A 132,803-nucleotide genomic window follows, 5' to 3' on the forward strand; every position below is an offset into this window, starting at 1 on the left:
TATTTAGCAGCTTTTTTCCCCTAAACACAATCAGGTGACTGAGACAAATGCCTGTAGTCATCAACTTTGGTCAATGTGAACATTGAAGGAGATTTGTTCCATAGACACCTTACACTAGTGTTTCCTACACTTAATCCAACACTGCTGTGTTCTATTTAAACCCAGATTCCTTTTATAGTTTGCAGTGAAATTTCTTAAACCATTGCTTAACGGGCCAGAAGTACAAGTCACTCTTTACTAACACATTGTAGAAAAGTTTACTGCCAGACAACAAAGCTAACAGTCTCACGCGCTCTTTAGATTTTTACCCTTTTTTCACCAGTATCACAACAGATGACTCCCAAAGTACGGCTCAATAAACAAACAAAGACTCTAAAGTCAGAACAGAAAGAGACAGTTGGAAGATTAATGATTGGGTTTTTATGATGCGTGGTAAACGACACCGTCCTCTTCTTCTTCTCTGTGTTGTTGTTCTTGTGTGTGTGTGTGTGTGCCTTAGAAGTCATATTATACATTAGCCATACTTACAAAAAACATTTTGAATTTCATTTAGAACTGAGATTCTAAGTTGTAAGCATTAATCTCAGCCAGGAGTATGTTTCCCCACTTTCATAACGCTAAGGTGTCAAATCCGTGACCCCTAACAGATGGTTTGTTACACACAGGCGACAAGGGCGAGCCACCCTTAACTTACAAAGCCTCACACACTATAGATTTTTAAAGTTCTTGTGTACAATGCTACACAGTAAGAGACACCGTGTGCTCTGTGACATTATAGACTTCTACTTCTGCTTCCATTGGTTTGCATTTTAAACTCCCAACCTTTCAGGCTGTTATGAATGGCTCATATTTCTAACATTTTGTGATGTAAAAGCGAACCACACTTTTCTAGTCACCGACAAAATGGAAACTTTTAGTTTGAAGCCCTGCATTTCTCTGTACTTGGTAGGGATGGGTATTGATAGAGAAGATTTGAAAGAACAGTGAGATCTTAAGAGATCCAGCCTACGGCTCTTCAATGGGGTGTCACAGGGTCCCCAGGAAAAAACATTGTAAATGTAAAATAATAAAATAAATGTTCTTCTGTAGCAATAACAAAGTATAACATAAATTATTCTGTAGCAATTATACAAGAATATCCAGTAATGTCCTGCCTACAATTAAACACATTCACTTTAAATCAGGGCATCTGCTGTGGCAAATGGGTGCAAGCCTTTGACCACAAACTTAGTCACTGCTCGGTGACATTCGTCTATCCTGGCCTGAAAGGAGACGCTACCGGTAGACTGCAGCGAGAACTGCCAGCATCTGATCCAGACTCTGTCTCTCTCATCATGGTCGCCTAAATGCACAGTAATGGCAGGTTTTGTAATAAGGCAGATCGCGCTAACATAATATGCACTGTTAGTTGATTATTTACCTGCCGCATTAACGGGAGAGGACGTGCAAACGTTAGCGCTGCTGCTGGGTTGAGATTCACGAGTCCGGAGCGGAATTAAAAACACGACATTCATTTAAGGTCATCGCGTGTTTAGTGAGCAAATGCTTTTGCATATTCGTAGTGTTTCCTCCCTTAAATGAAACATCTACTTTGCAAGGATTGCAAGTTGCCCTGTTGTCATCCGTTCTCGTAAAGCATAACCAAAGTTTTGAGCGTTTGAGGCGCCATGTTTCCTGCCAGGTAAATGACGCTCCGCAACGTGGTGATGTCATTCGGGGCGACTGGAATCGATAAGGGAATGTTTGCAAAAATGGCAAACAATTCCAAGGAACTGAAACAGTGGGAACCGGTCCTCAACAAGAACCGGGTTTCGATACCCATCCCTATTAATGACCTGATGATTTTCATTAAGAAATCAAACACTTCTTACATAATTCTGAGGAGTGAAATGTTAAGCTGTTGTTACTTGTATCCATTATTTGCTCAAAAACTTACGCAAATTAATTAAAATCCTTTCAAATCAAAATAATTTTCTTTTGGTGTCCTTTATTCATAATACTTGTGTGAACTATGTACGTATTGTTTTGTTTTATTTAGTTTTTCTCACTTGCAAACAGAGAACCAGCAGAAAAGACTTGCACACATTAACATTTGAAGTCATATTTCTGATGGCCATCATGAGGTGACTCAGATTGTAAAATCTGGGAAGATGACCCTGCTGATGATTTTCTCAGTGATCTGGCAAGTTTACAGTTTATATTTAATTTAATATTTAATAAAACATCAAGTTTTCTTTTAGGATATGATCCCCTGAAGAGTCAGAGAGGAGGATAAAAAAGATACATTTCACCTCGTGATTGACAAGTCGTTAGTCTATAAGCAAGACTCAGATTCTCGGTCAACCCTTTATATGTCACATCACAGCTAGCAACTGAAGCGACTAGCAGGCTGAGGTAGGACTTCATTTTGATGGGCACATCATCACCAGTGTTGGTCAAGTTGCTTGAAAAAAAGTAATTAGTAACTGATTGCATCTTCAAAAAAGTAATCCAATTAATTTACTGATTACTTATTTTCAAAAGTAATTAGTTACTTAGTTACTTTTCAAAATTGATTGGGGAGATTAAAATTAATAATATTTTTTTATGTGTTTCAGCCACAACTCTACTAAAACCTCAGCCAATAATAGGTAGGCCAACCTTTGGACCTCCTAGTTGTCTGTATGATAGCCGCAGTACATGCACCACATTTGCACACTATCAGAAAGTGCCCTGGTGGAGTGAGGAGCTGTAAAGAGAAGCAGTTTATATTCTAAAAATGTTTTAAACTTATAATCTTACAACACAAAATTAGTATTATTAAATTAGTAAAATTAGTATCTGCAGTAAAGATCTTTTCATACATTCTATACATTGTACTATAGGCAAAGTTGCCTCAATTTTTTTTATAATTTTTTATTAATATTTTGCACATTTGTACATTTCATGGACTCTTCTATTTTGGAGTGTATTTTTTTATGTATCTGTATTATATTATAAAATACACATTAAAAGTGAATCTCTGTCCAAAAAATGCAGTCAGTTTACTTTTTATTCACTATGAGCATCATCCATTATTCTCCCGCAGTAATTAAGGTTAGGATATGTATTTTTTTTTTTTAATTCCAATCCATTCTTCTTTTGCAGCATTTAAATAACCTTGATCAGATTTGATGGTTTTGTTACAGACTTTCACAAATGTGGGGATTCAATTGTGTTAAAATGTACAAAACAGTGATTTCATGTTTTGTGAAAAGGACTCAGGCACAGAGAGACTGCAGTAGTACAGAGGGCTGGATTTAAATGCAAGTTCATCGGGAAAGTGAAGAAATGGGCAGAATCAGAAAAAGAGCAGAATCTAGATGCATTTCACTGATACGGACCTGAGTGCAGAATCTGTAAAATGACACCCATTTTTATTTTCACTCACTTTCCAGTGAATAGGACAAAAGACCTTAAACCACATGACCTTAGTAGTAGCAAATGCATAAAAATTTGGCTTTTATGAAAGCGCTGAATACAAATACAATTTTTTTCTGTTCAGGAATGCAAGTAATTAACTGCAATTGGACAAAATAATAACAACAACAACAACAACAATAATAATAATAATAATAATAATAATAATAATAATAATAATAATAAACTTTAGTTTGTTTGGTCTTTTTTATAAATGGTAATTTTCAGAATTCATTAATAACAATAATTATATTTTAACATTAAGAACATCATTTTAGTTAAATAGCTTGTGTATCTGGTGGATTAACCATTAAACCAATATAAAAAATAATTTTGGGAGTTACCAAAACATTAAACTGGGGCGGTTTTGCTTCTTAAACATACAACTCACGACACTGTACGTTAATATTGTATTTCCTGGCCTCTGCTCCATTCAGCAATTTAGACAGAGCATCAGTATTAATGACACAGAGATCATTTCCCTTCAGGAGAACTCCCCAGATCCCGCAGAGCTGCTGAATGACTCCCCCTCGTCATCAGTCAACCTCCATTTACCCCGAGCCGTATTTCGTCCAACCACATTTGAAGAATGGCATTTCAGCATCGGACAAGTTGATATAAAGAGAGCTTTTACCCATGAGGGCATAAATCACAGCAGGAGACCCAAAGCTGGTTTAAAATATCATTATTATTATTTATGGTACTTTTTCCTCAGATGAGTGTTTTTGCAGTTATAAAACAGGCCTTTTCAGTAATGCATGTTACAAAAAGAGACAAAAAATGGTTTGTATTAAATCAAAATGACAGATGGAAACATGAACAGAAGAATTATTCTCTTTCTCAGGTCCAATAAGCAACTTTCTGTCCCTCTCCTTTCAAATCAGTACATTTCCAGTCAATTTATAGAGCAGGGATACATTTAATATGTACAAAACATGGGAGTAACACAGTTTTAAGTTTAACTGGACATCTTAAGAAAATGAAATGATAATGGAATAAAATGTAGGTTTGTTCTTTGTTTCAGTTGATCAATAATTAAATGATCAAACAGATTGGACCAAAGCGTTTCAGAGCCGTTTCATTTCCCTTCAGCATCACTTTCCTTAGAAATCTTTGGAATGGGGTTTGCTCTTCTAGTTTTGAATTTGTATTTATTCAGACAGGCAGGTCTGGACTCCTTTCTGAGGTTTAGGCCAGCGGAAAAAGCTTGGAATTGGATTTTGGCAACAAATCCCAAATTACAAGACAGAAGTTGTTTTAAAGTTTAATGGAGGGTTGTAACAATAAACAATTAACTAGAAGTTCTTCTCTCTTTCAGGAAAGCTGAATTCTCTCCATTTTGTCAACAAAAACCACAAAATTCAGTTTTAAAACGGGCTGTATCTGCTCTCTAGATAAAATGTAGATGAGAAAACTGATACTACATATATCAATCTACTTCCAAGAGCGTGTTAGCTTAGCTTATCTTAGCAGAAAGACTTGAAACAAGGGAACACTGCATTTTGTTTGTTTAATGTGTACAAACTGCACTTTAAAGCTCAATATTTAACACATTGTATCTAGGTTGGTTATTTATGGTTTATTTTGTGTTTTTTGTGGTTAACCTAAAAGTTATAACAAAACCAAAACAAGCTAAAACAATTACGTTAAGTAGCTAGGTCTTTACACTTTTGTTCCAGTATCAATTGTGATACTTACCTTATGTTTTTATAATAATTGGTGTTTAACATTTACTTTATGACTCAGTGATTAGATTGGTTTTGTTTAATTTGAGCTGAACTTTAAAACAAGGCTAAAATAAACAACTTAAAACAATTAGCCGCTAAATCCTAAATACCAAGATGCTAGCTCCATTAGCATCAAAAGGTAGAGCTTTAAAACACTGCAGTTTTCACACTTTCAATCCTTTGTTTATGGATCAATAAACAAAATACAATGTGTTAATTATTTAATTTTGCTGGCAGAAAGAGTCGGGCTTGTCATCAATGCTAAACTAAGCTAACTGGCTGCTAGATGTAACCTTATATATACTGAAAGGGTTTGACAGGGTTTGAATCTTCTTATCAAAAATAGCCAAAATTTATACAACATTTGGGACTCGAATACAAATTTTAGGGCAAAAATGGTGGACTTAAAAACATTTTTAAAACTTTACAGTTGCTTGAACAAGCTTATTGGACAGAAAAAATGAAAAAGGATACACAAAGTTTAGTTTAACACAAACCAAACACTGGATTCATCCACTGCCAAAATATACAGTAAACTTCAACTCCTTCCGGTCTTCTTTCTCATCTTTTACAACCTATTCCAGTCATTTCAAATATCAAAACCGCTATATACATTATAAACACGCATCTTCTGTACATAACGGTCACTCCGTGGCAGAACAAGTCAGTGAAGTGTCAAACTCCACACAGTAACACATGTTTACAGCCACAGACATTACAGTAAAAAGAATATAAAGTGATATGACAATATGATGCTTAGATAAAACAGTATATGTGTTGCTGAAGGCTGTAGAAATGACATGTTTAGCTGTTAATAATCCTGCAAATGGCATTTCACAATATTGGCTTTAGTGTGGTTAAGTTAAGCACCAAAAAAATCCTTTAATTCTCTGAACCAGGAGATTTAAATACATTAAAAACAACAACAACAAAGTGAGCAGCGTCTTAGTGACACATTCAACAAGCAAAAATGTCTTTGGCAGCGTGGCGCGATACTGGTTAGAGGACAATAAATGTTACAGTACGTGGTTCATAACGTGAAGCAGAGGGTACAACATTTTCTCACGTGTTCGTTCGGTCCACGAGAAGCCGCTCACTATGAATCTTCACCAGCTGTTTCACTCACAGATCGCCCCCCATTTCCAACACTGAGCATGCTCTGTGCTCTCAGATCGCATATCCTGGAGATTAATTGTTGATATGTTTTGGTATATCTTTAGATTTATCCATCCACTGCAGTCTGTAGTTAATGATAATAACAGTCTTTTTTTCCCCCGTCTTTTTTCATTTTGACATCTTGGACTCGTGCCTCTCTCCTGGTCTCTGTTGTTGAGAGACCTCCATTCCTTCTCACCTACTTAGAGCCTTGCAGGGTGCTGATTCAGCTGTTTGTGTTGGACCTGAATTCTCTGCGTACAGGTCTGCTAATCCTTAAAAAAGTAGTTCGAGGTGCTAAATGTGAAGCTACATGAAGACTTCAGAAATCTGTGAGGCAGTCAGTTTTAGACAAGGAGACGATTTCGCTATCTGCAGATGGAGCCAGCCCAGTTATTTCCAAGTTAATCAGCTCCTAGCAATGGTTTCATACTTGGTCTCAAAACAAGTGATGCAGTTTTCCTTCAAAATAAGAGCGGAGGTTCACGATGAAAATTGATCAGGATGGCATCCTTTTCTCAGACAGATGAAATCGTAATCACCAAATCTCCTTTTCTTCATATCCAAGTAAAGTCTACAAAAAAACCCTTCCTTCTTCTCCGCTTTCAAGCTTTGTTGTTCCTAATATTGTCCATATCCCATCGACATGCCCATGCCCATTCCCAGCCCCAGCCCCAGTCCCAGGCTCTCCCTCAGCCCCCTCAGCTGCTCTTCTCCCAGTCGGATCTTGTCCTCCAGCTGCCGCTGCTCCACCAGCAAGGCGGCCTTCATCTTCACAAAGTGGCTGCCGAAGGGAAAAACACAAAAAACCCACAGTGAATATTATTAAGATGTTTGGGGTAGAATGTTGAGCTTTGATACTTTGATTTATGGAGTTAACATGCTTTAGTGTCTGTCACATGCTGCCCTTCAACACAAGAAAATGTATTGAGCTCAGCTTATATTTAGTGAAGCAGTCAGATTCCCATGGTTTGCACGAGCTCAGGTGCATGCTCAGAGACAACCCCACTGAAAACCCAGGTCATAACACACATTATGCACATGACCCAGACTTTTTAGAGATATCTGGCTTCCTGGCTTCCCTTGGCGACCTGGATACGGTCTGGCGTGATACTTTAGACCATCTCCACTGGATTTTCAAAGGTCCAGAGAGAACTCACCAGATGCTGCAGGATCTGTGACACTTTCCAGTCTCTAGATGAACCCATTCCAGAGCTCCTGACTACACTCTTACAAAGAAAAGTGAGCTCTCACCAGAACTCTCCACCGGTGGGTTTGTTTATGTTGCCACATTGGGCATATATCCCACCTGTAGTCTCTGTGCTGCTCTGGAGAGAGGCAGCGGGCCAGCACGCGGCTCACAGCCTGCTCTCTGCGGTCTACGTGGTCCTTCAGGTCCTGAGCCTCGGACAGCTGCCTCATGAGCTGACGCTTTTTCTCCAGCAGGGGGAGCTGCAGTGCAGAGAGCGAGGGAGAGGGAGAATAGAGGTATTTTAAAAACAAAGCCCGATGCACTACAAGTCCACTCTGTCTACATCTGCTCTTGTCCTCGTTTCTCTCCACCCTCATCACCCTCACCCTCTCGTGGTGCTCCGTATCAGGGTCCAGTGTGTCCAGCGTGGTCTCCACCCTTAGCAGCCTCCCGGACAGCGACAGCAGCAAGCTCACCACCTTGTCCAGATCGCCGATGAACATGCGGAACTTGTCCACCTCGTTGGGCTTGCACACGGAGACCACCATGCTCTCCACCTGAGAGCAAACAGGAAGAGCAGATTTACTGTAAGTCAGTGACGTGATGGACAGAGCTGATGAAACACAGAGCTGATGCAGTGGATGTGAAACCTTACCCAGCATCAACACGCTTCTTCATTCTGCATCCATAAGATGCTATTAAAAAAATAACTGCCACGAACTTTTCAAATAAACCTGTCTGGTTTTTGTAGCCTCCTATTGGTTAGAAAATCCAACACAATGTGCTAATTTAAGTGAAGAAAAAAACCTAGCAGGCTGAACACTATTAGCTTTAAAGGTCCCCACACTCTTACACTCATATTTGCACTGTTCATTCGTGTTTCTTAAACACTTCCTTAAATGTCTTCTCCTTTAGGGTTTGTCACAGTGGCTCATTTGCCTCCATCAAACCCTATCCTTACCATCCTCCTCTGTCACACCAACCACCTGCACGTCCTCCTTCACTATCCATAAACATTCTCTGTGGCCTTCCTCTTTTCTTAGTATTTAAACTCTACCTCCACTCCCTGCATGCTTACCTATCCACCTGCCTCCGTCTCATTCACACACATGGATTCTGTCTTGCTTCCACTGACTTTTATTCCCCTCCTCTCCAAAGCATACCTCCTCCACTCCAGGATCTCTCCCACCTGTTCACGACTCTCACTACTGATCACAGCGTCGTCTGCAAACATCACAGTCCACAGAGACTCCTGCTTGTCCTCATCAGTCAATAGAAAAAGGGGCTCAGAGCCGATCACTATTATAATCCCAGTCTGTGTGATCGTTGTGTTGGTGTTGTTCCTGGATCATCATAATATGTGTCCAGGATCAACACTGCATCTGACCAATCACACTGTTATGATGTCACAGAAAACAAAAATGCTGATGACGTACACTTAGGAGGAGAGGCTGTCCGGGTCAGGCTCAGGGCGGGGGTTAGGATGCAGTTGTGGTTAAGGATATAGTTTGGTTAACCTTAACCCCTATCACTACAATGTGATTGGTCACTTGCAATGGTGAACCTGGACCAGAATTAGTTTTTTTTTTGTTTTGTTTTTTTATCAGGAACGACACCAACATGAGGATATCAGATCGTGCATATCATCCCACCCCCACCTTGAACCCATCTGTCACTCCTATCGCACACCTCCTCGCTGTCCTCATGCATGCACCACCCTCACATACTTCTCTGCCCCTCCTGACTTCCTCATGCAGGACCACAGCTCCTCTCGCTATCATATACTTCTCCATCAACACAAGAAAGCAAACATCACATCTGTAGTACTCTTGAAGCCAGTGAAGGCAAACTGCCGCTCACTGATGAGCACCTCCCTTCTTAACCAAGCTTCAACAGCTCTTTCATCAGCTTCGTCTCTGTGCAGTTACTGCAGCGCTACACATCACACTTCTTCTTAGCACATTAGATCTCTTGTGTTTAACCACACAAGAGCGTTTAACCACTCTTGTGTGTTTAACCACACAAAACCATCTAAAACAAAGCAATAAACAGCTTTGCTTTAAAAAGAAAAAGGTACTTTTCTTTTAATCTGATTGAACAAGAAAAATACAACATGTTAATAAGTGTGTTGTTCTGTGCTGACATAATGACCAGGTGAATGAGTTCGTCCTTACCTCCTCTCCCAGCTGTGCATTGGCTCTGATGTCCTCCTGCAGTCCTCTCTGAGCCTCCCTCAGCACTCCCAGCTTCTTCCGGAGGCTCTCCATCAGCTGTTTCTACACAACAGAGGAAGAACTTAAAGCCCAATAACCAGGAGCGGTCCTCTCCCTTTATCTCCACCACACCCGTTCTTCAAACAGCAGTCGCATGAATTACCTTGTAGGTCAGCTCGTCATCCTTGTCGCGCTCTCTGTTATCTGTGAAGTCCTTCATCTGCGACAGGATCTGAGCCTTGGCCGTTGATGTGCTGTAATAGGACGAACAGCTGGAGCTAGCTCCTGACCGCCTGTGGAGAAGGCACCGGCAGGGGACTTTATGTTATTCCCACAGTGATAAAAGACAAAAAGAGGTGCAAAACAGACAAAGCTGTAAAAACACGGAGATTACAGGTGCATGTAAAAGAAGTGCAATTAATTACGTGGGTTTAATGAGGCAAGACATTAACGAGCGGCATCTCGGCACAACTCGGCTCCAAAACTGTGAAACATGAAGCCAAATGAGAGGACAGTGAAGTTTGTTTTGTTTTTTCAACACTGTGTAATGCTTAGGGGAGTTCTTTTTCAACATAATGGGTTGAAATATTAAAAATAAATCCATGACTTAGAATTTCACAATTACTTTAACTACGTTTTTGGGTAACTTGACCCGCTTCCACCTATACGGCTTTGTCTGGACTACAGGTAAGCTAAAATAAAAGTTTTCAGTGTTAAGTCAAAGAACTTGTCAGGGTCCAATCCAGGCCTTTGGAAAGGATCGTACGATGTTGAAATTAAAGATAAGAAGGGTACTGTGTCCGTTCACAGAGATAACAACCTGCTCCTAAACACATTCGTAACAAAAGGTGCTGTCTTTAATTATCAGTGGGAAGTATGTGGAGGCGAGTCACAAACGTCCGGTTTCTGGGAGTTTACATCAAGGAGGATCTGATCCCAGAAAGCACAGCAGAGACTTTACTTCCCGAGTGTCCTCAGGAGGAAGAACATCCCTCTGAGACTGTTGGTTTCCTACTTCAACTCTATAGATAGCATTTTAACATACTGCTTCCACGTGGGGTTTCCTTGTTGTGTGGTGGCACAGAAAAAGGTCCAGAGGGTTATCAGTGTTATCAAGGGTTAAAATGATTGGAAACTGTGAGGACCTACACAGTTCAGACAGCCTAATATCATAATCAGATCATCACAGATCTCTCCCAGCCCGGTCACCTCCTGTTTAATCTGTGACCATCAGGTGGGGCAGAGCAACTAAAAGGGCAAACAGACTAAAAAAAATGTTTTTATGCTTTCCCCCTTTTTAAATCTGTTTTTAAATCTTATATAGTTTTATATGTTTTTTAGGACTGTTGGTGAGATTGCATTCAAAATTGCTGTACAGTGACAATAAAGACACTTCATTAAAAAAAGTGAAGACAAAAATGAAAAACAAATGTTTCTTTGTTGATTTTTCAGTTTTAAGATTTAAAAAAATGAACCCGTCTGCACTCTATGTGGTGCTAATTACCCACCATGCACCTGTGCCTGCGACTACGAACCATCTGTAAACCTAACAGAGAAGAACCAAGTCTTTTGGAAAGGTTGTGGGAAACAGAATGAGCTTAGTGATGAGAACAGTTAAGTCTTGTACAAATCAAATGGTCTGTGTAACACACACACACACACACGCACGCACACACACACGCACGCACGCACGCACGCACGCACACACACACACACACTCTCTTCTCTCATACCTATCCAGGCTGTCTGTGCTGTGCTCTACGGGTTGTGCTTCTCTCCAGCTCTCTGTGCCCGACTCGCCCTCACTGCTCTGGGGGAAGAGCTCCTCCAGGCTCAGCCCCTCTCTGCTGCTGCTCTCCCCACCCTCCAGCTCCTCCTCCAGGGAGCTGCTCTCCACCCTTGTCCTGCCTGACGGAGATGCCTCAGAATCCGGGAGCGTGTCGATGTCCGTCTCCAGGACCGTGACAGGGAGGGCGAAGCACGGGAGCTCGCTTGTGATGGGAATGTCCTCTCCCGGAAGCTCCTCCTCCTGGAAGTCATCGATGTCGGTCTCTAGGGGGACGTCCAGGTCAGCCTCCAGGCTGTGCTCCGGGCTCGGGCTGAGGGTCGTCTCTGATTCGGTTCCCGTTTCAAGGATCTTCTGCTGATCTTCCATCTGGAAGCCTCTGTCCACACGAAGTTGCTCGCAGTCGGTTCGACTGGCATATCTACCGGAAGCCTCGATGACACCTCCGTTTTCTAAAATAGGAGGGGTCGCCGTGTCGCTGTGAACCCTGGGGGCTGAAGCTCTCTCCCACTCGGCTCCAGGTCTCACGCTGGGCTGCTGTTTGTAAGGTTTGACTGTAATTTTGTTGTGGTCTGGGCTGCAGCTGACGTCCGTCGCAGATGAACTACAGAGAAACAAGAGAATTAAAATAATCTGACACATCAGTAAACCAAGCACAGGAATTAGGAGTCTATTAAAATCAGTGATGGGAATAACGGCGTTACAGTTGCACGGAAGTAGCTGTCTACGTAAGTAAACTGGGTGCTACAGCTTTAAGCAGCTGCGCGCTCCCGCGTTCAGCTATCACTTTCTGCTCGACAATCACTTTTTGGAACAACACCTGTAGCTCAGGGGACAAACAAGCGCATGAGTGCTGCTGTTTCACTGAGGAAGAATAAAGTAGTCGTGGTAAGCCAATCACATGACCACTTTAAGATGACAAAAGCAACAAGGTGACATATACCAGTTTTTAAATTGTGTTGAGAGGCCACATAAAACCAGAGTCATGATAAACAATATACGCGGCGTTTTTTCCTCAATAGTTTCGTCACATTTACTGTCCAAGGACAGCGCAGCAAGCACTCTCTGCTTATGAGCAAAAAAAACAACAACAAAAACAGCCCGTTCGTCTTGTTGGACAAATGCACCATGTCGACCAATTAAAAAATGATATGGCAAAGTGACATTTGGTTGTTTAGGAAGAGGGGGAGAGAGAGAGAGAGAGAGAGAGAGCAGAAAAAGAGTGGGAGAGCAAGTTTTGAGATGTGAGAGATTTGTGACGTTTAGCGTGTTTGGAGTGTGTAGTTCATGTGTTGTCTTGTGTAGTTAGTGTGTAGTGTTGTGGATAGTTTTGCATTGTGTGTAAGAACAATGAGGCGACTGCTGTCTCCAGGTAGAAACAGGAGTGATACACCTGCTGCTGTCAGACCTGCAGGTATCAGGCTGTGATGTTCTCCTTTATAGTGGACAGAAATATTTGGAGTGGCACAAAAAGTTTGTGGCATCTTATTGAATGCAGAACAGCTGATTGTTCTGTAAATAGTTTGAAATGGTTATTTAAAAAAGTGTTTGTTACAGTAAAAAATGTAAATTTCTACTTGGATTTTATGTTTTTTTGTCTGATTTTAGATCAATGGTGTCAATGCAGTATGTCAACATGAAAACATAACTGTACTTTCACACACGTGAGGTTGTGCTGAAAAGAATGAAACCAAACAAGGCAAAGTAAATAGTTTTTAAAGGTAAAATGTAGAGAGAAAATCAAAAGTAGTCAAAAATGACCAATTATACCCCGGACCCCAGAGGGTTAAAGATGTCTTTAAAGTAACGCAATAGTTACTTTTCGAATCTTGTAACTCAGTTAATTTTTTGAAGAAGTAACTAGTAACTATAATTAATTCCTTTTTCAAAGTAACTTGCCCAACACTGATTAAAATATTAACAGTGACTGATATTAGCCCATCAAATATTGATCTTTACTGGTTTTCTATGCCTGAGAACAGGAATCGATCATCTTCTTGTTTTGTTATGCAAAAGTTTTTTCTTCTCGTTTTTCTGACTTTTCTAAAACAAATAATTCAACATTTAATAAAAAAACAAAGTTATTTATAAACATCAGCATTTTCTCCAGTCTCACCTGCTCACACTGTTCTCCTTTGCTACTGAAGGAGGATGAGGCGGTGGAGGCGGCAGAGGTGATTCAGCCTCCCTTTCTCTATGGGGCGGAGCCACCGGCCTGAATCCCCTCCTGGAGAACATGGGGCTAGGTGGAGCAACGGTAATGAGGCGTTCCTGAAACTGAGGCTGATTCTGATTGGACGGGGCGATTGTGCGTTCCTGGGTTTGACTGCAGCTGCATCTTGGACACCCGCCCTCCACCACTTCCTGCCTCTCTGGGGGAAGACTGAAGGACCTCTGCCTGGAAGTGTCAGGTGGAGGGACGTAGGTGGACGAGTGGGCTGAATAGTGAGCCCCTGGAGAGTTGAAGGAGGCAGGGATGGAGTGAGGAGCAGCAGAAGCAGATGAGGAGGAGAACAGGGTGTGGTGAGACGCTCGCCGGCGGTGGAACTGCTCCCACTTTGGGGGTGGTGGTCTTGGAGGAGGGGGTGTCTTCTTCCTGTTTTGCCTGGAAACACTTGATGCATCTCCACGTCTCATGTTGCCTTCCTCCACCTCACTCAGGGTCTGGCTGGTTGCCATGGAAATTGAAGGGGACCAGCGCTGGCTGCTGTCGAAGCGGAGGTCGTTTTCGGACATGGCTCGACCTCTGAGATAAAGAGGAGCTGGTGGAGGTGCAAAAGCGTAGCCGTTGTGGTCATCGGTGCTGCTGTCTGTGTGTCTGAGGCCCCATCGAGGCTGCTGGAGGTGCTGCTGGTACTGACCGATGTTCTCTGGAGGTCTGGACTCCCGCCTCCAGCTTGGGTAGTCCCTTTTGTTGTGGAGAAAGTAGAGTGACACGAGAAAGGTTATTTTATAAATAAATAGAGAGTGAGCCAAGCTTATAGATAAAGGAAGAGCTCAGAAACATCGTGACACAAATTCCTTGTAACAGAGCTCAGCTGAGGATGAAAGGCTTAGTCAACACTAGCCTAGCTGTTTCTCACATTCACGCCACGTGAATTTTTGGCCTTTGCCTGTGATTTCTATATTTCTAACTTTGACAAAGCCTGAAATTTACAATTTAAAAACTTCTTCGGTTTCTTTTTGTCTAAATTTGAACAAAAACAGTTCAGTTCAAACGCCAAATGACTGCAAAAAACATTTATTATGACAATGTCCAAAGACTGCATGAACTGAGCATCAGAATGATGAAGAAAGGAGATTTAAGTGACTTTGAGTTTGGGATGATTGTTGCTGCTAGACGGGCTGGTCTGAGTATTTCGGGAACAGCTGATTTGTGTGGGATTTTCCCACACAACCATCTCTGTGGTGTACAGAGAATGGTCTAAAAAGAGAAGATGTCCAGTGAGGAAAACAGTGGGTGGGTGAAGAAGAATGGCCAGATTGCTTCAAGCCGATAGGAAGGTAACAGCAACTCAAGTAACCACTCGTTGCATCCAAGGTACGCAGAACATGGGCTACAGCAGCAGTAGACCACACAGAGTGCCTCTGCTGTCAGCTAAGACCAGGAGACTGGGGCTACAATTCACACGACATTTAGATGGCATGCTGAGGTTTTTCTTTGTATCATTGGTTCAGGTGTCGGTGTAACAGTGTGTGGATACACGCTGGTCCCCTTAGTACCAACTGAGCATCATTTAAACCCCACAGAGTATTGTTGCGGACCGTGTCCATCCCTTAATGACCACAGTGTACCATCTTCTGATGGCTGCTTCTAGCAGGACACCAAATCATGTCTCAAAGCTCACATCATCTCAGCTGGTTTCTTGACCATGACAATGAGTTCACCACACTCAAGTGGCCTCCACAGTCACCAGATCTCAGTCTAACACAGCACCTTTGGGATCTGGTGGAACGGGAGATTCTTCTCATGGATGTGGAGCTGACAAATCTGCAGCAACTGTGTGATGCTGTCATACCAACATGGATCCAAATATCTGAGGAATGTTTCCAGCACCTAGTTCAATCTACACTATGATCAATTAAAGTAGCTGCAAAGGCGAAAGCTGTCCAACACTGTAATAGCAAGGTGTACTTAATAAAGTGTCTAGTGAACGTATATGTATGATTTGACACCAAGATCATGAAAATGGTCAATCTTGTTGACTACACCCTAAGTAATGATGTTTTCCTTTATCAAAGAAGCAAAAATAAAATGAAGTGCTTGCCAGTTATCGACTGCACTTATACAGACTGAAATCGTGAGCCTTGTGCTTGCTTTTATGCATGCTGGCAGGAGGTTCTTACAGTTGCACGTCACAAAACACATGCATCTTTGATCCTCTATTTAAAACTGAAATACAGGAGTTGCTGCTGAGAGAAAACGTGCTTCAAACCTTCAAACTGAACAGAAAAGGTGGTTTAGAGCAGGTTGGGTTGAAAATTTTGTTTTGAATTGGTTCCAAATGCCACGTTTTTCACTAATTCTTCTGATGACATTGTGCTCTATTTGTAAAGTGTGTATACTGTTAAAGTTTTGAAAATGCTTTTGGAAACAGTTTGTTTGCCCCCCAAAATTGAGTCTTCCTGTTAAAATAAACTGCTAAATAAAAACAATCAAAGTTCGAGTAACAAAAGACAAGATGGACATTTCCAGAGGGAGTATTCCTGAAAAAAAGCACATCAGGAACAAAAACACAGAGACAGTGAAAGCGGTTCAATTACAGTAAATGTTTCCTTTGTGCATACCATGCTCACTGAGCTGTTTCGGTCTCAGGTCAAATCCGAGCAGAGGCCCTTTAACGAGCACTATGCGTCCTAAATGCCCCTCCCGCTAACATACATCCAACCACATATCATTATGGTCACATTTGGAGCATGCGTGATTACTCCACACACTTAGAGCTCATTACAGGCAAATCACAGCCGGGCATGACTGAGTGGGATTTCCGCCCGCCAGTGCACAATGGCCCGACCGCACCTAAACGCCTCCGGAGAACCACACAGGGGATGGAGCGAGTGAAAAGAAAGGCCGTGAGCAAATACGTGAAGATAACCAGGTCAGAAAGAAGAAGGGAAAAAAAAAAGGTGCGGGAGAAGAAGGAAGCGGCTCACCTCTCGGTCAGGCTGTACTTCCTGTTGAGCTTGCTTGTTTCCTGCTGCCTGGCAGGATAAGTCTGTGGAGAGATTTAATGGCGGTTAATAACACCAAAGGAATGAAGGAAGGCTTCAATTTGGAGCTGAGTGATGTTCAGCACACGTCCCAGCTGAAGGGAAATTGGTGTGTTACTCCACCCTGCAGTGGTGACGGGGTTTAGAGAGGTGGAGGTAACTTGTGCTGAGTGTGAAGTATTTCTAAGTCTAAAACCAAACTTGATGAACTACAATGAGTCAACTTTTTATTGTTATATAGCTTCAAATGCACTTTTGTTTTTAATATATTCTCCATCTCTACCTTATTTAAGTTGTCTTCTAAAAACGCATTTGTCTGACTTTTAATAATTATATTAACATTTGTTGTGTATTTTTGTGTGATTTAATTGTAAATCTCTTCATCTGTACATTTTCCACTCCGAGTTGTTTGTTGTCTTCCTATTTATAACTTTTCTTTCTTCATCATATCACATGTGCTCGAGTGAGGACTGTTTAGTAAGGCTGCGTTTTGTAATGGAAGGGAAGGCAGCGGGACCTTCATAACACTGAAAACACAGGGTTTACCCTGAAGTCAGTTTGCTGTGAATCATCCTTTGATCACTCCCCCTGGCTGTCTTCTTTGTGGACAGCATTTTTGATGGACTGTTCCTGCTCTCTGCTTGGATTGCGTGCCTCGTTGTCGTTCTGTGTTTGAGTTCTGCTCTTTTTTGCTTTTGCTTTGCATTTGGGTCCTTTTCTCCCTGCACGTAACAGTTTCCTGGGATGCAGTTAAAGAGATTGCTAACCTCATCTTCGCTTTATTGCAGGATGTTTCTGTTTGTAGTACATGCAGCTTTTGTAGATTTGTTTGTTCACTTAAGATTTTATTTAGATAGGATGGATCGCTCCTTTCATCTCCTGCACTGTTGTCTATTTTACAGTCAGAGCCACTATTGCATGTCAGTAAAATAAACATATTTTGCTTCCAAGGAGCTGGACTTATTTTTAAATTGGTCTTGAGCAATCACTCTCCAGGCCTTCTTCAGTTGATCCATCTACTGTTCACTGAAGCCTCATCGGAAATGTCTCAGTGGACCTTCTTAAACAAAACAGGGAGAAACTGAAAACTGAAAATCAGTGGAAACAGGTCTGATGGAGTGATGAATCCATTTTTTTACATTTTTGGTTCAAATCACTGACAATATGTATGGAGGAAGTCAGGAGATGGGTCTACGGCCATCTGTAAAACATGGTAGAGGCTCTGTCATGGTTGGGAGCTGCATTTCAGCTGGTGGTGTTGGAGATCTTGTCAAAATTGATGGAATAATGAAGACAGAAAGTCCCATCAGATTTTGATTCACTATGCAATATCATCTGTAAAGTGTCGGACTGGCAACAACTTCATTATTTTTTACCATGATAATGACCCCAAACACACTGTCAGTGTAGTAAAAGCATACCTGGACAGAAAAACCCAGAAGTGACACACTATCAGTCAGGGATTGGCCTCCCCAGAGACCAAAGCTCAATATACTTGAAGCAGTGTAGGATCATCTCAAGGCAGCCAACATCCAAAGAAGAGCTTTGAGTGTCCTTCAAGAAGCCTGAAGAACTATTCCTGAAGACTACGTAAAGAAGTTAGCTGCCTAAGACAGTTCAGGCTGTGAACTCAAGTGTCAGATGGAATAATATGAAGACATATGAAGGGGTGGCTTAAGACTTTTACACAATTTTCCAGAAGCTTCCAAAATTGTTGTGACTACACAAGGGAAACAGTGAGCGAACTCATTGCACTCTCATCACACGCACGCACGCACGCACGCACACGCACACACGCACGGACACACACACACACACACACACACACACACACACAGCTGTGGAGGAATATTTTCTGACTGTCTGTGATGCAAATCAGAACATTCAGATGGTTTTTCTGTTGGCACAGCTGGAAGTGAATTTTACATATTTGGCCGTCACTTGATGTCAGCAGAGCATAAAACCAAAAGATAACAACTAATAACAAGCTCTATTTCACAAGCACTTGGATGGCTCTTTGACTTATTATTAAAAGGGACTTAGCACTATTTATGACACGTTTTGGCCATAACTGTTATACAAGAGAAACATTTTTATACAGGAAGTCTGAAACTGCAGAATAATGCTTAAGCTGTGAAATAAATGTTGTGGAGTAGACCCCATGCCCTCCCTCTGGACACAGAACAACTGATGGCTGCTGTCATTTAACCAGGTTGTTTACATTCGTTATTCTGTAGCTCTGCCACTGTGGTGGATGTAAAAAAGTTTTTGTCCATCTGTCATCGACTCCCACCCAGTCTGCTTCCTGGTGATGCTGTTCGGTTCGTTATCATTCTTTACGTGGCTACCGTGCAGATCTCTCGAAGCTCACGACTCTACTGCTGCCTCAGCCTCGCCCTGTTCCCACCTCGCAGACATCCCTCAGTGGATGCTATGGCTGGTCTTAGTCCAATTTCCTCATCACCTCGTGTATAAAATCATGCCAAAGCTAAAAACAGACTGATAGAAGAATATTAAGCTGGAAACTAGAGATGGCACGATACCACTTTTTTATGTCCGATACCGATATCATAAATTTGGATATCTGCCGATACCGATATGAATCCGATATAGTGTTTTTTAATCAACAAAACTGTTTTTTTAAATATCTTGGTGCATTTTGTATAAGTTCATACTCAAGTTTAAAACAACAACTACACTAAAGCTATTCTGTTATACCTGTATGCAAAAAATCAGCAATACTGATCAATCTAATAAACTTAAACCTACACCATCCTCCCTATTCTGGTATTTTAAAGAGTACTTAGTGTAAATATTAAGCAACCTAACTAATAGGGTTCCAACTCCCAGCAACAACAAAAATAAATAAATAAAAAATAGGGAACCACCCCTCACGCTCCACCTCATGATGCTTAATCGACGTAATCAACCTTAATTTGATGCAGTGTGAAAAAAAATGCACAGAAATCAATTATTTTTCAAGAAATATTAAATAGATTCAACATCTTTCTTCAACAAAATTGCAGACTGCACAGATGGTACCTTCCCAAAGGAAAAAGTACTATAGCTTACTAGGGTATATATATTAGACTTAATAGTCACTATATACAGTAATTGACTTCTATTCCTTTTACATCAAATTAAAACTTTGGCTGTCAGATAATTATTTAATAACAGCCAGACATTTTAAATGAGAATAAGAAAGTATTTCTTTGTGCCCCCTTTTCCCTGTTAATGCCCTATCGGCCCCCCTGGCTAAACTTTGCTAGATCCGCCCCTGCACAGTTACCAGCGTCAGCTACGTAGAAAAAGATCCTCGAGTAGAAAGTAATATTAAATACATTCTAACAACAGCTGATCAAGCTTAAACGTGCTGCTGTTGTTCAGCCGCTGGTTTCCTCTTTCTGGTGCAAAGTGGGCCAAAAACAAACAAGAGAGACGGACTCGCGACAGAAAAGCCGATCAGCTGATCGTTAAGCAGTTTCATGATTGAAGTAGCAGCAGGAGAGGGAGAGAGAGAGAAGAGGCAGTCGCTCCATATATCGGTTGTTAAGCTTAACGTGGGAATGCTTTACAAACATTCAGAGATGGACTTACACACTTGCTTTACTTCTCTCGGGGATAACTTTGTCGGAGATGAAATGCCGGGTTGCTAGCGAAGCTCCAAATGCTATCCAGAGCACCGACAGGTCCCGCATGCCACAGCCGCTCTATCACGTGATGCATACTGCTCCGACGTGCTAACGTTCTGAGGTGAGTTACGGCGTGTTGCAAGTTTTGTGAGGTGCTTTCGTGATATTTAATGGATCGGATTACATTTTTTATTTTTCTCCGATATCCGATCCAGTAATTTAGGTGGGAGGTAAAATTAGAAGGAAAAAAAGGAATCTGATTTTGTAAAACATCAATTGAATTTAAAGGCGCAGCCGGCCTCCTTTCACTCAGTGACAGACCACAAATAATAAAAGCGGCTGCAAAGATTTTGGTTTCCGTCCTGTATCCAAAACACACAAACATGACCACACAGACACACACACACACACACCTTAATGACAGCATAAACCTCACTTCTCAATACAAAAGGGAACTGTGTGAAATGAGTGAATTTTAAGGCTGACCGTCACACCGACACCTGGATATTAGGGTTTCCCCTTATCACCCATCCAGCACATCTGTTACCACTAAAAAACAATGGACCTTGTCAGCGGCAGAGTTAAACACACGGGGTTATCGCTGTGGCATCTAACCGGCAACCTTTGACTTGAGAAGAATGCCGACACGGAGGAGGCCGAGGTTTACGGCTCCCCGGAGGCCTTGGTGTGGCGTACCCTCACAGAAGTGTCCTGAACCAAACATATGCTGAACTCAAAATACATTTAGTCCAAAACAAATGTCAGTGTGGATTGCTTGGTGTCGAATGATGAGGGCACGAATGTGCAGGAGTTCACAGAAGAAGCAAAAGTTCAGACGAGGGTCTGTGCCCCCCTAAGTCGGATCAATTTGTGGTAAAGATGTAACCCTATGCCGCTATTATCGCTGACACAAGTGTCCCGCCGCTGCTCGCTCTCTCGCTCTCTAGGTTCTGCTGCAACAATCCGCTGAATGAGAATTTCAGACTGTGACCGCATGCAGGATAAGAGGCTCGGCTTCAAACCCACTGTTCAACCGCGGAGCACTTGGACCGAGCGGCCGCTTAGCTCCAACATCCAAGCGAGGCCACTCGATCCCTTTGTGGTGCTGGTTGAAAGGAGCGAGATAGTTTTCGGTCTCCGGTGGTCATCTCAGCTTGGTCCAGCAGAAAAGTTTACTTTTCACTCTCTAAAGAGGTACTAAGTTTCAATGCTGCTGGAACACTGGCTGTGATTCAACTTAGGCAGGCTGCCTCTCAGGATCATCGCCTCAATATGATAACGCAACGTTAACACAGAAATGAGTTCATTGGTAATTATGGCGAACAATGGTTTAGCTTGAGCGCCACTTGTGAATGCATAAAAAGGTGTTTTACACAAAAAAGAAAAATAAATTGGCATTCAACCCAACAAAAAAATCATAAAGTCTGACTGACTGAGATAAGTATTTTTAACCATTATTTTAAAGCGAGGTTTAACTTACTCAAGCATAAAATAACAGTTTTGCTTAGTTCAAACGTTAACTAAGGTGCTTTTTTAAGGCCTTAAAAAGCCCTACAAACAAAATCAGCGCTGTAGACTAACCTTTTGCCACGGTTAGGTGCACATGTCATGTGACGGGCAGGAATCTCAAGGTCAAGGTCAGAGGTCAAGTTTTCTGAAAATCATGTGAATGTGGTAATCCCATAAGGAAATTACCCTAGAATCCGGAAAATAATAACATAGGTGTAATTATAAAAAATCTCAGACGAGTTTAAATTTCAGTGACCTTGAGGTCAGAGGTCAAGTTTTTAAAAAAATCTTTGAAGGAGTTTCACTGGCTGCTGCCAGTACTTTTACACATATAAAACCAACACAAAAGAGTTAGTAGAGCAATCAAAAAAGTATTACATATTATTATTGTGCAAAGAAATTAAAAAAAAAACAACTTCCTGGCTATTCATGAATATTATTGTTATTATTATTGTTGTTATTTTTTATTTTTTTATTTTATTTCCATCTGCTCTTAAATGTTTCACCTGTGATTTTCCTATAGGAAAATTAGATGTTTTATACCTTATTATTACTATTATTATATTACATTATTATATTTTAAACTGTAATCCCACAGAGATCCTTTAACAGAGGCCAAGAATTAAAATATGGAGGTAGAAACTTTGCTGGGGTTTCTTCCTGTTAAAAGGGAGTTTTTCCTTGCCGCTGTAGCCAAGTGCTTGCTCATGGAGGTAATTTAATTGGGGTTTCTTTCTAATATTTTGGAGTCTTCACCTTACAACATAAAGCAACCATTAGTAGTAGGGTTACTGCAGGTGAGGCAGAGGCAAAATATGAAGTGAACAAGTCAATGAGGGTTGTTTCGTTTTTAAAAGGGGACAGTAAACGAATTCTACTTTGCTGATGCTATTGTATAGTCGTATCTGGGGTATTACCATGTTTCCTGCTCACTTAGTTGGGGCAAGGTAAAAAAAATGGAGTAGACCCTTGGAGCATCCCTCTTACCTCTGCAGATGTGTAACTCTGTGCTGAGAATCCCGGGGGCAGAGCTTGTCGGTTCTCTGGTCGCTGGGAAGGGGTGCTGACTGGATAAAAAGCTGATCGTGGGACGTGACTCTGGGTTTGGCTGTGGGAGAATATCTGAGGTTTGGGCTGGAAGTTGTGGAAGTTCTCCTTGTGTTGTTGGAAGTCTTGAGTTTTTACTGTGAAGCCACAGCTACGATAAAACTCCTGATGAGAGGTGAGCTGACAGTCTTCTTCCCTTTCCTTCTCTCTTTCTCTCTCAAGCTCTTTCTCTCTTTGATTTTGGAGTCGCTCTCGTTCTCTCGCTCTCTCCATTTCTTTTTCCCTTTCCAGCTCGAGCTCCCTTTCCCTTTCCCACTGTCGGACCCGCTCCTCTCGCTCTCTCTCCCGCTCCATCTCCCTCATCCTTGCCCTCTCCATTTCCAGTTCCCTCTCTTGTCTTTCCTTTTCCTGCTGCTTCTCCCTTTCTCTTAGCCTCTCCTCTCGCTCCCTCAACCTCTCCTCCCTTTCCCTCGCTTGTTCCCTCTCCTTTTCTTTCCGCCTCTCCCTGCTGTTACTCACAGACTGCCTCCTGGCCTCCACAGTGTTTGAAAGCAGGGAGCTTTCCTGTGGTCCCCCCTGATAGGAATATCTCCTTTGGTTTGGAGGCTCTCCCCCTCTGGTGCTCCGGATAGACCCCAGGGCATTTGAAACAGACACGCCCTTGCTCGTTTGCTCAAAAAACTTCATTCTATCTGCAAACGGAAGGATATCAGAATCCTCGGTTCGAGAACCTGAAGACGAGCGGCCGTATGTTGATGTAGATGATGAGGTGAAAGCACAAACTCCATGACGAGACCCTGTTACTCCTAAAACGCTCTCATTGGAAACTCTGCACTGTCTGTCTTGATCAGGTTCTGGTTGGAGTTTGTGCTCAGGGGTCCAACGCCAACGGCGGGCCTTGCCAGCGGGAGCTGGTTCCTCCACAACTCGGATGCCAACACCAAAACTCGGGGCGCCTGGGTCCAGAATTTGGACAGATCTGGATAAACTATTGTTCTGAGGGTAGGTTAGGGATGGAGACTGAGTCTTTAAGACATCACGGTCTGATTCACTTGAGGTGTTTGATGGTATGACTGGTTCTGAGGTCTGGGAATCTTGGGGAAGAGAAGGAGTGGCAAATGTAGCCTTGGCACCGTCTTCCTGGGCTGGCTGTTCTGCATCTCCCTCCTCATTGACATCTGGATCCTCCTCCTGGACAGTTTCTCTACTACACAGTAACCCTCCTGGACCTCGACTGCGCTGAAGCTGGGCCTTTTTCCTCTGAATCTCATTGCGCAGGTTGGTGGCAAATCTCTCGCTTCGCCGGCGGTTCCTTCGATGGTTCCTGGAAGAGTTGGACTTTTTTGCACTTGCCTCACCTTCTACAACTTCTTGTTTTTTTTCTTCACCTTTTCCTCTGTCCACTGCTCTTTGCTCATCCAGTAAGGTATCCATACTTGCAGCAGCACTAAGAGGCTCAAAGTCCCGCTCAAGCATCTGCTCAGAGCTCAGTCTTTCCTGTGCTGATGATCCTGTGCTCTCCCCTGGCACGCTCACAGAGCGACCCCATGGCACGTGATGCTGATCCGGTGTGAGAGAACCGCCATTCACATTCAGCCTCTCTCTTGAATCTTTGTCATCTCCATCTCCTTCGAAGTACACAGATCCTGGGGTTGAGCATCGGCTACCTCCCCATTTGTTTGACGTGGCATGAAGGTGGTTTTGAGAAGCTTCTTGGTGTTCACTCATTGGCTGAAGTGATGAAGGGGACCACTGGCTGCTGCAGGGAGACAAAGAGGGCTCAGAAGGGTTTGATAGACTGCATGGTTCCACAGAAGGGCTGTCACTGTTAAACTGCAGCAATTGAAGTTGTGTAGCAAGGAGCTTCTCGGGAGCGCTGTGCCTGTGTAGCACAGTAGAGCAGTGCTTGGTCTGAGTGTGGGAGATGCAGGACTGCTCTTGAACCTCGGTGGAGGCTTCTGCAGGCAAGGTGTCAGAATCAGAGTGGAGGTTGGGATTTAAGGAAGTTGTCAGTGGTTCAGAGAGGTTTTCTGAGGTGCTCTCTGAGTTGTAGTCTTTATGAGCACTAGTGTCACATTTTATAAATCTAATATTTTCCGTCTGGATACAGTGTGTATCTAAAGTATCCTTCTCGAAATTCCCACTTTGACCTCCTCCTGGTGCAGGGAAGCCATTATGCATTCCTGATTCAAGATTAAGTGAGAGCTTGTTTTCTTCATAATAAGAAGAAACACCAGAACTTTCAATAGGAGCAGAAGCACAACGTGGGTTGGTGGAATTGGGATGACTCCGGGTTGCCCTAAAACTATCTTTTCTGGTTGGAGGCTGAGGAGGGTTCCTTTTTCTTTCCATTCCTGTTTCTCCATTTCTTAGAATCTCAAAGCCTCCACCCCTCCGTTCCTGCTCATAGCAGCAGGACGAGGGTCTCTCTTTTACCTCGATGGGCCTTGGTCTCGGCCTAGTCAGTGATCTGGACTTTTGTGTGATCAGCGGTGCCTCATCTTTGCCCTCACTAGGTGACTCGCAAAGGGTTGAGGTGTCTCTAACAGGGTAGCCTTGACAAGACAAGAGGTTATCCATTGAGTTGGCTTCACCGGGTCTCAGAGGGACCGTCGCGTAGTCAGATGTGTTTGAGCTGGCGGAGAAGGAGCTGTAGGCAGAGTCTCTCTTATTGTTGAAGAGGGTGGGATCGACTGGTGAATTATGGGAGTCTGAGTATGGCTGCGTGGTGGGTGTAGGTGTGTCCAAGCTCTCCATGGAGCCCAGGGAGCTGCTTCGGTCAGTGGAGGAGTAAGGTCTGGACAGCTGACTCCACTGTATGGACAAATCACTGCAGAGAGATGGAGATGCAGAAGGTCAAACGAAATGTTTCAAAAACAGACACTGGGTGGTGCTTTGGGTTATTTTGCAGACTAAATAAGCAAACAAATGCCAACTTGATCTTTGAACAACACATCAAAAACTATCCAGATTTCTTCCAGAAGGTATTTTTTTTAAAAACAAGGACTTTTCTGTATTCATTTTGAAAAATATCTCTATTCACCAGTTTAAGGTGCTGTCAAGATTATGGCAAAATAACAAGTAAAAATATAACCCTAACCATAAAGCAGTAACACTGCACACAGTCTGATAAAGACAAAAAGAGAAACGCACTCAATGGCCAATTAAAATGCAGCTTTGTTTTAGTTTTAAAAGCAAAATTAACCCTGCGTGTGTAGTCAATATGATCAGTGGTGTATGCAATGGGCCCAGATGTTGCCATTGCTGCTGATTAGATACATGCCACCTCTTCCGCAGTGCCTGCAGAAATGTACACAAAACACGTGCGCCAAAATATCGATGTACGTGTGGGTGGGGTTATAGGGTTAGGGGTGGGGTTAAATCTAGGGCTTGGGGTCATTACCACTGAAGACTTCAGAGGTAGTTTTATTGGTATTATTGAGTTTTGGGGAACTGTTCAACTATTCTTTGATTAGCATAGTTAAACAGCATTATGGATTTAGGGTTAAGCTACTTGCCATTATTAATTATCGAACAATTCACATCCAACACGTAATTGGCGACTCATCTAAAGATTAGGTTGGGATTAACATTCACTCCTGTTTTAGGAATTTTTACTAGATTAAAAACTTTACCCTTTGGGTTTTCCAACACACAAAAATGACCTCATTTACTCTAACCCTGGATGGGTTGACCCTACCAGCTTCATTTAAAGTAGTTTAAAGGTTTTTGCTGGGGAGCTGGACTGTAACAACTGCAGGGAAAGGCGGAGGAAAGTCAATACAGTATCAAAATCAAAGTAAATTTTAATGTTCTCTAAGCAACTTCATGTGGTTTCCAGAACATTATGATGTTACTTCTTGACTGACAAGACAGTTAATGCCTTTAAAAGCTACATATACTAAGTCATCTTTAATTTTCATATACTGTAAGTTTCGATTACCCCGCCCTTCACATCCCATCCATACAACATTTCCACTGAACAGCTGGTGGATCTGTTTTCTATCAGTGGTGAGCTGAAGATCCACGGCAGCCTCATGCATTTTAAAGCCCCTCGGAGGAAGCCTCTTTAGGCAGAGAGGGATTTCCTCCTCATCAACTCACGCTGCCTACAGTCAAAGTGTCTAAGTCATTCCTTGATTCCTCTCATCCTTTTTCATCTTCCTCTTTCATTCCTTTCTTCCGATTTTTGTCCTACCCTGTCCCAACTTCTTTACATCAAATGCACAATGTTTACCCCCCCCCCCCCCCCACATATATATATATAGCTTTTAAAAACCATTTTACTTTCTAATAACTATATATATAGCCAAAAAAGAGAAGCGTCTGTACAATATAATCTATCCTAGCACATTTGATTTAGATAAGAAAAAAAATACTCCCCCAGCTGAATCAAGAGAGAAAAAAAGGCAGATGAGAAACAGATGAGGTATCCCTTCTAGGGCAGACAGACATGCAATAAATGTCATATGTACTGTATATCAAATGTTGCTCAATGGACTCAACTACCCGCCACTCAACCGCAATGTTGGGTTTGAATTTGACCTGTGACCCATGTTACACATCATCCTCTCGAGCTCTTTGGCCCCCCTTGTAGTTTCGACTGTTTATTAGGCCAAAAAATGACCCCGTTTCCCCCAAATGACACAGAGGAAAAAAGAACAAAAGAATTCCCAACCATCTCAACTTCGTGGAGAAAACCACACGAGACAGAATAACAGGGAGCAAAAGGAGAGGTTAGGCAGCAAAGATAGAAAAATACACTTCGTACATATTGTCTTATCAAGCGGGCTTTGAGGGCACCCAGTGTTCATGCGCTTGGTTCAAATCCAGTGCCATAAAGGCTCCAATAAAAACCTGCAGGCATTTTTATTGTGGTATTTCTTTTTCCTGTAAAGAGGAGAGAGTGGTCACTCACCCTTTTGTTATTTCTTTGGTGTCTTATTCAAACAATGGGGAAAGTTGTCAAGGAGACAGAGGAGGGGTTACAGGAGACAGAAATTTCTGAAGGACTTTGATCTCAAACCAACATGGGCAAGACAACCAGCAGACTATCTCCAGGCTGCTGCTTGTGGTATTTATGGTTTACAATTCTTTGCTTCAGAAACTTCAGTTGTAAACTATTCAACCTCAACTTACTCTTTTACGCTAAATACAAGTTTTATGCTCATGTATTCCAATGTTTTGATGATTTGTAGTACGCGTATAGGTCATTTTCCTTTCCATGCTCTTACCAGTAGGCTCTATGTACATGGTGTCTCTCACATTAGACAAGCAATGTTTCTGTGTTTGACAGCTACCGTTTTCCAGTATGGCTGGATAATGTAAGAATTATATGAGCCGACTCTTAAAACTTCACTGGCTTTTGGAACATGAAGAGGAATTTATGTCCTTTATATAATGATCATGGGGTAATAAAGTCAAGACTTTAAAGTCAATAATAAAATTAGTGACCTTTAACTCATTAATATGCTGTATAACAGAAGTTGTTTAGAGCTGCATATCTGGATATGCGGATCCAAACAATGCCTTGAGGGAACTGTGCTACTGTGCCATATAAATAAAATTCAATTGAACTGAATATTTGGTTTGATAGACTTTTACACCAGAAGCCATTTCTGATGCAGGGATCTGTGCCAGCTCCCAGGTTCAAACCAAAGATCTTTCATGTGTTATGTGAAAATGCTATGAAACCACCATTAAGCTGAAGCAGCAAACAACAGCTCTGCAAAATAAAGCAAACATGGAAATGCCAACATTGCAGTTTCTCTAGTGTCCATCCAGACATGTTCAGGCATGTTCGTCAGTCTCAAGCGTTCAGTACTAGAATGACATAAATGGGAGCCCTGGGAGTGGTGCAATATAAGTACATAAATCGCTCAATAAGATCACGGGTGTAAAACAGTGAGATACAATACTCTGACTGGCAGGGTGGAAAGTACGCTTCATTATCTGCATGAGAAAACAGTCTTTGAGGGAAGTGAGCAATGGATGGGAGAGGAGAGGCTTCTGTATAAGTTTGACCTGGGTGACAGAGAGAGGAAGAGAGGAAATGAGACGGGAGCTGGAGAGGAAATGACAGTCACTCCTGCCCAATCAGACGCAATGTGGAACATGTGAGTGTGAGGTTTGACGAAGACGCACCAGCACAAATACACAAACGCACGATGTGAGAGTTACAAAAGGCATACACACTCCTGTGAAAGCTGGAGATATTTTATCCCTACTTTACTTATTGCTTACACATGGTTAGAGCAAAAATAAAACACACACACACACACACACACACACACACGGACTGTACAAAATGTACTCTCCTTCACACAAACACAGTTTATTGAACGTCTTCCTCTCTTTGTCCACATTTTCTGGGAGTCACACGACATTGTCCAGAGTTATGCCGGGAGCTGCCTCCTCATCCGACTGATGAGATCAGGCGGGAGAACTGTGGGAATAAGAACCCCCCACGCACACTAACACACACGCACACATCATGTGGGACTATTAAAACAGTGGTACGTTAGATCACTGATTGCTATCAAAAGGAGAACAACTGACAAAGACATAAAGGCTATTTTTACTGTGAGTAGCTTGGTGAGATCATACTCTAATACAAAGAGTTTTATTCAACCTGACTATCCGATTCAATTATTTGTCACTGATGTATTACAGTAGCAGAAAAAAAAAATCTCATAGCTAGACTCAGAGCGGAAGTAATACTCATTGATTTGGGAAATTTTCAATAAAAAGTAGCACTTTCACTAAGTAATTAGTCATTTACACATGCTGCTTGACAGCTGGCCACCATATTGGATGTGCTGCACCCAGCAGTTGGTGGGGAAAAAATGTGTAGTCCCCAACTGGATGGCAGTGGTTCCTGGGGGTTTCTGGCTCTCGCTGGGTGAAAATTCAAACTATGATCACAGCAATATGTTAGCAATCAAATAGTCACAAGAAGGTCTGCCAACCAGTTGGGTGACACATGTTTTTCCCTAGTGACAGGTGGTTGCCAGGGGGTCACTGACTGGTCTGAAAATCTGTGTGGCTGGGACTTGAGCAATCCCATCGACTGCAATCAACCTCTGGAAACCACTCACAGCCGATCAGGGAACACTAGTTTTTCTCTCTTGGTTGCCTGATGGTCATGGATTAGTCTCTAGGCCTGTGTAAGTGGGACCTTAGTCACTTAATCCCACATTGTCAGCATGAGCACCATGATATCTATATGTCAGAAAACATCACATTGACTTGTCACGTGTCTGCAAAACTACAAAGAATATAGTTTATGTAGAATGGTCTCCCACCTGATATTTTATATGGGCACATGGGCAAAACACTGTCAGAGGGCCAGAAACTCAACAAAAGGCAGCTTCATGTTAATGAATTTGGAGGGGAATGACTAATGAGTCTGGACTGCTGTTTAACTTATTATTCCAATTATGTGCACAAACAAATCTTTTCTGTCATGAGTTTGAACATTGCAAGATCCCAAATGATGGATAAAAAGCTGTCTGTGCTGCATGTTTTAACATCGGGTGGCCAATGGGTGGCCAGGTATAGTAAATAATTTCCTAGTCTTTTGTTTTATTTTAGAGTTAAACCAGTTTGAAACATTCAAAAGTCTTTTAATGTACTGACATTCCTTAAAAGAATCACTATTTTAAAAAATCATTATTATCTATATTCTTTTATAGACGATGGCATTTATTCTGACTTCAAATATTCAGTTTTAATGATTGCAAAATTGTCATCCTGGAGTCCATATTAAGGCATGTTTTATGCTAACCTAAAATGACAGCAAACTGTGATTCTTTTAAAAGAAAAAGGGAATCTGTGGATGTTTTTGGGGCTGGCTGTTTTAAAATGATGCTGTAGATATTGAATTCAGTGAGTTTAAGGTCATTCAGCACCATGTTTCTCATGTTTTAATTTAGCCAGATAAGTTCAACATCAAATCCATGAAAAGTGGGATTTAATTTAGAAGTAATTTTGAATGGAGTCATACAGGACTTTTATGACTTAGTAGTAAAAAAAAGAAACCTGAATACTTCCACAATTTAGAGGTTTAGCAAAGCTGGGCTTAATGACATAATTATCTACTATCTCATGGCTCAATGAGCAATTGCTAGAGTCTGAAGATCTGTAATTGGTACAGATTAATTACACCACATGGCAGGAAGATATGATACTGAAAACACACCAAACTTCCGCCGAGAGGGCGTCTGAGATAAACCCATCAGCAAAACAAGGTTAGCCATTAATGCGTTGCTGTGTGATTTGGATTAGTCGCTGTGAAAAAGACCACACTGGAAAAAGTGTGACTCTTTCATGAAGCATTCAAATGTTTGGTGTCCAAAACTCAAGTGTACACCACCACTTTTTAAAAACTCTGCTTTTCATCAACATCTCAACTGGAAAGGTGAATTACTTAAACCAATTTCCACTCCACCCCATTTTAGTGTTATTCTACATCTTTCTTAAAACTTCTTGATTTAAACTGCAACTATTAACTGCAGAAGGCCAAATAACAAAACAAAATCCATCTGAATTTGTTGTTGCATCCCTTTCACTTTTAAAAACCCCGAGGGCTCTGAATGGATTTGCCACCGCAGCAGAAAACATCTTGTCCCCCACGAGCAGACGAACAAAGAGCTGGTCACCAGAGAGATCTGATTGGTTATTGCTTTGGAATGTTTAAATAGAAGCCAAAAATAGACCTGCTTCCTGTGTGGGCCATGTTGACATTAAAACAGTGATGTCACCTGCTTCCTGGCAATTGTTGGCTTTAGGGGCACAGTCAGAGTCACAGGGACCAATTTTTTTTTTTTTTTAAATCCCAGGTGGGGACTTGCAAATAATGGGATCATACTGTATGACTAATATAAAGTATGATGTTTTTGGTGGAGCAGCAAAACCTGATTTGCTGTAATTCAGATGAAGATGCTCATCTTATATTCCCCAGCTTGTAATTACTCTTCCCCTCAGTGAGGAAGCGACAAATTAAAGCCAGGAGAAAAACGAATCCCAAAAGAACCTTAAAATCAGAGATATGGTAAATGGCCTGTATTTATATAGCGCTTTTCTAGTCCCTAAGGACCCCAAAGCGCTTTACATATCCAGTCATCCACCCATTCACACACACATTCACACACTGGTGATGGCAAGCTACATTGTAGCCACAGCCACCCTGGGGCGCACTGACAGAGGCGAGGCTGCCGGACACTGGCGCCACCGGGCCCTCTGACCACTACCAGTAGGCAACGGGTGAAGTGTCTTGCCCAAGGACACAACGACCGAGACTGTCCAAGCCGGGGCTCGAACCGGCAACCTTCCGATTACAAGGCGAACTCCTAACTCTTGAGCCACGATCGCCAGTGAGATATCACTGAGCGCACCATATAAACAACAGCTTTACATGGAGATCCTCTGAAACACACTGCGTCAAGACTACGTCAAAACATCTTGCATAAACCTTATCGGTAAAAGGTCTATTATCATTAATAGTCATTAGGGAAACAAGGTGAATATCTCCGACCTCTTCAGTCGCTTAGGCCCATTTTACACCTGCCATTTTTTGTGTGCGTTGCATGTTGTGCCACTGCACAGTTTGTTTTTCTATTCTTGGCTCCATATGATGTCAAAAAATATGGAGCAATACCCTTTATTTGGTATTCCAACTCTGTAACATGCAACGTCTGTCTGCTCAGGAAACTGAATTTCCCGGAGGAATCCACCCAAGGGATTAATACAGTTTTATCTAATCTATCTAATCTAATCTAAAATACAAAAGCCCCTCCCACTTGCTTTCAACCCTTTCTTTGAGCCAATCAGAAGAAAGTTAGTTTCAAGACAAAGGTGCTAAAACAGCTTATTTCAGCTAGATGATGAACTGAGGCTCTGCACTAAGGCTCACTATAGGATCTATTCCAAACCCGAATCCAATGTTAAAAATATGGAGCTAGAACACAATCGCTCTTGTGTTGTATCTTATATCTGAAAAAACATCTTGACTCCCTCACGGGGCTCAGCTCGGACCCAGCAGACCACTGGGTTTGTGCACCACTGGAAACCCTGAGGCCCATAAACATCACGCTCACAGGCTTCATGCTATAAAGACTTATGTAGTCCAGTGCCAAATGTCACTATCAGCAATATCAGTCAGTATGATGAATGTCTACCTCGACCTTAAGCGATATAGTACACTTCGAAAGTATGTAAATATTGATTAAACCAAGTGATTTATTGCTCAAATCATCTTTCAAGCAAACAAACAAAGCTCCTGCTACTTTCATATTCTACATATGTGAGACATCACTGAAAATAGTAAGGCTTTTACTGCTTTACATAACTGCAAGCTTCAACATTTAATATATTCATTACGATAATTAATTTAATTATGAAAGCAATTCCCTGTAGTGATATAATCATGTAACTGCATTCAAACATAGAAAATCCCCTGTAGAGCACAAACAGAACTTTACATGAGCTCGGAAGATTTCATTGAGTAAAACCCACCTTTCTATGGTGGCTTTTATTGAATGAAACCTAAAGGTTAGAAAAATTGTCAGAAAAAATTAGGGACCCACCTCTCAGGAAAATGCAAATAAACAGCACCACCTACTTACGAGACACATAAAAACTTTGTTCACACGTTAGCTCACCTGCTGTCAGTCGTGTGCCAGGGTAGTGTGTAAGGGCCGGGGTGGAGCTGCATGGCAGGTGGAGGGGGTGGAGGAGGGGGGAGAGGTGGGGAGTCGGCAGTGGGGAGGCAGGGTGGTGCTGGAGGAGGGGACGGGGGGGGAGGGGGAGGGAAGGGCAGCTCCGACAGCTTTGCCAGGTGCCAGGAGTGAGGCCTGATGAAAGGGACACTACGTCTGTGGAGACAAAAACAAAAACACACAGGTGAGAATCAAGTGTTTAATCAATCAATCAGCTGATCAGAGAGGAAAGTAACGGCCCCGATAGCCAATTTACCGGCAGTTCAATGGTACCTACTGCAGTGTCCCTGTATTACAGGAACACTGCGTTCTTCTACTAAAACACATCCAGAAACATCCTTTAGCACCACTTGCAGGCCAGTTGAATTTAGGGGACTCCTGAGATTTTGGTCAAACATAAAGAAGCGGCTGTGGTGTTGTATTTCCCGCCCGGATGCTTCCAGTGTGTCTGTATAAATGTGAAACATGCTTTTCCCCTGGCAACTAATGTGATTTCCTTGTTTTTAATAGGGCCGGTTTTCCTTTTTCCTACCTACTTCATGTCTATGGGATCTTTTTACCCACCACTTCTAAGCAGGATGTCTGAATATGATTAATATAGGCAAAATGTATAAGATGACATGCTTGTTTGCAACCACAAGCCTAAGTGTCTTGGATCGTAAGAGCTCACATAAAATGTATGCCTACAGCGGCAGCGCCGTGCCAACCTAAATCCTGTGGAAACGGCTTCCTCGCAAGCTGTTTGGACTTCAGCGCTATGTCCATTAAAAACTCATCTAACGTGTACAGTAAGCCCTCCGGTCTGATCTAAAGCCAGGCATTCCAGTGTATCCCAAGATATTCACTAAGTCCCTTGTTCAGACTTCCGATCACATATGCTCGCCAGATTCAGCTCAGCCCCCCTGCAGACAGACTGCAAGATGGGCTGATTGAGCAGAAGAAAAGAGTGAGAAGACTAGGCAGTTATAAATGTTACATTCCTCAAGTTTGAATGGACCTTTATGGTGGTAATCATATCTTTAAGAATAACACTGACTTGGAAATACTGTTGCTGGATGGAAATAACATACTCCTAGTTCCTCTATAGAGAACAGGAACTAAGAGGTGTGAGCTTGAATCAAACTGAAGTCAGAAAAGCTGGGAATTTGCTGAGAGACTTCACCCAGTGAGAAACTTACTTTAAAAAAGACAAAAGGTTCAAGTATCTGGTGCAAAAATCTTAGATGTAGAGTATAACAATTAATAAGCTTTAGTAAAAAGGAAGAGTTTTTGGAACCAAAAGGACGCTTTTGGATATTTAAATCAAAGAAAATCTCATAAAATTCAATTTGAAATGATTTTCTTTATTGTATTTCACTTCATTTTGACTTTTTGCCACTGACTTTGACTCGGCTTGTTTGACTTGACATTTTCTTTTACCTACTCATTGAAAAATGCCATCATCAGTCAAATAACAACTCAATTAACCTAAAATTTCACAAAACTGGCTCGCTCCAATTTCAAATACACTTCAACCTTGACTGGCATTTAATCCTTTGACCCGAGAGCTTGACTTGTCCCAAAAGGTTTAAAAGTGAGTTTGAAAACACCCGAAATACCAACTGGATGACATGGTGGATAATTATGACAAAAAAGGGCCAAAGTTTAATTCCCAACAACACTCCAATGAGAGGACTATTAAGGTCATCAAGCACAAAGTACAAAAAATGTAAAATTAGACTATTTTGGAAAAACATAGGGAAGTACAGTTTTGGGAGAAGAATGCAGATCCTGGCACCAAGAGGGAAAGGAAAGGACCATTTTTGCATATTATTGTTTATGATAAAGCAGGGGCAGGAGACCCATTTCCAAAATAAACACTCCAGTTTCCTGATTCTGGCTCCTTAAGAGGGATTTCTATCTGAACCCGCTGATTGTTCAACTCTGCTGACAATGTCCTTAAATTATCCCCTGAGAAAGTTTATGCAGAGCCTGCGTATGTGCGTCTACGCTCCTACGTGTATGCTGCACTATGTGTGGGAACTATCTAAACTTGACCAGACAAAATACCATTATTGAACAAAATACAAACATTGACAGACCCCCCCCCCCCCCATTTCTCACTGCCACCTCCTCAGTTTCTCCAAGTTTAGCTTTCCAGAGATTGATTACTGTGAAAAATCAAATGTAGTAATGCCAAAGTCAGATGGAGATAGTGTGCACGACAAAGGGTAAAAAAGAAAGGAAAAATGTGCCGACTCGTAGCTTAAAAGAAAACAGAGCGCTGATCTGCTGTTGTGCAGCAATGCAGGGGACAAGGGAAAAGCTCTCCAAAACCACAAAGCCAATCAGTGCGTTTCCAAAAGGCTGAGAGCAGCAGCCAAGAGGGCAGCAGTGATCAAATTAGGGGATTTACAGCATGAAGAGCTGCACCTCCAACATAGGAATACATAAGTGTTCTTACAAACTTGACTAAAGTGCTGTACAGCTTAAAACAAAACCAAAACAGAAAGTTTCACAGTACCAAAACTTGGATGAATGACTAATAAAGTATTATTAAAAAAATAAATCTCAGCTAATAAAATAATAAACAAACAAAAAAACCACAGAAAACATATGTTTGAATAATTTCTGTAAGTCTCCATGCAGCATAGAAACTGACCGTGAGGCTATTCTACAGCTTTGGAAAAGCCGCCATTAACCTCCTGGCGTCCACACATGTGAACATCACATTTTGGGTTATTTAGACCAAAATACTCAATTTTGACTACAACGGCCTGATATCCACTTACGAGCACATTATACCGCTACTGTTCTATCGAAATTTTAAATGAATATCCTCATATGTGGCTCTTATTTTTCTTAGAAACAAAAATCAGGTTAAAAAAAAATCTGCAAATTCTTTGTTTTTACATTCATCAGGTTCCAATATGTTCAAATATCACAGAGAAATTAAAAATGCATGCCGTGGAAGAGTTCGGGTCTTAGGAGGTTAAAGCACAGCCTCCTTTACCCTCTAATCCCGATCACAGGGCAATAACAAGTACTTCTTCTGATAATGTTACAGTGGTAGAAAAGGGTCAAAGCTGTTACGAAAATTTTTGGTCAAAGATTATTTAAAATGAAGAAGACTGTGTTTAGTTCAAGTTTCCTAAACCAATTATTAAAACATAGGGTTTAAATTAAAAGCTGTGTTTATGTCAGTTACGAAAAAATGAAACAACTCACAAAGGACTAAAACATTAGTGTTAAATGTACACCGTAGGTCTCTTATAACTGAAAACTCTTAGGAAGCCCTACATCCTAATCTGACATGGACCTCCATAGAAATCTACATGTCGCATCAATGCAGCCAACAATGACCATGATTGGCCAGTTGCATATCCATTGAGTTCCCCTGTTCATTCTCAGATGCTTTCTTGCAGCTTCACAGAATTATGGGTAATCTTGCTCTATTTCCTGGAGGGTTAGTTTCTGAACTATTGGAATGGATGTAAGGGAATGCACAAAAAAAACAGCAGGGAAAATCTAAGGGTATATATATACTGTATATACATGCTACAGCAAGAAACTCACCATAAGAAAAACAGCTACCCAGGAAGTGAACAAAAAGTCCCAGTGAAAGAACCGGTTTCCCTGCTTAAAACTGTTTAATTTTTTGTTATTTGGACTTTTTGGCAAAAAAAAAAAAAAAAAAAAAAAAAAAAAGAGGCAAAAACTTTAACCTATTTTACTCAAAACTGTTGAAGATCTGTACTACATTATAGTAACATTATTATAGTAACATCCACAGGGACTCTTTTATTTATGAAAAACAGGAAACACACAAAGGACCCGGCTCTTACTGTCCTTTTAACCACGGTGACTGAAAGATCTGGATCAACGAAACAGGCTTAATAATAAATCCACAGAACTCCCACTTTCCTGTTCCTGACACTGTAACCCAATTGGCTACCTGTCCCCCAACTGGCAACAACAAGCAAAGAGGAATCACATGAAGCACATTTTTCAAATAATTCCCTGGCACACCCTGAACAGCAGCTTGTCCTTGACGTGGAGTCAAAGTTAATGAGATAAGAGATGATAATTGTTCCGTTTTGACCGCAACCAATTGGGAAATTCAATCACGTTGGCTCTACGTAGCAAGCTTCTACTTCAACATGTATTCTCTGGGAGTTATGCAGGTTTTTTAGGATCTTAAATAGAAGAGCTGGATGGAATGAGAGAAGTGGCAAGGAGACGAGAAGAAGACACAAGCTGGCGACAGCAGTCAAAGGCCGAGAAATTATAAATTCTCAACTCTGAATGAGCCTCTATTAGAGGATCTGCTGGAATGTCCCACTTAATGGTCAGCAACGGCAACAGCTGACTGATACCACAAAGGTCACAGCGCATAATCTCAGTCACACACACTGTCTCAATACAGTACAGACCGAATGCCAGAAAGGCGGCTGGACAAACAAGTAAGGACTGAAACTGACTGAAGACACTTTGCTTTGGAGACAGGACGGATTCAGTTTCTTTAAAGATTCACAGCGACAAGAAGCTGTGATTTTAAAATGAGCCAGAGGATGCAAATGTCCAGATTATTCCTCGTAAGTTTGAAAATAATGTTGCACAAAGGCTGTCAAACTTACCAGACTCCCCAAGCTGAAGCGTCCACTGTCAAACTGATCGGGTCTCTTCACAGCTTCCCTGACAGCCACAGTTCAAGTTCAAAGACACTCTGCTGCTTTAAGTCCCATACACAACACTCTCTTGCTTTTATGGTCACAATTTGGAAAGAAATTCGTCCTCAAGCCAGCTGAGGTCTGATAAGAGTCGATGTGTGACTTGAAAGTGGAGTTCAAGCCAGAGAGCTTGTTGTCCATCTGAGGAGGTAAAGTAGGTGGCAGGTTCTGACCAGGAGGGAAAAACCAACAGACAAGCCTCATCTCCCCTCTCCCTCCTTTTCCTCTTTACTTCCTCCCTTGCTCCTCTTGCTGGAAGACAAAACATGACTATTACTCCCTCCTGTATTCTGCATTTCTCTCCTTACTTCCCTCCCTCTCCTTGCCTCTCTCTCTCCCATCTCATTCTTTCCCTGCCTCTCTCGCCCCCTCTCAGGCAGGATGTGTGTGTCAGTGAGGGAGGAAGTATTGTGGAGGGCAGATAAAGTAGCGCACGGCTGCTAGAATAATACCCAGAGTTCCACACTGTTATTGTCTGACGGGGGTGTTCAGAGGTACTTCCTCCTTGTGTGTGTGTGTGTGTGTGTGTGTGTGTGTGTGTGTGTGTGTGTGTGTGTGTGTGTGTGTGTGTGTGTGTGTTCGTGCACACGTGTGTTTGCAGAGCATGAAAAAGACATCGAAAGAGTAAAGACAGCAGAGTGCTGGAGAGACATGGGGGGGGGGGTTTACACTTTGGCAGAGAGATGAGAAAAACAAAATGTGGTGAAGGAAAGGGAACGTAGTAGAGGATGGAGAGGTCTGCAGAATAATTATAGACAAACACAATGAGTGGTGGTGATGGATGGACAGTAGAGAAAACACTGTGCTACTGATAAGAAATATTATCCTTTGCAATTCAAACTTTGTGCGCTAGTGTTGCTCAAAGGACAGAGCAGCGGGCAGGAGGAAAAAAAACTGGTCAAATTCTAGCCTCTGTCTCAATGTTGGCTCCCAGTGATTCACGAAACAGGATTAATGGGGGGGGGGGGGGGGGGGGGGGGGGGGGCATTATGATCTCGAAGGTTTAGTTTTGTCTTGTGGTTTGTACCCTTTTCCATTGCAGTGGTGCAATTTTGCCCCTTTGTAAAAGAACAAACTCATTCAATGTTAGTTTCACCTTAAACTGTGATTGCTAAAAGAACTTCTGGGAGAACTACAAGCAGAGAGCCGAGTACAGCTGTCTCAGACATAGGGTTGCAAAATTCCCGGAATTTTCAAAGATGGAATCTTTCCATGGGAATTAACGGGAATTAACGGGAATTTATGGGAATAAACGGGAATTTATGGGAATAAAGTGGGAATTTTCAAAACTGAAGGTTGGCTCTTCTTAGGGAACTTAAATATAGTTGAGGAAAGTATATTTTAGCATAATATTGACAAAAACAAACAAATGCAATTCAAATACACTTGAATATCCATGCCATTCCTTAATCACATGTACAGAGCACAAGCTTGCTGCATGGCTATTGAGACCACCTACTGGCACTGTGCATGCCTCCATCACATGTACACATGGACCACACTTTTGAGCCTGAAGGACAAAGAGTATTAAAGGCACACATTTGAGCCTGTGGACTTAACAAGTGAGGTAAGTTTTGATGATATTATGGGAAAATATATTCATTAAATGTTTAAATTGTGAATATCACATAAAATGTATTAATCTGGTAGATAGCAATCTGATAAGATGCTAAATAAAATGCTAGCATCTGATAAGATGCTAAATAAAATGCTAGCATCTGATAAGATACTAAATAAAATGCTAGCATCTGTTAGATGCTAAATAAAATGCTAGCATCTGTTAGATGCTAAATAAGCCATAGCTAGTATAACATAAAGAAGATGCTAGCTTCCTCATTTGGTTGTTTTGTTTTGAAGATCATTCCAGTTGTTTAGCTAGCCTTACTATTTATATCTGTTTATTATCATATTGCAATTGTATTATTACGATCTCTTGCATTGCATTAGCATTTTTACAAGCTCTTGTTTTATTTTACAGAAAAATGCCACGTGCGCTATCTGATGTGTGGAGACATTTTACACCAGCTAATGTACAAGGGAAATCTGTATATATGTGTAAGTATTGTGATAAGACGTACGTGAAGAATGCCACAAAAATGCAGCAGCACATTGCAAAGTGCAAAAAAATTCCTCAAGGCCCAACACATGCAGCAGCCAGGAATTCCACTCAAGGGGAAAATGAATCTGTTTCAGCTGTATCAGAGTCAGATACCCACTCATCAGCTCCTGGTCCCTCTGGCATCAGAGGATTCTTTGATTTTATGGATGACACTAGCCAAAAAAACGCAGATGAGTGTTTCGCTCGTGCAATCTATGCAACTGGCTCACCCCTGATGCTGACATCCAATGTGTACTGGAAGAGATTTTTGAATGTTCTCCGACCAGCATACATTCCCCCAACCAGACATGCATTGTCTACTCATCTACTGGATGAAGAGTTCAGTCGAGTTCAAGCAAAGGTGAAACAGACCATTGACCAAGCTGACTGTATTTCAGTCATCTCTGATGGATGGTCCAATATCAGGGGACAAGGAATTATTAACTACATAATCACCACTCCTCAGCCTGTGTTCTACAAGAGTGTAGACACAAAGGAAAACAGACACACAGGCCAATACATTGCAGATGAGCTAAAAGTGATCATCAATGACCTTGGACCAGATAAGGTTTTTGCACTGGTCACTGACAATGCAGCCAACATGAAGGTTGCCTGGGCACATGTGGAGGAGACCTACCCTCATATAACTACTATTGGCTGTGCAGCCCATACACTAAACCTTCTCCTAAAAGACATAATGGCACTAAAAACAATGGACACTCTGAATAAGAGAGTGAAGCAAGTTCTGAAATATGTTAAAGGCAAACAAGTAACTTCCGCTACATTTCTGTCAAAGCAAAAGGAAAAGAACAAGAGTACTACACTGAAGCTTCCCAGCATAACGCGATGGGGTGGTGTTGTTATCATGTTTGACAGCCTTCTGGAGGGAAAGGAGTCTCTGCAAGAGATGGCCATATCCCAGTCTGTAGGCATCGACAGTGACATCAAGAAGGTCATCTTGGATGATGTGTTCTGGGAAAGAGTATCTAGCAGTCAGAAAATCCTCAAACCTATTGCAGCAGCAATAGCGAAGATAGAGGGGGATGGTGCCATCTTGTCAGATGTCCAGTGCCTTTTTGCAGAACTCAAAGAAGAAATCCAGACAATTCTGCCCACTTCCCTACTACTGAAAGCAGAGGAAACGGCTGTGGTCAAGTCATTGGAACAGCGGAGGGAGTTCTGCATGAAGCCAGTGCATGCAGCAGCATACATGCTGGACCCCAAATATGACAAGGGCATACTTTCCGGGGAAGAGATCAACGGTGCCTATGCGGTCATTACAGCCATGTCTGACCACCTGGGTCTCGATAAAGGCAAAGTTCTAGGCAGTTTGGCAAAGTATCGAACAAAGCAAGGCCTTTGGAAAAGAGGATGGAATATGGCAGTCATGCCAGCACATATCTGCAGCCACCTGGTGGAAGGGACTATGTGAATCTGAGGCCCTTGCACCTGTAGCCTCCATCCTCCTCCAAATCCCACCATCATCAGCCGCCTCCGAGCGCAACTGGTCACTGTTTGGGAACACCCACACAAAGGTTCGCAACAGGCTCACAAATGTGAGAGTGGAAAAGCTGGTCGGCATTCGGGCAAACCTACGGCTCTTTGAGCCTGACACAGAGCCATCCTCAACAAAGCTGGAAAGTGACACTGAAGAGGAAGACTCAGAGTTGGATGCTGAGGAAGTGGACATGTTGTTGGATGATGATGAGGTCCAGGAAGAGTCTATTGACTGAGCAAAAATGAGAAAAGAGGATTGCTTGAAGGAAGATTTGAATGTTTAATGGGACGTTTTGGAGGATAAGTGGCATTTTTCATTTAACCTTTTGAATGGGACTTTGTGGAGATTTTTGGACAGGGGGCATTTTTGAATGAGCGGGGTTAGGGGATGGTAATATTGAACTCAACATTTCTGTTTTTATTCATCCATGAAACAAGTTATTGAAACGTGTTCTATTCTACTGTACTTACAAATAAATCTGTTTAAATATCTGTTGAAAACATTTTGCATGGAGGTTTTCTTATGATTTCTGTTTATATTTATGCTTGGAAATAATATATTCCCAGTTAGTTCTCCTAAATTCCCATTAATTTCCATAATTCCCATTATTTCCATGGACAGTTTCCAATATGGAATATTTCCAAAATTCCCAAGCTTAACTTACCATGGAAATTTACCGGAAACTTTTCGGAAATTTACCGGAAATTTTCCGCCCCTTTGCAACCCTACTCAGACACACACTTAGATAAGCTGTAATAAGTTGTACCTAATAAATTTAAAATGTAATTTTTAAGTTACATTTTAATACGAGTATTTACAATTTGCTACAGTATGTATAAATGGGTTACAACAACAACAAATGCATTGCAATCATATCTTCATACACTGTTTGTTTTTTTTCATTTAAAGCACATTGGTTTTTAATTTTTAATGTTATATAAATAAAATTTACTTATGATGATTCTTTTTGGAGAGTGGGTTTTGGATATACTAAAAAAACAGAACAAGAAACAAACCTAACTGTTCCCAGTAGGCTTCTAGTAGCTTAAATTATAATCAAGTGTTGTTAGAAGGAAAAAAAGCAACAACCACATAAAAATCCCATCACGGCATTCCCAGTTTAGACTCTAGCTGGGAACTTACCATGCATGTCGTTAATGTACTGCCTTATCGTTCATTTCATGTCAACTCTCAACCATGCACTTCTAGAGGAAAGCATGAAAGACCATTTATACTTAAAATACACAACTGAAAATCCACATAACATGACAGCTGAAATACTTTTAAACTAAAGCTAATGATGATGATACCAAAATTGCTTTTTCAATTAGATTATAAAATGTTGGAAAATCCCGAATTCACAAAAGAAGCCAGAAAAACTTCTGATAGGTTCTTTGAATTGCATAAACAGTCCAAAAACCAGATGTTAAGCAGATGTTAAAATTACAGTGGTTGCCTTTAAGAAGCTGAGGCCAGAAAATGTCTGGATTTTCCTTTCTTTAAAAAAAAAAAAAAAAAAACTAAACTGATTTATCCTCCAACAAGTTTTTTCAGATTAATCTATCAACTGATTACTCAAGTTTCAGGTTCAATGCAGCTTGTGGGTCAGAGTGGACATTTTTTCATTTTAAACCAATTTAGATTTGGGGAGAAAATTTCGCCCAGTTGTTTGAATGAAAACAGTGTTGGATAAGAGAGATGTAGAAAGCTATATTTATGAGGGTTTCATAACTTTTTCTTACAGATACCGTGAGGAAAACTTAACTAACCTGCAGTCAAAACGTAAAACTGTTGGATTGTTTGCTCTGCGCAGCAACAGACCACCAAGGCACGCTTAAAGAAATTATGATCATCCATTGATTCCAGTAACAGGTGAACCAAGCCAAACACCCACGAAGTTTATATAAAGATGATCTTTCAGAGGGTAAACTCAGCCTCAAATCTGCATTCTTCTTGATGACCCATAGGGGGCAACCAGTGTGGCTGCACAATCAAGTCTGACTATATAGATGTCTATGGGGAAATGATTGTGCTTCTCACATGATTTATGACCTCAGTAAACAGTTTCCTTGTGACTTTGCGGTCCCCAGTCACAGCTTCAAGACTTGTTTAACGTGGTATGATGTTGATTTTGAAAATTATGGTCCAATTTAGAGTAAAATCAGGCTTTTTACTGGTTCAGAGTAAGTCTTTGGAAGGTGAATACTTTCACTTAAGGTAAGTACTTAAGTTGATTGGTCTACATTTGCTTAGCATAACGAGTCTTCGTTACCTTACTTAGTCACCGTTTTCCTGTTATTTCCAGCCATTTGATAAACAACAATAATGTGCTTTATGCCTGCGTACATTAAACCTCACAGAAGCAAATGGTTAAAATTTCCTTTTGGTGTGAGCACAAAACCTATTTGGTGAGTGCCAAACACTGAGAAACACTGGGTCTATTTTGTGATTGACAAATCTATACCTTTTGAGCATGCAGTATCGCTCACTTTTTATGTTTGATATCCAAAGTCTAAGATGGCACTCAGATCCAGGCTTCAAAAACAGGAACCAGTGGTCACTGTGACTATTTGCACCTTTTATAAAAGAGTCGTTTGTTTTTTTTCTTCAGAGGGTAAATTCACCTTAGCGGTGTCTGGCTAAAAGTGTATCAATGTCACTATCCCCTCAATACTGACCAGACATGAAGCTTGCAGAGCAAACAGCAAGAGGTGAGTGTCCAGCATGAACGGTGTTAAAGTTTAACCAAGCACACAACCGCTGATACTTAATAACATGAGGCCCTCTGTGGGCTTCAAAGGACTTCCTGGAGACGTATATCTCCTGCAGACCCCACGGAAAGCACACTGTGTACATGCATGTGGGGAGATTCCTTACATTCCCTGTCTGCTCCGTCAGGGTCAAGGGTCAACTATGCTAGAAAGCCTTAAACAAGCTCACCTCCTCCCCTCTATCCCCTTTGTGTTCGCATGATAAGAATCTATTTGTTTGCTTAATGGGTCTCTCTTGTGTGTGTCTGCATGCAATCAGACCCTTGTTTGTTTGCCTTGCAGCCCCTCATCACCATTGATTATGGATTTCTGACTGGTACCCGCTCGTAGGCATGCATTTACTGCGTAGACACACACACGCATGCAAACATGCAGGCTAATTCCAAAGGGTTAAACACACACATACACACACAGCTTTCGCATACCAGGTAATCAGTACAGTGAGACTAGGCCCATACCAGAGGCTGATGGCAGGAAGGGTGAAGTCCACTTTAGCCTCTGCAGCACAATGTGCTGTTTGTTACTGGCTGATCCCTTCGATTGTGTGCGTGCTGAGTCTGAAATTAACTTTTTGACTCACAAGATAAAAGCACAGTTAGATTAAAAATAAAACCCCCAGCAAGGATTTTTTTTTACAGCAAATAAGATAATATGTTCAATACAACAGAATACCAATATCTAATTTTACTGGTTAATTCAATTTTTTTAAGTAATCAGTGCCTCCTGTTGTTAGAACTACATTAGAAAATTATTTTAACACAGAAGGAATCAAGATGAGTCTAGTGTCAGAATGTAGGTAAGAAGGAGACCTTTCATATGATGCAACTTCGTTTTGACTGGTAACTAGGGCTGCTCGATTATGGCAAAAATGATAATCACGATTATTTTCAGTGAAATTGAGATCTCGATTATTTGACAATATTTATTTAACCCTTTAAGACCTACTATAGAACCAAGTCCGCCAGAGCTTATATTATTTTTTTTACATGCTGTAGTGCCATTTTTGGGAGCATTTCAAGTTGCTATACATCAACACAACTGTTATAGCCCATATTTTAATAATATGTATGCATTAAGTGCATAGTAACTACATTAATTGCAAGAAAGTGCAATAAACTACAAAAAAATTGAAAATCGTTTTTGTTTTTTTTACATATATTTCTACTTGGGGAAATTTAAGAGGCTTATCCCTCAAAACTTTAAATACAAAAAAGTTGCAAAAAATAGTTTCCCACCACAGGAAATTTATTTTGAGTGTCTTCATAGTTTTATTTTGGAGATACAGCAATTTTTATATACTGCAGGAAAAACAAAAAACAATCCTATGATGCAAATTTGCAAAGAAAACAGCATGTGCATCAAAATAAACTATTTCCAGCAGTGCAATTCGAGTTCTAAGCATCACAGAAACTATTCAGAAAAGTATAGAGTCAAACATGACTTATAAGAACACCAGTATAGGCTTTTAAGGCCTACAAGTAAAAAACTACATTTTCTGCGAAAATGACATCACTTCCTGTTTCGGACAGGAAATGGCGGACATGCGATAGTTCGCGTTGACGTCTTTTTCAATGTGGGAAGTGTTACGAACAGCTGATCGGATCGGCAAAGCGTGTTTCTAGAATGTTATGTTTTTGTTCCTGCAAGCGCTTTTTATGCAATATTTGCAAAGCTTTATGTGGAAGGAAACCGTGACCTAGGACAAGCTGATGGCATAAGATGTAAGTACAACTCCTCCGGTTTCATATGCAAAACAAATTATTGCGCTAGCTTACGCGGTTCCGGTTCTACAGGGATTTAAAGGGTTAACAATAACAATGTATTGAATAATGACTTTAAAAAATAATATAAAATAGTGTGCAAATACTGATAACAGTGCAAATGTTTGCAATATAAAAAATAAATGAAAAATGTAAACATCTAAGTTTAGTGAACTTTGCAGTGTTGCTCTGTGGTGCAGCTATGACACCGTAGCAAAGTTTACACACTGTGTCTACTTGATCCACGAATCCATAATGTTTCCACACCACTGAAGTTTTTTTTTTTACCTGTCTTTTCAACCAACGGCAGTCACTCTCCTCTCCAAATAACTTGTGCTTAGCTTTCCGAGCTTCCCTCGGGTCCTCTTAATTGTTGTGATGCGTGTTCGAAATGCAGAGAGGTGCGCTCGATTTGCCACACGGAGCAGCGCGAGAGTAAAGTACAAGGGAGGGGCTAATAATCGGCTCAGTCATTTTTAATGATCGTTGAAAGCCCAGATCGTAATCGTGATTAAAATTCGATTAATTGAGCAGCCCTACTGGTAACCCATCTCACGTTGTGGTATGAACTTGTAAAGTTTATCCAACATGCACTTCACAAAGTTTTCTCCAGTGAAACTATCAGAAAACAGAAAAAACATCCAAGGTACCGATGTTGGTTTCTGTTACTCTCTGTTAAAGAAATGAAACCACTGCAGTTTCTTATTGAAATCCCGATGTATCCCATGATATATGTACTCAAAACTGGTCATAGAAAAACAAAACTGTGACCCCCTTTAGATTGTGACACTGAGAGGGGTATAAAATTGATTTGACTACAGTTTTAAGCAGAATTTCAAACTGAGCTTAAATGTATTTTTTTTCTGCCGTAAAAGATTCAGATTGTAGCGCTCTCATATACTTGTGAAACTTTGAAGGAGTTAAAAAGCACCAAATTTCAACCCATCGCCATGTACATGATGGTCTGAAACCTAGAAAACATGAAGGTATAAAGGTCATAACAGTGACTGGAATGGAAGCATTTATTAGGTCACCATCCAATGTGAAGGTTTATGCTATAGTGGGCCTCAATTAACAGTACTGCTAATTATCAAAACCATTTTATGTTTCTTTAATGGCTAATTCACCAGTAGCTAAAATACAGTCAAAAGTTTAAGACCACTAGAAAAATAGCAAAAAATCATATTTTGCATGGTTGGATCTTAACAAGTAGATCTTCAACATGCAACAAGAAGAAATGGGAGCGAGACAGAACATTTTTTAAGCATGCTACTTATTGAAAACAACACTTAAACTGACAACGCTTAAACAGGCTTAAACAGGCTTAAACAGGCTATGATCAAAAGTTTAAGAGCACACCTCCAAAAAATCCTGTAAACCGGCCCAAAAATTAATCAAAGTTCCAAATATGAACTCAGTATTGAGTAGCTCCACCATTATTGTTGATCACATGCTTGATGCAAGTGATTCCATGAGGTGTGAGAGAGAACATTTCTCCAAGTGGTGAAGACTGCCGTACGAAGGGCATGCACTGTCTGGAACTGTTGTGCACTTTTGTGAACTTACCTTGCCATCCATCCCCAAAGGTTCTCAATTGGATTTAGATCAAGGGAACATGCAGGATGGTTATTCTCCTGGAAGAAGTCCCTTGTCCTGCAGGCATTGTGTACTGTAGCGCTGTCCTGTTGAAAAACCCAGTCGTTACCACACAGATGAGGGCCTAAGTCATTAGAGATGCTCTCTGCAACATCTGGACATAGCCCTCCTGAAGCTCCACTGTTCCACTGAAGGAAAAAGCACCCCAGACCATTATGGTGTCCCCTCTACTGTGACACGTAGAAAACTTCTCAGGTGGGATCTGCTTTTCATGCAGGTAATGTTTGAAACCATCAGGACCTTCAAGGTAAAAAAAAATTCTCATCAGAGAATAAAACTTTCTTCCTTGGTCCAAACAGTCAGTTCTTTGGCATTCAAGGAGATAAGGCCTTTGAAGCCCTTCAGTCTCAGATGCTGTCTGATGGTTACGTGGTTGCAGTTGGCACCAGTAACGGCCTTAATTTGGGTCGAGGATCATCCAGTGTCTTGACGGACAGCCAATTGGATCCTCCGGCTCAGTGATGGTGAAATTTTTGGGTCTTCCATTTGACTTTTTCGTTCCATAACCCTCAGGATCATTTAAGAAATTCCAAGTGACTGTCTTACTGTGTCCCACCTCAGAAGCGATGGTGTGCTGCGAGACTCTGCTTATGCAGTTCAACAACCCAACCATGTTCAAAAAGGGACATTTTTTTGCCTTTGCCATCAGAATGTCATGACAGTGTGACATCAGCAGTAAATCAGCCTTATTCGGTTTAAGTGTTGTTTTCAATAAATTGCATGCTCAATTTTTTTTTTTTATCTCACTCCCATTTCTTCTTGTTGCATGTTGAAGATCTACTTGGAACCTTGTTAAGATCCACCCATTGCCATTTTTCAAGTGGTCTTAAACTTTTGTTTGGGACTGTACCATTATGTTATCCATGAATGTTCAAATTACCAGTTTCCCAAAAAAAGCATAAACATAGTAAAGACCATTATTTTCTGATTAAGATGCCAAATTACAGTTATTTACATGAATTACTGAACAGAAAATGAGCTTTAAGAGTTGAATTTTGTCCTTGACTAATTCCTGACTTCTTTAGTCCACTGTGCCAACTCAAATTTTGATTTTTTTTTTAATGTTCAGAAATATATGAAAATAAATCTGCTTCTGGTAAATAATGACGCAGGCTCAATGCCTTAGCTACATGCAGACTTATCAGTTTTACTGTCATTTTAAGTCCATCCCAATAACAAATGGCTTTGGGTTTTATGTGATTGATGTACATTTAAGTGGTGCAATCCTTAAGTTAAACACCGTTAATTTCAGTTCCTGTGTATATTGCTGAAATGTCTCTGAAATCAGCGTTATGCTACCATTTACTACATTCAACAATCTGGAAAAGTTTAAGCAACATTTTTCTTAAAGAACATCACTGTGGTTTGCAGAGATGGGCAGTAACGCGTTACTTGTAACAAATAACTGTAATCTGATTTTTTTCAAGTAACGAGTAAAGTAAGGGATTACTATTGCAAAAACGGTAATTAGATTACCGCTACTTTCCCATAGGAACGCTGCGTTACTGCGTTACTAAAACCGTGATTTTTTGTGAGAATGTCTCATGACAGTGACGTAAGCAAGTGTGACATTCATGACAACAGCTGTGTGCAGATCAACAATGGATCATATATCGAGTGCGGGAGAGAGTATGAGCGTGCAGCGTTTAAAGCGTGGAAGTACTGACCTTACTTTAAGTTTGATTCCATAAAAAGTGACAAAAACATTAGTGTCCGTTGTGCGTGGGAAGAAAACTTCTTTTTACAGCGAAAAAACCCCTAAACTTCCAAGCAAGCACCGAGTGCACTACGATGTAATGGGAAATTCACAGAGAAACTTGCGGATTCTTCCACTGACCGCTTCGGCTCACCTGCACCAGGGTAAACCTCCGCCTACCCTGCTCCTGCTTTACAGGTGAAAATATGGACTGTCCCACCAGGGGAGAGAAAACTTTAGACTTACTGTATGCTAACGTCAAGGATGCATACAGCTCCTCCTCCCTCCCCCCACTTGGTAGGTCAGATCATAACCTGATTCACCTCACCCCCCGCTATGTGCCAATTGTGAGGAGGGAACCTGTGACCACCAGGACTGTCAGGAGGTGGTCAGAGGAGGCAATAGCGGAACTACAGGGCTGTTTCGAGGTGACCGACTGGGAAACACTCTGTGAGCCTCACGCCGAGGACATCAATGGGCTTACTGAGTGTATCACAGGCTACATAACTTTCTGCACCGACTCCATTGTTCCAGCTCAGACTGTTCATTGTTACCCAAATAACAAGCCGTGGGTGACTAAGGACATCAAAGCCCTCCTCAACAACAAGAAGAGGGCTTTCAGAGGGGCAACAAAGAGGAGGTGAGGAAGGTCCAGGTGTTACTAAAGGACAAGATCACAGAGGCTAAGGACAATTACAGGAGGAAGCTGGAGTGGAAACTCCAGCAGAACAGCATGAGAGAGGTGTGGAGGGGCATGAAGACCATCACTGGATTCAGGCCAACCAACAGCAGGGGAACTGAGGGAGGTGAGAATAGAGCCAATGAGTTGAATCTGTTTTTCAATAGATTCGACACCACAGTGTCTGCTCCCACCCCCACAACCTCACCTGCAGTCAGCCTGGAATCCAGAGCCACACCACTGTGCCAGCCTCTCTCTTCACATGTTGCCTCCTGTGAGATTCCTGACACCCCTCCCCCACCCATCACCTTCACTCAATACCAGGTTGAGATGCAAATGAGGAGACTTCACTCAGGCAAGTCTGCTGGACCAGACGGAGTGAGTCCCCTTGTCCTCAAGACCTGTGCCCCCCAGCTGTGTGGAGTCTTTCATAAACTGTTTATGCTGAGTCTGAGTCTGCAGAGGGTCCCGGTGATGTGGAAGACATCATGCCTCGTCCCTGTACCAAAGACGCCTCGTCCCAGTGGCCCCCAGGATTACAGGCCCGTGGCACTGACCTCCCACATCATGAAGACCCTGGAAAAGCTCATCCTGGACCAGCTGCGACCCATAGTAAGACCACATCTGGATCCCCTTCAGTTCGCTTATCAGCCTCGTCTCGGAACAGAGGACGCCATCATCTACTTGCTCAATCGTGTCTACACCCATCTGGACCAGCCGGCGAGCACTGTGAGGGTCATGTTTTTTGACTTTTCCAGTGCTTTCAACACCATCAGGCCGACCCTCCTGGGTGATAAGTTAGCAGCGATGCAGGTGGATGCTTCTCTGGTGTCCTGGATTGTTGATTACCTGACAGGAAGACCACAATATGTACGTCTCCCACAGTGTGTGTCTGACAAGGTGATTAGCAACACAGGGGCACCACAGGGGACTGTCCTCTCCCCCTTCCTCTTCACCCTCTACACCACAGACTTCAGCCACTGCACAGAGACCTGCCATCTTCAGAAATTTTCTGATGACTCTGCGGTGGTTGGATGCATCAGCAGGGATGATGAGACAGAGTACCGGGCTGTGGTCGACTCCTTTGTCACGTGGTGTGAGCAGAATCATCTGCAGCTCAACGTGGCAAAGACCAAGGAACTGATCGTGGACTTCAGGAAGACCAGGAAACACTTGACCCCTGTTTCAATCCAGGGGGTCAGTGTTGACATTGTGGAGGACTATAAATACCTTGGAGTACACATTGACAATAAACTGGACTGGGCTAAAAACACCACAGCACTTTACAGGAAGGGCCAGAGTCATCTCTATTTTTTGAGGCGACTGAGGTCCTTCAACATCTGCCAGAAAATGCTGAGGATTTTCTATGAGTCTGTTGTGGCCAGTGCGATCCTCTATGCTGTTGCATGCTGGGGGAGCAGGCTGAGGGTCGCAGATGCCAACAGACTTAATAAACTGATCCGTAAGGCCAGCAATGTTGTGGGGATGGAGCTGGACTCCCTCAAGGTGGTGTCGGAGAGGCGGATGCTGTCCAAGATAAAGACAATGTTGGATAACACCTCCCACCCACTCCATGACATGTTGGTCAGTCACAGGAGCTCGTTCAGTGAGAGACTGAGATTACCGAAAAGCACCACTGAACGACACAGGAAATCATTCCTGCCTGTGGCCATCTCCCTGTACAACGCATCCACTTAACACACTGGTTACTGCTACAACTACACATGTTTCTTTTCCAAATATTTATTTATGAGTGACTTATGTATGTATGTATGTATGTATGTATGTATGTATGTATGTATATATATGTATATATTGTACTATTCTTAGTTAGCGTATTGTCTGTCTTGTCTTAATGTTGGTTTAAAATGGAGCACTGTAACAAAAAATAATTTCCCCCAGGGATCAATAAAGTATTCTGATTCTGATTCTGATAGAGCAAAAGGACCGCTGAGTCTTTGACTTTATTTATTTTCTGCTGTGTTTTACTTGCATCTATGTCAAAGAGTGAGTGTAACAAAAAAAATAAATAAATAAATTATGTGCTGGAATGTGCAGAAAATAGGCTTAAATGTTAAACAAATTTCTTACAGTCAGAGAATGTTGCATATAATTAAATTTTTGCTTGATGCATAAAGTTAAAAGATTAAAACTGATAAAACAAGTTTTAAAAAGAGACTTTTCCATTTGATTACATTTTGTATGATGGATTATGTAGAAAAAGTAGAATTGGGCTGAAAGATCTATCGGTTTATTCAGGTTGTAAATCGTGTTTTTAAAAAGTAACTAAGTAACTAAGTAATTAATTACTTTTGAAAATAAGTAATCAGTAAAGTAACGGGATTACTTTTGGGGGGAAGTAATCAGTAATTAGTTACTGATTACTTTTTTCAAGTAACTTGACCAACACTGGTGGTTTGTAACTAAGAAGTAAAAGGTCCTTCCTGCTGATGCACAGTAAAACTTTAAATGACAGATTCTTATGTTATGAAATGTGTTCGAATGGCAGTAACAGCTTAAGATAAGACATATAAGGGAGCGGAAGTTTAAACACTGAATAACTGTCTGGCACTCACACTGTTTAAGTGCCAAAGAGAGTCGAAATGTCAGATGAAGTATAATCTGAAACGTGGTTGAAATGCTGAAAGTTCAGGTAATAAGATCTGAAACTATCAGTAAATACTGAAAGACGCAGCAGTTAATTCAAATGAAAGTGCTGAAAGTAGCTTATATAGTGCTAGCCTAAACCTTAAGAGACAGAAATCACTCTTAGCTGACTTGTTGTATTTATATTTCAAGCAAAGAACAGCGAAGGAAAGAAATCATCAGAAAACAACCATGTGAGGTGTCTTCATACAACCGATTACGTGTATAAAGTTCTTCTGCGTCAAACACATCCTGTTCCAAGTTACAAAATGCATTTCCACTTGTTTTTTTCCCCTCAGACACACTAACTGATGCCACAGAAAATGAGAACATTTCCTGTTTGAATTCAGGTTTTTTACTGTGAATGAAAGGATAAGACTAGTTTTATCACCTCTGATCTTTTCATGACAATTTATCACCTAAACACTTGCACCCTATCAAAATCATTGCTCTGTACATTAGCTTATCTTTAACTTATGGGCAGTTTTTAAACCATTTCCTCATGTGAATGAATGCTCAGGGGATTCAATTAATAACTATTTGAATATATAGATTTGCTTTTTAAACATTAACTTGTATTGCCATGTAATTAACCAATGGAGAAGTACTTTTCAATTTGTCAAAGCATAATGTGCGTTTAAGAGCACGTAGCTTCCAGATCTAAAAGTAAAGCTATTATGGAAGTGAATTAAACCTGCACTGCTTTTAATGGCGACCAGGTGATGGCTCTGGTTCCAAAAGTCCAGCTGTATAGAGATGAATGGGAAAACAGCCTTTAACTCCCATCATTTAAGACCTTAAAAGCTTTTGGTTTCAGTCTCTAGTTTTAAGTCTTCGTGAACAACAGGAAGTTAACTTTGTAAATTATGCTCCCCATTAGAGTCAAGCAGGGTAAAGGAGGGTGTGCATTTAAAAAAATATTCCTCTACAGCAGATTCTTAAGAAAACAGTTTGCTTTGATGACAGACCTTTGGTGCTATCCTGCAAACTGTAACACAATGCCCCATTTGTGCAAATATCCATAGTGGAAAGGAGGAAATGTAAATTAACCGAAATCAGCATCAGATTGTTAAATTTGAGAGTTAATGAGTATGTGAAAAAGCTTTGGCTCTGTAATGTGTTCTGCAGCAGACTAACTTGTGAATGACAGTCAGGCTTATCTTTTCAGTGAGGAGTGTGGCTGCTCTTCTCTACCGCCACACATTACAGCAGCTCCACCGTCACTTTCAAAGCCAACAAGTTTGCACATAATTACTTAAATGCAGGATGCCACAGACACCAGCCCCGGTATGTGCAGATCTAAAATCTGAAATAAGGGGCTTATTTCTGACGTCAGTGTTTAGGCAGAGAGATTAGGAATAGTTGTAGAATTATTTTGTGAGTCTTCTGACACTCTTAGTCAGGTTGAAAGTGTCTTTAAAGGAGAGGAACAACTTGTTTCAGAGGATGAACTGGTGGAGTTACATCATGACCCAGTATAAGATGAACACAGATTATTTTGGACTGATGCAAAGCTTCTCTGATAGCGTGCAAGAATAAAAAAATATGGAGCAGAAAATGAGTAGAAATAAGTCATCTTTAAATTGAATCAAGTGGCGTTTTTAACTGGATTCATTTTATTTACTACTTTATTATTATTATTATTACTTTATTTACATTTTATTTTTACTGAAGTAAAACAGGGATTTTACAAAATAAAAATGAAAACAGTAAATTCACTACATACTACATTATGGCTCATCTGTCACTGCATGTCAATGAGCACCACTCAACCTACTCGAGTCTCAGCTGCCTCAGCTAAAGCCTGAAAGCATCATGTTCACTAGTATGGCTCCTGTACAACCTGAGCTTTCTTACTTCCATTTCTAACCTGTTTCCAATCACAGTGTCTCTCCATCTTTTACCACTACCTCCCTGGCTGTTGATGGACTAAACATAAACTTTAGGAGCTATGGGAAATCACCAAAATTAAAGTTTGGAGCTGAGCTGATCACACTTAAGGTCTTGGTTCATGTGTGTCCACATTGGCCCCTAGGAATTTGTTTTAATTTGAGACGACATTGTCCATCTGTGTATGTGTGTATACATCTGCGTGTGTGTGTGTGTGTCTGTCTGTCTGTTGGGGGGAGTCAAACCAGTGTCATGTATCACAGTTTAATGGGCCAGTTAATAAAAAGCAGGCCGGAGGAGACAGATAAACTGTTGCAGACCACACGCATTTAGGAGAGACTCAACCACATGTTAATGCTGATACAACACAGTGTTAGGGCAGCTAATCACCATTTCCAATATCTCATTAGAGATATTAGAGAAATACCTCATTAGAATATAATCCAAAACATGGGTCTCGGACTGGTTGGAAATTATTTTAAACTGGTTCTCAAATCAGTCAAGATATAGTTCTTACCTGGGCAGGAAAAGTAGGAGAGAGAGCAGTAGCTTGGGGCGTACTGAACCCATGCCACCAAATGAGCCTCATAGCACACTGGCGTCTAAACAGGTTAAAGAGAAAATATTAACATGCTTCTCTGAATCAGGCTTTAAACAGAATATTCAGAGCAGTCTAAGTCCATACTGAACTCTGAATGCTGTCGAAGCAAAGCGGGAGAAGGTATAACGACGTGCTTCAAACAAATGATTAAGTGACGGGCTTCACAACAACCACATTTTGGTTAAATAGGGATTATTTTTAACAGTGGATTACACAAAGCTACTCTGATAGTGATATAACCACCAGCTGCTAGGCCTGCTGGCAGATTGTCACAATTACCTGCAGTTTTCTGCAGGGTGCTACTTTTATAATTGTTTTAATCTGACCATCACTGTCACAAAGACCTTTCAGTTTCAGTCCCAGCTCTGCATGCCACTCTGCTTGTGTAAAGTGGACTCCAACCTAAAAGTTGGTGTCCATCCTGTTAATTTAACATTTTGCAGGAGAGCAGTAACCCTCAGACTAAAGCACATAAACACACGCTCTCTTCTGTTCACAGTGTCGATATTTCATGCTAAACAGTGTCAGATCCAAAATCATTTGCAGTTGGGGCTCTAATCAGACCCAGAGTGTATGTATGTGTGTGTTTATCTGCGTGTGAGGAAGAGGTTTTTGAGGAATGCCAGGAATGTCTATTGTTCAGTTTGGGAAGGAGTGATGGGGGACAGGCTATTGTGTTTCATGGTTCTTGGCACCGCAGATCTCAGTCTTACACCAGTCTCCAGGGGCCATGTGGTACAAAAAAAAAAAAAAAGCAAAACAACGGGATGTGTGTGTGTGAGTGTACTTTTTAACCAGCTATCTGTCTGTGGAAAATTCCCCCTCAGAATCGAGTATGTTTGAGTGTGTGTGTGTGTGTGTGTGTCTGGGCCCACAAATCCCTTTGTGACAGAGTCAAACAAGCGTTCACTAACAAGAAAAACAACAAAAGAAACAAAACCGCTCGCCATGTAGAGCGAGATGAGCCGGGCTGTCAGAGGAGAAACTCTCTTCCAGGAAGAATGTTTCAAATGAACACGAACAAACAAAACTGCGAAATAGAGTAGCACTGCTAAAACAGCCGGCCTGTGGACAAAATCAGAGAGATTACAGCAGTGCGAGGCAGGAAGCGAAATGTTTAACTTAAGATTTTGTTTTAATCTGTAAAACATTCAGACAACACTACAACTGATTGAGCTAGACTAAATATACAGGTGAGGCAGGATATCACTGACATTACAGCTAATTTAACTGGGAATGTCCAGGTAATCATGTCCTCTTTTACCCGTCAACACACTTCAATTACAATCCCCCAAAACATTCAAGACTAATAGAGCTTAATACTCACAATTAGAGGCACTTTTGTGAGCTGAAATTTAATTATTTAACCGTACTCTGATGAAGCACATCGATTCTGGTATTAATATTGACGTTTTAAGGAGTTAAATGATCCTGAAGGTTTCATCTGGAAAAATAAACCCACAGCAGAGACAGAGCAGGATATGGGCCAATTGCATTGTATTGCACAACAAAGAACCGTAATGTTTCAACCATACCTGCCAGTGTCGTTGGAAACAGCATTTTTTTGACTAGAGATTGTCAAGGGTCTCTGGACGTACCTGACTGAGGCCTCAGTGAATACAGTTTTGCATTTTTAAAAATATTTGTTTTATTTTTGTTAAGTTTTCAATTCACATTAGTTTCAGTTATTTCAGGTACTTTCCAGAGTAGGTTTGCTAGTTTCAGTTTAGTTTTTATTGTTTAAAAATGTTTAGTTTTAGCTTAGTTTGTACTAGTTTCAATGTTAGATTTAATCTTTTTAAACCTTATACTATAAAGGTATTAGCTGAAGGCTGAAACATAAGAAGTTGAGAGTACAGGCATATTGGGAAAGGTTGATTCACAGTGGAGGCACGCTGTGATAACAAAACTGAAACCAGCAAAGACTAAAATTCTTCTGTACTTTTATTTTATTGTTGTTAGTTAAACACAAAAACGTTGTTTCATTTCTCTATTTTTGTAAAGTTTCTAGTTTTTATTTATTTTTACCAGTTAGGTAGAAAGTTTCACCACATCTACTTTATTAATTTTTCTCTATTACATTTTCCATTAATTTTCTGAGGTTGGAGTATCACCAAGCACTTTGTGCCTCACATATCCTCTGCTCCTCATCATCTTGCAAACTTTTAATGTTTAAAAATGATGCATTTCCTGGAGTTTTTATTCCAAATCGGGATATAGTTTAATCTGCAACAATTTTGTGTCTCATTTTCTGCACGAGTTAGTTTCTAAACCTAAATTTGATAATTCACTCATTTCCCATGTGAGCATTTCTGATGTACATGAAAGTACACCACTGATATGACAAAGGATTCAGTAAGAAACAAACTTGACCTCTGTTTGTGAACCGTTGACGTAAAAAATGATTATTAAAGAAAATAAGAGACACTACGTATAATACAACCACAGTGGAGCCAGCAGATGGCAACCTGGTTTCAGTTGGTTCAAATTAACAAGCACTTATTGAAGCCATTATCTTCTCATAGATGTGAATGAACTGATGTGCAGTGCGGCTGTGGAGAGGCTTAGTCAAATAATAAAATAAAACAATATAATTAAAGGCTCGGCACACTCTACCACTTCTATGCACAGTTAGAGATATTTAGTAATCTATCCATCGACCTATCTAGCTGTCATCAACCTATTCACATACATTTACAACCATTCATAATCTACGGACCTCAACCTATCTACCAGCCCATTAGGGCTGCCACAAACGATTATTTTGATAGTCGACTAGTCACCGGTTATTTTTGCAATTAGTCGACTAATCAGATGATCATCCATTGGAGGTAAAACGTACAGCTTTTTGCACCAGCAGCATCTGCTCTTATATAACTATCATTAGCTTACAGCTTTAAGTGTTTAAGGTCTGTGCTAACTAAAAATAAAGACAAGATGATAGTTTATTAAATTTTAATGAAATCTGCAGATTGTTTAGATGAAGTTTAATAAACTCCTTGCTATCTAAAATATAACGGGACAGCGGAGTATATTCTGTATATTATATAATATTATATAAGCTGTCTGCTTGACGTTTATTCAGCTGTGTAAAAACTATAACTTTAAACTCAGCAAAACCGATTTACTCAGGAACAAATAAAATACTAAAAAATGCCAAACAATATCATTTTTAAGTTATCTAAGTGACTTATATATATGTTTAACCTGAGTAGCGAAAGACGGCGGTGGGTTTGAAAACGATTGGCCGGGAGCTCTAGTGAGCCTAGTCCCCGGCTGGTGGGTAACAGACGTCTCCGAAAACGTCGGAGCGCTTTTCAAAATATGTGGTGTCTTGATAAACTGAGCAGATATTTGAGGTTTACACAGCTACATTCTCGCCTGAAAATATGTTAAACGTTTATTTTGTGACCCAGAAAGAATAATAAGAGTAATATTAAAACTAACTAGATGCCGCCATTTATGTAAACTGAGCTGGGCTGCGCTATGAATTCTGGGACAGAGCTACGTCTTCTTCGGGGTTTAACGGCAGCTGGCATCCTTGTACATGCAGTGCTGCCATCTTCTGCTTCAGTCCGTTATTACACTCTTAAATCCTACTACTTATTCCTGCGTCTTTTGTGATCTTACAAAGCTTCAAACGACACGTCGACTATTAAATCAGTCGTCGACGATTTTGATAGTGGACGTAATCGTGGCTAGTCGACTAATCGTGGCAGCCCTACAGCCCATCAATCAATCAATCCATCTAGATCTATTGATCCATATTTCTATCTATTAATTTATATCAACCCACTTATCATATATCATCACCTACCTACTTATCAGTCCATCCACCATCAGTCTAACCGATCCAGCTAACATCTATTCATCCATTCATCTACCTATTTATATCCATATCAATCAATTGATCCCTTCATCTTTCCATTGATCCATGCATCAACTATGTGTCTATTGACAGATCTACCTGTCTATTTGTAAATGGTAAATAGACTGATATACATATGGACTTAGTGCTTTTCTACTCTCTACAACCTGCTATTCACACCCATTCAAACAAGCACTTTCTTCTAGAAGAGTAAGTTATTTACTTACCTTCTAGCTAACATTCACACCTAGATGGAAGCATCTGGTTTAATGCCCAATGCATCTGTGGTCTTGCTCAATTTGGCATGCAGACTGGAGCCAGGGATCAAACCACCAACCTTCCGATCAGTAGATGCGCTGCTCTCCCTCCTGACAGCCACCCCGTTAATCCATCCATCCATTTATTTGTCAGGGACAATGCACACAAACTAAGCTCATATGACCTGATTTAACTACTAGTTAATTTCGTGTTAAATTAATGGCCTAAATCTTGCAGCTTTGCTACATGTCATCTTTTCTCACGTTCCTATCTGAGTCAGGAATCATGTCAAAACATGTCAGCATTTTCTTTCACCTAAATACCAGAGAAGTCCCACAAACCCTGGATTCTTTTCTCCCCCAGCCACTTTCCCTGTTTCCATTCTTTCATCTCCTCTCCCTCCTCCCCACTGCGGCCTTCGGTTAAAAACAAATGTTTGACTAATGTGAAGCGCAGATGAAAGGGTGAGTCGAGATGAAAGGGCTTTGTCATAAAGTCGTGTTTACGCTGTCAAAATCATCAAACGTGATGTCAGGCTCTCTTGTAATTATCATTTTAATTTCCTTACGTATTCTCCTTCTGCCACGTAACTCCAGCCTTTGCCTCGCTGAGTCGGTGGGTATTTCCTGTTGTTCTGTCGTCTCATCTCTATGAGTTTTAGACATTTACCAGATTGCTGACAGAGTATGACAGAGTATTTATAGAGACGTATATAAAAATGAAATTGGGTATGACAGAGCGAGATAACCTTGATCTGTGCGGAGAGACTGAGCAAAAGGTAGGTTAACACAGAGACAGACAGACTCATGCCTGCATCCACACCAATGGCTTTCTAATTAAATTAAACTAACATTCATGTTTGGACTGTGGGAGGAAACCAGAGCACCCAGACCCAACCGAAGCTGCCAAATTACAGACCTGAACCCAAACCGAGGCTTTACTTCTTTGGCTCTTTTTGCTCTACAGTGCATATTAGTCTTCTTCATTATTACAAAATCATAGAGAAAAAGAGCTCTATGTCTCGATACTGAGACCTCCCATATTTCGCTTGATAAAGGGAAACCTGTACGTGGAAAGCAGCAGTAAGACCGGAGCACAGCACAGATAAGCCATCAACTGTATGAAAGGCGGGTCTGAGGGGGAGGTGGTTGCAAAGCTGTCTGCAGAGTAAGTGGGGGAGGCTATATGGGATGAGCTGAGCCACCCGCTGAGCAGCAGAATCTAAATTAAAGTGTTTTAAAAGCAAAAAACACCAAATTTTGCCTTCACCAGCTTGGTTGTTAACCCTGACGTGGAATGAGAGGTTTACGTGTAACTGAAGACACAGCGTGTTCACTGGGTAACAACTAGTCATGTACCATTCATTAGTCACCGAGTATACTTTGGATAATTGTGCTTTTAGACTCTATTAATGAACGTTCCCCATCTTTTTGCAACCAGAGAAGTCGCCCCCTGCTGGGCATGAAAAAGAATGCAGGCTCACTTTTTAGACCAGGCAGACATTTTTACGTTGTGACACTGGTTTATCCAGACTTTGAAGACACAGTACATTTTATCTGTAAACTCACATTTTTTTACCAAAATACTTTGTTACTGCTGCACATTTATTAAATGATTTTTCCTCTTAAATTCACACAGATACATATTCTTCGTACAGGAATCACTCAAAATAGCTTAAGTGAGATGCAACAAAGAAAGTCAAGCAGTTTGACTCTATAAATACTGATCGCTTCTGTTTCGCACCAGTTAAGATTCATGCTATGTGTAGTTCACTGGCGCCCCCTAAACGGGTTTTTTGGTACTGAAGTTCTAAAGATTTGGTGCTTCCATTTACAGTTGCACACATCAAAATGGTCGAATAAAACTAACATTTTAAATGCTTCTTCCGGGTTCATGTAATTGTTATCATGGCTGGCAAATGTAATATAAACATAGGCGCATGTACACCTGCATGTACAGAGGAGCTTCCTATTCCATCAGTCGCTGTAAATAAACTGTTTGATCTTTGTCCGCTTCCCATTAAAGACGCTGCTTTTCACACAAGTAAACACACAAATCTTGCTAACACATTAGCTGGACAGGAAGCAGGGACGGGAAACTCTGGGAAGAACAGGAAATAATGATCCAAAAGTTGAAGAATGTCCTCCTGCATGCTCCGTGGCTGCCCACCACTGAGGGAAGCCAAAACACACTCACACACACACACACACTGCAGCTGAAATTAACAAAAGGTCTCTGAAAACAGGAAGTACTATAGAAGAGACATTTCCAGGTCGGGCCAACAAAACATCCCCAAACTTCACTTCCAGAAATATATTGGAAAAATCATCACTCGCTTAAAAACACCCCAAAATATGTAAAGAGACAAAAATACTCCGAGGCGACAACACTTTGAAAAGGAGGGCAGAGGGCTGGCAAGCGTAGAAACTGAAAACTATTCTTATCAGAGAACACAGACGCTTAAAAAAGTCTCTTATGTTTCATTTATGTAGGAAAGTGTGTGAATGAGATGTTCATTTCATTTTTTAAGAGATACAGCAACGCAGCAGAGGAAATGATGTTCCTATAGATGTATGAAGCTAACCTTTTATGCAAAACATATTTATGAGTTAGAAAAGAGCTTCAAAATGTCTACTGAAAGCCATCAAAGTCCAGTAAGACAGGTGTACAGAGGCGCAGGTAATTTCCACAGTGGAAGGTGGAACAGGTGGTATTTACAGACTGTTCATAAAAGACAGACATAGTGGAGCCAATGCAGATGTGCTTTAAACATGGATTCTTTTGAATGGCCAGCAGGGGGCGACTCCCCTAGCTGCACAGAGACTTCAGGTTGTACGGAAGTCTGGGAAAATTACTGGCTTCATTCTTGATTTATAATCTCTGTAAAAATGTTTCTAGTGAGTTTATGATCCAAATCGCTCATTACAACATGGAGCTCACTTTGAAAATTATTTTCACATTTATGTAAAATAGATTATAAAGCAAACTGTTTCCATATGGATAGCTAGCGTTGTTATTTACACTGGCATTTCCCTCCTTTGACATATCAAAAGAAGTATATGTCAGTCATATCGAATTCACATGAAGAACTCCCCTATATAATATGTAGCAAATGATCATATCTACATAAGCATGTCTTCATGTATGCTAGTGTGATTTTTATTATAAAGTGTGGCCAATTCTGCGGCTGTTTTGGGGTAATTAAGGACAAAAATGCTCTTTACTGCCCTGTCCTTCATAAAATGATGTTCAAATTTATGTTTTTTTGCTTTTCTGTTAAAAGAAGCATTTTTAAGACAGTGGTTGTCTTAATTAAGAGAAAATACAGCAGCAGTTAACAATAGTGTGGGTCTCTTTCACCCTCAGCTGGCTTGTTAAAGGAGCCATAAAGCATCACTCCTGAAAATAAAAGCTAAAATGGACCCAAACACACTCCCCTTTTCTTACCCTCCACTGAACTGCTGGGCAGGCCAGTAAAATCCTGCGGTTTGCCAGATTTAGCCTGTGGGCCTTCCTTTGGCCTGCTCCTCTTTCAGCAACAGGACAATGTAGTAAGTCTGATCTGAATGTGTTTTATTTAAAGAATAAACAATGGTGCTAAGAATGGCGAGAAACAGATAGAAAACAGACTAAATGCAACATCTCTGTAGCAGCCGACAGGCACGAGAGTGAAGTCCTTACTGTAAATGCAATGGAAAGCTGTCAGACACAATACGCCCTTTTGTAAATCATACACAAGCCTCTATTTCAAAGCTTTCCAAGCAGAGTTTAGCAAAAAAGAAAAAAAGAAGTAGTGCAAAAAAAAGTTGCACAAAAGTACTATTATCAAAATCATCATCTCTCCTCGCCAACTCATTTCCTTCCACTGAATTTACATCTCATAATTAAATCCACAGTGTGTACATTTTCCCCACAGGCCCCATCGGCTGAAAAGACCATTTATTCAGAGGCCACTACTGTACAGGGGACCCCCGGTGAGTGACTTCCTGATGTTTCCACAGGCAAACGTGTTGAGCACATAATAATCCACAATATTACTCCCCATGTAAGGCCGTTTAGACCATTTGAGCTTTAATGGAGCTTAGAATAACAGAACGAGTGTGCAGGATAATTTCGCACCTTTATTAAACACATACACATGTGCATACAGATGTAAAACCATAGCAGGGCCCTTAGTTTGGTGGGGAAAAAAAGAAATGAAATGTAAATTAAACGTAGTCTTGCCAAATTTTTACAAAACAAGATGATTGGTTGAAAGATTCCCTTTAGGTTGCCAAGCAAAAAGACAAAACGGGCACAAGCTTCCAGAAGAGGGCGCTGTTCAGGCCTTGTCAGACTATGAGCTTGTAAAGCGCTGATAGGGCTGTGGCTTTATCAACCTGAAACATTTCCTGTGCTTGATGAGGCCCTCATCTTTTTTTGTATGGAGGAAAAGACACAAACTTCAGAAACTATTCAGCTGTCATTCTCAGCCTGTACAGCTTCTTATAAGTACTGCTCATTTTTACAACGTGTCGTTTTCAATGCAAACGACACATACAGTTCGTATACCTCTTTGCAACTGACTGATCTCTAGGCCCATGTGAATGGGGCTACAGCAGCTACTTACAACCATTAGCAGTACTTATTTTTTCCAAAATGACCAGTAGTTACCAAGTAGTTGCCAGCAAGTCTCGAGGTCTGTGTAACTGGGACATAAGCAAGCTAGCTAACCACAGGATTAGCACAATAGCTTCTTATCCAAATATAGTAAATTCTAGCTTCTAAAAACTAACATGTTGTGACCAAAACACTAACATGGAGGATTCAAAATGTGTCCAAAAGTCATTATGTAACGTTGCAGTGGCTACGTCCATGCTTTTGCACTACCTGTAACTCGGGTGGATAAAAACATGTTATAAGCTACTTGCGGTTGCTCCCTTGCTACAAGGGGTCACCACAGCTAGCAGCTCGGCATGTTTCATTTGGCATGCTTTTATACCGAATGACTTTCCTGACGCAACCCCAAAGTGGATTTGTGTCTCCAGCTAGAATAAACCAATAATTGTGCAAACCACTGCACCACCAGAGGCACCAATGGATAAAAAGATGCTAAAATGCCAAATGTGCCACACAAAAAAATAAATAAATAAATGGTAGGCCTTTATATACCTTGGTGACCAGCCGAAGCAACATCTATGTGCAGGAAAACACTGCTGTTCTGCTCTTTTTCTTTTTCTTTTTATAATGAAAGCACACACAAAAATGGGTGTTGAGTTAACTGAAACTGTAAACTTATGAACTGTGAACTAATCTTCCACATTTTGCAGTTTCAAGTATTCATACAAACACTGTAATGCTACTAAATTAGTCTGATCTGAAACTAATGGCAAAAGAGGGACTTTCTGTTCAGCTAGCCACTTTTTGGCATCACCGAGTCCAAGCCAAAAATATCTGTCCCACCAAACCACAGCATGTCACGCTTTTTACACATTCCCACTAAAGATGTAGTAAGGAACACGAACGTCCATCCATTTACATCTCTGCACCAACAGCCCCTATGTGTTACTAAAAGAGGTGGTAATGAGTTTTGGCTTTTGACTAAGGGCCCTTTTCCACTGTTAAAAGTATACAAGCAGAGCCAAGTGTGCAAATGTGAGCATTTCATCATCCCTGGCCAGCCAGTATGTGTGTGTGTGCAGTACTTTCAGAGGGTTCCTTGTTCCTGTACAGTAATGACTAAAACCAGACTGGCAGGCGGGTGACGTGACTGGCACAGCGTCAGGGTCAAAGTGCAACACAGTCCCACCTAATACAGAGGCTGTGATTGGTCATTAGTGTCAGTAACGTGTCAATCACAGGGGGTTTAATTTATGTGTGGGCGACCAAAATAAGAGCACTCCAGCCAAAAAAACAAATAATACCTCTTTATGGGCACAGACAGAGAAACACGCAGGCTAATGGCACAGAAATGCTGATTCATACAGAGGAGCTTGCACAGATTGAAGGAGGTTATAATACTGAATGTCATCTTTACAAGGCTATGCTGTTTTATGAGTTTTAAGATGAGATGCGCCCACATTTTTAACCACCTGAGCTCCAAACAGTCAGAGAAGAGGGTGAGGGGGGAAATCTTTAACGTTAACTTTAATTAAAGTTCATTCAGTTAGTTAATTCATCCATTTTCTAACCAAAGGCTCCCTATTTCTTGGCCACAGTTTCAGCTGTTCTGGGACATAAAAGTGCTCCCACCAATTAGGAGACCAGCTCTAATAGAGGGTGCAGACTGCATGATACAACTGCAGTGGAGGATGGCCATTGTTAACGACGATTTATAATTCTAACTCATACAAAAACAGAGGTGGACATAAGTTTAGGTGGAACTTTTTTTTCTTTTAGCTGCTGTACATAATTTGCAGAGAAATCCTTCTTAAAGACTCCATGCACTTTGGTTTAATTTGCCATTCTTCACTAATGTATAGTCTATCTCTCAGATATAAAACGGTGAGCTTTTCTGACTATAATTGCTTCCTCAGGCATGGTGACCATTGTAACAGCAAAAATCATGTGCATTCTGAGCACAGACCGCTTTTAGAGGAAGATCATTTCCTCCACCTGCCAATTGCTGCATATTATGCCGTCACCCACACTGTAAACATTATCCTTTCATCTTCCTGCGTTTATCCAGGTCCAACATGCAACAGTCCAACAGATGCCAAGATTAATCTCCAGCCCTTCTGACGGGAGGCCAAGGTGTTTCCCCAAATCAGCCAAGAGATAATGACCTGAAACACCTCACCCATGAAGCACCCTAGTCAGATGCGTGAATCACCCCCAACGGGCTCCTTTCGATGTGGAGGAATACAAGCTTGACTCTGAGCCCCTACCAAATGGCCAATCTCCACATCCTGCCTCTAAGTTCTCATTGCCACAACTTTTATCTGCAATCTCAGTCTTTCAATGATAAATCAAGGGTGGGAACGTAGATGAAATGCTTGCTTTCAGGCTCAGATCTCTTTCTGTCACCAGACTAGACCGATCTGTCCAGTCTCACTCACAATCCACACTGAGCTTGCAGACATACTGTTCATGCAAATTTCATAACAAATAAGAGTAGGATCTGAGCTTTAGATAGAAGGATTACTTCATAGGTTTTGTTCAGTTTAATGACATCTTCATGTGCAAATTTTCCAAGTGTACATTTACTGTTGCAACTTAGTGGATGAAGGCTGAAATCTAACACATGTTTATATATAATAGTTTCTTTTTTTGCAGGGAGAGAAAAGAAAAAGCTTTCCCTGTTTCCATACGCTTTGTTGTTTTTATCAACTTTTGTCTCACACTGGCGTTGATTTTTCCATACTACCTAACTTACTTAAGATGTAAATCCAAGATATTAGTGGTGTTACAACTACTGCTTTGTCTCCTTGGACAGCTTCAGACAGCTGTTTGGCAGCAACGCGCCTTGTTCTGGCCTTGAAACCAGACCAGCCGTCCAGCACCTCGGGGTTTTCTGCTCCTGTTTCTGCAGCAGGCGGATTAATTCTGTTAGGCATGCACACAACAGTATTTACACCCACATGCGTACTACACTGTACATCATATTCAGCAGGCTCAGGCTGACAGATTGACCAGTGGACAGACAGAAATGTCTTTAGGAATGCAACTGGCGATGAGAACTCTCCCAGTGAAACCCACAGTGGGTGCTGGTGTCTGGTATGTGTTGCATGTCTGACTGCTGGGGCTTTCCCAAAGCTGTGTGAGAGCCGACATGTGTCCACACATATGCTAAACACTCAACACTAACAGTCTGATCGGTTACATAGATATGCTGTAGATGTACTGCCAAGTTAGCAGCTTCAGACTTTCTGGATATTTACAGCTTAAATTGAAAACTTTTTAAGATGTTATGGAAAAACATGCAGCTCGTTTCTTCATTTATTTGGCAAAATGTCCGATTTTTGTTGTTTTAATGCAATTCTCAGAGCTCTGGTTGATATTATTAGCTGCTTAATTGGTCTGAGCAGCAATTTAAGATGAAACATATAGGTTTAAGTCTATACAAATAGCCCTTAACCCTTTCCCCTATAAAGATGAGCTCCCCTGTACTCTTAAAGACGAGTTCTGAACCCTCAGTATATCAATAAAGATGTGCTTTGATGACTATTTGAACAGTTTCCAAGGGTTTTCCAAGGATAGCTGCATAGGCAGGGACCACTCTCACTAACCACTAATTCACACCCGGTCATTTTGTTGTAAAAGCAGGCCTGAAATATGAGAGAGACTACTCACATCGGTAGAGAGAAACAAGGGTTATTCAAAGTAGGCTCAGAGTCAATCAAGCCAACAAAAGTACCAGAATAAATATCCCCAAATCAAATCGCTGATAAGACTGTGACGTGTCCTCACATGGGTCAGAAGTATTAAAGTTAAAAAGGTTTCAAATGAACGTATTCTTAATGACATTTCCAATACAAATGGTAGTATGACTATTACTAATCTGTCAAAATATTTTAGAGTATCAGGCCAGCCATTAACTCAACTCCAGTTACTCATTCTGTGTGCTCTGAACTAATTGCTTGTTATAGAAACAGGTACGGCCTCCCCGAACGACCCCGTAACAGAGCGCCCATTGTTGAAACACTTTATTACACTGATCAACCAGTATTTTGCTGCTGGGAGTCAACTGTACTTTAACAAATTTTACTTGCTGACATCACTTGCGAACTCATTTTCATTACCTGTTTTTTGGTTTGTTTTATTTTTTCCCCCAGTTATGACATGCCAACTGTTGGACAACTTAGGATGGCTGGACAGAAACAGCGACGCCCTTCAGCATTCAAGAAATAAGTCTGGTCTCAAGGAAAGTGACGCCAAGTATAGGTAAGGTTGGTCCTGAATCAGCAGCAATGGGAAGCATTAACACAGGTTATCCCGAATTTTGTTGGCAATCGCAGAGCAGAGAATTATGCTGAGCTTGTGGATAACACAATGAAAACATATCAGCTCAGGAGTGCCAGAATGACACTGAAGACGCACTTACCTCAAGTGTTTTTCCACCAAATCTTGAAGATGTTAGCAGGCAGGACAGATTTGATGTAAGATAGAAAAGTGATGGAGAACTGATATCAGGGAGATTTTGATCCGGGCGTGATTGCGGACTACTGTTGGTTCTTGAGAAAGACAGATGGCTGTGCAGCACAAGCACAAAAGCAAGCATCTAAAAACAGTTGCGAGCACGCTGATCCCTGGTGTGTTTTCAGAATGAACAGATTAAAACTATTTTTGTTAGAAATAATTACAATTCAAATGTAATTACAGTTAAAATTCCTGTCATCGCGTCGATTTATTATACTGATATTCAAAACTGTCAAAACGTCAGTGATAACAAAAACCTGACACGCAAATTCAATTAGATTTCATATCTGAACTCACTGTAAAAGAACTTGATAAATAGCTGAAGTTCACAGTTCAATCAAAGCAGCAATCGGTTGAGTCCAGCTCCTGACAATTTAAATGCCAGAGCTCAGATCTGCTGCTCTTTTCCCCCAGCACTTTTTTAATCCACATTAAGATGCCAACTGGAGTTCAGTTGACGGGCTGAAACTGTTCCCGTCATTAGCTCCAGCTCCAAAGCCAAAACACAAATGATGTTTTTTTGCCCTTTGTGTGTCTGTGTGTTTTTGTGCACAAATTTCTACCCTTTTACTATGTCTCAATAAGGTGCATCCTTGTGTTAATCAATACAGCGTGTTTACACTGCATATTACTCCTAAACAGACCTTTCAAGCTGCTGAGGAGTGTGCACCACTTCAACTTGCAGTTACACTTCTGTGAAGGTGCATGTCAAGCTACAGTGTAGGGTCCAGAGCTGCGCTGGAGCCTGCGCCTTAGACTACACACAACCTCAAACATCCCATGAATCAAACATTAAAGTTCTGAGGAGAAACAATGCGTAGCTGTTTTTAGCAGGAAGCTCTGACAAGCACGCTAGTTGCAAAGTACCTAAATGATAAACAGAAATTTATCTGCTATAGAGCAAGATTGTTCTTTCTGGAAAGGACCATAAACGGTGCTTAAAGAGAGTTGACGTCAGAGTTACAACCATGAAGTGAATGCAAAAGTCCAAGTCAGAGCAAGTGTCAGTTAAAATCTTCTGGATGTGTGCACAGTCCTGTGAGTTTTTGAATAACGGCAATTATGACTTTTAAATAAAGCACTAAGGATATACAACTGCTGGTGTAGATGTCAACAAACGCACACACAAGCAGAGTCACCTATACTCCGCCCTCACTGCTCATCGGTTTCCTTTCAGACACCCTGAAAGTCAAAGGTGACTTCCCGTGAAAAACATCTTAAGTGTGAGAACGCGCCTTTTAGGTGCCGATGAACCGGGGAAAAGGACGGCGACTTCCTCCCTCACCTTCCTTCCCAATGCTGAGAATCAAACTAAACACAATATTAGGGGTCAACAAGTCAAAGAAGACGAATGAGCCAACGTTCACTGTGAAGCCACGAAATTACTTGTTGATGAAGTTTATGTACGAGTGCCGTTTATTTAACTATTATGGTTGTTTTTTTTAAACTATTATTATTTTTTGAAATCTGCAATCTCAGCTTGGGAGCTTGACATGCCTCAAAATAAAAGCAGAGAGGCTGACGGGAATGATGCTGTGAATAGGCCGAATGCTGAATGGCTGAAAAATAAAAGAGAAAGGAAGCGACAACTTTGTTCACCGTGAAGAAAAAGAAGCCGAAAAACAAAAACGAACACAAAGAAGGGCCTCGAAGGGCAATGACAGTGGCTGAAGAGGACGTATTAAATGTTTTTAAGCTCGAGTTTCACATCATCTCATTTCTAAGACGAAGAACATTAGCCCCTGCTGCAGAGACCAAACTAAAGGCCCGGCAATATCATAAGCGTGAACCGCATTACTCCTTTGACACTGCCCCCTGGTGATAGTACACTGTTACAGCATGCACACAGCAGTCTGCAAAGCACGTGAATGTGCATTGTACAAGGTTAAAATATCAATACTACAATCTAAATATCAGGAGAACAAATCAATATGCTTTCAGATGTGTGGCTACATGTTGGTGACCTTTTCCTGGATTCTGGCTCCACTGACAGGTGAGAGGTAGGAATTTCAAACATGATACTGATAACCAGGAAAATACTCAATACTCAAAACCATTTTCCGAGAAGACACAAACCAGGGGGTTAGAGGTTCAGGGTTGTATCAGGAAGGACACGCAGTATAAAACGAGCCAAATGAAACATGTGGTACCTGCTGTAATGACCCTTTGTAAATTAACCGCAGCCGAAGCACACTATCTTAACGATACTATAATGTGGCTATCGGGTAACTGATAATAGTTAACCAGTCACAACATTTGGCAACTCCTCCCTGAGCCTGCTTCAGCCACAGCTTTCTTCCTTTTAAAAGGGAGTTTTTCCTTCCCACCGTCTCCAAGTGCTGCTCATAGGGGACAGTCTGACTGTTGGGGGTTTCTCTCTAATATTGTAGGGTCTTTACCTTAAAGGTGAAGTGTACTGACTTCAAAAATATGCACTGACCAGGTTAAGAGTTGTGGTAACTGTTCAGTACTTTAATGATGTTGACATAAACTAGTTAAATCAATTAGTATCTGAGTCTTGATTTATTTTGACAAACCTTACTCAGTAATGACCCTTCAGGTCACCTCCTTGTTGCCAACTGGTGCCTTTTCCTTCCCCTTTCGAGCTTTCTTCCCCAGAAAAGGAGCACCGGGTAAAAAAAATTGACAGTGCTGCTCTGTAACCGATCTCCTGCACTCGTTGGTTTCCCACTGCTCAGCAGCTGCAAACACATGAAGCCCTCGCTCTCAGAACAAAGTAAGAGCCTTTCTGTTTCTTCTGACTTTCTCTCTCAGCACAATCTCACATGTAAATACAGCCAAGAATCACAGCAAAGTCATTATCTTTACCAAAACTGCAGGGGGACTTTGTTGGACGATGTTGCAGTAATAACCTCATTCGTGAGCCCGTTCGCCGAGGTTCTTTGTTAGAGGTAATTACACATTATAATATTATCTCAGCTTGTTCTTGTTCAGTTCCTCTCACCGTTGCAAACTTTTATTTAAATAAATGAACTAAATAAATAAATGAACTCTCACGAATGCTGGTATAGCTGCTTCTGCAGCAGCGCCGAATCCGAGTCTGTGTGAGAGGTATGCGTAGCTTCTGATTTTGTCAAATGACATCTCCACCCACAGCTCTGTCTGCTAACCCTAGCATGAACCTCTCGTGGATCTGTGTAGTTCTCACAGCGTTTACCTCCTGACTGTGAGCTTCAGTATCCTGTAGGATCCCTTAATGAGAATCAGGGCTTCTTGTCTGCTGCCGTAGAGGGGGGATCCGTTTATGTTAATGAGTTCATCACCAACTTTCAGCTTCTTGCAGTGGGCAGCCTTCCCTCCGTCCTCGATCTGCAGACAAAGACACGATTTGGTTGAGATGAAAGAGGACACTTGGAAGGCAAACAGAAGGACATTCAAGAAAAAAAGAAATCATTCTAATAATAAAAAAAGTCACTCAAAGACACATCAGCGCTGCCAGAACGACTCCTTTAAAGCCCATTTTGAAGACATTTTTTGTTAAACTGTCTTTGTCCCCCTGGCAACTTCACCCTAAACAGCATCTCCAAAAACAGCCCGAACCAAACATCCCACAGAAACCCATCACATTCCCCTGTAATAGACTCTGTGTGTGTGTTTGGCACAGAGGTGACTGCGGGTCACACAGTGGTGAAGGCTGTGCCGTTAATGCATTGCTGGGATGTTTCAGGGTGTTTTTTAGGCTGCAGAGAAGTGAGACATTGACGATTGTGCGGTGCAGTGTGGTGAGAGGTTTCAGTTCAGCCATAAATCTCACACACACACACGCGCGCGCGCACACACACACACACACACACACACACGAAGAGGAAAAAGCATGAAAGAAATAAAAGACAGGAACACACAGACGGACGGGGCAAATGACCTGCTTACTGAGCGGACCACCGGCAGGAAGACAGTCAGGCCAACAATGACAGAAAAATCAGGACGGATCTTTTTTTGTCATTTATTTTGCTGCGGTTTTATTCCCACATTTAGAGAAGTACTGGAACAACATGCTCATGCATCCAAAGAACAAATATGCATGTCACTGCAAATGCACTATAACGCTTCTGCTGGCACCTCGTTTCAGTAGTACTAACACTTCCACATAGGTAGTGTGTCATCAGTGACAGTAGCTCATTGGAAAAGCAGGATGGAAAATGCGCGCTGTTTACCTACACTTAAAAATGCTGCAGCCTGATAGCATCAATAAAACAGTTGTTTCCTCGATCATCAGAAACATTACTGTAAATTCTCTTCAAACATCAAAAAGTATCAAACCATCAAGTTGTCAGAACTTTTCCATCACAAAGTACTTGATCGCGTCTCATGACATCCGTACTACAAACCACATGAGAATGTCTGCTTATTGGCTAGCTGTGAACAAAGAAAATGCAGGAAGTCATTGGTTGATTATATGGTTTACTGCTGCAGTGTGTGTACTCTCCAGGTCTGCAGTACTCTGTGGCATCCCCGATGCAACGCATACCTGCTACTCTGCTCAGACCTGCGACGTACACCTGGTAGTTTAGTCGAGGCTGGACCATGTTCTCTCTATAAACGAACCGCCTTAGAGTTTAGATTCGAAACTTGACAGAGTCCGTGCAGTCGCCGTTGCATCCACACCTGCATGCCTCACAGAAACCGCTGCATTAGAGGGGGAGGAAGTCTTTTAGTGACCAACCATCATGTACAATCCAACGCGCCAGAACAGAATCAGTGGACAAGCTTAAGTGGACAAGCTTTATTTTGAAAGTTCGAACGCTTATCTCATCTTGCATTTTCTCAACCGGATAACTTGTTGGCCAATCTGGTTTGTCATATTTTAGTCCTGCTTATACAACAAAATGACTGGGTGTGCCTCAGAAGTTAGTGAGGGTGGTCTCTGCCTATGCAGCTACACTTGGAAAACCCTTGGAAACTATTCTAAAGGTCATTAAACCACATCTTTATTGACGTATGCTGAGGTGTCAAAAACCATTGTTACAGGTGACGCACAGGCGAGGTCGTCAAGTTTTGGGTTGTGTGTTAATCGGTCAACTCAAACACTTTGTCATCTTTTATAAGTATGTTGGCACTGTCATGCATTTTTTCTCTCACTGCCTCTCGAGCTAAAACAGTTTCAAAAATGTACCTTTTTGCAAAAAAACAACAACAAACAAACCAATAAGCACAAGTGAGGGTGGCAACAGATTTCTGTTCACAAACCACTGTCTTAATTTAAATGTGTTTAAACTAAAGACACTGATACTGGGTAATCTGGGAACACAAAACTTTGTTTCAGAGATAAGTGATAAAATGCTGTTGGTATGTATCTAATATTAATCATTAGATACATACATCCCGGGCCGCCCCCCACCCCCAAATTTCACAACCCTCAAATAGTGACTGAAATCCTTTTTCTCCTTTGGCTTTGTCAGAGGTCACCAGGCAGCTAGAAGCTGGTTTTATTATCCATCACTTTCAGTTATCAACCCCAGGTGAATTCCACTATTAACCCAGAATAAATGCTCTTTAAAGATGTCTCTGGGGCAAACGTAAAGGAATATATTCCAGGGTGGAAACGGAGAGCAGACCTGCCCCTTCTTTTATTAATCATTCATTCATTCACTTTTTTGCTTTTACTGCTTCAGAAAAAAAAAATCAAAGGAATGCGTGTCATGGAAACACAGGTCTGATTTCACGGTTTCAGGATTTTACAGACACGCAGCGGGGGACTCGGCCCTGCGAGCCAACTCAAACATAAAGTGAGATCTTTCACATATTAACTCATTCTTTCTGCCGAGCTCTCCTGGGTCTGATGCTGTCATCGACTTCAAAGGTTAAATATTTTCATCCAAACATGAAAAACTTTAAGCAGTTAGTCACATTTGAAAGGGACACTTTTATCACAACTTTGGGTTTTGGTAGCACTCTGTTTCTGTGCTGTTTTAAAACTATTTTAAGAGTCCAATTTAAGAATGATGACTTAGTGACTTAGGGTAAGTCATCAGGTCTTTCTAATATGCATTGGCCTGTGTCCATTTATCATACCTGAGAGGAGCAATGCCAGAAAACTGTTTTCTATCAACATCCCTAATTATAGCAAACAGATGACAAAAAACACCTCTCTGGAAAACCCTGCTGGAGCATCTATTAACAGTTGTTGTGGAAGGACCTAAAACAGTAACATCAATGGTGATGAGGGTGGGGTCAGGTCGGCAGATTGAGGTGTTACTCTCTTAAGTCATCATTTTTTCAGGTAAGTGTTATATAGGGTTTTCCAGGTTGGCTGTCAAATTATACTGTGAAAATGTCTTAAGACACTCCTTACTGTTTTGTATTTGCTTCCAAGGACTTGGTCTCAAGCAACAGTGCTCAAGCCTTTTGGCATTGGCTGCCTTTTTTTTCACTCACTTTCAGTCCTTTCCTTGTACCTGACCAGGAATAATTTTATGACTTATTATTTAACTATTAATCATTCAAGGATAACAAAGGGCACCTAACTCAAGAGATGAACCTGTTTAATTCTGCACATAACAGTTAACTTCACAGGAAACCAATTTTAAACTGTATCTTTAGGCATTTTATTATTAGCAGCCTGTCACAAAAACATCAACAGATTGTGACCCATCCTGTAATACCATGCTGAAACTATCTGATTAGTTGCCAAACACACTGCCAGTGCATTAAAGAAACATAACTGGAAAGAAAAACACTGTGAAACATTATCCTCCCCAGAGCCAGGACCTCAACATTACTGAAGCTGTTTGGGATCATCTAAAGCAGTAATTTTCAAACTGTGGTAGGTGTACCACTAGTGGTACTTGAACTCTCTCTGGTGGTGTGCAGGAAGTCTCCATTTTTTAAAGATTAAATAATATACCATTGTGGAGGTATGCAAAGACTACACAAGAGCTTTGAGTCCTCTATGAAGAGCAGCCTTTGCTTATCGCCAGCTGTCGTGGCCACTACGGAGTGCTTGCGGGCTCGTTTCCCTGGGCCTTGAAACTGCAAAGGCAGCACGGCGCTGTTAAGTTGTCACCGTGCTGAGATCCTAGCCACCATCGATGAGTCAGAGGCCCCCAGGAGAATCGGTGGGGGTGCGGGAGATGCCATCAGTAAGTCGGGAACTATCGCCTGGATGCCGAAACTCCTGGTAGCCAGGAGAATCCGATCCGCTTCTTCTGCGAGTGAGCGGTAATCCTTTGCGGCCAGCAACGGGGAGTTGGGTGGGTCATAAGTGTGGTACTTCAAGAGCCATATTTTATGAGGTGGTACTCATTGTGAAAAGTTTGAGAACCACTGATCTAAACGTTGCTAACATCCAAAGAAAAGGTTTGACTGTCCTTTAAGAAACCTGGAGAACTATTGTTGAAGACTACTTAAAGTTACAAGAACGCTGCCTAAGAGAGTCTGGGCTGTGTTGAAGAACAAAGGTATTATTGACTTATTAATAATGACTTTCAAACTGGATAGAAATCTACAAACTCTGCTTGTGCCTTGTTACCTGTATTTCCATGTACGTTTCAATAAATCCATCCATTCCACTTATCCTTCTCAGGGTGGCGGGGGGTGCAGGAGCCTATCCCAGCTGTCATAGGGCGAGTGGCGGGGTACACCCTGGACAGGTCGCCAGTCTGTCACAGGGCCAACACACAGGGACAGACAACCATTTGCGCTCCCGCATTCACACCTATGGGCAATTTAGATTTTTCAATTAACCTTTCCCCACAAAGTGCATGTCTTTGGACTGTGGGAGGAAGCCGGAGTACCCGGGGAAACCCACGCAAACACGGGGAGAACATGCAAACTCCTCACAGAAAGACCAAAGGAAGGGCAAATGATAAACTGACTGGTTCTTATACATCACGTTTCTACTCAGCGTGAGCACTCAAAGCACTTTACACAACATGTCTCAATTAGCCATTCAAACACATTCACGGAAGCATTTTTTTCTATTCACGCACATTTACACTCTGATGGATGCAAGAACTTGGACTTCAGTATCTTGCACTAGGATACTTTGGCACGCAGACTAGAGAAGCCAAAGATGGAGCCACCAACCTTGTGATCAACAGATGACGTACTCTACCTCCCGACCTATAACCACTGAAACTTTTCTTCAGTCCCCAAAAAGCAAACAAACCCTGTGGCACCACTGACAGCTAAAGACGGATGGTTAGTGAAACTGGGTTAGATCATTTATACTAGCCTAACCCTATAAAACTAGGGTTACAGGAAAGTAAGGCACAGGGAAGCTGTAGGATGAATGTTAAACTGTTCTCATTAAAAGCATGTTGAGCATCCCTGACAGACAGGGATAAATATCATTAAATGAAAGGAAGACAGGATTTTGATCTGGATTATTTACAGTGAAAAACTAATCCAGACTTCAGGTACAGACTGACTCTTACCTAGTCTAACATTTTAAAAACATCTGAGCCCTGGGCTGTTAAAAACTCAAGTGTGTTACGCTTGAACCGTGCTAATAAAAAGCTGATTATGAAACATAAATAGTTTATAGAGTTTATGCCACAGCAAAGCACCACTGTAAACAAAAAAATAAAGAGCACAATTAATTAATAAGCGGCTAAAACCACAATAACAGCTTCAGGACATCATTTTGAAGCTGAAGTTTACCTTTGACCCCTACACAGAGGTGAGAACACCAAACATTTTCACAGGGAGCGGTGAAATGTAATGTACATCACACTGAACTGTGTCTACTGAAGCCACTTCCACACACACATTACTGTAAAATACAGAACACACACATGCACGCACACAGACACACGTATGCAAAAAGGCCGCCAGGCTGTGTTGAACCCATGTGACACAGTACTTATGTTCACTTGTTTCTAATGAGTTTTTCATTATGAAAACAAACCAGGGGCAGAAATGGCTGCAGTGCTGGGATGTTTAATGTTGCTTACAATGAGGATCACTGTTATACACACACACACACACACACACACACACACACACACACACACACACACACACACACACACACAGAGTCCAAAGCACAACACGCATGGTTTAGGAACTCAAATACACAGCAATAATATGACCCCTAATTATCCAGCAATGTAATAAATGCTGGACTCTAATGAAATAAACAGTGCTGGTGGAAGATTAAAACACACTCTGGTCGACGCTTGGCTCTGCTAAAACTATCAGTGTGCCGTTAAGCTTCAGGAGTAATCTGTCATTTTCCCATGGATGAAAGAGGAGCGGAGGAATGTAATGAGGAAGGGGGAAACGTAGGATGGGAATATGATGAAGAAGAAGACAAGATTTTTAGAGAAAGCAAGGCAGCATGCGCTGAAAAAGGGAAGGGAAAAGGATTTTTTTTAATAAGCCAAAAGGTAAGTGCCTGAAGAAATATAAACAGGAAGAGAGATGAAGATGAGGGGGGAGATATACAAGAGGGTGAAATAGTGTAGACAGATGAAATAAAACAGAAGGGGAACTAAGGAGGAATAAAGTGAGATGTATAGATAGAAAGAGAATAACTGAAAGGAGGTGGATGGAGGGAAGGGGTGGATGAAGAGCAAACAGAAAGGAGATGAAGAGGGAAAAAATCAACTACATGAAAAACAAAAGAAGAAGGAGATCTAATGAGGTTAATGTTTAAAGAGGGTTATAAAGAAGTATCAAAGGAAAGGGAGATGGAAAACAGAGAAGAAGAAGAGAGGAAGCGCAATAGAAAGATGGGAATGAATGGGAAAAACCTGAAGGAATAGCTTAGGGGGAATGGTAGAAAAACACAAAGTAAAGAAGATGCAGGACAGAACAACAAAAGGAGGGAAACTTATGAAGGCTAAAGAGCAGGAGTGAAAAACAGGGCAGGAAGAAAAGATGATTAAGATCAGAACCAAACAAGATGAAGAAGAGAGGAAACAAAAACAAGGAAAAAAAACAGAGGAAGGGGACTTACAAGAGAATAGAGAAAGGACTAAAAGAAGGATGTGTGTTGGAAGTGGAATAAGGAATTAAGGAGGATGTAATCAAAGGTAACGGTAGAAGGAAGAAGAAAGGTTTGGGTGGAAAGGAGAAAGATTAAGGAAAAAATGAGGAATAAATGAAGGAATAAGGGAGGAGGACTGGAGAAAAAAGAAATGTGGAAGAAGGGAAATGAGAGCCGGATGTAGGATGTAGGAGTATACAGAAATGGGATGATGGGAACTCAGACAAAAAGATGAAAGAAAAAGAAGGAAAAATACACAGATAACAGCAGGATAATTAATAAGGAAGAAACTTAAAAAGAGAATAGGCTATGTAGATAGAGAAGGAGTAAGGGAGGACAGGAGGTATGAGGAAGGTAGGAAGAAGAGGCTGGATGAGCAAAAGGAAGCAGGAGGGCGGCGTGCTGTAATCTGCCACGCACACCTGTGGGTTTTACATACTAAACCCCAGCACGTGGGTTTGTGGGGCATAATTAGAGAGCGGTATTAAGAGAGTTTATGACGCACAGAGCAGGCAGATGTGTGGGAGGCTGAAGTCATTACCCAGAACTCGTTTCTTGACATCCTTTTCGTTCTAGGTGCTCCACGTCATCCTGCCAGAGAGCCAACTTTCCACAAAGGTTGACCGACGATCGGTAGCAAAAATTTACAGCACGAAGACGTCGGCTTCAGGATCCGCGTTAATCGAGAGTTCACGAAGGCAAACTCAGGCAACATTCCTGGAGATACAAGGCGCTGGCTTGATAATCTCTAATCAAATGTCAACTTAAATGACAAATTTGGCTTTGACATTGATGCTGCACTTCTTTCTTTGAAGCGGCGCTCTCATTTTGTCTGAGACTGACTCTCAGTCCTTCACAGAAGCTGTAGCAAACGATGAGCTATGAGGAGGGAGGAAAACGAAACTGTAAAATGCAGTTCCTCAAGTGGCCACTTGAGGCACCATAGACTTCAATGTTAAAATGTCCTAATTTCTTGCAGAAATACACATTTATAGTGTGGTCCCCGTTTTGATTTCTTTGGACAGTTTCTCCCTCATAGAAACTGGACAGAAGGTGTTATTGTTTGTTTGTTTGTTTGTTTAAAAACAGAAACCTTGGTGGTTTCTGTTTTGTTCCTGAACATCAGAACCAATTTCCTCTCATTCGAGGGTGACGGTTTGTCACCACTTTGACAAGGTCTAGAAGAAGACCCGCAGCTGAATAACTTTTACTCATGTATAATTGTTTGAAATGATCCAGCGTGCCATCATGCATGTGCCAAACAGTAGAAAAACAACCAAAACAAAGTGAAACAGCTCCAGAGACACACTCTGCACACAAAGGCCAAAACATCTCTCATCTGTCACACCCTGCTCGATAAAGGGTTTTCCCCTCACTTTGTATGTATCTATACGCCTCCTCTCAGCTGTTTCACAGCTCAGCTTCACTCCAGTCTGACCCACATGTCTGCAGTGTGTGTGTGTGTGTGTGTGTACTGCTGTGGGATGTCCAGACAGGGTGAGGTCACTCCAAGCACTGAGGAGTCAGAGAAGAATAGCCTCTCTGTGAGCTGAAACACACACACACGCACGCACACACACAGGTCAGACACACCCTTTTATATTTAGATTCAAGTGGTGACTTCACAGCCTCGAGGTGTGTGTATGTGTGTGTTTATACAGTGGCACAGTGCCCACTGCTGTGCCCTGGAAAAAGACGGAAATCCCCCCACATGCTAGTCACAGGTTGTCATCACTCAGCTATCACCTGACTGCGCTGAACAACAGTCCCTTTATCAAAAACTGGAACGATTAGCTTCAGACTGAAGATCATTAACTGCAAAATTGTTCGTGTGTGTGTGTGTGTGTGTGTGTGTGTGTGTGTGTGTGTGTGTGTGTGAGAGAGATGATTAACACAGCAAACATGTGCACTTCAATATCAACCAGCAGGAGACACATGTGCATGTGTAAACACATGTATTAGCCGAGTCGTGGAGGCATAACTGGGCTTATTTTGGCCTCATCATGTTAATCATTACGTTTTTTATGGGGAAGACTTGGTTTAATGTTGCAGGTGGTTACCGTTAAATAGATGTCAACGCAGGGTCCTCTGAAAGCAGGCCTGTGCGCCTACCATGGGCGAGGCGGTGCAGGAACTCGTGCATTTAAACCTCAAATTGCAGAAAGGACGAGACAGAGAAAATGAGCAGCTCTAAGAAAGTTTGTGTGTAAAAGCGAAGATGCTCTGAAAAGGAAAAAAAAAAACAAGCGCTGGCACGCAGCAGCAGAGTCTGGGAAAAGCTGTGTCATTTCTTTCATTGCTGGCTACAGAAGCGAAAGAAGGAAACCACTCTTCGATTGTTTACACGAAGACGTCCAGAGAGAATAAAACAGGTTTTTTTTTTTTAGGTTTTTTGCTTTTAGGGAGGACTGAGAGCGGTGTGGATGTGTCATATGTTTGAATGACACAGAAGCTAGGTTTTGAGGTGCATGTAACATTCACATGCAAGAACACACACAAGGAGAGGATGAGGGCGCAAACATGAAGCTGAACGAGCCTGATGAAATCCTTTTGCAGTAAACGTTTGTCTTAGTGTGGTGCTGTTGGTCATTGTGTGATTATAATATGCCACTTTTAGAATTTTAACTTAAAGATGGAAAATATTTTGTGACTGAAAACTTTTTTTGCAAGGAGGACAAATAATGATAACAATGAAGTCGCTTTTCCAATTATGTAATGCAATATATTGATAATTGTCTTGTTTATCTGGCATCTAGCCTTAATATAGCCAATAGGCTTAATAGGCCAATTTCATAAAGGAGTTATAAAAATGAAAGAATAGCTGTAAAAACTATGATGATGACAGCAGACCATCTGCCTGGATCTCACCCTATCCTCAGCATCTGTCACACCAACCCTCTGCATGCTCTCGTTCCATGTAGTTTTCCTCTTTTCCTCTTGCCTGGAGCTCAATCTTCAACACCCTTTATCCAATATATCCACTATTCCTCTTCTGCACATGTCCAACCCATCTCAGCCTTTCCTCTCTGACTCCCAATGAAACTCTGAGCAACTTAAACTCTTCCACTTCCAGCACAGCCTCCTGTCTCTAAACCACACATCATACTCACTACCATCTTGTAAAACTTCCCTTTCACTCTTCCTGCTGTCCTTCTGTCACAAATTACCGTGTGCACTGTCTGACGCTTCGGATGGTTGCCAGGTATTTTAACGCATCCACTTTCACTACCTCTACTCTTTGCACTGTTACACCTGTCTCCCTTTCACTCACACACATTTGTTCTCTCTTGCCTCTGCTCACTTTCATTCCTCCTCTCTCCAGTGCATACCTCCAGCTCTTCAGACTATAATCTACCTGCTCCCTACGCTCACTACAGAGCACAATGTCGTCTGCAAACATAGTCATCTGTCAAACTGTCCAACCTGTTTTTTGACATGCTGCCCAAACTCAGCAAATCTCTCCTAGTTGTTACTAGTTGTCTATTCCATTCTGTTTTATTCTATTCTATTCCATTCATGACTGATCACAGCAGAAACTTTGCTTCCTCATGGCAGGAAAGGCGATGATTTAGCTGGTTTCTTGTGAGCATGGAAACACACTGAATGATGCTCAGTGGTGCATCTCCTCCGTGTCAAGGCCCTAAATAGAGCCATCAACATGACAGGTAAACACAAGACCCTCCATGAACCATGCCCCCCCCAATCATGTTTGAGTGGATCCCAAGGACAAAGACCCTGGAAGTGGGTGGGGGGTGTTTGGGACGAGAAACCCCCTCTCAGGACCTCCTGCTGTGCACCAGCTTTGAGCTTCTGCTATTGTTTACTCCTCCATCTCCCAAGCCGAATGCCTGCGGATGCACTGAGGAGTAAATTTGGAAACAGCAGTTTGAAACGTGGAAACATGACTCGGAGGGAGCTGCCAGTTCTTTCTGCAGTTCTGAAGGTAGAGGCCAGTTTCTCCCACATTTCCTGTTATGATAACATTTGAATCCACCTTCTTTTCCACTACTTGGGGCTGCTCACAGCCACAAGTCTGAGTCACTCTGTGTTTGACCTCCGCAATGAGATCAAGAACTGTGAAGAGAATAAGCAAGACGCTACAGACTCCAGAACTCCCAACACTCCCAACACTGCCTTTGAGGTGCACAAGTTGTCATTTGAGCAACCGCACAGGACAAATCCAGGAATTTATTTCATTGCGGGTTTTTTTTTCATTTGATTCATTTTGGTGTTATGATGTTTCCATTCAAAGCTTTACTACCACTTGACAATGCTTCTTTTTGTTCTTTTTCACTACTGACAACATATATAACAAGTTAAAGATTAAAAACTTAAATATTTATTAGCAATGTTCAACTAAATGCCAGAATTGAAAATTAAACGTTTTTTCATTTAAATGTGACTTTTCAGTCCCCACACTGGAAATCACTGCTCCAAAGAACTGCTCCTCTACCTTTGACAGGCAATAGCTATTCAAGCTGACAATTTGCACCTTTTTAAACAAGTTCAAAATTAGGTGTACAATCATATTATATACTTTTACTATTACTTATTCATACTTTGGGAAAATTCACTGATTTTCATACAGCACTTTTCTTGTCTTACTAACCACTTAAAGCTTTCTTTATCACACATCTGCACCTGTGGCCAACTTAGAATCACCAGTTAACCCAACATGTAAGTCTGATCACTGTTTGCCATGCTGGTTCTTCTAAAACGTAATCTAAAGGTCTTTATAAAGGCCAATACTGATATATCGGTAAACAGCTACGATATCAATGTAGCTGATATATCGTTCAGGTTCTAGTTCATTTTGGAAGGTTTTTGAACTATTTAAAAAAAAGGAAGTTAGAAAAAGTATCTTTAAAGGTGTACCTCTGTTTTTGTATAAAGGACTTTGGTTTTAAATGTGTTACTGCAATTAAATGTACTCACTTAGGTACAAAAATCCAACGGGGGATGATTTTTCCAGTTATAGACAAATGAGGAACTAATTAATCAATAAACAGCTGAAAAACTGATGATGATGAAAACAACCATGAGCTAACCTTTAGGCAGTGGTGAATAAAGCAGCTTAAGAAACCCACAAACATTTTCTCCTTATCAGCCAAGTAACATCATGAACTTCTACGGTTTTGTTCCCTTTAGGCCCTCTCTTTGTTTCTTTGTCTCTATAAACGTGAAGTGGAACACTGAAGCTTCAGTTACCCTCAAACAGCATCAATAAGCTTGTTCTCCATTTACAACTGCCATTAGAGTCAGGAGAACACCAGCTGATGGGTTTTTTAACGACGCAGTGTGAGGAAAATCTATATTTGAATATTTTAACTCGTGGATTAGTGGAATAGAAGAAAATGCATTCGAAAACATGAAAACTCTTATTCTAGGACCCCTCCTTTTCAAGTTGTGACCCCAGAGTGAGTCCCGCAGGTTTAAAGCACTACTAAAAGCATATTTAAGAGTTCTCTTCTTGCGTCCCCAGCATTTCATGTTATGTTCATTTTTTCCCCTCACTCATTCTCATACAGCTGCACACACCCTTCATCAACCTCTGCCCTCCACTCTGAGCCTTGTGAGCTTCTCCTCCCTTCCTCACACCCACACTCACACAAGGCCTCCTTTATCAGGGTGGGGAGGAGGGGAGCTGCAGGGACGGAAAAAAAAAATAGCTCCCACGCTCACACCGAAAGCGCCAACGGCCACACGTATGTGTGCGTTTGCATGATGTATACGGGAGTCTAGCTCCACTGATCCGTGGTGTTGTCCTTAAATGGCCTTTTTTCCATGGAAGAACCCAAGGGCGCAAACAAGACAATGCCCCCCCAGTCAGGCACGTCCTTTTATGGGTGAGGTTCTACTGATTTGGCCTGTTTAGGAGAGCAGGGAGCCCTGGGTCACTGACACATTTGGATCAAATTCAAAACAAGAGTGAGAAGGTAGCAGAGGAAAGGAAAAACAAGAGAAGAGTGAGAGGAAGGCAACAAGAAAGAGGTAAAAGAAAGGAAAACCAATGCCTTTTTGGGTTATTTTTAAGTCAGTCAAAATCTGAACACTGACTAATCACTGCCATCCTGAATTAAGACTCGAAACCACAGAAACATCCTGCGAGCTCCGTCACATGGATGAACTGCAGCATGTGAGCAAACGCCCTCTCACTTGTGAACATAAGTCGTCTCTCTCTCTGTGCTTCTCTTAGAGGGGAAATGCTTCTTCGAGTCCTGGACAAACTCTGGTTAACTGGCCTGGACCTGACGAAGCCCAGACAGGAAGCGAATCACGCACATCTTTGTTAATCAGTGGATTAACAAAGATGTGGCTCATCTTCTCCCTGTTGGGTGTTTTTTGCTCAATCCTCATCCCTGTATTTGCAATCTTGTCTGGAAGGCACTGGCCAATCACCAATCACGGATGATCAGCTGGAAACTGGCCAATCGACTGATGCACCTGAATTTATTTATGTAGACCCCGTGCAACAAAGGAAGTGAAAATCACCTAGGGTTAAGCCAGTGTTTACCCAACAAGAATACATCTTCTAGAAGCAAAGTTTAAAAAGGAAAATAAAAATATAATATTACAATAATATGAAGAGATTAAACATACAATGCAGAGTGAAAACGGTAAGTGCAGCCGTGTGAGTGAGTGAAACTAGAGGATTAAAGCTCTGTGGAAGTGTGTACACTTTAAGCTCTTTGCTCAGGAAGACTGAGCTGCATTAACCAAGGTTTAACTTTAGCTGAAGCCGGAAAGGAAGCCAACAAAAATGCTTACTGAGTAAGTTAGCAGACAGTGTCACAAGTCTATCATTAAGAAACGGGAGAATCTATTGGATTATATTTGTTATCCCATTAAATTATTGCTTGTGCATGTGAGTGTGTAAGAGAGTTTTAGAAACTGTGATTTCAAACCTGTTGATTTATCATTTACCACAAGTTACCATGGAAACCCCCGCAACAACTGAATCACCTTCAAAACACCAAAAACGAAAATTAACGTTAAACCTCAAGCTTCCTCCATGTGCCAAAGTTCTGTGTCATCCTACGAGGCTCTAATTTCAATTATGGCTTCAGTAGTTTTCCTTTTCGCACTTCAGTCTCTGGAGCAGAGCATGAAGTCCTCCAAAAATCACAGAGAGGCTCATGCTGACCTACTCCAGGCATCTGCAGGCCTGATGAAAGCTAGAGTCGGTGTTGAACCACAAAGGCAGGCTTGAATCCTCACCTTTTTTAGGAAGCAGAAGTGGCCGACAATATAAAATACAGTCATTTCTATAGAGGAAAAACGGGAACTTCCTGTGATTCTTTATCAGTAGGAAAAGCTGTAAAAAATTCAAAAGCTATGCACTCCTTCACATTTTCCAAAGCTGTCCAGTGGACCAGATTGGAGGCTTTGACGGGCCTATTCTAGCTCCTGGGCTTTATGTTTGACACCCCTGCAATACATAATGTTGACAATAGCACTGGGACACCAACACACTGCAGACAGGAGCTGCTCAGCCATGAAGCTCCCAGCGCACAGTTGTTGTGCAGATGTTAATTCCAGAGGAATTTGGCGCTCTGCAGACTTACCGTGACCTGTCACTTCGTAGTAACTTTTCTGCGTAACTTCGCAGAGTTGCTGTGGTTCCTAAACGCTTCCACTTTGGAATAATACCTCTTACAGTTGATTTTGGAGTACCTAGTTTCACAAACTGCCTTGCTGCAACAACGGCAGTGCGCTCGAATTCAATGAGCTCTTTTGAACAGCTCATTCTTTCACTCATTTGTAAAGACCTCTGTGGTCCAGTACGCTGCTCCGTATACGCCACACAACCCACCAAATAACCGCAGTTGCAGCTAAATTGCTTTCACTGTGGAGCACGTTAGTAACAGGTTGTGGAAAACAAAACACTGTGGACTTTCTGCCGTGCCATGAGATGTGTGTCTGTGACATTTATTGAAACCATTTGGCACATTCCTCCACTTTCATCCAAACATATGTACATGTGATCCGACTTGGTGGCTTCTTCTGTTTGTTTTTAATCCAGAACGTTTTCAGTAATTATTTATAATGTGCCGCAGCCACTTTCTGGTGGGTCTCCCCACTCGTATATTTTTATTAGCTGTACTCCCGCGAGGAGACTAAATATTTTAAATTCAAATTAAAAAAAAAAAAAAAGAAAAAAAAAGAGCAACTCTTCACGTTTGAAGAAATGCCAAGAAGATGTGACTGGACGAAAACACAGTCACCAGCTCAAGCGCCGCGATGGCTTAAAAATGATGAGAAATAAAATACATAAAGTGGAAAGCGTGCAGGATGTTTAAATGTCATCATCAAGTCCCACGTCTCTGCAGAAGCTTTAACATTCGCGTTATTTCACTTTTTATAAGGGCAAATAGAGGAAAAGCGCATAAATAATGGGGGGAAACTGTATTCTTATGAGTTTTATGAGGCTATAAACAGTTTTCACCCATAAAAGGCTGCACTAAAGAGCTGCTTTAGGATTTAAAGTTTGATGTAGTTTGTTGCATAAATATTTGAACTCTTTTCCTTTAAAAAAAAAAAAAAAAAAATCACCTAAACCAAGAGGATCACTAAACAAAAGAAAGTGCCAGTGCTGTTAGGTAAACAGGATGACAACAAGAAGAAATGTGCCGCCCATAATGTTTGACTGGCAGGTGACTTCTGGAAATTCCCCCACAAGCATTTACACCAAAGATGCTCTTACCACTTTAAACTCCAGTAAAGCCGTCATAATCTCGCCTAATCTGGGAAAGCAAGCCCCTCATTACAGTCTCCGAGCTGTGAACCACATCAAAGCTCCACGGCCCAACCCGCGATTCCTCAATCTCTGCACTGGATGTGCTTTGTGTGTTTACGAGCACCACAGATAGAGGGTGTATTGTATACGCTTTTACTCCTGTCACATCAAAGCTGCTTCTCTCTCTGGACTGCCCGTCAAGTATTTTTTTATAGAAGTCACAACATGTTGTTTCGCTGACGATCAGATCAAAATCACAAAAGCTTTTGCTTGATCACAGATGAAGAAGCTTTTTGGCATCTTGCAAGTAGAAGAGATTGAGTTCTTATACGTATTAAGTCCCAGCTTATTAGGGAGGAATAATGGTTCTTTTTGTTTGCCTTCATCTGGAAATGAAAACGATCATTAGCTGGCAACGACTTGCTCACAGCAAACCTGTCATCAGGGGATTAAAACAAACCTCAAAAATCAACAAAACAGTCTCGAGCAGTTCATTTAACAGCTGAAGACAGATTTAAAGCATCTCCAATTAACACTTACTGCTTTAAAACCACCAATGGAAAACTATTTGGAAACTTTTTTTGATAGCTAGCCACAGCTCTGTTTATTTGTTTTGAAGGCCAACAACACCTCAGTTTTTCTGTTTTTCCTTAGGAGCACTGACACTCTGTTTCTATCATGGGGTAGCAGCAATGTCTAAGGTGGCACCTAACATGCATGAGTTTACATCATAACTTTTATGTTTGTTGGATATCTGATAAAGCATGAGATGTTCTTACAGGGTAAGAAAAAACACCTTTACAATTTTATTTAAGAACTAAAAAGGTAAGTTTTTGAGTCCTCATCGTCAATGTCAATTTTTTGACATGAGTATTAACTCACCCATCCAAATCATGGAATTCAGGTGTTTCAGTCATAACCATGGCTGCAAGTGTATCACATCCATCTAGCCATGCAGACTGCTTCTACAAACATTTGGAAAAGAATGGATCGCTCTCTGAGCTGAGGGAACTACAGCGTGGTACCGTAATAGGATGCTACCTGCATCAAGAACAGTCGGAAAATTTTTCCACTGCTAAATATTCCACAGTCAGCTGTTAGTGGTATTATGACAAAGTGGAAGCATTGGAAATGACAGTCATGAAGTGGTAGGCTACTTAAAATCACAGAGCAGGGTTAGTGGATGAGGCATACAATGTGCAGAGGTCACCATCTTTCTGCAGAGTCAATCGATCCAGACCTCCAAACTTCACGTAGCCTTCAGATTTGCTCAACAGAAAGCTTAGAGAACTTCACGGAATTGGTTATTTCCTTGTGGAATGTCTTCCCAGAAGAGTTGAAGTTGTTATAGATGCAAAGGGTGGTTTCATATGAGTGTAAAGGCAGACGAGCGAATACTTCTGGCAACCAGATAATCCCCTGGGGACCATCCAATTTGAAATCTTCACTCTCATCAAAATAAAAGTGATGCCATCCTTGAATATGCAAGTGTTGTGTGACCCACCTGCCATGGGATACAAATTTTAATGCAAGGTTAGTAATATTAGGTCAGAATAATGAGCAATATCACAAACTAAGCACCTACTGTTACCAGCAGTTAAAGAATATTTCTGCTGCCCACCTGCAGTACCTCCACAGCCCACCAGGCACATGGCCCACTTTGAAGATCAGTTCTTCAGTTCTGGTGCCACACTTCACAGGTACTTTGTGTTTACTGACAGGTAAGCATCTTCAATGCATACTACTGCCAACCACAGTAAACTGACCAAAGCAATCACAAGAAGGTTTTCAGTTCAGCTCTGTATATCCTTTAGTGATAACTTCATGCTAGCAATCGCTAACAACCTCCACCAGTGGGAATAAACACTTTGCAGGTGGTTACCAGGAGGCAACTAACCAATCTCTAGGACTCTGTGAATTTAAGCGATAGATTTCACTCTGACAGCCAGTAACTGTGAACAACCTCCAGCAACCACTCGCAACAGGTTAGGGAATACATGTTTCCCTGGCAACTGGTGGTTGTCAGATGGTTGCCTACAGGTCTCTAGGCCCGTGTGACCAAGGCCTTAACCAAATGTGGCTTCTAACTTTCTTTTTGAGTACACATTTTACATTCAAATGTTGCAAGCTGGGGATGTTGCAATTATAAATAACAGTTAATCCTCAGCTTATCCAAAATATCAAGTACAGCTGCTGTGGCTGAAAGATGAGTTGAGTGCTAAAGTTAAATATTTTACGTTATTATATGTAATTAAAGGTCCAAAAAAAACTCTTGTCTCAGAGACACAAACCAAACCTTATGTGAGTTTCCCAGAGATGTGTTCAATGACTCATAGAAGTAGATAGTTAGCAAAGTGTATCCCGAAACCTGAAACCTTCAGCTCCTTCCTCTGCAGTTTTCTCCACCTCTACCTTTTGATGTATTATCTCTCCATCCGTCTGTTATTCCATTCATCACCCTACAGCTAAAGGGACTGCAGACGACCCCGGTCTCCCCCTTTTTCCACTTAAATCAACTCTTCTTAGCTGACGTCTTTTTTGACATATTTGTAGGCATGACACATCCTGCCTCTGTCTTTACTCTTCATTCACCCTTTTATCCTCCTTAATCCACCATCTTCCTCCCTTCTTACATTTCTAAGCATCTGTCTGGTCCCAGTTTATCCATCTTTCCTACATTTCACTCCCATATACATCACTTCTTATCATTCTTATCCCCGTCCAACCTTACAATCGGTACATGTGCAAGCTTTACTGTCAAGTGAAATGGCTGAACTCATAATTCTACATCTAAAACCTGCTCTTTGAGGCTCATGGAGGCAGTTAGCTAAGTTTAAATTTTATCTAGAGTTGCAATGATGAGTTAATCAGCAAATAACTCCCTTTTCAAGACAAGTTCCCAAGAGGAATAATTTAAATTTGGGGCGTTTGCACCACCTGTCACACAAAAGGAGACATTAGATGGAGATTTTTCACAGTTATGTAAGGTTGTTTTTACACCACTACATAATTTAAGATGCAGTCTAGTGTAGTCTTTCATCTTTTCCTCTAAAAAATGTATTTATATGACTGGTTGATTTAATTAACATTCAAAAACCACTTTTTCCCACTACAACAACAACAGAACCTGCACTATTTTCTAGTTTTGGTTATTTTAGTCATTAAATTTATCACAGCTGTAGCTTTAGTGTCAGTAGGAGTTGTTTCAGTATTTAGTTTGTCTCCCACAATGGTCCAAATGTTGTCTGAGGCATTTTTGTTTTTAATGTGAAAGATAGACTTGAGACACCACAATCCCTCTCATTTGTCTGTTTGGGGACAGTGACAGCGAATATTGATTATCAGCAGCTTTAATCAGCTTTCAGAAACCAGACTCCAACTGAAACCCAGCAGATGAATAAACAATCTGGGCAAAACTCCTCATAAATCCTAACCTAGAGGAATGCAACACACCCACTGTCGCCCTCCTCCCTGCACCCACAGACTTTGGTTCCCTGCTCAGAAGTTCCACTCGTCCCATTTCCAATGAAGATAGAACACGAGGGGAGAAATCCCACTTAACATCCCTCTAAGTAACCCACGTTGCCTGACAAGGACGGAGGAGCAAGACGAAGGGATGAAAGGACTTTTCCTTCAGACGCCACCGATGAGAGACAGGAGGGACGGCGATGGAGGAGCAATCGCACAAAGAGAGTGTTGTGTCATTTTAGACCTCAAACTGGAGTCGCCTCGCCGGGCTAGCTACAAGTATGGACCGCATTGCATGGTGGAATTTGTGTGTGGGGTACATTCTTCGGTTTGGGGCATGGCTACGCTGCAATAAACTGTAAACATATAAACACAGACGCAGAGAAACGCACACAAATTATTCCTGTAACAGCCCTTCTTAATCCGACATAATAGCTCGGAAACTGCTTCTAAGAGTTGAGGAAAATAGCTGCGCTGCGGTCAGTGGAAAATGTTATAGAAAGGAGCCGAAAGCCAAGAACAAGGTGGGATTAAAGGAACGCGGTAATCAAGGCAATCCACTTCAATAAACTGTGAAATGAGGTAAACTGGGACCGCAACCAGAAACAACTGGGACTGCGATCAGAAAGCAGCTGTCCATTAATGTGACCATTGTTTCACTCATTTGTCAATCAAGTGTTTGGTCTATTGAAGATCAGAAAATATCTCTCATCACTTTCAGTGTCTTGGTTTGTCCACAATGACTATAACAGAAAGCAACTAATCGACTAATGAACAAATCCATCAGAGTTTTGTGTGTCAGCGCCAGAAGTACGAGTCGTTTAAGTTTAATTTTTTTTTAATCATTTTTTTACTGTTAAAAGCCAGTTAACTGCTGGATCTGTTAACATGCCACCAGGGTTAGGAAGCGAAATCACCATAACTATCATAAAACATGTTTTTACAGTGGAGTTTTTTTACTGAAGCCTAAAATAAACTAAAAATCAGATTAGTTTAGTAAATAGGTTAGTTAATCAGATTTTGTTAAAAGATAATCAAATGCAACTCGTCACTATAAATATCCTGTTTTGTCCATTTAAAGTAGCAACATTTACAAGGGTTCAGTTTGCAGTAATGAATGGCTAGAATAAGCTAATGGTGTCACTAATATCTCCAGCTTTTAATTTCAGGTCATGTTTCCCAAAATAAACATATTTTAACCCTGGAGAACCCAAGGGGTCAGATCCGGCCCCATTGGTTTACTAGGGAACCCATGGGGTCAAATTTGACCCCATGGGTTCTCCAGGGTTAACCCATGTTACTGAAAAAAACCCAGTAATAATAATAATAATAATAATAATAATAATAATAATAATAATAATAAGTGGGCCTTGAGTTGCCAACACTGGAGGAGCTAAAAACTGGCTTGCCAAAACTTGCTTTAAAAAAACAAAAACAAAAACCTGATGACTGCATGCAGAATATTACATGTTATATTTTGGGACATGGGAAGCTCCAACTGTTAAAATAACTAATGTTGTCTGTGTGACAAACCCCTTTCGTCTGGTCGCTTATTCGCAGGGGATCGTCACAGAGGATAGCACCACATGTTTGATTTGGCAGTTTCGTTTGATGCTAGACGCCCTTCCTGACTGATTTATGTCTCCAAACTGAATCAAACTTTTGCTTGTTCAACGAATGTACTAACCAGTACACAGTGAAGCCAATACACCAACTGCTGTTGCCTTCCTAAACAGCAGTACATACCAGAAATCACATCCGCTTGCTGGTGCTGTTTCAGCCGGTCCTGGACCTCAGTGTGTATGATTGGTTTTTAAGGATATGTCAGTGCAGAAGCTCAGAGAATCTCTGTGCTCTTTAAATCACAACAGATGAGACTTTCTTTGACTTCTTGACTTGATGCTGACGCAGAGGTTTTGTCTGCGTGGTGACCACTATCGCCCGGAAGCAGACTGCAGCATTGGAGTAAATGGTGACATCACCACTTTGAGGGTGACACAGTGGATCTTTTAGCAGAACACCAAAGACAAAAAAACCAAAAAAAAAAACAAAACAGGTAAACAGTCTTTACCCCCTATGTGGTCAGCTGATATTTGTCCACTCGTTCAGTGCTGACAGTAATTTAAATTATACATTATTATTAGTGTTTCTACACACAGTTTGCTTTAAACAAATGCCAAACCTACTTTTTCTTTTTTTAAAATCAATCAATTAGAATGTCACCATCCTTACACTTAATTTCAAAGTTCAGCAGCTTCTAACAAGCTAGTCCCAGCCCTTCCCATCTTATGTTTTTCCTATCAGCTGTCTCATTGGCCAGGTCGTTGTTATGGTGATCCTTGATTGTCTCACTTTAGAGTCATTATAGAGTGACTCGAACGAGCAGCAGGTGGACAGCTCTCCACCTACGTGGGCCGGGTCCTCAGAAGGTCGGGTAGGCCGGAAGTAAACGGCTGTGAAATTGGACGGTCTAGCCTTCTGATTAGCGTCACCGCTGTCTCGCTGGAGTTTAATAAACTCGGCCGTCTGCTCCTTGCTATCTAAAATATAACAGGACACTGGCGTAAATTCTCGACCGTCTCACACTTCTGTTCAATCAGTTTTCTGTTTGACATTTATTCAGCTGTGTGAAAAGTTTGGCTGGGCCGCGCTATGAATTCTGGGATATGGTGGACCACGAAGGACACACCCGACCCATCCTTCAAATTCAGGGAAAAGGAGGACGCATTTGTCGGCTGCATTCGGAGGAGTCTACGAATTTGGACAGCCTTCGGCGCGTCGCTGTGACGTAATCGGTCTACATATACGTCCTCAGGAGGATGCAGCCCATGAATCTGGACATGACCTATGTCTCTCTCTTTCACCAACAGCACTGCTGTGTCTTCTTCTGTGGGATCCAGATGCCAAGGAAACACATTTGCGTGCACTGTGAGCACGTGACTTGTTTCTGTTTGCTTCAACCTCAGTCTCAGTCTCAGCTCTGATGCTGAATCTCAGCACAGTCAGCTTAACTCCGGGCTCTGCATTATGATTTTATGACTGAACTCTGATAACAGAGCACACTTTAAAAATTTTGTTTTTATTTCTCTGAGCATCCTAAACAAGAACAAAGTCACTAAAATGAGACTGCTGTAGGTAAGCGATAAAGGCTGCAATCACCCTGAGGGTGCGCTGCAACTGGAGAACAGCCTAATTTGCTTGTGCTTCGTCTATTTGCATGTGTTTTCCCCAAACAGAGGAGCGCTGAGCTCTCAGGGCCCTGACAGGAGAGGAGTGAGTGTTACTGTGACTTCCTCATGATTGTAGGCATTCAACTAAAATTCAACTGATTGTTGTCAAAAACTGTTTTCCATCATATCAACATTTCATGTGTAATCTGAGCTAAGAAAAGATGGCTGAGGTGTGTGTGGGTGTGTGTCCTGCCCCTCAAGTGAGGGGCTAAAAGGGGGAATGCCTGACAAAAATAACAAGAATTGCAGCAGCCTCGAAACTGCAATGATATAATTTTGCTCGAGGGCAAGTTTCACTACACAAACAGGGGTTTTCTTCGTGTATCTTTGTGAGCACTGGTCTCATTAGCAGGCCCTTACGTTGGGATCTGTTTTATGATTCAGGTGTAGGTTATTGTTGGGCACTTATTTGTGATGCTTAAGGTAAGGGCTTCATTATGTCAGCACGGATCCTCACATAGCTACAAAGTGTGTGTGTGTGTGTGTGTGTGTGTGTGTGTGTGTGTGTGTGTGTGTGTGTGTGTGTGTGTGTGTGTGTGCGCGCGCCTCCAGACGTAGCCTAAAAGAAACCACCAAAGGCTCCACAGATCAGAGACAGAAGCATTCCAGCCCCACCCAAACACATGCACACAGCTGTCTACAACTTCACCTACTCACAAGGTACATGTTTCCCTCAACCAACCGTTTATCTCAAACATTTCATGTGTTAACTCCATCTGGATTATTTTCTGTGGTCAGGCCTCACAGTGTGGCTACAAGTCATCTGTGAAACACGATAACCTACAAAGAAAAAAGGCATGAAAACCGGGGTGTTTATACCAGTTTCTTGCATGAGCTTTCGAGTGAATATCAAGAATTCGTCCCGTAATATCAGAGCGAGCAATGCAGTGCTGAAGTAACTGCATGAGAAAATAAGAGAGGAAACAGAAAGGTGACCTCATGCTGTGTCCTTACTATTGCACCTTAATCATTAGATACACACTTGAAATGTGGCAGTCTGTCGTGAGAGGATGAGAGGTGAAAATGTCTTTATGAAACTTTAAGTCAAGTCGATTCCTTTCCAAGCTCCTAGGACCACTGGGACCTGGATGATAGAGAACCTACACAGACATAACCTTAAACTACAGTTCTTCAAGAGCCTGTGTGCTGATCTCTGCCTTCGTTAACTGCTGAAGCCCAGGCTCTGGCTGCTGGGCTGGAGTCTGAATGCACTCAGCTTTAAAATCACTCAGAGTTCTTGGCTAGCTTTACTTTAGCATGTTGTGTGTGCAGGTGCTTACACAGAGCCAAAGTTATCTCACCTTCTCTCAATCTGATTTTTAAGTTATCATGTCATGTGTACCTTTGGTGGAATGGCACCATCAGTGGCCATGTTATGTTGGAAGAATTGCAGGGAAAGTTACTGAAAGCATGCATTTATATGTAGGAAACTCAACTAATCACAAGAAAAAACTGTTACAGTGTCAAATTAAAACATGTTGTTCATTTTCACTAATTATAGCGTATTTTTTCATAATGTTAAGAGTTTGATTTTAAAATGGTCTGGTTTTGACTCAATTCAGTTTTGTTTTGTCTGAAAAATGGTCCAAAAACTAAGAAGAAAAGCTGAAAACCAACAAAAAATATTCATATCTGATAGGCAGTAAAACGTGGATTTTTTTGGCTCTGCTTTTGCTTCATAAATGAACAAAAAAAGGAAAAAAAAAAACCCTCATAAAGTAAAGTTCAGTACAAGTTGCTGGAAACATGAATACTCCCACATTTTTTCTGCCGCCCTCTCATCAATGCACTCTACTGTGCTGCTGTGCGCTGTTACTGCACAACATATGTTTTTGGTTAGGTAGGACAGTTAGCAAAGCAGGGCAGTGGACAGGAAAAACACACACACACACACACACACACACACACACACACACACACACACACACACACACACACACACACACACACACAACACACACAGAGTAGGTACAATAGCATCTCTATCTGATGGCATCTTTATCTACCCCCCTCTGAGAAGACTGCTACTGGAGGCTACCTTTACTGGAATGCAGGGGGAAAACACACACACACACACACACACACACACACACACACACACACACACACACACACACACCAGCTGTTTACAACCTCAAGACAGCTGGCTGCATACCTTTGACCAAATGTCAAAACATTCCTTTGTAAAAATCCCTGAGTTTTCTGTTTCTGTCGTCAGCAAAACAAAAAGCAAAACAAGAAAAATATCAGCTGGGAATCTCAGATTCTTGCTGTTTTGAAACTCATTGTGCTGGAATGCTCCCCACAAGAAATGCAGTTTGATTTCCAGCAGTAGAAGAAGGAGAAAAATCCCTCTTAGCCACAAATCAAAAACATCAAACTCTTTTGGAGGCTCACCCCTTTGTGCCAACATGTACTGATTTACAGTTTGGATTAAGATGAGACGGTCTTAAAGTGCCAAAAACCCTGCAACAATGTGCCATTACCTGCTCTGCTTCAACTGCACTAGATTAACAATTTTAAGCAGACAAAACTGATCATTTAAAGGAGTTTTACCAGTTTATATCCTTATTTATCCTGTGATAAAGCCATTAAATCTAGATCCTGGATCAGTTAAGTGCTTCCCAGATTTCCTTATGATCTCAACTGTTGTGAAAATAGTAGATTAAGTACACTACCGTGCTAATGCCAAACTTTGTTAATTACTCCTGATTAACTTCAAAAGTCATCCAGATCCACAAAAATGTGAGGCATTAGTGCAAAAACAGGCACGAGTTCATGACCAGACAGTAGGGTGATAATCAGATAAAAATAAAGAAACACCCAATGAAATTTTCTCCACTGCAGGAGTCATATCATGGTCTTCGCTGGGTTTGTGAAGACTCCACAAAGCTCTGCATAATTTTACTCTGAGGGAGCCCAACTTAAAAACAGCTCGGTCAGAGTTCAGCCGTTGGAAAACACAGCACCAAAGCTACCTCCTGCTGCCGGTCAGTGCAGCGCTGCTGGTTTCGGTGGTTGCGCGGCCTGGGAGATTGGCCGAGAGTTTGCCGGCTGAGTGAGAGGAGACTGGAGATGGTGATGGGAATGGAGACCCAGCTTTATGCAACACCTGGACCACAATGAAAATGGACCGTAAACAAGCAAGAGTACAGCTCCCAGAACAGTACAGGCTCTTAACTCTTTTCCTAGGCTGACAACTGAAGGAACACCAGACCAATCTGAACATGGAATTTGAATTATTACTCTTTGTTTTGGCGTGCTTCACCCTCAAGTGATAGACTGTGGTCATGTATTACGCCAGCTGCTTATTCACATGATTTGTTCTTAAAATTTTAATCGAGAGTGTTTCCTTCAAACTATTTCTACAATTTTTCGGTTTTTTTGCAGTAATGAGCATGTAAGAGAGAGAGCTCAGGTCGAGCAGTTTGGAGACAAAATTAGGAAGTGTCAGTGGATATTTTTGACAAAGGGTGTTGAAGATGAAGCTGCCAGGCAGGTGAAAAAGAGGAAGACCACGGAGAAACTTATGGATGTAGTGAAGAAGGACATGCAGAGGGTTGGTGTGACAGAGGAAGACAGGGTGAGATGGACCCTGATGGTGCTTAAGTGCTTTGAGGGCTTGTCGACGAAGGTATTTGGGACCAACTGTATCTTGTAAAATATATTTGGACAAGGCTATTGACTTGTAACTGCTAATCTGTTCACTCAGGTCCTTCCTATTTAGTGTTTTCCCAAAATTAACCTGGTTAGGTTGTTGCTTTGAAGGTCCTCAATTTCAGTGATGTCAGTCACAAGTCTCTCGTAGCGTAAGCAACAACTTCAAGTCCTTTTTTATCTTTGTCCACTGGGAGCTGGAGGGTCACTCCAATCAGCACTTGTAATGGCTCAAACCTGGCTGTGCGTTTATGCTTTGCCGAGTCTACACCAGGTGTCCCCAATCCCAGTCCACGAGGGCCGGTGTCCCTGCAGGTTTTAGATCTCACCCTGGGTCAACACACCTGAATCACATGATTAGTTCATTACCAGGCCTCTGGAGAAGTTCAAGACATGTTGCGAAGGTAATTTATCCATTTAAATCAGCTGTGTTGGATCAAGGACACCTAAAACCTGCAGGGACACCGGCCCTCGTGGACTGGGATTGGGGACACCTGGTCTACACACAGTTTTGTAGACCATTATCTACATGTTGTAGCTGTTAAGTGCTACCAGAGGGCGGTGTCACAAACAACCGACCTTGATGTTCGCAGGGCTCCAGAGGCACCAGCAGCTTCAAATATGTGTTTGCTGCTTTGTAATGGCCTTTTAGCAGCTGCTCTCTTAATCTGATGTATTTGTCTGGCAGAAACCTTCCTCATTGTGTCTTTATCCGCACGAACCCATGTGTGCTCTGGCTCAGCCACAGATCTCTTAACATTATGGTGATCATGCTTAAATTTTCGTGAAATATCGAAGGTTTTCATTACGTGTCCAAGGCATTCAACTATTTCACTCTTTTCAGCAGCAGAGAGATCCTTTTTCCCTTCCTATGTTGCTTGAAAATGCTGATCTGCTTAATAATGTGGAACATCCTTCTTTAGTAGTTTTTCCTTTAATTGGGCTGACCTGGCAACTAATGATCACAGGTGTCCGAGATTGTTTTCAGTGATACAAAGAGTCCCGAGACACAATTCCATCCATGGGTTTAATTGAAAAACAACTTATTTAATCTTTATGACACTTCAACACAATTTGCATAATAATTTGGCACACGGTGTATTTATTTGTCCCTGCATCTCCGCTGCTGCGTCCTGCTGTTACTGTGTTTATATTCAGGCTAGATTCTCCTTCTCTCAGTCTCAGTGCACCTCCTGTTACTTGTCCTCACGCATACGTCACGTGTGGAACTAACCAGAGACAGATGAAGTGAAATAATGTTAATGGCCTTGGTGACAACACATTATGTTCCAGTAACAGTTTCCAAACTAGCGTTACACCAAGCGTATCGACAGCAGGAGACAGAAAAGCATCATGTCTGCTCTTTTGACCACAGCTTGGTTCGATCTCGGGAGGAGACACAAATCCCTTTGGGGTTGCGTGAGGAAGGGCATCCGGGATAAAACTCACTGCCAAATCAAATATGCAGAGCTACCCACTGTGGTGACCCCTTGTGAATAAGGGAGCAGCTGAAAGCAGCTTTTAGTCTATGATCTGAATCCGGTCTTCAGGTGTTCTTTATAATGACCAAATTCTATTATTAAAAGGTACAACTATTGTACATCTGAGTAAAAGACACCCTCAGTTTTTTTGGAGGAACTGAAGGCCTTTCCCCCCCTGAGTTGGCTAAAAGAAAGCTTCCATTTATTATCAAGAAATTCAACCTGAATGAGCAGAGTTTGTTTTTTAAACTGCAACCAGTCTGGTTTGACTCATTAAGACAAATTTGTCTGAAAAACGGTCAAAACATTAAGCAGATTACGCTATGAATTCAAAAAAATAGCAAATATTTGTATATGATAGGCAGTAAACAATGAATTTTTGAAATTTTTGCTCTTTTTTTGCTTTATAAATTAACTGAAACATCCTCCTCATGAAGTAAACACCAAAGTAATTAAATAGCAGCTAGTTAGTAGTAATAGTAGTATTAAATAATGGTAAAGTTCATGTTTCTTCACTATCTACTATAGAAATTTCTGTTTTTATAGAAGTTTTTTTCAAAGAAAAGAGTCAAATTTCAGAAAGACAGTACAAACATTTTTCTGTACAAAGAAAACAAGTTTCTTAAAATTTAAGCTCAAAGAGTCGTGCTGAGAGATTTATTTCTCCAGCAAGATTTCTTTATCACACAGAAAAACAGATGAACTGTTGCCCTTCCTTTTGTAACATTCAGATTTCTCAGGCATTAAATGTGTAGTTAATCTTCTTTGCACTGACAGAAAGGAGAGTTTCACTGGTCTGGCTGTATTTGGCCCCTCCTGACTTACACAGTCTGCAATGGAGCACCTGATATAAGGTCAACATTTGGAGGCATTCTGTAAAAATGCTAAATTGCACAATGCAGTCTGAGATCTTTTAGATAGCAAACATGTCGGGTGTGCAAGAGCTTCGGTGGGAAAAACAATCTAAAGCACAGCAGTAAAGTGGGCAACTGGTATCCATCTAAAAATCTCAGCAGAGTTGAAAACATGAGCCATTAAATTTAATTCTGAGCATGACCAATTACCGTGCTGTATGCAAAAAGACTCAATTAGCCACTATAACTTAAAACCGCCCCTCAAACTGTGACCAAAGCAAGATCTTTAAAGCCAAAGATGGATTTCTTTTAGATGTGCAACGATCCCGTTGGAGCGTCGTCTCACGGTCAGCCACCGCAGAGCAGCCTAAAAAAACCTGTTGAGGAGGCACAGAGACAGAAACAGCAGAGAGCTCGCAGTAGATCATAAAACCACACATGAAAGCGAGCTGACAGCGCCGCGGCAGCTGCTCTGTCAAACACAAAAATGAAAGGAACTCATCACTTAGTCTTCCAAAACTACAAAGGACATAACAAATGTCACACAACATACGGGTCTGACAACCAGTAGGGCTTTTAATGAGACGTCACCCTAAAACACACCTGTGTGACTGTAAGTAGGAGTTTCTATCACTCGTACAATAAAATTCATGCTTCTTTGACTGCGTTCTGTGCATTTTTATTCAGTTTAATCTCCGCTAACTGAATTTTATTATTACATTTCTCAGGAAACTATGACGTGTGGTTTGTTTGAAAAACAATATTTAAAAATACCTGAAAAACGAAGCTTGGCATTAAACCGACGCTCTGTCAACATGTTAGAAAGTTTGAAAAAGTGTCTGATGTTGGATTTTTATTGTCAGAAATACGTCGTTTTAATGGATAACCAGTGTGTTTGTCGAAGACTTGGCGGGCCTTCTTGAACTCTCTCTTCTGTGCACCATTGAAGCGCGCCAAGTTAAATCATGTCCGCAGCCAACAGGTGCTAATTTAAGACTTCTTCATGGGCTTTGTATTTATTTTAAAAGTCGAGTGGAAAGATTAAAATAATGAGGTGGTGAAAAGGCTTTTAACCGTTCAAGTTTTTGTTTTCCCTTCCTCTCTGGCACACCGATTCAGCTCACCTAGGGCTGGGCCATATTATACCGTTCACGGTAATACCGGTATAATGTTAGGCAACTATAGGAAAATGAAATATCGCGATAGAATGGGAGTAAAACTCGCATGCGCAGTGCCTTTGTTTTCATACGCACATGGCCGATTGTTGAGTGAAACAGATGAACCAGAATTGGTTTGTAAAAATGGTGCAACTTCAGTGATGTGGAACTGGTTTGGTGTTTGTCCGTCAGATACACAACAAAGCACATTTTTTTGCAGAACATGCAAGCGGCCGTTGTTATTGTCATATTTGTCGGACTAAGATGCTCTTAAATCTGGGAGTAATCTGGGTCCTAAACTCCGTATGCTTCAGGTCAAACAACACTGCAGCATCACTTAGAGTTAAAAACTGTCTAAATTCTTTCATCTTTAATAAAACGATCAGCATTGCTGCTTTACCAGGTGTAACTATAAAGTTTAACTTCCAGGCATCCATGAAAACAAAAGTTATTACATTTAACGGAGTTAGAAGTTAGCAGGAAGCTAGCGGAAGTTAGCTCGCTAGTTTCGCTAGTTACCTAAGCATGATATAGCACGTTCTGACTGAGAGATTTCTGAAAAAAAATCAAACGTACAGCTCTGCTATCACTTCCAACATAAATGAAGACAGGAAACTAAACAGCAGTGATGTTTGTAGGGTTACTGAAGTTGGGCTAGCTGGTATATAATGATGTGCTACGTGATCGCTAGCGACACAGCTATGTTAGCATAACATAAACAGTGAAGCTGGAGGACGAACACTAACACTTTTCCACTTATAAAAGTTAACGTGAAGGTTCTTCATGGTTAGAGACAAATGCAATCGCATGGCAGGATGCTGTAAACGGACCAAACTTCAGTCAGGAGAACAACTGAGATAATCCATCCACAATACGAGGTTAGTCATTAATATACTGCAACAACATGGGAATAGAGCAGCTGCCAGAGAATTCAACATTAATGAATCAATGGTACAGAAGTGGAGGAAGCAAGAAGAATGAGTTTAATAAAGTTTGATTTATCTGACTGCTTTGTTTCGCTTAATGTGCCTTATAATCCCGTGCACCTTATGGTCCGAAAAATACGTACTGCACACTGCAGTTTAATGTTGCAAAGCACCTCTTTTTAACTTCAGTGGATATTATACATGGTTATGCTCAGGATATGTCAGCCCATTTCTACTGGAAATGCCTTTTGGTTAAACTTTCAGCAAGCAATTTGCATTTGCACTGTTACATTTTTATAAAGCTTTAATGTACATAAAAACCAGCTTCTTGTTTAAGTGAAAATAAATGGAAGGTTGTCTTTTTGCGCTAGTAATGTTGTGGAATTGTATTTTGTCTCGCATCAATTATATCGTCGGTTATATCGTTATCGCAAATTTTCAAATATATATCGTGATAAATATTTTTGGCCATATCGCCCTGCTCTAAGCTCACCTACCACATGGAGGACGTTTTCCAGCTTCAAACTAAAATACCTCTATTTACTTTGTTCCTATTTTCACTCCTTACTGGAGTATGTTGAGCTTTTTACATGGCATTTTATCACTTATTGAGATTTTATTTAATTTCACCATTTCCCTCTACTTCATTGAGCTATAGCAATAGCCTAGGTGTTTACACATTCACTTGACAAGCAAAAGGTTGCAAGTTTGATTCCAGATAGAGAGACAAACAGGTCTTCTTTGGATGTCATCCAAATCAAAACATGCAAGCCTTTATTGAGCTATAGGCTCTCAAAAATCTGATTTACTTACCAACATAACCAGAAACCATCACCATCAGTGCCCTGGCCCCAATTAAACACATGAAGATGTAGAAACAAACTAATAAAGTGCTTTTGACTCGCCTTTAGGCTTTCCCAGATGCACCGTGACTCATTTTTCCTCACCTCTATTTTCACCAAAGCATGTTTACGTCTCGATTGACCGACTGGCTGAAAAGCACTGGTAAGAGGCTCAAAGACCAAGTCGCTGAACGGCTGAGCGAGCAGCAAAGCCAACGAGTGACCGACCAACTTTAAACAAAACCTCAAACTCACCGTGTCATCACACAGCTGATCACTGGCTGAAAGGACACCATAGTATTCCAGTCTGGGAAATCGACACACACACACACACACACACACTCACACACACACAGACACACACCCACAGAGAGTAGTAATTAGTTATGCTCCTGGTGAAATGTTGACCAAATGGCTTACATCCCTCTGCTGTCTCAGACTGGAGAAGCCAACCCTCCCCCTCCTGCAGCACACACACATTCTTCAAAACACAGACACTGTGAAAAGGGCACCAGGCTGTTCCATAAAGACACGCTGCTGAATGACACTTGTATCCACATTAAAACTTTTCAGGCATAAATCCTGAGAAAAGGAAACTTTTTAAATGTGAGAAGCCTGTAAGAAGATCTGACTGAAACAAACAACGCTTTAATGACCTATTGTTGCCTCACTCGTTTTTCATTAACTGCTTGTTAAATAGAGGTATACTGTTGTAACCGACACACACCCGAGGGATTACCTATCTCATCCGATCTGGGAGCGCCTTGGGAACCCAAGGATAGTGGGGGCAACAGCATTCAGCATAAAAGCAAGCAAACTGAAAGAAGGTGCACCCATGCTTCGCTTTTTGACAACATATATCAAAACAGTGATCAGCCGCCTCTCCACCAAGTTCCTCAACCCAAAGACGAACTCCAACTCCACCATGCTGGACTGTAGCTGACTACTACAACTGAACTCTTGTTCTCCTCCAGTGAGCCTCTGATTGTACAGATAAGACGCCCGCTTCACACGTCACTGAGCCAGCATTTAGCTCTGTGCAGCACGAGTCCCAGCTCTCCACCTGCTTCAGGATCTGGTTGGTGTGACTCTAAAGTGTGCAACAGATTGCCAGAGTTGCACCATGTCATCAATGTATCAACAATGTAATTTCATTAAAATGCCACAGCGACGTTGAGTTCAGCGAAGGTGATCAATAACGTTTAAGCCTCAACAAAATCTAAGTGGCGTTAACAAAAGGAACAAATCACCCCTTCAGAGTTCTTCCAAAGGAAGAAACTAGCAATAAAGATCAAACCAGTTTTCACGTGACGCTGTAAATCTACTTATCTCTGCTCCATTTTAACATGGGAGTCTATGGCGATTTATACACTTTTCAAAGCAGCCTCAAGTGGCCACTGGAAGAATTGCAGTTTTTGTCTTTAGGCATTGGCTTCATTTATCAGCCTGTAACCTGCTGCTTCGTACTGAGGCACAATCACAACACAGGCTGTTATCAATCTTAGTAAGCTGGAATGGGACCTTGACTTAAGATTATTTTGTAAAACAGAAATCTGTAGACAGCAAATAGATAAGATAAAGAAAGTCACAGGCTCACACAGTGCTCATCCCTCTAAATCTGTGGTCCACACAGACACCGTAACGCTCTGTGTGCAGGCCCTCCCTGACCCTAAAACACATTCCACACTCACGCCTTTCACACACCTCAGCTTCACCTTCGCTCTGCCTGTCCTTCTCCCCTTTCCTTCAAGGACTTAACACTTAATCATTAAACATCCCAAACACATTTCAGCACCACACTTCCCTGTCCGTCACTCACCTTCCGAGCTGATTTTATTGTGTATCCATCTGTGTGCGAGTGTCAGCTCGCCACCGGACACAAAACAGCCACAGAGCCCAGCTTTGATTTTTATCTCCTTTAGCGGTCTCAGTCACATTTTCCCAGGGGCTATGTTACTGTGTTTCCAGATGACTGAGCCAGGTTTTCCATTCCCCCACTGTGGTCAATCTAGACGCACACCAGCCAACATTTACACCACTACCACTGCTGCTGCTGTGACTTCTCAACAGAGTGGGAAAGAGACCGAGAGAGAGAGCACGAGAGGCACTGGGAGCAGAGGTTGCATGTCCTACTTATGCACGGACCACCCCCAGCAGAACACACAGCAATAACTGCTTGTAGTAATTCAAAGACTCCCTCCTCGGTTCTACCGGCTCACCACCCGTGGCATCAAACTGTGAGACGAGAGGCTGGGAGGAAACCTTGCCCCCACCGAGCGACTTGATCTCGCAGCATGAGGTCACATCAGCTTCTGAAAGCCTGAAGGTAAAACTGCTGTCTTTAGCTTGCTGAACATCTCTTTCAGATAGGTGGCGTTTCTCGGCGATGATGCAGCCCGCCACCATTTATTACACATTTTCGTTCATCTTACTTGACAGCACAAAGTAATAGATTCTGTAGTGCATTAAGAGTCTTCAGAGGGGACACGTGCTTTGGGGGGGAAAAAGGCAACTGTTGTTCTGTGCCTAAGAATAAGCAAATGGATTAAACCTTAGCTGATTAGCTTTCAGTGCACAAACCTTACAGAGTAGCTTTCTACATCTTGGGATGGGAAGGTGGACCGGTGGATTGTCGCAGTGTCAGCAGTAAACCAGACATCATAGCGGACTGCCGCAGCAGTAAGAGAGCTGAGCCAAAAGGCCGTCTTCGTTCCAACCCCAACCAAGGATCATGAAGTCTGAGTATTGACCAAGAGAGTAACGCAGAAAAGTTTCCTCCACATAGGGTGGCTGGGCTAAGCCTTAGAGATGTCCAGAGGGCGTGTCAAAAAGGAGCCAGCTGGTTAGGATGCCTCCTTTTTAGAGGTTTTCTTTTTTCTGGCGACACCCAACTGGGAGGAGATCCTGAGGTAGACCCACTGGAGATATTATATATCGCTTGTCAGGCCTGGGAACGTTTTAGGATCTGCCAGGAGCAACTGGAAAGTTTAGTTGGGTAGAAGGATGTCTGGAATACCCTGCTGCTACTGCGATCTGACTTTGGATGGATGGATGGTTAGATGGGTCACTGTATCAAATCAAATCAAATCACTTTTATTGTCACATCACATGTGCAGGTACATTGGTACAGCACATGTGAGTGAAATTCTTGTGTGCGAGCTTCACAAGCAACAGAGTTGTGCAAAATACAATAACGTAAACAAGCAAAATACAAGAATGGCTACATCTGAAACTAATAAATATATGTACAATATAGAATAGTATATCATACTGCTGCTGCAGGCGAGGCAATAAATTAAAAAAGATAAAATGCCCTTTATTTTGTTTGTTTGCAAAAACATACAAATATCCTCATAAATATCATTGTAACAAACTTCCTTAAAGTATTGTGATTTAGGCTGAGGCTATATCACAAGTTGTGGATGCAGGAACGCAACCAAATACTTTTAGATGCCTTCTTGAATCTGTGCAGACACAACATCACACCGCACCAGTGCAAACTCAAGTAAAAGCATCTTAGAAACCATGTGAGGAACATGCAATGAGCACAGAGAATCACAGGATTTCATTTACAAGGATTCCTACATCCCACAAACAGCCTCACGCTGGATTATTTATGGCCCAGACCAAGTCATCTAAAGTATGACGTCTGTCAACACTTGGGCGTCTTTACCTCACATTAAATGATGTAACAAGAAGATGAACAGTCTCCTTTCATCCAGGATCCCCCCAGGCAGGAACCTTTAACCTCCAGGTTTGAAAGCACAGTGGCATTACATTGTGTGTGTGTGTGTGTGTGTGTGTGTGTGTGTGTGTGTGTGTGTGTGTGTGTGTGTGTTGGGGTGGGGGGGGGAATCAAAGACAGTGACAGCTGAGAAACATCAACCTGCACCGGATATCTGCTTTAGCCTTGGAGAATCACATGTTTTTTTCCTTCACAAAAAGAGCAGGACTTTAAACTAAGCTGTGCACAATCACTTCAGTGGAAGGTTCAAACCAGCAACCCGGGGAGCAGCTACACAGACCTGCGACAATAACCACCACAACCGCTGCTCTGTTGGGTCAGGCCTGTTGCAACAGCCACATCCTTATGAAATCCAATTCCTACATCCAATGAGAGTGCAGTGGCATACGAGTAACAAGCCAAGGGTCTAAATCTGTGCAGAAAACTTTACAGAACGCAACGTGCATTTAACACAGTGCAGCATAAGCGACTTTACACATACTTTCAGCCCGTCCAAACAGGGAGTTTTCACACACAAACACACGTATATACGCTGTCAGTTGTTATGGTCACTCACTTTGGTGATGATGAGCGGCTCCCCGTGCTCTAGCCCTCCTTTCAACGTGAACCCCCAAGGCGCGCCCCCGCTCAACTGGACCTGAATGTGGTGGAAGGAGACGAGCTGCTCCACGGTTTCCATCCTTCTCCTTCCGCTCCGTGTATCCGTTATCCCTCTCGTTTTCTTCGTCCTGCTGTCTGTGTTGTTACTGAGGTTAGCGGCGCCGGTGGCGGTAACTCTGCTTCTCCATCACCGCTGTAACATCAACGAGGAACGGATGGATTGGCTGAGGAAGAAGGACGGAGGGAGGGAGTGCAAAAGGGGGAGGGCAGAAAGTTTTCACGCGGGGCTCAAAGTTAGCAACAATTACAGTGAAATGTCGCTTTCTACTTCCGGTTAAAATGTTTAACTTGACCACAAAGTGACTTCTAGTCGAATTTTATAAAGGTAGATTTGTGTTATAACGTATCATAATCATCTTTTGGTAATACCACCTCATATACTTAGCTTTTAACGCGAAAATTTCACATTACATTAGCTTTTATTTGTATATCCACACAACCTATTTCCGGTCTAATATTCACAAAATTCCCACGGCAACAAACTTTGGGAAAACTTTTACAACGCGAGGTAGGCGGGGACTTCTCCCACTAGCCAAACGCCTCGATTTGACCGATGGAAAGCTCGGCCAATGAGAGAGCGGCTTTCGGACGTATCTTCCAATACGATGGGCCAAAGAGGCAGAAGTTGTGAGGGCGCCTCCCGCTGTATTGTTAACAGCATCAGGCGGTAAGCAGCAGAACGAGAGGACAGTCCTGGGCTTTTATTTGAAACAGGAGATCCGCTGCGAAAACTATCAGCTCACTTTAACCCGCCATCTCCACATATAATTGCATGATTTAATGCAAGAGAGCTGCTTCACTGTAATTTTGTTGTATAACGTAATACTGCAGGCCTCTGAAGAGCAGATTGTAGCCATATCAAACGAAATCACTCCTAAGACTTGCTTATTATGGACTATGTTAATAGGATTACTACAGATTTATATGTTTTCTGCCTATAAATGTTTGTGGCAGTGTTACACACCGGCCCGAAGCCGGGGTGCAACACAACAAAAAGATAAACCCGATACATAATAACGACAAAAAAAATCACACCACGGCAGAATGACGAGAGTTGGTTAATTTATTTACTGAACAGGTAGCGAGCTTCAGGGTGGGCGATGCCAAAACAACAAACAAAACACACTAGAAAGAAAAACAGAGCTAACTTACCTCCCACGATCCCAAAACAAAATACAATTCTCTAACCTGTCTCCCTACCCGAAACAGGAGAAAAGAGGGGAATAAAAGAAAACGGCTTCCCACCCCTACAGCTACCAAGCCCAGGTACAACCCCTTTTTCAGCATTAATATTGCAGATATCCATAACTATCAGCTCACTTTAACCCGCCATCTCCACATATAATTGCATGATTTAATGCAAGAGAGCTGCTTCACTGTAATTTTGTTGTATAACGTAATACTGCAGGCCTCTGAAGAGCAGATTGTAGCCATATCAAACGAAATCACTCCTAAGACTTGCTTATTATGGACTATGTTAATAGGATTACTACAGATTTATATGTTTTCTGCCTATAAATGTTTGTGGCAGTCATAGAGGATGTGGCTTTCAACCAAGCTGTTTTTTTTTTATTTTTTAAAACTGTGTAAAACACTTTTGTTTAGCAAATATTGAGAAAGACAGAAAAAGTACAGACGTCTTTAAGTTCAATTTGTCTTGATTTACTAGCCAAGGAATCCCATAAAGTTGATTTTGTTCGTCTGAATGCAGCGTTTTTAGCAGGAGAAACGTTTAGTCACTCATTCAAGTGACATGCAAAGTTCCTCAATGTGAGAGGAAAGTCATGGGCAGATGGGTGACATAATAAAGCATATTTTATACCATGATGAAGTGAATATAATTTAAAAAATATATATATATATTAATTTATGTGGTCTGGACATGCTGGAAACATTTGAGATATTTTAATAAAGTTCTATTTATTTTAATAAATATATATTTAATTTAATAAAGTAAATATTTAATCATATGTATTGTTTATTTTATTAATATACATTGTATTTAATGAGTTTTTTATAGTTAAATATGTTTTTTTAATAATGTGTTTTAATTAATAACTTTTAAAAAATAACCTTTTCTCTGTTTTAGTGTAGAAAAAGTTGCACATTATAATTTAAAATCTTGTTCCCGTTGAGGCTGAGCTTACTAAAGGAATGGGAAAAGTGTGAATTAGCACTCAGTCCAGATATTGAAAAGCCCTCTTATCTGCAGCTGGAGGAAACTATTTTCAGTCATCAGTCCTTTGAAGTTATGAAAGGAATCTCTGAGTGCAGTTTAAAAACACTTACAGGTTATCCGTTGTGTTTCTGCATTATGCTGACAGACACACAGACACTCCTGCTCAATCTCAATAGTTGAAGAGGTAACTTCCAAGTTAGGCTTGTTATGAAAAGATCTTAACTCTGTTCACGGACTTCTATTCCTATCACAACAAAGACTTTCCACCCTCCACCCTGAAGCTCTGCAGACCTACACGACCACCTAATTATGCTGGTTTGCAGGCCAACAATAACATTTAATCACATCCCACATTTTTCTAAATTCTTACCAGTCTTCTTATATAACAGCTGTATTAAGACACAATCAGTCAAGAAAACACCACCAGTCAAAGCTGTGGTGTAAGAACAACACACAGCATGTTGTTTAACATCTTGTTAAAGTGTGTCATGAAAAAATGTCACACATGGACATTGGTATATAGCCTAGGGGAAAATACACCTAACTACACATCTAAAGGTTAAAATTAGCATATTATACATAAACAGTTGTTGTAAATATATTAAACATGTTCCCATGCGTCTTTGGGTGTTAGTTTGAGTCAGATGTATTGAAAATGTCTAACAGATATCATACAAAGCGATGAAAACAGCCAAAGAAGCCAGTAAAAGGCATGAAAAATGTCTGAAATGTTAAGTTAAGTGAAGGGTAAAACTATACTAATGAACTGCATTTAGATACTTTTATTCCTCATTGGCACCATACTCAAACAATAATTGTGCTCTCAAATAATCCCCAAAGTTTCTTACATAAGGTATCACACATGGTGAAAATAACTACACAGCAAAAAAGGGTACATTATCTTTTTTCCTGCAGAAGTTTATGAGATTTTCTGTGTATGGTAAATTGCAAAAATTGAATCTGTGGTCAAAAATATTTTAAAAAAAGAAAAAAATGTATTTACTTTAGAAATAGTACACTGTACAGTATTTTTTCAGGGTTTTCAGTGTACATGCTATCAAAACTGGTAGCTCCAACACATAAAATGTATTATACAGTTATATTATTCTGCAGAGTTTCTGTATTTTAACTTAAAAAGAAACAATTATTTTGGACAAATGCGCTCTTGTCTGATCTCGCAGCCATGCTCCTGTCTCCAGTCTGCTCCCCGTAGCCTGAAGTTTTCCCACTCTCTCCCTGCAGACAGAAATAATTGGACTATAGATAATCACAGCTGTGGAATGCCACCAAATTGCAACGCATTTAACTACATGTGTGTGTGAGTCTCTATCTTTGTGTTTCAATAGAAAGAACAAACGAAGGAGAAGTGATAGAGAATCAAAGAAAACAGAGGCAACAGATGTGGACATGCTCAGACATCCCACCTTTCATCCAGACCACGAGGAGTTTGTTTTGGTCAGATTCCTCTCGGCCTTGTTTTATTCTAAGAAACTCTGAGCTGGAATATTTGGTTTGGTGGTAAGTGCTGCTTTCATGTGAGGTCAAGTTTTTAAAAAACAGAAGGCGCAAGTGGAGATGGTTTATAGTGCGTGTTTCTTTCATTTATTTTGATTCTAGTGGGTTTAGCGTTTGAGGTTCAAACAGAAACAGGATGTTATTATTCAGATTTTCCTCGCTCAGAAGTGTGTAATATCTCTCTCTCTCTCTCTCCATATATCCATCTATCTGAGCTTCCACGTGGTGCTGAGGCAGGTTATTGGCCGTTAGTTGGATGGGACCGGTCCCTTCTGGGGGTCCTTGACAATCAGGACTGTCCGGCCTTCAGTTAACCATTCTGGGGTCATGTCCAAATTCATGGGCTGCATTCTCCCGAGGCCGCATTTGTAGACCGATTATGTCACAGCGACGCGCCGAAGGCTGTCCAAATTCGTAGACTCCTCTGAATGCAGCCGATAAATGCGTCCTTTTCCCCGAATTTGAAGGATGGGTCGGGTGTGTCCTTCGTGGCCCACCATATCCCAGAATTCATAGCGCGGCCCAGCCAAACTCCAGTTTCCAACAATGGCGGCCGCTACTAAGTTTTAAAATTACTCATACTAATCTTTCTGGGTCACAAAATAAACTTTTAACATATTTTCAGGCGAGAAAGCTGTGTAAACTTCAAATATCTGCTCGGTTTATCAAGATATCGCATATTTGCAAAAGTGCTTTGACGTTTTCAGAGGCGTCTGCTACCCACCAGCTCGACAGCTAGCCGGGAGCTTGAGGGTCACTGAAGCCGCCGAGAACGGCACAACTCCCGGCACATCATTTTCAGATCACCGCAGACTTTCGCTGCTCGGGTTAAACGTAATATATAAGTCACTTAGACAACCTAAAAATGTTATTGTTGGGCTTTTTTCAGTGTGTTGTTTGTTCGTGAGTAAATCGGTTTGGTTGAGATTAAAGTTATTAGATTAGATAAAATAAAACTTTATTAATCCCCCGGGTGGGCTCCTCCTTGGTTTTTACACAGCTGACTAAACGTCAAACAGAAAACTGATTAAACAGAAGTATGAGACAGTCGAGAATTTACACCAGTGTCTGGTTATATTTTAGATAGCAAGAAGCAGACGGCCGAGTTTATTAAACTCCACCGAGACAGCGGTGACGCTAATCAGAAGGCTAGACCGTCCAATTTCCCCAGCCGTTTACTTCTGGCCTACCCGACCTTCTGAGGACCCGGCCCACGTAGACCGCGAAGGCCGGGTCCTCAGGAGGATGCAGCCCATGAATTTGGGTGTCTCTCATCAACTAGCAGCTGGTTCATTTGTGCTGCCAGATGCTCATGGAGTACAGTCAGCTTCTTCAGCCTGTAGGCTTGAACCATATCGGGGCCTGGTGCTGTCCAACTCTTCATACATTGGTTCATTGGTTACTGGACCCTGTTCAGGGAAGTTGCAGTGGTCTGCTCTCAGATCCACTAACCACTGAGCATTGCTGTTATGGATTGTGTCTTTCTCCCATATACACTAAGTGACACTTGTTGCACACTCCCTCAGCATCTTTCATACTCTGACACGTGCCTTTTGCTCTTGTTCAATCTGTATTCAGAAGAACAACAAGCAAGCCACTCTTACCTGTCACTGGACCTTTTTGAGTTTTGGAATTGAAAACAGTGATATTCACTGGTGGGGAGGTGAAACGACCTGGTAAATATGCTCCCGAAGGCCGTTATGGCGCTACCGGCAGAGGATGACAGCTATGTCAGTGTTAGCACGCTGAACGCTATACTGGAACAGCAACAGGAGTTTTATAAAGATCTGCTTCGCCAACAGCAAGATAACTTTAAGATATTTGTCCAATTAATCATGGATGAAACTAACAAAAGGTTGGACAGCATTTAGCATTCATGTACATGAATTAAATCCAGCCTGCAATTCACGGATGGGGTTTTCACTGAGCTGCAAACTGAAGAGAAGTGCATTAAAAGCAAGCTAAAAGAGTTTGAATCGGCAGTCTGTAGCATACATGAGGAACGCAAAGAATCAAAAACCAAGATGGATTATTTAGAAAATCAATCGAGGAGGAACAACATTGTGGTGGATGGATTAATAGATAAAAAAGCAGAAACTTGGGAAGGATCAGAGGAGAAAGTCCGACACATGCTGAAGAACAAACTGGGCCTGGACAGTGATAGCATTCAAATTGAACGCGCTCACAGAGTTGGTCCATACAAGGAAAATGAACGATCCAGGCAGATTATGGTCAGATTACAACGATTTAAAGATAGACAATTAATTCTCTCATCTGCCAGAAAGCTGAAAGATACCAGTCTTTACATCAACGAGGATTTTCAGTCCATCAGGAAAAAGAGAAAAGAACTGTTACCACGGCTGAGAGCGGCCAGAGGTGATATTGCCTTCCTGAAATCTGACAAATCAATTGTTAAACCAAGGTCCCAGAACCCCGGAATTAATATTTAGACTTCAGCAATGTTGTCATTTGTAGCTGTTGAGATTAATCGGATTCAATGATTTGCCGTACGTGTCACGGCTGGGGGCAGTCGTGTGGTGTATTGAAAAAAGGATCCAAAATGCAGGTACTGGCTGGGGTGCGAGTGAGTGTTTATTTACAGCGGTGAGAAGGTGACAAAACAGGAAGAGCAGAGCGGGGAGTAAACAAACCTAAACTGGGAAAACTAACGAACAAAACTTAAACCAGACACTCACGGGAGGAGGAGCAAAATGCACAAAGAGAGATGGCAAAGACACGCAGAATGAGTACCAGGTAACATAGAATAATGCAGACTGACGTGGAATTAAACAGAGGACACGACAGAGAGCACAGGAAAACACAGGGCTTAAATACACAGGGAGTAATCAGGGAATAGGCCACAGGAGGGAGACACAGCTGGGAGCAATTAGGCTAACGAGACAGGGGAGAGGTAAAACTGAACACACTGACATGAGACATGAACTTTCAGAATAAAACAGGAAACTAACAGACACAGAGAACCAGACCGGACACTGAACTTGACAGGCAGACTCATGAGCAGACACAATAACACCATGGACAGACAGAGAGAACACAGGCAGGCATGAAACAAAACCACTAACACATAGCAAACCTAAACAAAAGACAAAACAGAATAACCGAGAACAAAGAATAATATAAAGAAACACAAAACACCGAGTCCTCAGACTCAGGACCATGACAGTACGTCCTGGATAAATCTCATCTTGTAATGTATGCTGATGATTCCACCATGTTTTATTCAGCCGTATTACAACAAGATTTGCTGAACGTGTCTGACTGGATAAGTAAAAACAACATGATTTTAAACGTGTCTAAATCCAAATCCATGTTAATAGGAAGTAGAGGACGCTTAGTCAACAACCCACAACTAAATCTTTCCATAGCTGGATCGGTATTAGAACAGGTCACCCAGATTAAATTATTTGGTGTTACCATAAATCAGCATCTTTCGTGGTCTCAGCACATAGACTCTGTTATTAAGAAAATGGGACAGGGCATAGCTATAGCTAGGAAATGCTCCTTTTATATTACTTTTTCAATTATGAAAGATGTCATTAATGCACTAGTATTATCTCATCTAGAGTACTGTTCAATCATTTGGTCAGCAGCTAAGAAGACAGATCTGAACAGACTTCAGTTAGTCCAGAATAAGGCAGCCAGATTAGTGTTAAGGTGTTCATGCCATACAAATATCGATAAAATGCATGATAAACTTTCTTGGCTTCCTGTACAAGCTAAATTATACTATGGCTTACTTGTATTTATAAAGAAAGCAATACAGTTAAACACACCACATTTCTTTTTCTGCTCAGTTGCAGTATCCCGATGAAATATATAATCATACTACACGATCTTCAGCAAATCGCAATTTAGTAATTCCTTGAGTTAAAAGCAACTTTTGAAAAACTCTGTTATATTTAGAGCATCTTTTAAGTGGAATAAGTTGCCTTGTGCAATTAGAGAATTGGCTTCTATTCATAATTTCAAAAAACCCTTAAAACCCTTAAAACAATAATTACACAGCTTTTAATTATTGTAAATATTGTAAGAGGGCAATGTCATTTGCAATGGAAATTTGTGTATTTTGTCTCCGTGTTATTGATATTTATATGCTCATATTTTCACAATTGTAAAACCTCACTGTGGATGTAAGAACCAAATTATGTGGATATTTTGCATCCACTTTATTGTGCGATATTTTATTTGATGGTTTGGGCCCCAGGAAGACTAGCAACCACTGTTGTGGAAGGTAATGGGGTTCCTTATAAATAAACAATAAACGCTTCCAGTATTGCTCCGTCTCCAGCCTTGGTGGTGCTGTTCTCATATTGTTCCCCTGCAACTGAGAGTACACCTTGGCTGGTGCTGTGGAGAACAACTGGTTTATTCTCCTGCCTTCTATCTCTCTGGTGTACCTCTTCAAGGTAGGTAGGCTAGGCTAGCCCAGGGTAGGAGTCTTTGGCCGAGGCTATGAGTCTCTCCCTTTGAGATACAGTGAGGAGAGGGGCCCAGAGTACAGCTGCTGATCCTCCACAACTGAAGGAGCCAGTTGAGGTAGTTCAGGCATCTGACTACTAGAACTCCTGGAAGCTCCAATGTGAGGTATTCCTAGCATCCCCTGCCAGGAGGAAGCCCCAGGGCTTGCTGATAAGATTAACATCTCTCGGGTGGCTTGGGAATGTCTCCGTTTCCCTGCAAATGAGCTTGAGGAGGTGGTGGGGTGAGGGAAGTCTGGGTTTCTCTGGTCAGACTGCTGCCTCCGCGAGCTGAACCCAGAAAGAATGTTATGTTTAAACTTGTGCACAGACTGCTTTTGTCTAACAATAACGAGCCTTATTATTTCATTTAGAAAATTCTTACATTCAAAGCTGATTGTGGGTGAATGGCACAACAACAGGCCTCAGGATCTCGTCACAGTATCTCTGTGCATTCAAATTGCCAGCACTAAAATGCACCTGTGTTTGTTTTCCATAACATACGCCTGCCCATACCAGAACCCCCCAATGGGCCACTCAATACTCAACGCTGACATCAGCAACCCACTTACCCACATGACACCACACACGCTGTCAGCCATCTGCTCTGAACAGTGAAAACCAGGACTCATCCGTGAACAGAACACCTCTCCAACGTGCCAGATGCCATTGAATGTGAGCATTTGCCCACTCAAGTCAGGTACGACAAACCGCAGTCAGGTCCAGACCTCAATGAGGACAACAAGCATGCAGATGAGCTTCTCTGAGACGGTTTCCTGACAGTTTGTGCACACATTCTTTGGTTATGCAAATCGATTGTTACTGCAGCTGTCCGGGTGTCTGGTCTCAGATGATCCTGGAGGTGAGCATGCTGGTTGTGGAGGTCCTGCGTTGGTGTGTGGTTGTGAGGCCAGTTGGATGTACTGACAAATTCTATGAAATACCTTTGGAGATGGCTTATGGTAACAGCAATGGGCAACAGCTCTGCAGTCAGAGCTGCAGTCAGCATGCCAATTGTACGCTCCTTCAAAAGTTGCAACATCTGTGGCATTGTGACCAAACTGCATGTTTCAGAGTGGCCTTTTATTGTGGGCAGTCTAAGGCACACCTGTCCAATATTCATGCTGTCTCACTGATTTAGAGAGATTTGTGAACAATATTTGAGAGTAATGGGCCTTTTGTGTATGTAGAAAATGTTTCAGATCTTTGAGTTAATGGAAAATGGGAGCAAAAACGAAAGTGTTGCGTTTATATTTTTGTTAAGTGTAACTGGATTCAATAATAATTAAAACAACAGACACAAAACAATTTGATACATGCATCTAATTACAGTGGGGCAAAAAATAATTTAGTCAAGGCAAGGCAAGGCAAGTTTATTTGTATAGCACAATTCAACAACAAGGTGATTCAAAGTGCTTTACAGAGACATTAGAAACAAAAACAAATAAAAAGCATGATTTAAAATTGATTAAAACAAGCAAATAAACTAACTAACTAATTAACAAACAAACAAACAAACAAACAAACAAACAAACAAACAAACAAACAAACAAACAAACAAACAAACAAACAAACAAACAAACAAACAAACAAACAAACAAACAAACAAACAAACAAACAAACAAACAAAACAGTATATAAAATCAAAACAGATAAAATCAGAACAGTAGATAAAATCAGTAGTTAAAATGTAAGTTTTGAAATTTAAGCTTAAAGTGTGGATTTGGTGCTTTATTCAAATGCAGCTGAGAACAGGTGAGTCTTCAACCTGGATTTAAATAAACTGAGTGTTTCAGCTGATCTGAGGCTTTCTGGGAGTTTGTTCCAGATATAAGGAGCATAAAAGCTGAATGCAGCTTCTCCGTGTCTGGTTCTGACTCTGGGAACTGATAAAAGACCGGATCCAGATGACCTGAGGGATCTGGAAGGTTCATACTGGGTCAGGAGGTCATTGATGTATTTTGGTCCTAAACCATTCAGAGCTTTATAGGCCAGCATCAGAACTTTAAAGTCTATCCTCTGACGGACAGGCAGCCAGTGTAAAGACCTCAGAGCTGGACTGATGTGGTCCACTTTTTTGGTCTTAGTGAGGACTCGAGCAGCAGAGTTCTGAATGAGCTGTAGTTGTCTGACTGATTTTTTAGGTAGACCTGTAAAGATGCTGTTACAGTAATCAAGCCTACTAAAAATGAATGCATGGACTAGTTTTTCCAGGTCCTGTTGAGACATCAGATCTTTTATCCTTGAAATATTCTTGAGGTGATAGTAAGCTGACTTTGTTATTGTCTTAATGTGTTTTTCTAAGTTTAGGTCTGCATCCATCACTACACCCAAATTTCTCGCCTGGTTTGTGGTTTTTAGATGTATAGATTGAAGTTCTCTGGTGACCTGTAATCGTTTTTCTTTGGCGCCAAAGACTATTACCTCAGTTTTGTTTTTGTTTAGCTGGAGAAAATTGTGGCACAACCAGTCATTGATTTCCTCAATGCATTTACCAAGAGCCTGTACAGGGCCTCGGTCTCCTGGTGATATTGTGATATATATTTGTGTGTCATCTGCATAGCTGTGATAGTTTATTTTGTTGTTGTTTATAATCTGTGCCAGTGGGAGTATGTAAATGTTAAACAGTCAGTCAGCCACCGATTGTGCAAGTTCCCCCACTTAAAATAATGACAGAGGTCAGTAATTTGCACCAGAGGTACACTTCAACTGTGAGAGACAGAATGTGAAAAAAAAATCCATGAATTCACATGGTAGGATTTGTAAAGAATTTATTCGTAAATCAGGGTGGAAAATAAGTATTTGGTCACCTCAAACATGGAAAATCTCTGGCTCTCACAGACCTGTAACGTCTTCTGTAAGACGCTTTTCTGTCCCCCACTCGTTACCTGTATGAATGGCACCTGTTTGAACTCATCATCTGTATAAAAGACACCTGTCCACAGCCTCAAACAGTCAGACTCCAAACTCCGCCATGGCCAAGACCAAAGAGCTTTGGAAGGACACCAGGAAAAGTATTGTAGACCTGCACCAGACTGGGAAGAGTGAATCCACAATAGGCAAGCAGCTTGGTGTGAAAAAATCAACTGTGGGAGCAATCATCAGAAAATGGAAGACATACAAGACCACTGATAATCTCCCTCGATCTGGGGCTCCACGCAAGATCTCATCCCGTGGGGTCAAAATGATCATGAGAGCGGTGAGCAAAGATCCCAGAACCACACGGGGGGACCTGGTGAATGACCTGCAGAGAGCTGGGACCAAAGTAACAAAGGTCACCATCAGTAACACACTATAACGGCAGGGAATCAAATCCCGCAGTGCCAGACGTGTTCCGCTGCTGAAGCCAGTGCATGTCCAGGCCCGTCTGAAGTTTGCCAGAGAGCACATGGATGATACAGCAGAGGATTGGGAGAATGTCATGTGGTCAGATGAAACCAAAGTAGAACTTTTTGGTATAAACTCAACTCGTCGTGTTTGGAGGAAGAAGAATACTGAGTTGCATCCCAAGAACACCATACCTACTGTGAAGCATGGGGGTGGAAACATCATGCTATGGGGCTGTTTTTCTGCCAAGGGGACAGGACGACTGATCCGTGTTAAGGACAGAATGAATGGGGCCATGTATCGTGAGATTTTGGGCCAAAACCTCCTTCCATCAGTGAGAACTTTGAAGATGAAACGAGGCTGGGTCTTCCAACATGACAATGATCCAAAACACACCGCCCGGGCAACAAAGGAGTGGCTCCGTAAGAAGCATTTGAAAGTCCTGGAGTGGCCTAGCCAGTCTCCAGACCTCAACCCCATAGAAAATCTGTGGCGGGAGTTGAAAGTCCGTGTTGCTCGGCGACAGCCCCAAAACATCACTGCTCTCGAGAAGATCTGCATGGAGGAATGGGCCAAAATACCAGCTACTGTGTGTGCAAACCTGGTAAAGACCTATAGTAAATGTTTGACCTCTGTTATTGCCAACAAAGGTTATGTTACAAAGTATTGAGTTGTATTTTTGTTATTGACCAAATACTTATATTCCACCCTGATTTACGAATAAATTCTTTACAAATCCTACCATGTGAATTCATGGATTTTTTTTTTTCACATTCTGTCTCTCACAGTTGAAGTGTACCTCTGGTGCAAATTACTGACCTCTGTCATCATTTTAAGTGGGGGAACTTGCACAATCGGTGGCTGACTAAATACTTTTTTGCCCCACTGTATATACCTAAAGGGGATCACATTAAAATGTTTGAAACATATTCAACTTTTAATTTGACACTGAAGCACAACTGGAAGATAAAACACTTTCATTTTCATTTTGTAATATAAAACCTACAAAAACGTAACATGCTCAGTAATTTTCTGTTCACAAACACACACACACCCCTGTAGGAACTGCATTTGTAGCTTCACTTTGGCTCCACCTAATGGCACATTTGATACCAGGCTGTAAACATGTTTACATCTGGTCTTAAGTTGTTCATTTCCACACTGCCTCAAGTCTCCAACTGAACAGCTGCAGACTTTTGCACTTCAGTGTTTGTTTCATTTTCAGCCCTTGAATTTGTCTCTTGATCTAATGTCTGACTCTGACTCATCAATATATTTGTGGTAAGCTATGCATTAATCCAGGCGCATGTAAACCTGTTTCAGAGCTACTCATTACATGAAGCAACACCACTCCTACTATGGCCAGAGCCCACCTTTACTTCCCACAAGAAGTATTTTCATAGGTTTTATTTTCAATGTATTCAAAATAATATTTAAATAAACACATGACTAGTGTTTTTTCTTTCTAAATAAGTAAAAATTATTTACTCATTTATTAAATTATCACTATCACAATTCTGACCAATCACAATAGGCTATAACACAACAACTAGTACCTGTTAAATGTGAGCACATCTTGGCGCAGAGGCTGTTCAGTGGAAGATGAAGAAACTTTCCTTTAGGATACTTTATCTGCATTTTACTGCTGCAGTTGCTGCGTTTTGTAATGTTGGCATGATGGTTGACTTCAAGTCTGAACCTGCAGTAATAATTTGTTGTGAGAATTTTAAGTTTACTTTCTCTTTTACATGAACAGAAGAAACAACAATTTCATTAATTCACTGGTGGGGTTTCCCTTTTAAACTATGTTTTAATGTGCCTTTAGGTGGAGCCAAAGTGAAGCTACAAACGGAGTCCCTACAGGGGTGTGTATGTGTTTGTTAGCAGAAAATTACTGACCATGTCTTTCTAGGTTTTATATAGCGAAATGGAAATGAAAGTGTTTTATCCTCTACTTGTGCTTTAATGTCTAATTAAATAGTTGAGTATCTCTTCACATAAAGGTATAATCAACATTTCAATGCAATCTCCTTTAGGTTATTTATTCATTAGTTGTGAGAACAACTGTGAGCACTCAATTATTTGATACCCTTCACATATTTGTCAGCATTCAAGTTTCTATTTTTAACTGCACTGGAAGCCACTGAAGTGATGCCAAAACAGAAATTACATGTGATCAAACATTTGTATGTTTTCCCAGTATGTTCTCATGCAAGTTAGTGAAATTGTCATGTTTTTTTGTATTTGTTATTAAGCACAAAGTAATGCATTTCAGTAGGACATGTATTTTGTTTTATTTGTCTTTATTTTGTTGTATTTTTTGTTGTAGAAAAATTCTCTGCGGCCTGCTGGAGCGGGAGGGCTAGTAGGAGGAGTTGGCCGTCCGACTGCGGTCTGGGGTGTGGGGCCTCCCTGCTGCTGCGGAGTCGGGGTGGTCTGCCTCTCCCCACCGCAGGGAAAAGGGTAACACCACCTGGGTCTGGGTGCAATTCCCCCCTCCAGGGGCAAGGGTACCTAGACCCGGTTAGTAGAGTACGCTTGGGGAGTGTGATTGTGTGTACAGCGTCTCTTTATGTCTGTCTCCACGTTGGTTGAGTGTGGAGTGAGTGCATATGAGAGCATGAGGGTGGGAATGGATGTTTGTGTCTGTGTGTGCCTGTATGTCTGTGTCTATATGTCAGGTTGGGTATCAGACGCCACCTCTCTGGGGACACCTCAGGCCCTCCAAGGTTTGGAGGCCTATCTCCACCCACCACCACTTCCCCTGCCGGTGGCGGACTCCCTCAGGTGTCGGTGTGTTGGTGGTTCTTTGTGTCTGGGGGTGGGCGTCCGGGTACACACCGGCTCACTCCTTGGCGGCCGCTTGTCGGGGCCTGGGGCCTGGGGCTCGCTCGGGCCCCCTTTGGAGGTGGGGTGCCCCCGGCCTCTCGGCCTGGGGCTCGGTCACTCAGGCACAGCTGGGGGCTGGCGGAGCTCACGGGCGCGTCACTGCAACTCCCCCTGGCTTCTGCTCCGCGGCTGCTGAGTGAGCCCTCATCTGGGACTCTCCTCGGCTCTTACTGGAACAGTGGCGCGGCTGCCCCTCTGTTGGTCTTCCTTGGTCTCTTGTGTTCTGGGGGCCTCTGGATGTCTGGAGTTTTGATCTCCTCCATACCTGCTTCACACCCTGGAGGACGGGGCTGTGGCCCCCCCACACTCCCTAGCAGATCATTACATGGAGAAACCTTTGGAATGCAAGCATGCTGATCCACACAGGTATGCACACATGGGTATTCACAGACGCGGACTAAAGCTTTCTTGGCTGCTGCCTCAAAGCACACTGTGCGCTGTCTATCTTGCGTGCTGCACAATATCGTTTATTATTTAGTAAATATTGATATCTATGACTAGCTAGTTTATTGTGATGGTGCTTTGTTTTCTCTATTATTATGTTGCTCTTTGTTGTTTGCTGTCTCCTCTGTTTGTTTTTTTTGTTGTTTGTTTTTTTTTTTTTCTCCATACAGGTGACCCAGGAGTTCTTTTTTTTTCTCTCTCTCTTCCCCCCCCTTCTCACCGTCTCTTCTCCCCTTTGGTTTTCTTTCTTTCTCTCCCCCTCTTTCTCTCATTCATTCCCCCTGTCCTATTTATTAAAAAAATAAAAAAAATAAAAAATAAAAAAAAAAAATGACAAAGGATGAACTGAAGCTCTGCCATCACGTAATGTCGCATACTGCTGTTTCTGATGTCATTTAGAAAAAAAAAAAAAAAAAAAAAAAAGAAAAATCAGGGAGGTGTCACTATGACAAACATTATATTTTTGTAAATTTAATCAAGTAGAGTTTAATGTCCAACTCTAACCAAATAACTTTTATTTGTGTAACCATAAACTAACAAGACATTTAAATCAGCTGTGTTGGATCAAGGACACATCTAACTCCAGGCCTGGAGTTTCACACCTGTGAGCTAAGTAATCTCCAAAAGTTGATTCTGTTCATCTGGACGTAGCGTTCTCAGTGGGAGAAATGTTTCGTCACTCATCCAAGTGACTTCTTCGGTCTCAGCTGACTGCAGGTTTCCCCAAATCTTATAAACAGTATTTGCATAATGACAGTGAACATTCCAAAAAACAGTATTATTACTATCAGGAATGTGTAAAATATCAAAAATATATAACAACATTATAATATATATAACAATACACAATACCAGCCATTAATCCATTAATTTCCAGTAGTTTTCCCAGTATTTTATTATACCTCCACTTCATCAAATACTTCTTCAACCTTGGAAAAATAACAAAAGTGTTTAAAGAAAAATAAAACTTTGTTTCTCACCACTCCATAAGAGAATAGTCATCACAGCAATACAGTACAAAAACTGATGGAGAGCCATTGTTAACTGCACCTCTGTCATGGTATAATTACATTTAAGTACCTGAAGATTATTCTCAGCTCCACCCAGTGCTCCACCCTTTCACTGTCGCATTAGCTTTCCAAAAAAAAAAGTCAGGCAACTGGTGATGAAGTTTTGCTTGAGCAAGGGGTGAATAGATTATTTTTTAAATTACCCTTATCCTCTGAAAATGTTTGGGTGCTTTTTTGTATTTGCAGGGGATAAAAGCACATCCTTCTCATGATTGCAACAATCAATCAGAATCACTGCTAAAGATATGAGTAATACATACAATATTGTGCTGCAATCAACCTCACCTGATTCTTATCACAGCCACATTCTGTTAATCACTTTAAATTCACGCATCTCAACTTCTCTGTGTTTGCAAGGGTTTGCATTTTAAAACAATAGTCTTTATTCTCTGTTGTACTTGCCTGAAACAATTTTGTTTTGGGGGAAACATTGACAAGAAGCAAAAAAGAAAAACACCAAACAGGTCTAGTAACATTTGTGTCATTACTTTCACTTTCATGTCTGCTACTAAGTACAATTCTGACACTACTTAGTACGGATGGTTCTGAATATGAACAGTGTTGGGAAACTTGTTCCATGTTGCCATTTGCCCACTTTAACAGCATCACTACTGACTTACTTAAACCATTAGACTATGCATTTTCGAGTAACCTTCCTCTTACATTGTTAGTCAAACTGCGCTGTGAAGTTCAAAAATGGCTGTTCTTTCTTTTTTTAACCCATAATATTTGCATTAATGTAGATTTGAAATTGATAACAATGAATCTTAATTTTAAAATTTACATATATAGGCTGACCTACAGGCTTCATTATGAAGGACAAAAGTGACACAGACTTCCCAAAATTTCTACATTACCATTGCATAATTCACCAGCAGGCAATAAATGCAAAAGGTGACTAGTTCTACTCATGTGATGACTCCTGCATGAAGATTATAAATAACATCTGTTTATGAGTCTCAAGTCATAAACAGTGAAGCAAGGGTTTTAGAACAGGTTTTGTGACTTTGATCAACTCAAACCACTTGTGTAATTCATTTGAGATCCTTTCATCCAAGTGGACATAACATGAATTGCTGAGCAGCTAAGTGCAATGTTTAACTTGCATGATGGACAGGAAGAGATTGTTGCATGCTGATGGTCTTTAAGTTAGGACTTCAGACTTCCAGTCTGTACAAAGGTGTATGCCCAGCAGCAATGAAAGTTGCCTGGCTTTTTGGTTCAGCTTATCTTTGTGAATCATGCTTTTCTGACATGAACTTCATGTAGAACAAACACAGAACACATCTTACTGATGTGATGTATATATGTATGCACGAGTGTTAAACTCAAGTATTCTACAAAAAATTAAGAAATACGTCAAAAAATCTTAAGATCCAATGATTTGTTTAAAATGCAATAGATTTGGTGACTAGTACATATGTTACAAGAATAATTTGAAAATGTTTTCTTTTAAATATTATATAACTACTAATTTGAACAAAAATGGCACAGAGTTCATGATTTTCTCAAAATGTTTAGAAGGTACTCAAAATGTATTTCTTTAATGTCATTATGTTGCTAGAACTTAACAAAGAGACTCTTAAGAACTTGGGGTGTCGTCTGGGCCATTTGACTAATGCTCAGGTGGCTGAACTTGAAGACCTTATCTCGAGTATTCAGGTTTGTTTGGTTATGTGCCTTCTCGTACAGACTGGGCGGGGCATGATATCGATGTAGGGGAGACACAGGCTATTTGCAGAGAGTTAGGGCACTGTTTATCATTTGACAGGGCAACTGTGACTTACCTGGGTCGAGTGGTTGGGCAAGGGTGTGTCGCTCTGTTACAGCCTAAAGTGATGGCAGTTGAGCATTTTCCACGACCTTTCTGAGGGTGCTTTCTGCTGGTAACAAAGTACACGCTGTATACAGTTAAATGGATTCCTTGCTAAGTTGCCTGTTATGTGTAGTTCCCACCCTGGTTGATCCCTTGGACTTAAGTTTTTAGATGGAAATATAGTGGCTAGTCACCTTCTCAGCCCCTCTTTAGCATTCAAAGTCCTGATACATTTTGTGCTTGAAAGGCTTTCAGAATCATTCAGAATCAGCATACTTTATTAATCCCTGAGGAAATTATGTGGGTTACAGTCTGTTGCTGTTACAGTAAAATAACATAAACAAACTAGACTATTTAACAATACAATATGTTACAGATTTACAGATTTAAGAAATAGCACAATGTGTACAAATCACTCAATAATAAATATCAAGGATTGACAGAGGTGATAATAAATAAATATCAAGTATATTGACAGCAACATTATTGAGTAGAAAAGCGCGTGTGCAAAAAGGGTGTATTTATGAAACTCATTACATTGGAAAAAAAATTGTTCTCAGTCTGCAGCCCCCCCTCCCTGGACACAAGCATTTCACTGTATGCTGTACTTATATGACTGTGTATGTGACGAATAAAATGTCAATTTGAATTTGAACTTGATGAACATGCTATCGTATAAACAGTGTGTTTTGAATGAAGAGATGAGAAAATCCAGAGGAAAAATGAACTGTTTAAAAGTGTCCAGAGTTTGAAATGTAAAACATTTATTCTGTAAAATAAATAATTTTCACTTTCTATTGAGCTTCTCTGAAACATTACTTTTCCTGGAGATATCAGGTCAGTATCAGGTTAAAAAAACAGGTCTAACAACAATTGCAACATTCCTCCTACTGTTTGTTTTCAGTTTCACCACAGTTTGTTTGGAACATTCACACAAAAAACACAGATACATTTGAAAAATGAAGGTTAACAAGAAATGTCAAGAAGTCCTTCTAGCTACCTCTGACTGGTATCAACAATGAAAAAAAGAGCTTCTGGACCTGCTGCTGCACTACAACAAAGCATTGCAATGAAACATTGTGCTATAATAGATCACATAAAATTACCTAATGTCTAAATGACTGTTGTTTTTAAGATTCACTGTAGGCCTATAGCTTTCACAATAATATAATGAGCAAGTTAACAAGAATAACATCGTATATCAGTTTTAAAATAACTCTCTTGGGTGTGACAAATGCTATCTTCTTCACAGTTTGAAGATTTTATTTTTAATGTTTTACTTTTTACTGTCAATTCAATCAAGATTTTTGGATTCAGTCTTACATTTTTTGCAGAGGTCACACACACACTGCTGCCTCACAGCAAGAAGGTCTTGAGTTAAAAACCACTTACTGGCTGTGGTCTTTCTGTGGAGTTTGTGTGGGTGCTCCAGGTTCTCCAGCTTCCTCCCACAGTCTAAACACATACAGTTAGTGGGGGTTAGGTTAGCTGCCCATAGCTGGTGAATGTAGCACATAGGTGGAAATGGTTTGACTGTCTGTACAAGCCCTGACTGGTGACCTGACGAAGGTGTTCTCTGCCTTCTGTGGTAGATAGGATAGGCTCTAAAGGCCAGATGACCGCGATAAACTGGATTGGATGGCTCTGTTTTAAAATGCAAATGTATTTTTTAGTCTACAGTCTCAGATCAACACACCCCTGCCCTCCAGCACTATCAGCAGGGTAAAACATAGGCTATATTTGCTTTGCATTGTCCCCACCTGATGACAGTGATATAGTATGATGTGATTCCATATAATCTATTCAACCTGGTTCTATGTGCCCCTTTTTAACTTTGAGCACCAGCTCCTTCAAACATCTCTGCATAACCCTGAACATAAACATCTCATAATGATAAAAACAACAACAACAACAACAAAAAAAAAAAAACAACCCTAAAAAACCATGCTTAAAGACCCAGGACATCACAGTTTTATGACATTGTCACTCAAAATGTTTTGTTCAGTCTCATTTTATAATAATCTTTTTCTGGTATATCTGTTTTAAACAAATAAATGCTTTTTTTTAAACAAACAATTCAGCTGATAAACAGCAGCAAAAGACGAACAAGACTGCATGCTTTCATTTATTTGTCAATTTAATAGGGATGTAACAAACTTAACATTAAACATTGGTTTGTGAAGTTTCATCTCTAAAACTTCATCTGTCCTGCAGTTCTTGCAGTTTCAAAATTGCACTGTACAGTCATACGTAAGCTTTCACCAAAGTTTCATTGTGTTGTAACACTATGAAACACTATTCACACTTTTGACAGTGTTATATGTTTAAAAGTAACCTAGTCAGTTTTGAAGATTAACAATGGCTAACACTGAGCAGTGCTGATTTTCTAACACTGGAATATTTCTAACATTTTGAGTTATTTTCCAGTGTTAGAAAATCAGCACTGCTCAGTGCAGATAACTCATTGAAACATATTGGTATAATTGTAGTGCAGTGGCAAAACGTCAGTATTTTAACAAGATGATGTATTTCTTAAATGTATGATGCAAAGGACCTGTATGTGCAGCGTGGAGCGGCCATTTTCTCCATGCAAGGGATAAGTTGCGAGATCGTCTGTGTGCTCCAGTATTGCAAGTGAGCTGAGATTTCTGTGGAATGTAAGTGTTTATAAAAATGTATGTAACACTTCCACATTTTTTTAAAGGAGCCTTCTGTGATTTAGCTCTTTGTATTTTGTTCTGCACAGACAGAGGCCACTGCCGTATTTTTGTGTTTTGTATTTCATTTCATTTCCTTTATTCCTCGTATTGTATTGGCGTATCTTTGTTTAGTCGGTTATTCTGTTACTTTGCCACGTTACCTCTCGTGCTGTCGATGTTCAGTACAAGTCCATATGGCCGCTGTTTGACAAAAGTAAAGGTCAAAGGACATTTTTTTTGGTTTATTCAGTCGTTATTGACAATAAAACTGCACATTAAGAACCCCAGTAATTGTGTCCTGTGTGGCTAACCATTTCCCAGGCTACACATTGGTTTGTGAAGTTTCATCTCTAAAACTTCATCTGTCCTGTGGTTCTTGCAGTTTCAAAATTGCACTGTACAGTCATACGTAAGCTTTCACCAAAGTTTCATTGTGTTGTAATATGTGTGGTCGAATTCAAACGCAGAACTTTGTTGTGCAAGTGATTTATGTTCCCTCTAAGCTGCGCACGTGCACAATTGCGCACTGCAGGCACGGTCTCTGCGCACAGAAAATCTGCGTTGCGAACAAAAAAAAATTCTAACTTGAATTGAAATTAAAATTAATACTTTAACAATTCTGTTTTGCAGTGTTAGTCAGTGAGTGACTGGCTGCTCCCGTATGGGATTAGAACGATGCCACCTTATCCCATAGTCCAGCCAACAATGCGATTCACATTCGTATATATGCAGCTAATCAACGTCGTTGACAGGCTATGACAGCGTCCTTATGTGCCGTGTTTTAGCTAGCAAGGCGATGTGGCTGATATGGAGTGAAGACACGTTAATGACAACGTGTACAACCATTGGAGATGTGAGCAGGACAGACAGAACAATTGACGGAAAAAGTGTGGACTTTATACCAGTTTTTAAATTGTGTTGATAAGCCACGTAAAACCAGAGTTGTGATAAAAATATATGCAGTGTTTGGTTTTCTTCCTGAATACTATCGTTGTTTATATTTACTGCGGGAAGAAACGGGAAAAACAGCGTTTTATACGGAAAACGCTCGAAAGCACTCTCCACCTGTGAGCAAAAACAAACCCCACTCCCCTCTGCCTTTCCTATTCGTCCAAAAAAGTACCATGTCGACCAATCAAAAAATGATATGGCAACGTGGCATGTAGTTGTTAAGAAACGGGGGAAGTTTTTGGAGTGACGGCGGTGTTTTGAGATGTGAGAGATTTGCGACGTTTAGCGCAAATCTTGTGTCGTTAGTGTGTAGTGTAGTCAATAGTTTTGTTGTGTGTGTCAGAACAATTAGGCGACTGCTGAGTGTTACAGGTGATACAGCAGTGATACATCTCCTGTTGTCAGGCCTGCAGGTATCAGGCTGTTGTTCTCCTTTATCTCATAGTGGACAGAATATTTTTTTTGGAGTGACACAAATAATTTGTGTGGCATCAGATTTGATGCAGAACAGCTGATTGTTCTGTAAATAGTTTGAAATGTTTATTTAAAAAACCACCTTGGCTGCATTTAAAAAAATAGCTGCAAAAAAACTTTGTTGTTTGCCAAACTGAGTTACTTTTTTGAAGAAGTAACTATATAATTAATTGCCCAGCATTGGTCATTACATACTGTATTTTGCAGACAGAGTTACAGGACTTTCTTCCAGACCACAGACTCATAATTCAAGTCAGAGTTTTATATATATAAAAAAAAAAGAAAGTTGTGTTTTCGAAGTCATCCATTAAAAGGATCTGTCTGATGTGACTCTTGTTCTCGGATACTGATTTGGAAAAGATTAGAATAGCATCACGGTAGACGAATATGAACCGGTTGATGAAATCCCTGAGAATGTCATTCACGAGAACCTGGTACATGGCTGGGACACTGGTTAGACTGATTGGCATCACCAAGTACTCAAAATGTCCCAGGTGAGTATTGAATGCTGCCTTCCATTCATCACCCTCACGGAATCTCACAAACTGATAAGCATTCTGCAAGTCAGGTTTATTGAAAATTGTGGCCCCCTGGAGGAGCTCGAAAGCAGAGGACAGCACTTGTAAACATTTATGTTGTATAATCCACAACAGTCTCAGTTATTTATCCTTCTTTTTGCTGAAAAAGAATCCTGCGCTTACTGGAGATGATGAGGGCCCAATTATATGAGGTGCCGTAAGGGACATTATTACTGAAATGCTCTCACACACACTACTGAAATTTTACCTCTCACACACACTACTGAAATTTTACCTCTCACACACACACTACTGAAACGCTCTCACACACACTACTGAAACGCTCTCACACACACTACTGAAACGCTCTCACACACACTACTGAAACGCTCTCACACACACTACTGAAAGTCCAAGGCATTTCAGTTGAACAGGAAGGCGTTTCAGTTAAACAGGAAGGCGTTTCAGTTGAACAGGAAGGCATTTCAGTTGAACAGGAAAGTCAAAAGTCAAAGTCAAAGTCAACTTTATTTGTCAATTCTGCCACATGTACAGGACATACAGAGAATAGAAATTTCGTTACTCTCAAACCCTAGATGAAATAGCAAATGAACATTTAAATATAAGAGAGTGATTAAAAAATGCAAGTAAAATAATTAAAAAGTAAAAATTTAAATAAATACAATACAATTTTACGTATAACAAGAAAGCTATGCAATATACAATATACAATATTCAGGCGTTTCAGTTGAACAGGAAGGCATTTCAGTTAAACAGGAAGGCGTTTCAGTTGAACAGGAAGGAGTTTCAGATGAACAGGAAGTTGTGTCCAGACCAGGAAAGTGAAGGAAAAAGTGGTACACTTCAAACCACTACACAGATGTCTACTCAGCAACCTGCTAGTAGCCTAAGTGAAGGAGCCGCATTACTCAACAGTATATTAGCCTCAGCAGAGACCATCAGAACTTTGTCAAATGCGACAGTCGTGGGGCAGCAACCTATTGCAAGTACCAGTGTGGACGGACTGGATAGTCACTTAACATCCCTCTTTCCCTCACGTCAACGTAGCAGCTTGCCCATGCCAGCGACATCTACAGTCAGGAGAGAATGTGCACCTGCACCACGTTATCAAACTCGGCAATGCTTCGGGAGCTGGACATCAGGCACCAGAAGAAAAAGGTAGTTACAAAGTTTGATGAGTTTGTATTCACTTGCCTGAAATGGGGCCATATGTAATAGTCTGATATTTAAGAATATACTGCAGGGCTCGCAAAATCGCTAGCCCGACGTCCCGGGGCTAGCGATTTTTCCAGGCTACCAAAATCTATCTCTGCCCTGCCCGTCGGGCTATCGTAGGAAGGAAAAATATATGTCAATGCTTTTGCATTCTTTCAGAAATGTAGCTGGCTAATTATGTCATTGGCATCGGCGAGCCGCTGTCAATATGTGACATATTGAAATCGCGTTTGAATTTGCGCTTGTTTTTTGCTTTCACTTTGCAATCGCGCGAACTGTGTATAGAGAGCGACAGCACTGATCTGTGAGTGATGATAATTTGCGCACCAATTCCTCTGACATCGTCTTATTAATCGTTAGCTTACTACGCAAACATGACAAGTGAAATCTCCCGCAGCAAGCTTAAACATGTGAGAGGTTGATCGCGCAGAGAATCGCTGAGCGTTTTGTGAGTGTGTGTGTAAAAGCAGCAGGATATATATTTTAGTTCTGCTGAGCCAAATAAGACAGGTCAGGGTGAAGAAGTGACAGCCAAAGAAAAGCTTACCACAAAACGGAGAAGTTATGACAAATCAGACTATAAGGCAAAAAGAAAGTGCAGCTTTATGGTTTCATGGACAAAAGAATTTCTGTGGCTGCAATATGACAAGCTAAATAACCAGGGCTGCACATAAGTGGTCCGCAGGTGCGCATTCGCTGTCAAAACAAAAGACGCTCACAAGATAAGAAGTTGCAACGCGTGTTTGCGTACATAGGATTTTCTGGAGGAGGACAGACATTTGTTTAGAACTCTTAAAGATGTCGAAGACGCTCCTTTAAGCAATTACTTTGGTTTTCCTCCACCTCCAAAGAAATGTCAGAAGGAGTCCGAACCACAAAAGAAGCGCTTATTCTCGGAAAAGTATATAAAAAAAAAAAGTATATAAAATTCACCCTTATGTTTGCCTAACTACAACAATTTTGTCTATGAAACATTCTGTGTAGGGGTTTGGATAGTGTTCTGCTGTCTGCATCTCAGTATTATTAGTTATCACTTGCTGTTGTTTATGGTATCTAATAGTTATATTTATATTTCAGAGCTATGGCCCAGCAGCATGACCATTTCAACAAAGATGTTATACTACTTCCAACTCCATCATGGGGAGTAGTGTGCAAACAAGGTTCAAAATTATGGTTACACAAACATGGGCACATCCTCAGTGCTTTTGAATTCCAGAAGACCTGGGACAACCAAACTGTCGTGAAACACATCAAGGAAAGCTTTGGTGAACGCATTCCAGAGGATGTCAGGTAAAATACTCTTGTTTATTGTTACTGTGTGTATTCATGTAATGACTTGTACTTAAAGATAATATACCAAAGTAAAGAAGTTTAAAATATTGTGGCGAGCTCAGACAAGGAGGAGACGGAGGTATCGTTTGGTCTTGCTTCCCGTGAGCTAGCCAGGGAGCACAGCCGTTTATTAACATTTGCAGAAGAACACTGCCGCTAGCTAACTGCTCAGCGCGGCAACAACAACAACAACAACAACAGACAGGGCGCCCTCTGACCCCGGAAGGACACACCGTCGCAGCGAGAGGGGGTCACCCGTCACTATGGCAACATGCACAAAACATAACTGTA

General features: G+C 41.3%; 1 protein-coding gene across 5 annotated transcripts; it reads right to left on the minus strand.

Annotated features, from left to right (window-relative positions):
- Nucleotides 1–5,378: 5,378 nt before the first annotated feature.
- shroom4 (shroom family member 4) lies at nucleotides 5,379–107,755 on the minus strand. 5 transcript variants are annotated; one of them, XM_080899051.1, is made up of 13 exons: nucleotides 105,760–105,941; nucleotides 72,054–72,205; nucleotides 48,031–48,146; nucleotides 33,572–33,784; nucleotides 22,851–25,740; nucleotides 16,666–16,727; nucleotides 13,628–14,419; nucleotides 11,459–12,115; nucleotides 9,889–10,018; nucleotides 9,687–9,788; nucleotides 7,899–8,069; nucleotides 7,630–7,772; nucleotides 5,379–7,104 (listed from the first exon to the last, which is right to left on the minus strand). In XM_080899051.1, exons 3-13 carry the CDS (start codon nucleotides 48,036–48,038, stop codon nucleotides 6,942–6,944), a joined length of 5,331 nt encoding a protein of 1,776 aa, XP_080755177.1. In that variant the 5' UTR covers nucleotides 48,039–48,146; nucleotides 72,054–72,205; nucleotides 105,760–105,941; the 3' UTR covers nucleotides 5,379–6,941. The 5 variants fall into 5 exon arrangements, with proteins under 5 accessions (XP_080755177.1, XP_080755178.1, XP_080755176.1 ...); XM_080899052.1 differs by lacking the exon at nucleotides 105,760–105,941 and adding an exon at nucleotides 104,999–105,228; XM_080899050.1 differs by lacking the exons at nucleotides 48,031–48,146; nucleotides 105,760–105,941 and adding an exon at nucleotides 107,481–107,755.
- Between the last annotated feature and the right edge of the window lie 25,048 nt (nucleotides 107,756–132,803).

Source organism: Rhamphochromis sp. 'chilingali' (genome assembly GCF_963969265.1).
Source record: "Rhamphochromis sp. 'chilingali' genome assembly, chromosome: 1".
NCBI classification, from domain to species: domain Eukaryota; kingdom Metazoa; phylum Chordata; class Actinopteri; order Cichliformes; family Cichlidae; genus Rhamphochromis; species Rhamphochromis sp. 'chilingali'.

Excerpts from the sequence above, each read along its gene's own strand:
- shroom4 (XM_080899050.1), bottom strand. The coding sequence starts at position 107,603 with ATGGAAACCGTGGAGCAGCTCGTCTCCTTCCACCACATTCAGGTCCAG. Across the intron at positions 8,070-9,686 it reads ATGCACAGCTGGGAGAGGAG|GTGGAGAGCATGGTGGTCTC; the intron begins GTAAGGACGAAC and ends GTTTGCTCTCAG. Across the intron at positions 7,773-7,898 it reads ATACGGAGCACCACGAGAGG|CTCCCCCTGCTGGAGAAAAA; the intron begins GTGAGGGTGATG and ends TCTGCACTGCAG.